The 144,179-nt window shown below is 35.0% G+C and overlaps 10 protein-coding genes, 1 long non-coding RNA gene, 3 other non-coding genes and 2 pseudogenes across 19 annotated transcripts in view; 6 read left to right on the top strand and 10 right to left on the bottom strand.

Moving 5' to 3' along the window:
• LOC125222093 (protein IQ-DOMAIN 13-like) overlaps positions 1-2,653 on the top strand; it is a 4,143-nt gene extending 1,490 nt beyond the window's left edge. Inside the window, exons 2-6 of the mRNA XM_048124534.2 lie at positions 1-30; positions 452-1,093; positions 1,178-1,417; positions 1,526-1,657; positions 1,782-2,653. The exon at positions 1-30 is cut by the window's left edge and continues 58 nt beyond it. Coding sequence (XP_047980491.1) covers positions 1-30; positions 452-1,093; positions 1,178-1,417; positions 1,526-1,657; positions 1,782-2,513 — 1,776 coding nt within the window. The 3' untranslated portion in view covers positions 2,514-2,653. The remainder of the gene's footprint in view (positions 31-451; positions 1,094-1,177; positions 1,418-1,525; positions 1,658-1,781) is intronic.
• A 14,198-nt stretch (positions 2,654-16,851) lies between these two features.
• On the bottom strand, positions 16,852-17,609 carry LOC148934093 (uncharacterized). Its single transcript, XM_089062183.1, has 2 exons — positions 17,544-17,609; positions 16,852-17,223 (listed from the first exon to the last, which is right to left on the bottom strand). The coding sequence occupies exons 1-2, from the start codon at positions 17,607-17,609 to the stop codon at positions 16,852-16,854; spliced, it is 438 nt and encodes a 145-aa protein (XP_088918309.1).
• A 7,298-nt stretch (positions 17,610-24,907) lies between these two features.
• LOC125191423 (small nucleolar RNA snoR86) lies at positions 24,908-25,032 on the bottom strand. The gene has a single exon (XR_007171107.1). It is a non-coding gene; the product is annotated as a small nucleolar RNA snoR86 (small nucleolar RNA).
• Positions 25,033-25,101: 69 nt separating this feature from the next.
• Positions 25,102-25,227, bottom strand: LOC125191421 (small nucleolar RNA snoR86). The gene has a single exon (XR_007171106.1). It is a non-coding gene; the product is annotated as a small nucleolar RNA snoR86 (small nucleolar RNA).
• Positions 25,228-27,473: 2,246 nt separating this feature from the next.
• LOC125223882 (uncharacterized) lies at positions 27,474-29,605 on the bottom strand. 3 transcript variants are annotated; one of them, XM_089058684.1, is made up of 2 exons: positions 29,496-29,605; positions 27,474-27,856 (listed from the first exon to the last, which is right to left on the bottom strand). In XM_089058684.1, the coding sequence occupies exon 2, from the start codon at positions 27,770-27,772 to the stop codon at positions 27,566-27,568; it is 207 nt and encodes a 68-aa protein (XP_088914810.1). In that variant the 5' UTR covers positions 27,773-27,856; positions 29,496-29,605; the 3' UTR covers positions 27,474-27,565. The 3 variants fall into 3 exon arrangements, 2 of the variants coding, with proteins under 2 accessions (XP_088914810.1, XP_088914807.1); XM_089058681.1 differs by having other exon boundaries at positions 27,474-27,798; positions 29,496-29,604; XR_016130567.1 differs by having other exon boundaries at positions 27,619-27,756; positions 29,496-29,600.
• A 2,478-nt stretch (positions 29,606-32,083) lies between these two features.
• Positions 32,084-34,837, bottom strand: LOC125220421 (cysteine synthase, chloroplastic/chromoplastic-like; annotated as a pseudogene).
• A 6,874-nt stretch (positions 34,838-41,711) lies between these two features.
• Positions 41,712-41,813, bottom strand: LOC125185738 (U6 spliceosomal RNA). Its single transcript, XR_007170240.2, has one exon. It is a non-coding gene; the product is annotated as a U6 spliceosomal RNA (small nuclear RNA).
• Positions 41,814-67,864: 26,051 nt separating this feature from the next.
• LOC125220366 (putative sugar phosphate/phosphate translocator At3g17430) lies at positions 67,865-73,280 on the top strand. Its single transcript, XM_048122535.2, has 10 exons — positions 67,865-68,190; positions 68,475-68,774; positions 69,545-69,652; positions 70,370-70,401; positions 70,474-70,524; positions 71,201-71,262; positions 71,356-71,617; positions 72,358-72,623; positions 72,700-72,788; positions 72,946-73,280. The coding sequence occupies exons 2-10, from the start codon at positions 68,691-68,693 to the stop codon at positions 73,108-73,110; spliced, it is 1,119 nt and encodes a 372-aa protein (XP_047978492.1). The 5' UTR covers positions 67,865-68,190; positions 68,475-68,690; the 3' UTR covers positions 73,111-73,280.
• A 268-nt stretch (positions 73,281-73,548) lies between these two features.
• Positions 73,549-75,689, bottom strand: LOC125220367 (uncharacterized). Its single transcript, XM_048122536.2, has 2 exons — positions 75,534-75,689; positions 73,549-74,856 (listed from the first exon to the last, which is right to left on the bottom strand). The coding sequence occupies exon 2, from the start codon at positions 74,788-74,790 to the stop codon at positions 73,765-73,767; it is 1,026 nt and encodes a 341-aa protein (XP_047978493.1). The 5' UTR covers positions 74,791-74,856; positions 75,534-75,689; the 3' UTR covers positions 73,549-73,764.
• Positions 75,690-88,051: 12,362 nt separating this feature from the next.
• LOC125219598 (ion channel CASTOR-like) lies at positions 88,052-95,394 on the top strand. 2 transcript variants are annotated; one of them, XM_048121617.2, is made up of 12 exons: positions 88,052-88,569; positions 88,684-88,755; positions 89,741-90,352; positions 90,631-90,813; positions 91,064-91,123; positions 91,226-91,429; positions 91,595-91,843; positions 92,839-92,937; positions 93,312-93,506; positions 93,673-93,765; positions 94,460-94,726; positions 94,839-95,394. In XM_048121617.2, exons 1-12 carry the CDS (start codon positions 88,129-88,131, stop codon positions 95,055-95,057), a joined length of 2,694 nt encoding a protein of 897 aa, XP_047977574.1. In that variant the 5' UTR covers positions 88,052-88,128; the 3' UTR covers positions 95,058-95,394. The 2 variants fall into 2 exon arrangements, with proteins under 2 accessions (XP_047977574.1, XP_047977573.1); XM_048121616.2 differs by lacking the exon at positions 92,839-92,937 and adding an exon at positions 92,995-93,093 and having other exon boundaries at positions 88,054-88,569.
• A 100-nt stretch (positions 95,395-95,494) lies between these two features.
• Positions 95,495-96,504, top strand: LOC148934092 (uncharacterized; annotated as a pseudogene).
• Positions 96,505-96,623: 119 nt separating this feature from the next.
• Positions 96,624-99,920, bottom strand: LOC125219599 (uncharacterized). Its single transcript, XM_048121619.2, has 5 exons — positions 99,772-99,920; positions 99,049-99,150; positions 97,790-97,931; positions 97,670-97,716; positions 96,624-96,934 (listed from the first exon to the last, which is right to left on the bottom strand). Exons 1-5 carry the CDS (start codon positions 99,856-99,858, stop codon positions 96,728-96,730), a joined length of 585 nt encoding a protein of 194 aa, XP_047977576.1. The 5' UTR covers positions 99,859-99,920; the 3' UTR covers positions 96,624-96,727.
• A 12,694-nt stretch (positions 99,921-112,614) lies between these two features.
• On the top strand, positions 112,615-113,137 carry LOC125222480 (uncharacterized). The gene has a single exon (XM_048125121.2). It carries the CDS (start codon positions 112,783-112,785, stop codon positions 112,963-112,965), a length of 183 nt encoding a protein of 60 aa, XP_047981078.1. The 5' UTR covers positions 112,615-112,782; the 3' UTR covers positions 112,966-113,137.
• A 51-nt stretch (positions 113,138-113,188) lies between these two features.
• On the bottom strand, positions 113,189-120,126 carry LOC125222479 (uncharacterized). Of its 2 annotated transcripts, XM_048125118.2 has the most exons (16): positions 120,009-120,126; positions 118,017-118,619; positions 117,620-117,932; positions 117,084-117,230; positions 116,904-116,992; positions 116,723-116,815; positions 115,990-116,116; positions 115,641-115,705; positions 115,365-115,539; positions 115,066-115,260; positions 114,935-114,982; positions 114,407-114,553; positions 114,138-114,220; positions 113,662-113,777; positions 113,426-113,521; positions 113,189-113,317 (listed from the first exon to the last, which is right to left on the bottom strand). In XM_048125118.2, the coding sequence occupies exons 2-15, from the start codon at positions 118,601-118,603 to the stop codon at positions 113,454-113,456; spliced, it is 2,253 nt and encodes a 750-aa protein (XP_047981075.2). In that variant the 5' UTR covers positions 118,604-118,619; positions 120,009-120,126; the 3' UTR covers positions 113,189-113,317; positions 113,426-113,453. The 2 variants fall into 2 exon arrangements, with proteins under 2 accessions (XP_047981075.2, XP_088920570.1); XM_089064444.1 differs by having other exon boundaries at positions 113,189-113,521.
• Positions 120,127-122,015: 1,889 nt separating this feature from the next.
• Positions 122,016-126,734, bottom strand: LOC125217850 (integrin-linked protein kinase 1-like). 2 transcript variants are annotated; one of them, XM_048119409.2, is made up of 12 exons: positions 125,818-126,732; positions 125,550-125,624; positions 125,367-125,471; positions 125,019-125,104; positions 124,186-124,306; positions 123,801-123,880; positions 123,488-123,550; positions 123,260-123,378; positions 122,989-123,074; positions 122,757-122,884; positions 122,529-122,660; positions 122,016-122,253 (listed from the first exon to the last, which is right to left on the bottom strand). In XM_048119409.2, exons 1-12 carry the CDS (start codon positions 126,247-126,249, stop codon positions 122,247-122,249), a joined length of 1,434 nt encoding a protein of 477 aa, XP_047975366.1. In that variant the 5' UTR covers positions 126,250-126,732; the 3' UTR covers positions 122,016-122,246. The 2 variants fall into 2 exon arrangements, with proteins under 2 accessions (XP_047975366.1, XP_047975365.1); XM_048119408.2 differs by having other exon boundaries at positions 122,016-122,660; positions 125,818-126,734.
• Positions 126,735-129,652: 2,918 nt separating this feature from the next.
• Positions 129,653-130,810, top strand: LOC125218712 (uncharacterized). The gene is made up of 3 exons (XR_007176006.2): positions 129,653-129,904; positions 129,993-130,093; positions 130,676-130,810. It is a non-coding gene; the product is annotated as an uncharacterized LOC125218712 (long non-coding RNA).
• Positions 130,811-144,179: the final 13,369 nt, after the last annotated feature.

Here is a 144,179-nt window from a genome sequence, read left to right as displayed (position 1 = left end):
ACTAACAACTCAAAGGAAAAGCGAGCCGATGTAAGTCATTCTGTTACTAACCATAATAAAGTGATGTTGCTTTTTAAATGATCAATGGCTGTTCTCCTTTTAATGATTGTTGACTTAGGCATGCCCAATTTCTTAATATCCTCCTACTTCCTTTCTGTAATAATTGATGTAATTTTATGTTTCTCGTAAGTTTCAAACTTGTGATTATGTTGGAAGCGCTTGTTAATGTAGTGCTCAAGTTTAGAATGTGGGGAGCTTTAAAAATCACATTGTGCTGCATTTGTGATTTATTTCTGTGGATCACTAAGCCATTTTGTCTTCCCACAAATATTTCAATGAATTTCTCCAGAGACTTACACCATTTTTAGAAGCTTAATGTGTTAAAACGTACTATAGTTACTGAAATTGTTAAAAGCTAGCTTTTAAATTTCTTCCAATTTTATACTTTCAGGGTCCTGACAAGAAGAGCAGCAGCAAGGAAAAGAAGAAGGGTAAGGGAATTTTAAGGCATGGAGATACCAAGTCATTTATTCCCCTGTTCAGAGAGCCAAGCAGCATCGAGAAAATATTAGGGGAAGCTGATCAGCTACTGATTAGGCCTCCTCCTACATCTTCTCAACGCCCAAAATCGCCTCCTGCTCTGCCTGTAAGGCCTGTCTCACCCCGGCCTGCTTCACCCGATCCTGCTTCTCATAGAGCTTCTTCCCCTAAATCTAATTCTCCAAAAGCTCCTTCCCCTAAATCTAGTTCTCCAAGAGCTCCTTCTCCGAGGGTTGCTTCCCCAAGGGCTGCTCCTCGAGAGACACTCTCCACTGGGGCCATTCCTCCCAAGGCTGCTCCTCGAGAGACACTCTCCACTGGTGCCGTTCCTCCCAAGGCTGCTCCTCGAGAAACACTCTCCACTGGGGCCGCCATTTCTCCCAAGGCTGCTCCTCCTACAGCCTTCAGTTCCGGTGCTGCTTCTTCTAAGGCTGCTGCTCCTAAATCAACTCAAAGCAGAAAGGAAATCAGGCATGTGCAGAAGCCAGAACCGACTTTAAGAGACCAGCAACTTTCAGCCACAAAAATCCAGGCAGCGTATAGAGGTTACCTGGTAATATTCTCACCCGCATGCTTTTCTGTCCCTCGCTAGCTTTTGTAGTGTGATTAACTCAAATAGTATGTCTGAATATGACAGGCAAGGCGGAGTTTCCGAGCCTTGAAGGGCTTAATGAGGCTTCAAGTAGTGGTGAAAGGTCAGAATGTAAGACGGCAGACGGTGAATGCCATGAAACAAATGCAGCTTTTGGTCAGAGTTCAAACACAAATCCAGTCACGGAGGATCCAAATGTTAGAGAACCAGGCACTCCAGGACCATGCGTATAAGAGTAATAAGGATGCTGAGAGTACCCTGAGCAAATGGACCCTGAACCACATGGTGAGTTCTTTTCTGGATGTCATTTCGAATGTTCACCATCTTGAACACGTAGGTTGATATCATCTCTGATTACTGAGTTTCTTCTCACTGTGTTTAATGTTGGTGCAGTGTGAGGCTAGTCAAAATGAAGATTGGGACGATAGCAGGCTAACAAAAGAGGAAGTAGAAGCAAGGACGCGGAAGCGAGTGGAGGCTGTCATTAAAAGAGAGAGAGCAATGGCCTATGCGTACTCGAACCAGGTAAACAAGTCACCCTTTATGTCATTAAAAGAGTCTCGAGCAAGGATTTACGACTAATATTCCAAAAGATTAGATTTCTTAGATGTTTGACTTGTTTTGCTTCTCTTATTATCTATTACAACAGCTCTGGAAAGCAAATATAAAATCAACTCCAAATTCTTCTGGTGTTCGATCCAACGGATTCCCTTGGTGGTGGAACTGGTTAGAACGTCAGCTACCTCAAGCTGGTAGTTCGCAGAGTCAAGCTGCATCAAGGAGCATCTCGTTAACCCCTTCGAGGGCCGTTTCAGAGTTCAAGCCAAGCCCTCAGCTTCACCCAAGTAGTAGTAGGCTCGGAAATCTCATGTTTGACAATCACGAATCTGTCACGCCACGATCATCCAGGTCAGCAATACCTGTACGAGCAAAATACTTTCAGACCACCCCGGGCAGGAGTCCTCTTGCAAGCAGCTCGAGCTATATCAAGTTCTCGAAACCAAAAGCAGGTGCAACTAATTCAGCTTACGATACTCCTATGAAAGATGACGATAGTCTGGTGAGTTGCCCCCCGTTCTCCGTTCCTAACTACATGACGCCTACTGTCTCGGCCAAAGCCAAAGCGAGAGCGTATAGTAACCCGAGGGAGAGGTTCCCAGGGACTCCTGGAAGCAGCGACTCCAAGAGAAGGTTCTCGTTTCCTTTGACTCCAAATGCTGGTTCGTTCAAGTGGAACAAAGGGTCTAATAGGGATTCAGCATCACAAGTGGGAACAGAGAAACGCGAGGATACCCGTTCCATCGGGGATTTCAGCGTGAATTCAACGGTTTCTATGCCTGCAGGTTTAGTTGGGAGAAAGCCGTTTAACAGATTTGTGTGATTTTTTTTGTGCATGTGTTTGTTGTAAGATTATTAAGGTGGTTGTTGTCAGTTTAATATACAGTGTTGATGTTTGAAGGGTTGAAATCTGTAGTGATGTAGTACAATAATGAATAGGAGTGGTTGGTTTTACTTTTACAATTCTTGGCTATTTACATTTGATTTTAAAATATCCATCCTCGTACAATTTGTCGTTTGGGCTGCGACAACAGATCTTGGCCTCTCTACAGTTTCCTTTTCTCCCTCATCTTTGGGACCAACCATTGCACCCCACCACTACGACTAGCTCGTCTCGGCTCGCCTCTCCCATCCCTCTCCTCCTAGGTGTACAGTCACGTGAACAACAGGTGCTATTTGGGTTATTATTTTGGTGTGTTTCCGGGGTCGATGTGTAAAATGACTACATATAATAAGATAGTACTCCCTCCGTCCCAAGATAAGTGACCTACTTTTTTTGGGCACGAGATTTTAGGAATGGTATTTAAATAAGTTAAAGTGGAGAGAGTAAAGTATGAGAGAGGGAAAAGTAGAGGAGAGAAGAGAGAATAAAGTAGGTGGAGAATAAAGGAAAATAGATGACTTTTTGCTAAAAATGGAAATAGGTCACTTATAGTGGGACACCCCAAAAAGGAATACAAGTCACTTATCTTGGGACGGATGGAGTAATAAACTTGTCGGATGTAATATAATTCAAAAAATAAAAAATAATCGAAGAGGAAGATTATATGGAAATAGAACTAAAACTAATTGAAATTAGTGAAATGAAACTATGAATCTTGTATTGAATAATGAGTCATCTTTCTACAAGATGAGATACGTTCCGTTGCTCTGGTAGTGCTCTCGGCAGCTGACAACAGAGCTCAGACAAATTGGATGATATCAATGACATAGCCTGTTGGAATCGTAGCCCGGTGAACACAATTTGCCGGGTCGTACAAGTGACGGATTATTTAATTTTGAAATAATTAAATAATTTATAATCGATCTACGCTCCTAGTAGATGATTGTGGTATATTCACTTTCTCTAAGCCGATTCCCGGTAAGTGAGAGATAATATATTAAAGTATGTCACAATATATGGAGATATATAATTAATTAATTAATTAATTAATTAATATTATTTTAGACACGTAGATAAAATAATGTGGCAAATAAGCATACAAAGAAAGCTTCGTAGAATGCATGCACACTGATCAGGTCGTCCAGATACATTTCTGGAATGAACAACTATGTAAGAGGTGTATAGGTACATCCGTCCAGGTTTATGCTTCATGACTGACGATTGTAACGTTTGTAACCGTCGACCGTTACAAATATATCATTATCTAAAGTGGCAGTTGTGGGGATATTCACCAAACTGCCACTATGAATCATTATAGGCGGGAAGACCATCTATTGGGGAAACAAAAAGGCAGAAATTATTGGATAAATATTGGTCCAATGAAATGCAGCAAAAATGACTTCTCCAAGAAGTTTAACACACACATAAATAGACAAACAACCTGCAACATATGCAATTCGACTATGCAGATCCAGAAGTGAGGAAAATGGTGTTTACTATCAACAAAAAAAAATTAGAAAAACAGGAAAAGAACAAAAAAAAGTGAAATAGAATTAGATTCAGCAATGCGGGGGCGGGAGTATTTAGTGGTCATCACGGTTGAAACTCCGAGACAGCCGTGTCCTCGGTTGTCTTCTCCGGGCGAGCAGACCGACGGAGTGGGTGTTGGGAGAATCAGCTGCCGTTCTACAATACACCCTAAGGCACAACTTCCTCCATTCCCTCATCGCCGGACGTCATTTTTTGCCTGAGCACGGACAAGGAGACCGACAGAGGAAGGGCGATGGAGGAGCGGCGAGGCAGAGCGGAAGGCGTGGTGGCGATGCACGAGTCAATTCCGCCGATTGAGAGATGGAGATGGAGAATGAGAGTGCAGCGCCGATTGGGGGAGAGGGAGAAGGAGGCGCCGATGTGGGAAAGAGGGTTTGCAGGGAATTTTAATTTATGGAGTACTATTATTTGGGTTTATTTGTGTTGGGATTTTAGTTTAAGGAGTGCATTATTTAGGCTTTATTTGTGTTGGGATTTTAGTTTACGAAATGTATTATTTGAGCTTTATTTTATTTGTGTTGAATTTATAATTGAAAATTTATAAAAATTTATAAGACTATTAATTTATAAGACTTTGTATAAAAATCTAGGAATATCATTATATTTATATTTTAAAAATTAGGTTTTAATTCGGACTATTAATTTATAAGACTTTGTATAAATATTTTCAATTTAAATTCTTTTTTATAATTAAATTTGTATATTACTATTATTTTGTCTTTTATTAGACTTTTAATTTAAAAATATAGGTATATTTAATGGAAATTGTTATATAGTAAAATAATCTTTAACTTGATGAATTCGATAATAAAATTGGAGGTTTTCTATCTAAAAATAAATTAAAATTGGAGGAAGTTGTGGTCGAGTGAGTAGCTTTACATAAAAGTGGTCCTTCTAAATTTTATTGAAAGATGCATATATAGTTGAAACTTAATTACTAAAAAATTATGTAACGTAAATTCAAAATAATTAATGTTTGGAACTAAAATTATTTTGTTATTAATACATACTCAATTGTTGGCAAATTGTGTTTATATTTTTCATTAATTAACTTATGAAAATTCTTTAAAGAGACCAAATCTCTTGAATTACTTACTAAAATTCAGAAAAAATACTACTACTATCCATATTCATGAAAATTCGTCACTTTTCGTCCCTAAAAATTTTCCACCTTTTACTTTATCATTTTTTGTAAGGAGACCTCACATTCCACTAACTCATTAACACTCACATTTTATTGATTATAAAACTACTTTCTCCGTTCCATAGTAGTGGAGTCATTTTACGATTTTGGTACATTACATAGTAGTGAAGTCATTTACCCTTTTAGTAAAAGTCAACACATTCTTTAGTTCATGCGTAGCCAGGGTGCTAATAAGGAAAATAGATCATTTTTAGTGGGATGTCCCTCAGAAAAATGTTAATCACTTATAGTGGACGGAGAGAGTACTATGTATCATGATCAAATTTATACAATATTTTTTTTTTACTTTTGTGTTTTCCAAATATATAGTGTAAGGATATAAATACATCTAATAAAGTGTTATATACCATATGCTTCCTTTATTCAAATATAACACATATTTTTTAGTGTCTTATTACATTTTCTGAAATGGAAACATATTTCCACTTTATCCTTTGTCTTATTATATTCATTCTCCACTCAACTTTTTATTTTTATATATTTAGTTGTTAATATATCTTTATTATTTGAAAATCATTTGCCCCGTGCATAGCACGGGTGATAACACTAGTTATCATTAAAGGCAAAGTTGACTTCATATCCTCCACATGGCCTACAAATAGCGATGCATGCTATTGCATTCTCTACACCAAGACATTTCATATACTTGAAATCTCTACACGCAACTCCCTCTGTCCGCGAATAGGAGTCTCGTTTTTTCACCAGTGCCACCTATGAAGGAGACTCTTAATGGTGGACGAAGGGAGTAGCATGCTCTCTCTCTCTCTCTCTCTCTCTCTCTCTCTCTCTCTCTAAGCATAGTTCTTCTGTCGAAGCTCTGCCCTTACCTTCATTCAGTTCGTCGGAGCTCTGCTGATAGCGGTGTTGCTTCATCAGAGACGAAGCCATTTTATCTTTAGTGACGACACGCCAATCCGAGACTACTACTGGGGCGTATGATGCACTATTTTTTAGCACTAAATAAACATGCAAGTATACAAAGTATATATAGTATAGCCAAAGGTCAGTACCGGGATATCGAACACGGGGAAGGAAAACACAAAGTGTCTATCCTCTACTAAGACTCAATTACTATCTGGAAGAACAGAAGGTTTTTGAAAACTTTGAAAACAGAAAACAATAGAAGGCAATTAACAACTAAATGCGAGTAAAACACATAGACAATCGATAGAGATAAGGGAATCCCAGGGATGTGCGTTCACAGTTATGGTTATACAAATTCCCAACTACAATACCATAGCACAGTTATTACTTTGATAGGACGAGTCACCTAGTTTATGCTCATGCGATGCAAACGTTGATTACAAGATTAGGGTTGTCAATCCTAACATGTAACTCCGAATAGCTCCTAAGACCCTTGAAAAGTCCTCACTCTCAATTAACAGTGCCGTTTTAAGGGAAGCTAACTGTAGCGTCTACTAAGTGAATCTAACTCGCTAGAACTCTCTCACAATTATGAAGCAAGCTATATTAATTCATACACAATTGAGTCACTCAATCATGCAGCATCAGAACTATTTAGGGAAGAAACAAAGTAAAAATAAAACGGATATTAAATAGAAAAAGGAATTGTATAACCAAAGTCGTTACAAACACATCCCTAGAATCCTATGAGTTTAGTTACACATGATGAAATAAGCTAAACACATAGATTGAAGGGAAGACAATTTGAACATAAAACTAAAGCTAATAAAACTCATAGGTTGAATCCTTGTCGTTCTTGATGTTCTTGAAATCCTTCTCTAACTCCTTGCACAAGTGAAGTACTCTAGCTCTTGATCTCTATAAATTATTTTGCAAGTAGAAGCTCTCTCTTTTTTGATGAAGCTTGAGGTCTCATTTATAGGGGAAAGCCAATCCTTGTTGTAGATGGAAAAGATCTTCAAAATATGGTAAATCTTGGAGCAAATCTAGGGCATCTCGGATTCGCCGCTTTTCTCCGGCGGGCCGCCGCACCTTGGCCGGCGGTCGCCGCGTTGGAGTCTAGAGAGTCTGTCTCTTCGGCGGCGGACCGCCGCACGACTTCCGGTGGTCTCCGAGCGAGACTTCTCTTCCAAGCGTATTTTTTCGAGGCGGACCGCTGCATTGATCTGCCCGCCAGACGCCGGCGGTCGCTGGTCGCCGTCTGACTCCAGATTTCCAAACTTTGCGTTTTGGCTCCCTTTTTCGGCTCAATTATGCACATTTCTCACAAAACACGTCAAAATACCAAAATAGACAAAATATGCAAATAATGGACGTGTAGAGCGACTTTGACATAAAAAACGGTCCAAATAACGGCCTTAAAATAGTGCAAAATCCGAGCGTATCAACTCCCCCAAACTTACATTTTTGTTTGTCCTCGAACAAACAATAAAGACACAAGAATAGGCGCACGGAATGCACAAGGACTAGACGTCATAATTGCCTCAAAAGATGGAAGAATAGATTAAGCATGTATTAACGAAATCAAATCAAGCAAGGCTTATTAGTGCACTTTCATTACTAACTCATGGAACACCTTGAATTCAAGCCCTCACATGTGGCAAACTTCCAAAGATGGGAAGTGTTCTCTCACTCTCAAAGTGTATGAAGGTAATGTGTATATAAACACTCAAATCATGCATCATGCAAAGTTTACCGTAGGCTTGCTCAAAGTCTAATCCCTCATCTACTAGATGTGATTAAGTATCAAAAGTCCGAAAGGTCTTTATTTTTGGTTGTAATATAGGCTCTTTGATAGGTGAGGAATATTTGGCTAAAAAGTGACTAAACCCAATAATAGCAAAAGTGATCAATTTCTACCACATCAAACTTAGCACCCAAGCAACAATTCAAATCTCAGTAAACTTAGACTTTGTCTATATTTCTTCTCACTTTCCAAATTCCTTTGATTTCTCTTTTTTTTTTTCCTTTTCACAACCTTTCACATTTTTTCTTTCTTTTTCTTTTTAACCTTTCTTTTTTCTTACACATCCTTTCTAGACTATGTACATACTTGGAATTTTTCTATTTCACAACTTGTACTTTCTTTACGTTTAAGCACACTGCTTTTTATAATTTTCCTCCTTATCTCTCCAATTCCTTTACAAAATAAGATAGCAAAACTAACTAACACAAGGAATTGTTCCCATTATTTTGGCTTCCAAAGAAAAGGCTTAAAGACTCAAAATTGGCTCCAAAGGGAAAATTTTTAAATTTTGAGAGGGTCGAAAATTTTGGATAAAAGTAGGCTAAGAAAAGATGGCCTATCATCCTCCTAAATCAACTTAAACACTATGTAAACTTAGACAAGACTAGGAGCAAGTTCTAGAAACAAATACATGAATGCAGATAAATCGTACAAGAATGAAAATTAGGCTCAAATCTCACAAGGTATAAAGCATGATTCAAGGTGAACAAGCAATTCACTAATTATGCACCTTTTCACCAAACCATCAAATCTAAATGTTAAGCCAAACTTAAACATAGATGGAATGTAATATTATCGGCAACTCGGTCTAAAGTGTGTCACTAAGCATGCGTGTTCCTAAGTTCTTCATGTTAAGTTCATGACATGGATTCAAGAAAACATTTATAGAACACAAAATTCTCCTACGGAGTTTTGAAAAACAAAAGCAAAAACTTTAAAACAAAAAGAAAACCTAAAACAAAAACCTAAACTCACGGTCCACCACTTCATCCCTCCAAACTTATTTATAACAAAGTGTAAAATAAGTTTGTAGAGTTGGTAGGGACGTGAGGAAATTACTGTAAAAACGTACCTTGAAAAATTTCGCGGCGAGGCTTGACGGGGCGAAAAGAAAAAATTTCAAAAAATCGTGGCGGCCCGCCGCGGCATGTCCGCGCGGTCGCCGCGCAACAACAGATTGTTCCAGCGAGCAGGTGGCTGACCGCCGCAGCACATGCGGCGGTCGCCACGAAGAGGTCAGAACCTATGAAAAATTTTCAACGCACAAAAATTAATCTAAAACCAAAAATACTTAAAATTAAAGGAAAAAATGTCAAAAACATAAAAAGAAATTGTCTTAAAACATCCAAAAATATGGTACAAATGCTCATTTAAAGTTATTGAGCTTGACTTCTTCAATCTTGAGGAGGAGGAGGGAAACGGGCGTTGAGGTCGTTGAATGCGCCAATAAGATAGACGATGTCGCCACTCATGGTTTGACACTCTTGTCGAGCCTCGGCGGCCATCCTTTGGAGCTCTTCAATCTCACGACGCCGATGCATGTCTTCTAGCCTTTGTTGCTCCGCCGTGTGCTAATCGCCTTGAGCCGTCCATCCTTGGCGGTTGTAGGCGTTCTCCCTTTGTTGCTCCGCCCAACGGGGTGTCCCAAGTGTTGGACACGTTTTGCATGTAGGAGTAGATATCTCCTAGTTGGGCGGAGGTGTTTGCTTGAAACTCCTCATCGGGGTTCGGCCTTCCGCGGCAGCGGTTTGCTCTAGTTCGGCGGCGATGGCCCTCTAATTCCTCTTCTTCTTCTTCTTCTTGGCGATGTTGGGGCGGCGGTGGCGGCGACACTTGACTCTCTTGGGCGTGCGAATGCTCCCCTTCTTCATTGTAGTGATCAATAGCATCGAAGGCGGAGTCATCATCGGCCCCAAAGATGGGGATGCGAGCCTGTATATTCCTCTTCCTAAACTCCCCATTGATGGGGTTAGCCTCAATGGTTCTTCGGTGCGCCGGGGTGTTGAGCTTCCAATTGACTTGGTTTGCCCAAACATCGACCTTAGTCAACTGCAGGATGGGAACGGGGAAGTGATCCCCCGCCACTTGTAGGAAAAATCTTTGACCCCAATAGTGTCTTCAATAGCCCCACCGAAAAGAGCACCTCATAGGTGATAAAGCGCTCCCCGCCATCCTTCGTCAATCCGGCGAAGGATATGTCCAAGTACTCGGCAATCGCCGTGATTAAGCCCCCACAACAAATAACGCCACCATCCTTCTTCGTGATCCGGTCCACATAGATAGTAAAAAGGGTTTCATAATCGAATCCCTTCCTGTTGAGGAGGCACCATATCACATTCAACTCCGTTTGGGAGACACTCCCCCCATTGACCCTAGCAAACATAAGTTGGGTCATAGCTCGGTGGAGGTACCTCAAAACCGGGTTGTGGATCGAAGAAGAGTTGGCATAGCCCGCGGCGTGCTCGTGCTCATTCGTCATCGCACCCCAAACCTCATCAAAGTCATAGTCATTGTCGGCCTCGGGGTTGGGGTCGAAGCAATGGAAGATTCCGCAAAGTTCCTCCATGGTGAGCGAGTGCCATCGGTTGCCTAGGTGGAAGTCGATGCTAAGCGGGATGTTTTGTCGGCGGTCCTTGGTGACCTTCAACGAGCTTGGGAACTCAAGAGTATACTTCCGGAAAGGCGGCCACTTCCTCTCGAACATGTAGCGGAGACCGTTCCCGTCGCCTACTTCACACAACGCCCAAAAGTCTTCCGCGATCCCCAAAGTTTGGAGAGGGAAATCATGGGGGTATCTCAAGGGCGCCGTCTCTCGCGCCGACAACTTCTTCCATATAGCCTTTTGCTCATCTGAGGCAAGGCTAATGCCATGGTTCTTCGTGTTTTCGGGCTTTCCCTTTGATCCCATGTTCCTTCAAAAGAAGAATAAAATTCTTTAAAAAGTATAACAACTAATGGGCAATCAAAGGTTCCCCCAAACTTGCACTCTTTTAACTAATAACAAATGATCAACAATTAGTTGCAAGTTTGCGGTGCATAACATCCTAGATGGTAGCATGTAACATGTAGAGCATAATCATCCAAACTATGACAAAAATCCATCCCCCAACGTGAATTCATCCCCCATGCAGAGACGTATCAACAATGAATCAATACATATCAGCAATCTCTTTGAAATTCTTAAGTATTGCAATTCATGGAAGTAATAATAGCCTCAAAATGATATGAACATGATTGCAACATATTAACAAGTATAAACAAGAAGGAATCACTATTCACCAAGCTTCAAATCATCACCAAAACACAATTTGACCATGGAAATCCAAAAATAAGCACACACAACCATCCTCCATCATATAATAAGAGTTTCTACCGAACAATTCGTCCAAAACATGCCCAAATCCATGAAGAATTGAAACAAAGCTCAGAAATTGAGTTAGGATTCATACCTTGTGTTGATAAGAATTGGAGGAGAACTCTAAACATGGAGAGAATTGAGAGAATGAGAGTGTGGGTGTGTGAATTTGGTTATTTATAAAGGTGGGGGTTGTGTGAAAGGAATGAATTTGAGAAGGAATGGAAAACTTACCTTTTAAACAAGCTTTCCCGTTCCTGGACTGCGCGCGGCGGTCGCCGTGTGATGCGTGGCGGGCCGCCGCACGGGCCTTTTAAAACTGCACATCCTAGTGGGCCGCCGCGGCCCGTCCAGCAGTTTCCTCGGCCCGCCCTAAGCCCGACCTATCCTGCACATGTGAACACACGTGTGGCGACCGCCGTGTTAAGTGCGGCGACCGCCACTCGTTAAATATTTTTTATTTATTTATTTATTTTATTTTATTTTTTTGTTTTATAAAAACTAAACCAAATAAAATGAAAATAAAGAAAAGAACAAAAATAAAGAAATTGGGTTGCCTCCCAACAAGCGCTTTTGTTTTTAGTCATTAGCTCGACTTGAAGTGGCCCACTAATTGGGCGGATCGGCGACCCGAGTGTTGAAAATTGGCATAGGGAGCAACTTGGTCCCTAGCTTCTTCCACCACTTGTATTTCCCCTTATTGGTCTTGATAACATAAATCTCGGGGTCCTCCTTGGGTGCTTTCTTCCTCTTTTGCTTCTTCCTCTGCGGGATAGAAGTAGAGGAGTTAGTATCATCCTTTTTGGGAGAACGTCTTATCTCTTTGAAAATATAGATAGTGGAGGTAAAAGGATCCTCCACTTCAAAGGGGTCTTGGGGTTTGGTCAAGTCGGTGACCATGATTGCCCTGCACTGCCGTTCCATCTTTACCCGCTTTGCCTCCTCAAACTTGAGCATCTCGCTCTCGATCTTATAGGTGGAGTGGCTATAGTTATCGCTAATTGTTATCTCGCCACGACCTACATCAATCAAAACTTTGCAAGTGGCAAGAAAATCTCTCCCTAAGATTAGAGGGACGTTCTTGTCTACTTTCATGTCAAGCACAATAAAGTCGTCGGGGAAAATAAAATCATCGACTTTAACTAAGACATCCTCAATCATACCTACAGTTTTTATGGACGAGTTATCAGCCAACCTTATTGTCACGTCTGAAGTTTTGAGCGGCCCAATGTTGAGCTTTTCATAACACTTCAGTGGCGCATGAGATTGATGGAAGATCTTAGATCGCATAGGGCCTTGTCAACCTTTCCCTCTCCAATCCGGCATCGGATAATGAATTGGCCAGAATCTCTCTGCTTCACTGCCCTTTCCTTTTGGATGATCTCACTGCAATGATGTGGTAGCTTAAGGTCGGCCTTTGTTGGCTTTCTCTTCCTCATCACCGCCTCCCTTAGTAGCTTTGCATACTTAGGTATCTCCTGCAACGATTCAACTAGAGGAATGTTAGTATGAACTTTACAAAACATGTTCAAAAAATGTTTGAACTGCTATTCGTGCTTAAACTTCCTCTTTGGTTGGAAAGGTAGCACAATCCCATTGTGCCGCACGAGTCTTTGCTGAGTGGGTGCTTCTGCCTTGTCTGTGGCGGCCCGCCGCGGGGTGTGCGGCGGTCCACCGGCGGCTGGGCAGACTCCATTCGGTGCTTCAGCGGCGGCCCGCTGCGGTGGTTGCAGTGGTCCGCCGGCGACTGGGCAGTCCCTAGTTTTCTGTTTTGCCACCCACTTCTTGTTGATGTCATCCACTCGTGCGGCTGCCTTTGCCCTGTCCTCATCTAACTTCTTTTGGATTTGCTCCATTTGAGTGTTGATGTTGGCTATGGCAGTTGAGATCGTGTTCATTCCTTGCTCGAGGTGGTTTATTCTAGCTTCAACCACTCCGATCTTGGTGTCATTAACCTTCATGTCTTGTGTGATTACTTCCAAGATCCTTGTGATCCCTTGGTCATACTTCTCCTCCTTTTTGCTTGTTTCAACTACTCCTCCTTTGCCAACGCTGAATCCTGCGGGGGGTTGCAAGAAATTATTGTTAGAATATGAGAGATTGGGACGAGGTCTGTTTCCATTATAATTATTGAAATTACTGCCCCTTGATTAGGGCGATAATTGTTGTTGTAGTTTCTGTTGGAACTGCCTCCTTGCATGTAGTTGATCTCCTCCACTATCGGGGCAGGAGTTTCGGGTTTAGAGACCGCTATGATGGAGGTCGGTGGAATTGGATCCTCCTTCCTCGATGTATCCATTTGGTCCACCCTAACTCTGAGCTCGGCCAATTCCTTCGCAAAAGAACTTTCCTCGGCCTCTTCAATTGCAACTATCCTCTTCATGCTATGCCTTTCTTTCGACCACCCCCTGCTGTTGGCGGCGAATTCCTCGATCACTGCCATGGCATCTTCACCCGACCTTCTCTAAAAGCCTCCGTTTGCCCCTGAATCCAACATAGCACAATTTTTTTCATTAAATTCATAATAGAGGATTCCTACCTGATGATCCACGGTGAAACCGTGGTTAGGGCACTTCCGTACGATAGCTTTGAAATGAGCGAACGCCTCATAGAGTGGCTCGTCGTGGCCTTGGATGAACTGAAAGATTTCGCTTTTCAGCTTCAAGATAGTGCCTGGCGGATAGTACTTGTCGAGGAAGGCAGCAACGATATCCTTCCATGTGGAAACCTTTTCTCTAGGCATACACTCAAACCATTCTTTAGCAGAATCAGTTAATGAAATAGGAAAGAGTCTTACCCTTATGGCATCGTCGTCGACACCATTCAACTTGAGCGTGTTCGCGATTTCCACAAATTTGGAGAGATGGCGGTTAGCGTCCTCGGTGGCCCTACCTGCAAAAGGAGTTTGCTCGACCCTTTGTATAAGGGTCATGCGTAACTCAAAGTTATTAGCATCAATAGAAGGGCCTTCGGGAAAAGTAACAGTATTCCCATGATTGAACATGTTCATCACGGGTAGTGTTTCTTTGTTCTTCTTTTCCAGCGCCTCTCGGGCTGCCCTTTCCGCATCTTTCTCGTCCATCAACATCTTGACCATCTCCTGCAATTTTTCGAGGTCCGTTTTGTCACCCATGGTTCCTGATCCTTTTTCACTCCTTATTTTCTAACGAGTTCTTTCAAGTTCTAAATCGAGCGGTTCTAGGTTGTCCTTCCCAGAGCGCGTTCGCATACAAAACCTGCGAGAATAAAAAACAAAAACAAATCAAAAACTAAAATTAAAATTGAAAGCAATTAAATTCCAAATTAGCAAAATTATTCGTTTAACGACATCACTCCAAAGTGAATTGTCTTCCCCGGCAACGGCGCCAAAAACTTAATGCACTATTTTTTAGCACTAAATAAACCTGCAAGTATACAGAGTATATATAGTATAGCCAAATGTCAGTACCGGGATATCGAACACGGGGAAGGCAAATACAAAGTGTCTATCCTCTACTAAGACTCAATTACTATCTGGAAGAACGGAAGGTTTTTGAAAACTTTGAAAACAGAAAACAATAGAAGGCAATTAACAACTAAATGCGAGTAAAACACATAGACAATCGATAGAGATAAGGGAATCCCAGGGATGTGCGTTCACAGTTATGGTTATACAAATTCCCAACTACAATACCCTAGCACAGTTATTACTTTGATAAGACGAGTCACCTAGTTTATGCTCATGCGATGCAAACGTTGATTACAAGATTAGGGTTGTCAATCCTAACATGTAACTCCGAATAGCTCCTACGACCCTTGAAAAGTCCTCACTCTCAATTAACAGTGCCGTTTTAAGGGAAGTTAACTGTAGCGTCTACTAAGTGAATCTAACTCGCTAGAACTCTCTCACAATTATGAAGCAAGCTATATTAATTCATACACAATTGAGTCACTTAATCATGCAGCATCAGAACTACTTAGGGAAGAAACAAAGTAAAAACAAAATGGATATTAATAGAAAAATGAATTGTATAACCAAAGTCGTTACTAACACATCCCTAGAATCCTATGAGTTTAGTTACACATGATGAAATAAGCTAAACACATAGATTGAATGGAAGACAATTTGAACATAAAACTAAAGTTAATAAAACTCGTAGGTTGAATCCTTGTCGTTCTTGATGTTCTTGAAATCCTTCTCCAACTCCTTGAACAAGTGAAGTACTCTTGCTCTTGATCTCTATGAATTATTTTGCATGTAGAAGCTCTCTCTTTTTGATGAAGCTTGAGGTCTTATTTATAGGGGAAAGCCAATCTTTGTTGTAGAAGGAAAAGATCTTTAAAATATGGTAAATCTTGGAGCAAATCTAGGGCATCTCGGATTCACCGCCTTTCTCCGGCAGGCCGTCGCACCTTGGCCGGACCGCCGCACAACTTCTGGCGGTCGTCGGGCGAGACTTCTCTTCCAAGTGTATTTTTCCAAGGTGGGACCGCTGCATTGATCTTCCCGCCGGACGCCGGCGGTCGCCGCACACATCCGCGGTGGTCGCCGATCAACGTCTGGCTCCAGATTTCCAGACTTTGCGTTTTGGCTCTCTTTTTCGGCTCAATTATGCACATTTCTCACAAAATACGTCAAAATACCAAAATAGACAAAATATGCAAATAATGGACGTGTAGAGTGACTTTGACATAAAAAACGGACCAAAGAACGGCCTTAAAATAGTGCAAAATCCGAGCGTATCAACTTATCTCGTCTTGCGGAAAGAGGACTCATCGACTCGGCTTACTGCTGCATTTACGATTTATTGTTTTGAATTCTTCATTGTTATTTAGTTTCATTTTACTTTTCTTTGTTCCTTCTTTTGGCCTGTTTTACGTCCGGCTAGTGTTTATCTTGTAATCCAGAAACCAACATAGCTTTAAAAAAAACAATTTTAAAAGTGAGAATTTATGTAATGAATAGAAATGTCTTGGTATAGATAATACAAATTGATTAATACAAAAACATGCTTCCCTGTTTATAGATCAAGCCTATTACATATAGAGTTTATGGAATGAATGCAAAGTCAACTGCCATTAATACTTGATTGTAAGGGTCAGACGTTATAGACGTCACAAACTTCTGTTATGAAGCATGACCTTAGACGAATATATCTATACACCTCTCACGTCGTAAGTCATTTCATAGATGTATATGAAACCAGGACAGTTATGTGTCAAGCCACGTAAGGTAATTTGCCACATATTTTGGCGTAACAGTTCAATTTGTGATTAGGGCATCCACAATGGGGCGGACTATACGACGCCCTAAGCCCCGCCCTATGCACCACTACATCAGCATTTTATCCTCCGCCCCTTCCACCTGTAATGGGGCGGACTATAGCCCGCCCAAAGCTCTGCCCTAAGCATTTTTATTTATTTTTTGAATATTTTTAAACACTACAAAAATTGGAAAAAACAACTTCATTTCATTGAAAGTTCAAATTACAGTACGAAATAAAAACACTACAAATTCTCAATGGTCGTGGCGCTTCCAAACTTCTTCAATCATGTCGTTCATCAGCGCCGCATGGTCTTGTTGGCTGCGCATTGAGGTCTGTCTAGCTAGAACCTCACTGAAGTCCATCAGTAATCCTCGAGCGACAGGCGTGGTTCCCGTGCTGGAGCTAGATCCACCTTCATCATCGGCCCAATCGGTGACATGTCCAACTTCTTGTTCGACTATCATGTTATGCAAGATGATGCACGCGTACATGACATCGGCGATGTCTTCCCTGAACCAAAAACGTGTCGGACCTTTCACTATTGCCCACCGCGATGGAGCACACCAAAATCCCGCTCCACATCCTTCCGCGCAGCCTCCTGCTTTGCCGCAAACAACACTCTCCTGTCACCCATTGGGAAGCTGACCGTCTTCACAAAAACAGGCCACCTTGGGTATATGCCATCGTCCAAGTAGTACCCCATAAGATATTGGCGTCCGTTGGCAGTGAACTCGATGGTCGTGCCGCGACCCCTGTATTGATCGGCGAAGAGGGTGGACGAGTTGAGGACGTTGATGTCGTTGTTCGACCCGACTACACCGAAGTATGCATGTCAGATCCAGAGCCGGTGGTCAGCGACGGCTTTGAGGATCATCGACGGGTGGCTGCTATTGTATCCACTGGTAAATTGGTCTCTCCACGCCGTCGGGAAATTCTTCCACACCCAGTGCATACAATCGATGCTCCCTAGCATTCCAGGGAAGTCGTGCACCATCTCGTGCATCCTCATCAGGTTCTGGCAATCATCAGCAGTCGGCCTTCGCAAATATGTGTCACCAAAAGCCTCCACAACTCCCCTACAAAAATTCTTCAAGCAATCGCGGACAGTTGTCTCCCCGACGTGAAGGTACTCGTCGAACATATCCTCCGTGGTGTCGTAGCCCAACTGTCGGATCGCAACCGTGCACTTCTGCAACGGCGTAAGTCCGAGTCTGCCGATGTTGTCTTCCCGATACTGGAAGTATACATTACGTCCCTCCAACGTTCGGACAATGCGGAGAAAAAGATCTCACCGCATTCTAACACGGCGGTGAAAAACCATCGGGCCCCACCGTGGTTGCTCGGCAAAATAGTCTGCGACCAGACGTTGGTGAGCTAGGTCGTGCTCGCGAGAGACTGATAAGGCTAATTTCATGCATCGGTTATATGGTGAAAAACACTATATTTTACTGGGTCTTACACAGTTTTTAAGCCAGGTGTGTGACAGAATCGCTAGATCCAGGAGATGTTGGAGGAAACGGACTAGAGAAGGAATGAAGGAAAAGTGAGCAGAATTGAAGGAAAAGGAGGCTAGAAGAAGGGAGTCAATAGCTGAGGGCAACAAAGTCTCTCTATACCTCGCTGGGCCCCACTTCAACGCCTATAAATAGAGGAGCATGCAACACACAACATATACAATCTTTTCGCTCTTAGCTCACACACAACACACACACTTGGGAAATGGGAGTTCTGGGGTAATTTAGGGTTTTAAAGGGTCTCATCTTCAGAGGAAGTCCGTCGTAACACCGTCCGCGTGAGGGCGAAGATACAATCTATTTACTTTCGGTTCTTTTGCACATTATTTCGTTCGAACTTCACTTTTGGAAGTCGATTTGGTTGTTGATGTTACTGATTATCTACGCATTCCTTTAGTTTCTGTTATATTTGTGTCATCTCGTGTTGATCTACGTTGATCCTGTTGTTTGGAGTTTTATTTCGGCAAGTTGCATGTTAATCTCTGTTTTGTCACTTTGGTGCTTGATCTAGGGAATTTGGCAGTATATCTGTGGTGTTGTTGTTGATCGGAGGTATTTGGTGATTTTGCAGTTATGGAATGTTTTTTGGCCGGAGTTTGTGTCGGATGCTTGGATCCGGAGTGGATTTAGCATCCGAGGTTGGATCTGAACAAGGAAAGTCGAGTTGTGCATGGATTCTTGAGTTTTCTGTTTACTTCTGTTTTACTTCGTCTAGTAGCCATAGATCTGTTTAGTTCTTAATTGTTCTTCGTTAAATTGCTTAATTCTAGTTTGCTCTGTTTTTTCCAATTACGCTCATACATGTTTCTTCTGAGTTTTTGTGCAATTGGTTGGAGAAGATGATGTCGTTGTTAGTTAGTACTTTAGTTAGTTGTTTTTCCAGCTTTTCGTCCGTACTCTGCTTTTTCAGTCATGGTCCCCACCGTCAGTTTATTTCCCAGATCTAGGTAATTTAGAATAGATTCTTAGATCTAGTGATTTTCTCGATTTCAATTTACGTGCATGATTTCTGTTTTGCCTAGATTTAGCTGTTAGCGTAGCAGATCTCAATCTCAAGTTAGTCTAATTTCCTCAACCCAAGAAAAAATGCGTGGCAACAGCCAACCCAAAAATAATTTCCAAATCCTTGAGCATGTTCATTACGCATCCATCTCTGTGGGATCGATCCCTACTTCCCTGTGCTAAGTTTTAGTATAAGTGGTTTAGGGTTTTGAAGAAGTGCTCTGTGTGTCCGAAGACCGAGATTTTCCAACGACTAGTGAGTTCCTAGACCTTGTGATCTAGTGGATTTGCTGGACCTAGGAAACTTGTTATTCTTTTCTGTGCACACTCTGACAATCGGTATCTTCAAATGGCGCCGTTGAATGGGAAGGCTAGCAGTTTTTTGTTATTGCGTTTGAGGTTTTGGTGTTTATAATTTAATTTCTATTATTTTGTTCTCCTTGACAGTTTATGAACACGGGCTTACATTCTGGAAGTTGGGCTAGTTCATCTGGGTCAAGGAGCGGCCGATACAAGTGGGAAGTCAAAGAGTCTACGTCCACTATCACCACCAGATCAGGTTTAAGGACGGTGGACCCATTTCCGTTCGAATCAGAAAGTGAGTAGGAGTGGAATTCGTCGGGAGAAGAAGACCCGAAGCCGTCAACAGAAACAGAGCATTCCGAGACTGAGGAGGATGAAGACCCAAATATGGCTCATTTAGTCGATCCCGATCCGGAGATAGGGTCACTCACCGCACATCTCGACGGTGAACCCGCCCATGCCATAGTCTCGAACCCGCGTCGGAGGTCTATTGATATCAAGACAAATGTGCTCAGAGTTTTGCCCACGTTTTCTGGACGAAGGAACGAATGTCCTTATGAATTCTTAAACGAGTTTAGTAAGCTGTGTAGCATTCAAAAGCGCCCCAACGAGGCGACTGGGGAGGACTACTGTTTACGTGCAGTTCCGTTCGCCCTCAAAGGAGAGGCTAATACTTGGCTACTGAGGCTTCCACCAGACTCGATTAACACATGGAAAGATATCAAACTGGAGTTCTTGGATTATTTTTTCCCGTCCAACAAGACAAATGCCTTGAAGAAGGAGATCCAGGAGTGCAAGCAAGAATATGATGAGTCTCTGAGCTCTTATTGGTCCCGGTTCAAGGGATTGCTGGATGCTTGTCCGAACCATAGGATGATTGAAGCGGAGGACTATCTGTTTTACGAAGAAGCAAACCCTGAGTCAAAAGATTTGATGAATTCCTCGAGCGGGGAAAATTTTACCAAGACTAAAGCAAGTGAAGCCAGAGAGACTTTGGGAAGGCTGATTGAGGCGAAGAAGGCCTATGATAACCCGCGAAACATATTGAGGAGGGGGTCAGCCAATGCAGTGACGGAACAAGATGACAAGAAGGTGGAAGACAGGATGGATAAATTGGAGAAAGCACTGCTGAACGCAATTGAGAAATACAACCCTCATGCTCCAGCAGAAAATGAGAAACCCCTTGGTCAAGAAGAAAGGCAACTTCAGCCTTATTACAGTCAACCCTGTGAAGGGGAATGCCAAGCTCAAGCAAATTCGATGGGGAGTTGGAATCCGGGTGGAAGTTGGAACCAAGGAAGACAAAAGGATACCCCATGGAGGACTCACCCCAATTTTAGATGGACTGACAACGATCAAAGTCAGCCACCTCCATTGCAGATCACGAATTATGCACACCCTCCGGAGAGGCAGTCCAACTGGTCAGGGAAGGGTCAAGAGGGGCAATTGCAACTGGGGTACAGGAACCAACACCATACTAATTGGGGCAATAGGAATCAGAACAACCCAGAGAGCTCTTATGTGCCACCTCACCAGAGAAATAACCAGGGGAACTATCAGAATTCCCAACCGAATCATCAAGGGAACCAAGGGTCTAACAATCAGTACAACAACCATCAAGGAAATCAAGGGAATTATCGGCAGAATCAGGGGCAGAACCAAGGTTAAGGATCGAATTTTAATCAATTCAACTCCAGGCCACAAAGGAGTTTGGATGACATGGTCCACGACCTAGTGAAGTCACAGTAGTTCATGCAGAATAACTTGCATTCCAACAACGACGTGGTGCACAAATTGCAAGACGCTCAGTCGGAACATAAAGTCGCCATGGATATGATGGCGAAGCAACTGTCCCTGATCGCAGTTTCTTTGAATGAGATGCGGAGAAATGAAGGGAAACTTCTTGCCACAGTCAAACCACCGGACCGAGCAAACATTAGTCAAATCACCTTGAGATCCGGGCGGGGCTACAAAGGACCGACCTTGGAGATTGACGAGGAGGTACCCATACAGGTTAGTAAAGGGAAAGAAGGTCAAGTGCTTCAAGGGGATAGCCCTAGAACCAGAGAAATCCTTGTTCAGGATGACCTCCAGAAGGGAGATTTAGGGGGATCCTTACCTCGACCAAGTGCCCCATTCTTCCTAGATCCAGAACCTGAGGTAGTGAGCAAGGAAGGAAGCAGGGAAGTTGGTGATACCCAAGCTGGGAGTTCCACAAATGCAGTGAAGCGAGCAAAACCATTTCCATACCGGGGGGAAGCAAAGAAGAAGAAGGATGATACAGAGGACCTCATGGAGATTTTTAGCAAGCTGGAAATCAACATGCCATTCTTGCAAGCCCTGAAAATGCCTGCCTTTAGCAAGTTCATCAAGGAATTCATTGCAGGGAAGACCAAACCAGACGGGAAGATTGTGATCGGGGAGAATGTGTCTGCTGTGATACAAAAGAGAAGGATGCCCTCGAAATGCACGGACCCAGGTATGTTCACATTACCCATCTCTCTAGGGGACATCAAGGTCGAGCATGCTATGTGTGATCTAGGGGCATCTATCAATGTTTTACCGCTTTCGATCTATAAGAAATTGACAGGAGTAAGGATGGTTGCTACCAAGGTAGTAATCCAGTTAGCAGATAGAACTTGCATTTGTCCTGAAGGTGTGCTGGAAAATGTCATAGTCAACGTGCATGATTTCTGTTTTGCCTAGATCTAGCTGTTAGCGTAGCAGATCTCAATCTCAAGTTAGTCTAATTTCCTCAACCCAAGAAAAAATGCTTGGCAGCAGCCAATCCAAAAATAATTTCCAAATCATTGAGCATGTTCATTACGCATCCATCTCTGTGGGATCGATCCCTACTTCCCTGTGCTAAGTTTTAGTATAAGTGGTTGAGGGTTTTGAAGAAGTGCTCTGTGTGTCCGACGACCGAGATTTTCCAACGACCAGTGAGTTCCTAGACCTTGTGATCTAGTGGGTTTGCTGGACCTAGGAAACTTGTTATTCTTTTCTGTGCACACTCTGACAATCGGTATCTTCAGGGACATACGCCCGTCGTCGAATCGGCCGAGGGATCTACGCCGCCGCCGCCGCCTGCTGCTCCGCCACTGCATGCTCGCGCTCCATTTCTGCCAAGCATTCCGCCGCGGCATCATTAACGCAATCGAACAAGGCCCGAGTCAAGGACCGAGTAATGCCTTCCGATGTACTCCAATCATCGACATCAGGATTCATTTTTGTATTGAGAAAATTGGGAAAGTGAGGATAAGAGAAATGAGAGAGAAAAATTAGGAGATGGAAAATTGGAAGATGTAAAATGGTATGGGAATTGAGGTGTTTAAATAGAAAAAAAATTTGAACGCGTTCTATCGTCCGTCGCATTGTCCGCGTCGCCCACAGTGGCGAACGATGCGACGGAGGAAGGGGCGGAGGACGCGCAGCGTCCGCGGACGATGGAGAAGTCATCGTCCGCAATGCCACATTGGCGGACGATGCTCTTAATTAATTAATCTCAGAACTTCATATTATTGTTACATACTATAATCGATTATAAATAATGATTTAAAAACCAGTGTCTAAAAAAATTAATATATTTAGATTCCACTAGTTGAAACTAGGGGTGGTTATTCGGTTACTTAATTAACCGACTCGGTTAGAACAGGTCGGTTAACAGTTATAACCGAACTAACCGAATTGAAATGAAAATTGTTTATGGGTTTTAACTTTTCATCTAATTATTATTATTATTATTATTATTATTATTATTAACAAGTAATACATAAATTGTTTAGACACTTTAAAAGACTTAACTTTAAATGATCTAAAATATAAAAAAAAAATCCAATAATAAGTAAAGGGTTATCCTATTTTTAAAATAGTAGTAATGATTAACCGCATTATTGAATTTGAGAGATCTTATTTATAAAATACTACTACCTCCGTCCACCAAAATTTGTCCCACTTTGACCCGGCACGGGTTTTAAGAAATGTAATGAAAAGTGAGTTGAAAAAGTTAGTGGATTGTGGGTCATACTTTTATATATTAGTTTTATAATAAAATGTGAGTATGAATGAGTTAGTGGAATATGGGGTCCACTACCAAAAATGGTAAAAGTGAAATGTACAAATTTTTGGGAACGAACGGAAATAGGAAAATGAGACAAATTTTGGTGGGCGGAGGTAGTAATATTTAGAAACTTTATAAGCTTTGAGATATTATAAACATAACTGATAGTAATACAAATTAAAATAGACTTTTTTGACATTACAATGAGACTTTGACAAAATTTGGAAGTAAATTACAATTTCTTCTATTATTAATTAAAATATAAACGAAATTAAAATTGTTTATGGTTTTAACTTTTAACTTTTCATCTAATTATTATTATTATTATTATTATTATTATTATTATTATTATTATTATTATTATTATTATTATTATTATTATTATTATTATTATACTCCTATTTACAAGTTATACATAAATTGTTTAGACACTTTAAAAGACTTAAAAACTTTTTTCCAATAATAAGTGAAGGGTTATTCATTTTTTAAAAATTGTAATGCTTAAGCACTTTATTGACTTTAAGATATAAATTTATAAATATAATACGATAATTGATAGTGACATCAATTACAATGGACTTTTTTGACATTGCAATACGAGACTTTGACAAAGTTTAGATATATATTACAATTTCTTCAATTGTGACAAAGTTTAAAAGTAAATTATAATTTCTTCTAGTGTTAAATAAACATACTCCCCCCGTCCTAATAAATATGCAACATTTGGTTTCCGGCACAAGATTTTATGCAGTGGTGTTTTGTGAGTTAATGAAAAGAGAGTAAAGTAAGAGAGAAGAAAAAGTAGAGAAAGTGTTGTTTCTATTTTAGGAAACATTTTATTTTTATTGGAACAAACCTAAAAAGGAAAACGTTTCATTTCCAATGGGACAGAGAAAGTATACTTGAAATTAAAATTGAATTTAATTTGGTTATCGGTTATAACTGACGGTTATCGGTCCGATTAATTATAACCGATAACCGATTTGGAGCAAAACTTAAAATCGATACTGAACCGGTAACCATAAATTTTGATTATCGGTTAAATCAATAACCGACCGATTCCGATTCGGTTAATCGAATAACCAAAAACCACTTGCACACCTAGTTGAAACTTTGCTTGATTTTTTTTTTTTTGAATAGAGTAGTACAAATTATTGTGGATTAAACCAATTATGTTACCCTTTCCTACATTAACCTTTGTAGAAAAACTAAAAATAGCTTTTTTTGTTTAAAATTATTTTACACAGTAACTCTAAGAAAAACAATCTTATTTTAATTGTTATTTTTAATAGTTCATCCATAAAAAAATGTCTCTATTTTATTAATTTTCATAAAAATCGCATTTATTTAATTTTACCGTTTGTTATCAATAGACCCCAAATTCATTTGTGCTGGAGGAAGTATTTATAAAAAACTGAGATATGAAAAATTGTAGCGATTTGTTCGAGGCCGCAATCAAAACCGAAATAGATGAAAGGCACGGAGAATCGCTTCGATCTTGCCAACCTTCAATGCAAGTTTTCGTCATTGATATAAAATCGACGTCCTTGCTCTGCAAATTGGCTCCTAATTTACAAAAATTTAAATACCAAATCATATTTATTCCGAACGAAATTTTGAGAAATGTAGCGATTTGTTCGAGGCCGCAATCAAAACCCAGATTAGATGAAAGGCACGGAGAATCGCGTCGATATTGCCAACCTTCAATGCAAGTTTTCGCCATTGATATAAAATCGACGCCCTTGCTCTGCAAATTGGCAACTTTAAGCAAAAATCATTAAACCAAAACAGCAACACAAGAGAAATCTAATCGAGAAAATGATAATTTTAGAAAAGAAAGAAGAAATGCAAAACGGCGGACAGAGATGTAAAATGCATATGAAATCATTGGGTAAATGTTAGAATGAATTTATAGGCCGCAGGCGATAGGGCGAACCAAAACCCTAGTTTCAAATTGGCTAAATTGCCCCCCACAGTTCTTTATTAATCTTATTTTTAGAGCCGTCAAAATGGATATCTGGTTTTGGATACCTGGTATCCGAACCCGAAATATCGGATAATTGAATACCCGATATCTGATTATTCGGGTTCGGGATCGGGTTCGGGTATAGGATTTTTGGATTATCGGGTTCGGGTATACCTAAATTACCCGATTTTTTTAATTTTTTCTTTAAATTAAATAAATTATGCATTTATTCTATTATTTTAAATAATTAAATGTACTCTCAAATCCTCCGTTCTTAAGCCACATTTTGGGTTAATGAATGAATTGTGGTGTTTATTATGGATGAATAATGGATGTTATGATTAATGAATTTTTTTATTTCTAAAAATTTATAGAAGTTTTTTTTCTCTTAAATTCGAACTACTTCAAGTTTGTATATAATTCGAATTACAAGTTTGTATTTCTAAAAGTTCGTAGTTAATTTTCTTAAAAAAATAATAAAATAAAATTACAAAATCGGGACTGGATACCCGATTTTTCGGGACTGGATACCCGAATCGAATATCCGGGTACCCGAAATTATTTTCGGGTCGGATATCGGATATTAGATTTTGGGAAATTCGAGATCGGGTATCCACGGATACCCAATTTGACAGGCCTACTATTTTTAGTTACTCACGTTTAGCATTATGTTCCAATTTTTTCTCCAATTACATTTTTCATTTTTTGTTCAAATAGAAAATAACCAATGTAATTTTGTTAGCTTTTAATGAGTTAGTTTAGCATTTTCCCACTCCATATATAAAGCATTTTATTGTAAATTGTAGCCATCACTTCCAAAATTTAGTCAATAAAGAAATTTCCCTCTATTCTCCTCTCGATGATATCGCTCATTTTTATTCACGTTTCTTCTTCCTCCTTTAATAGAGTTTTTCTCTGTCAATTGGATTCGCCATTTTAACATCACTTGAAGTTAACTAAAGTAGTTAAGTTACTTAGTAAACTATTTTTTCCTTGGATGTGCAAAAGATTGGGGTTTGATCCCTAAAGTCGGTGGTTAGCAAAGAAAGCTTAGAATCTTTAAAAAATGGGGGGAAGGAAAATTCATACCATAAAATATAAATAGTCTGAATCCAAAATTGAAATTAAATGTACTGGTCCCAATATGAAGTAACAACTATAAAATAAAATCCCTTTCAATTGGTCACAATATGAGTGACAAACTGACAATTATATTATACTCCGTATGTATATATAAAGTTAAATCCTCTACAAAATAATAAGCACCAGTGGTCTAGTGGTAGAATAGTACCCTGCCACGGTACAAACCCTTAGTTTTTTTATTTGATTTATTTTCTAACTGTGCAGTCAACTTCTTTATTTCTTTTTATCAACAACACCCTATCACCCATTTCTCCACATTTTCTGATTTTTTATGTGCTTAAGCCTCTCTCATTGTTTTCTTTACCTGAATGCATGCTACCTCAAATCTATGAATACCTTTTTTTCAGCCAATTTTCTTCTCACAACAAGTTATTTCTCCATCTGTATGTATTACCTTCAAAGTTGTGATTTTGTATGATACTATGTGTAACATGAACCATAACATCAAGTTGATTTAGCTAAAATATAAGTGTGATGGTTCCTATTTTTTGAATCTATTGTTTTTTGTTTCTAACCACCAATAAATTTGGATGTTCATATGAATAGTTATGCTATGGCTGCTATTCTCAAGTAAGTATCTCCAACGACGTGGTGTGATCTCATTGTTGTTGGTACATGCAGGATTATGAACTTTCAATGAAACTACAACTATCAGAGGAGCAAAAAAATTTCTTTTAATCAACTTTTATTTTATCAAAGTGTTGACAAACATTTAGCTTCTGCACAGCTACGACAAATAATTTTTTGGTAGTTAGGCTGTTAGGGAAGGAGAATATGAGATATAAGGATCGTCGTATAGACCAAACTATCCAAAGCAAAGTTCATGTTCATGTTAAGGCAGTCATAACAATTAATTGACTAGAATGAGAAAACTAGAGAGTAGAATGTTAGTCAAGTGAAACAGACCAATTATAAATTTAGAGTTTATTCAAAATTCAAACATCAAGAAACCATAACAAGTCTGGGGATATAAATAACTATGCCTTGGGTGTCAAGGTAGCTTCTTGCTCATCTCTATGTTTCAGATGTTCAAACTTGTCAATAGCTACTTGAAGTTCATCTGTACCACCAACTGCTCTCATTGTGTAGAAATACACCCCAAAGATAAATGACGTCAACCCTCCAGCAACAACAGCATTCTTGCTCTTTGTTGTAAGAGAACGAAATCCTGGAACGCGTGACATCTCAGAATGAACAACTCTAGTTTAAGCTAAACAAACAAAGGCTTGGTTGTTAGAGCATACACAGTCTCAAGGCTTCAACTGTCACTGTCAACAGCCAAATAAAAATTCATCTCCAGTACAATAATTAACATATTTAGCAAAGTAACTCAAAATTAATATTGCACAACTCAAGTAGAACTTCCACTACAGCATGGACACAGCCAGTTGCCTATCCAAATTCCAAGCATAGAAATAAATAGAACTCTTAGGAGGTGCAAAATGGATCTTAGTAAGGAAAAAAGTAAAATCTATAAGTTGCAGAGCACCATATTGTCTAGCCCAGTCACATCTAGAGCCGGGAAAAATATCGAAAAAATGATATATCGCTCGTATCGTATTGAAAAATATCGAAAAATTATCGAATTTTCGATATATCGTAATTTTCGATACGATACGATATCGTATCGTAAGTTTTCGATACGATAACGATATGAATTTCCTTATATCGCGATATATCGTTTTATATCAAAAATACGATATATATCGAAAATTTTCGATATATCGATATTTGCGATATATATCGATATTTATTTTCGATATATATCAAAATTTTCGATATATATCGATATTTAACGATATATCGAATTTCGGTACGATATATTGAAATATCGATACGATAACGATATGAAATTCTTTCATATCGATATTTTCTATACGATACACGATACAACATTTTCGATACGATATATCGTATCGACCCACCCCTAGTCACATCAACAAACCCGGTATTTCCTTTCTCTTCGTTCAAGGGGTTCCTACATCAGGAAATTATCGAAGTTCTGTATCTTAAATATCTTCAAAGGAGGCACATTTACTTTCAAAACAAATGACCGACCTACGAAGCACCATGTTTTGATTCTAACACTGTTCCACCATTTGTGGAATGATAATCGACCGAAAGGGAAAACCAGAACATACACTATCAAACATTCACAATAAAACATAATAGTACAATGTCCTACCTTCTTTGTAACACAATCAACACTTCTATACATTAGGCCCAAAATGGGAAAACCAAAACATACACTATCATTATTCATTAAAAACACTTATAGCAGATACGAGCAACGAACAAGTTAAAGAGACACAGCACTTAATCTTCACACTACGATGTTGCTCCATTTCTCACATAGCAACATCTTAGTGCAAAGAAGCCCCATTAAATCCATAACCATCACCAAAAACCATCCCCTAATCAACATATCCAATATCAAATACATGAATCACAGGATCAGAAAGCTGACACAATAAAGGCACACCTCGACATACCACATTAATTGGTTTGACCAAAATTTTTTAATACAAAATTTCAATCCAGCAGATAACGGCTGAAGTATACTATTTCAATCTTGCCCTTCTGTGTTCATACTACCTACAAATGATACCTAATGTAATGCATCTGAAAACCTAAATTTAGTACTTTCCATTAGAAATTAGGTCGTCCTAATAGCATCATTTTTCCTTTACTCGGTGATTGTATACAAGCTGTGGAACATTTTCCTGGATTCAATTGATTGCAAAAACATTTAAAAAAAAAGTCTTAGATAAAAATCAAACAACTCGTCATGGAATCGCATTCAATACTACAGCAATATGATTCTCGGATAATCATCCAATTTAATCTGGTAAACCAAATCGGACACAGAATTCAAAAGTAAAATGAATAATCTCAAACCCTACTAACCTGAGCTTCTTTTCGTCAGTGTCAACGGAATATGGAATTGTGAAATAGTGAAGCCGGCTTATGTTTAGCTAAAATTTTGGATCCAATGGAATGCCGCTGTTTTATATACATGTGAAACTTTATAGTTGGAGTATTAATTTTAAGAATTTAGATTATATATCATTTTTCAAAATTTAAAATTAATTGATTTTAGATATTTACATTATGTATTCTTTTTTAATTTTAGATAATTTTTTAAATTTAAAAATATCACATTCACAAAAATATACGAAACTTGAAATTGTTAAAAATTATGATTTGAAAATTTTGAAATTGTTAATGAAATTTTGTGGCTAAGTTATTGGTGTTGTAGTTTTTGAAATGCTAATGTGCTGGTGGTAGGTAAAATTGCTGAAAATTTGTATGGATGTCCATGTCCTTGTAAAGTCACGTTTTACAAAGATGTATTTGATCGAATCCTTCGTAGTGCGGCCTTCAAATTTAAATTTATTTATCAATAAAAAAACAACAAATATATTTGGTGAATTCACAAGTTTAAAATTAATAATAGTAGATCACTCAATTTTTTCAAATACAATACGCGCTCGTACTCATGCATGCTGAACGACCCAAACTAAGGAAAATATTTGATCAACTTGAATGTGTAGAACTTATCTTTTATCCAAAAAAAAAAACTGAATAAATTTTATATATGTAAATTGTAATGAGTACGTAGTAAAAACTAAACTACATGAAAGAAACAGTAAGTTTCTTCATAACTGAGTGTAGTAATATCATTTTATGTAATATTGATATACTACGTACTTGTTAGGTTTGGTATACTGAAAAGCATGTTTCGAGCAGTTTCACGCGAATAGAATCTTGCTTGTATACGTAAAACTCTACAATTCACTTTTAACCCGATTCAGTATTATTCGAGCAGTCTCGCACGAATAGAATCACTATTATTATTACATTGTGTTTGCTTGTGCATTTATAAGATGTTTTACAAACATTTAAATGCATAAGAAGTAAACAAAGTCTAAGTCTTTTGCTTAATAGACCGGTTGTGGGCGTCGTCCACTTTAAGGTAATTTACAGTCAGATCTATGCAATGCTTTGCAAAAGAAAAAGAAGAATTTCACAACCTAGATAGGCTTAGACTACCTATCGTGAAAGGTTGCAATGTCAGTCCGCATATTTCTAAGCCTTACTGAAATAAGATGACATTGGTGTGGTATAGCACTGAACGGATCTAACAGCAAGACGTGTCTTTATGCTATCTACTGAAAGACTAGGTCTTGATAAAATATTTTTTCTTAATCTACATATGTTAGTATTGAGCATACGGTATTGATTATGCACTACTTTGACTTATCAAATGGTGCGGGTTTTTCGCAACCCAATAATCCTGATATATTGGGTAGTGGTGATTAATATCTAGCGGTGCTAGGATTGCTATTATGTTGAATCGTGCACGAGAAGAGTCTCGTTTGATAATGTCCTCAAGAGGAGCTCGAACAAGGTTTTATTATTCGGAAAACTGGCCAGTTGGAGTTTTATTACTCTATGAATAATAAATAAATGTTTCTTGCTAAGTCCACTCTTGGAATTAATAAGATATTAATTAATTAAGTCCATAGCAGACATTAATTAATTAATGGACATTTATATCTTAAGCGCGGGAAATAAATAATAAAAGTGGAAACCCGGATTACTTGTAATTTCGGATTTGGATGGGGAGAGTTCAATATTACTTCTGTAGTGGCTGCTCGTAATATTCCAATATAAGCTTGTATTAAATTGTGGGTTCAATTTAATTAGTAAAAAGCTAATTGGGCGAGCCCATATCCAAAACCTTCCATAGATCCCTGTCTGGGCCCAAAAGGAACTTAATATAAATAGGAGAATAAAGGAGACAGAAGGATCACAATTTCATTGTTTGTATTTTTCGAAAATTTCAAAAATCTCTAAGCTGTAGAGAATTTCGAATTCTACTCCTTTTTCCAAAAGGATTTCTTCTGTCTTCTTTATTCGAGTCCTAGTATTTTGATAAGATCAGCCCACCCTGATATCGAGATACAGTTCGGGAACCAGAGAGAAGATCCGTGGTCTAGTATTGAAGATCATCATGTGGAGAAGGCGCGAGCAATCGACGATTCTTTGGAGAATCAAAATCGGTAACTCTAAACCGTAGAATTCATGTTTTAGGATTTACTTTTTTTAAGCATGAATTATTTGCGTTCTAGCATGCAATTATCTGTTTAACATGTGAATTGATTAATCGCATAATCGGTCAAATAGATCCGTGTCTGATTTATTTGTTTTGTACAAGTCTTCCGCTGTGCAAGGGGCACCAAACCCCAACAATATTTAGGAAAATGACTTATTAAGCTCTCCCTTTTTTTTTTTTGGAAAGTGAAGGGGTACAAAATCACGAAGTCCAAACTAAAATACTTCATACTAGTAGTAAATATAGAATGGTAGGAATTATGAAACCCATTGATTTTACAAACAAGCTGATAATAATAGATGCGCTCAAGTAGAGCAATAGAGGAAGAAGGCTGAATCGTTACAACCTTTCTCCAGGATAAAAGAAAAACCGACTGCAAAAGCTATCAATCAACACTCTCAAGCTTCAGGATGCATCTTCTCACATTCTTCTCTTATGGACTGGAAAAGAAGCATCGATAAGTATCTCTCGCCGACTGGCAATAACATTTCTATTTATCAATATTTATTACTGCAGTCAAATTATTAGCAAAATTGACTGGATTGTGCATACTCACAAGAACGGGGATATATGTTGTACAAAAATGACACCTTGTGCATCTAACTTTAGTCGAAGTCATTGCGAATATAGCACAGCAGTTTGACAAGCATAAGACCGCTATGAGCTTTCCTGCATTCTCAGGTCTCTTTCCAATCCTAATAGCAGCAGCTGCAGCTCCAGAAGAAATACCTACCTGGCCAGAGAGTTCCAGAAGAAACATGGACTTGAAATTCTCATAAACAATTATTTGAACATATGCTTATGAGTACAAAAGTTGGCACTTTCAGTAAATATTCATTTAATGATGACAACCTCGTGGAATCGACTACAATATAATCAGTAAAATGGATGTGAGTGCTTGCTGGATGGGAAGCTGATGATTTGGGTCAGCATATGTAATCCGGTAATCGTAACAGCTTACATAACATGCAAAAGCTGAAGATGTTATAGATAGCAGATCCTTAAGTAGTTCAGCATGATACCACATAAAATTTTTGGTCTAACAAGATGAACTAACCAGCAGGCCCTCTTGGAGAGCAAGTTGCTTTGCAGTTTCCACAACTTCATCACTTGATATCTGACAAGGATTTTGTCATTCAAAGCTTACTACCAAACCGTATACAAATTTAACCAGCAAAAGTAACTTAGCAAAGGCATAGTAGGCTGCACTCATACCAGGCTTTCCACCAGACAGTATGTTGCTTTCAGTAGGCCACCAACCAATAACCTAAACCCAAAAAGAAATTTACATGATATAAACAAGGATTATAGAGTATATCAAAGAAAATGCATTGCCTTGACGTTAGGGTTGTATTTTTTGAGATAACGGCCGACTCCTGTAATGGTTCCAGCAACAAGTATATCCACCTTGCCTTTTGTATCTTCCCAGATCTCAGGGCCAGTAGTTTCATAGTGAACCTGCAGGGTCAATGCAATGAGAAATTTAGAATCCTCATCTATGACTCCAGTTTTCATCCATATTCACCAAAAGCTACTCCTAAATTCAAATTGAAAATCACATTGTGCAAGCATAAAGAATGAATAAATTAAATGCAAAACATGCTATTATCGTGTACAACTGTTCCACTATTTTATTAAACCTGTTTAGACATTAGTAGGCACCTTGGGATTTGCAGGATTATCGAACTGTTGAAGCATGTATGCTTTTGGGGTGCTATTTACCATCTCTTCAGCCTTTTGAACAGCTCCTTTCATGCCTTTGGCTGCATTAGTTAAAACTAGCTCAGCTCCAAATGCTTTCAAGAGAACTCTTCTCTCAAGACTCATGGATACCGGCATCCTCAAGATGAGCTTGTAGCCTATTGATGCAGCAATAAATGCAAGGCCTATTCCTGTATTTTCACTGGTAGGCTCAACCAACACACTCTACAAAACAGCCAACAATTAAACAGAGTGCATCCAACACAAGAAAAGATCACCATGTGGGGAAGTACTACTGTGTAACAAGTGTGTCACACATTATTAAAAATAACTGCACAAGAATGTCCCACAGGTATGAAAAACCATATAGTCAATAACCTTACAGACGACTACAAATCCTTCCATTAATCTCCATGATTAAATTCCGGAAGTTCAAAATGGCGCACGATGAATATCCAGACCATTAAAAGGAACAGGCAGTTCAAAATAATATAAGCACCACATCAATGCTGAGCTCCTCTATATTTCCAGGATATTTGTAATGAATAATCAGGACAAGGATTGAATAATCTCCACAGACAAAAAGCAATAACACTCTTTAACTGGTTTAACAGAAAATATGAGTTTGGTATTCCATTCCTAGCATAGAAAATGAGCTTGGAAAGCCACTCTCCTCTAGATAAAAGCACTCGCTAAGTACATTCTCTAATAAAAATCACACGGTTTTCATTTTCATAAGAATCTAAAAGCTTCAAGTTCCGACTAATTTCAAATGCATGTGATGTAGCATAATCATCAAATCCAAATCCAAATCCAAATTCAAATCCAAACCCAAATCCAAATCCAAATCCAAATCCATAACAAGAGTAAAGGTCAATTTTGGTTCTAAACATATGCTCAAAATATCAATGGTCTAAAACATTCACTTTTTGATAAACGGGTCCATAAAACGATGTCGGTTTGGTCCTAAACATACGAAAACGTTGTCGATTTGGTCCTTTTTTGACGATTCGATTTTCGCGTGAATTAGCAAAATTTTTTACCAGATTAATAATTAATTAAAATTTAATTAAAAAATTTTCTAAAATAAAATCTCTCTCACAGCGACACACAATACATCACTCTCCCTCATCAATTCTAAAATCTGAGATTTGTAGTTGTAGGCCTAAACCATTGATTCCATCAAATTGCTTCGAACCCCCAACTCTAGTTGTTGATTCTTCAATGGCGTTTCAACGATGTCCACATCCTTCCCCATGATGCAAGGATTCGATAATCCATTCCACGAATTCAGCAGCTCACCCAAACACCTCGCCACCTCCTTCATCGACAACCTCCTCTCTCTGCACGACCTCACGCATTTCGCCGACACCATATTCCTCACCCTCGCATCCCTGGGTGCTGGAGCCCTAGGATCGTACTCGCTCATGAATTTCCGCCTTCTTATCAGCGGAATCGCCTAATCCATCACCAACAGCGACGAATTCACCATGTCCAGCTTTGGCGGTCCGGAGAGCTAATCAGAGGCGGCGGGGCCAGGTTGGGGGGCGAGGATTGGTGTGGAGGAAATCGTACAAATTGTCGTTGCTCATGAATTCGACAAGGAGGCGGCGGCAGTGGGAGTTGGTGGAGAAGCCGAGAAAGTTGACGAGGGAGGGGCTGTAAAGGGAGGAGAGGATGTCGATCTCGTTGGCGGAGGGCTTCTTGAAGTCGGGGAAGCCGGCGGTGGCTAATTGGAGGTCTTTGTAGGTGAATTCTTGGATTTTGATGGGGTGGGAATGAGAATCGCATGTGGAGATGGAGGAGTCGATTTTGCAGGAGGTAACCCTTTAGAATTGATGAGGGAGAGTGATGAATTGAGTGTCGCCGGTGAGAGAGGAAGGAGAGGAAGAGAGATGTGAGAATTTCTATTTTATTTTATATTTAATATTTTTATTTTATTTTATTAAATTATTATGTATCATTATACTAAATAAGTCAAAAAATCGTTAATTGGGTGTTGACCGTCAGAAATTAACGGCTCCGTCAAATTAGGACCACTTCGATAACGATTTCAAATGTTTAGGTCCCGTTTTTCAAAAAGTGAATGTTTTGGACCAAATTGGTATTTTGAGCATATGTTTAGGACCAAAATTGACCTTTACTCAATAAAAAGAAATTCAAGAATGTTATTGAATTGTGCGTTAAAATGCTAACTTATTTTAACTTGCTAACTCACGTAGTGTATTAAAAATATCAATACGGTCATATTAAAATATCAACACATATTTGATTGATATTTTAATAAACTGTGTTGACATTTAAATATTGATGTCAACATAATGTAATAAAATATCAACTTAAGTTTATGTTGACATTTCAGTATAATCGTGTTGACATTTTTAATAGTGCATTGTATTGATGAGTTAGCAAGTTAGCAACTTAAGAAAAGTTAGCAACGAATCATATCCTGGGTTTATATTATAAATAATTTATAATATATAAGATTATTACTCGTTGAAAACTATATATATTTAGATTTTGTGTAATTTTAGGAGACAATCCAAAATATTAAAAATAGTCTACTTTTTTAGGACCGATGCATATTAAACTTCAACTAGCCATGATATACTATATAATATTCCATCAGTTCCCAAAGAATATGCATTTTGGGTTCGGCACAAGTTTTAATATAAAATTAATAAAGTAAGAGAGATAGGAAGAAAAAATAATTAAAGTATTATTAGTGGAGAATGAGTCTCACCTAAATCTCATTAGAGAGAAAAGACTTTCCAAATTGGAAAGTGCATATTGTGGGACTAACTAAAAAGGAAACAATACATATTCTTATTGGACGGATGGAGTAATAGCTTCCAAATCGATAAATAGAACAATACCACTAAGATAGTACCAACATAAAATAAATAAACATTAAATTAATTATATACTATTAGATAATAATTAATATTCCTTCCTTTTCACATTACTTGGGGCGTTTCTTTTCAGCACGTGATTTAAGGAAGGGTTTAGTAGAGATAAGAGATTAATATTGAGAAGACTCTTATCTAAATTATTCTCTCTCTTACTTTAGGGCATCCGCAATGGTGCGGACGATGTGACGGACGATGCATCGTCCGCCACTGCAGCATCGCAGACGATGGGTTAACCATCGTCCGCGCTCGATACTGTTGGGGTTTGGAGGCCCTTGCACAGCGGAAGACTTGTACAAAACAAATAAATCAAATACGGATCTATTTGACCGATTATGCGATTAATCAATTCACATGTTAAACAGATAATTGCATGCTAGAACGCAAATAATTCATGCTTAGAAAATACAAATCTTAAACATGATTTCTACGATTTAGAGTTACCGATTTGATTCTCCAAAGAATCGCCGATTGCTCGCACCTTCTCCACGTGATGATCTTCAATACTAGACCACGGATCTTCTCTCTGGTTCCCGAACTGTATCTCGATATCAGGGTGGGCTGATCTTATCAAAATACTAGGACTAGATTTAAGAAGACAGAAGAAATCCTTCTCCAATTAGGAGAGAAATTTGAACTCCTCTAGGTAGAGGGGGACGAAAATTATGAGTAATAATAATGAATGATTTTTGTCTCCTTTATTCTCCTATTTATATTAAGTTCCTTTTTGGGCCCAGACATGGATCTATGGAAGGTTTTGGATATGGACTCATCCAATTTACTTTTTACTAATTAAATTGAACCCATAATTTAATATAAGCTTAATTGGAATATCACGAGCAGCCACTACAGAAGTAATATTGAACTCTCCCCATCCAAATCCGAAATTACAAGTAATCCGGGTTTCCACTTTGTTTATTATTTATTTCCCGCGCTTAAGATATAAATGTTCATTAATTAATTAATGTCTAATATGGACTTAATTAATTAACATCTTATTAATTCCAAGAGTGGACTTAGCAAGAAACACTTATTTATTATTCATAGAGCGATAAAACTTCAACTGGCTAGTTTTCTGAATAATAAAACCTTGTTCGAGCTCCTCTTGATGACATTATCAAACGAGACTCACCTCGCGCACGTTTCAACATAATAGCAATCCTAGCACCGCTAGATATTAATCACCACTACCCAATATATCAGGATTATTGGGTTGCGAAAAACCGCACCATTTGATAAGTCAAAATAGTGCATAATCAATACAGTATGCTCAATGCTAACATATGTAGATTAAGAAATAGTATTTTATCAAGACCTAGTCTTTCAGTAGATAGCATAAAGACACGTCTTGCTGTTAGATCCGTTCAGTGCTATACCACACCAATGTCATCTTATTTCAGTAAGGCTTAGAAATATGCGGACTGACATTGCAACCTTTCACGATAGGTAGCCAAAGCCTATCTAGGTTGTGAAATTCTTCTTTTTCTTTTGCAAAGCATTGCATAGATCTGACCGTGTTACCTTAAAGTGGACGACGCCCACAACCGGTCTACTGAGCAAAAGACTTAGACTTTGTTTGTTTCTTATACATTTAAATGTTTATAAAACATCTTATAAATGCACAAGCAAACACAATGTAATAATAATAGTGATTCTATTCGTGCAAGACTGCTCGAATAATACTGAATTGGGTTAAAAATGGATTGTAGAGTTTTACGTATACAAGCAAGATTCTATTCGCGCAAAACTTGCTCGAAACATGCTTTTCAGTATACCAAACCTAACAGATACATCGTCCGCGGATGATGCACGGAGGATACCCCATCGTCTGTCTCATCGTCCGCCACTGTGGACGACGCGGACGATGCGACGCGTTTCTGTTTTTTTTTTTTAATTTTATTAAATTTTCAAAACCTATATATACCTCTCATTTTCACTTCATTTTTCACTCTCTTCACTCTCAAATTCACACTACATTTTCTACATTTCAAGCAAAATGGATTCCAGAGATTACCCAAATCCGAATAGTCTGATGTTCGGTGGTGCACGATGGTCGGGTACAAAACCCGACGAATACCGACCATTCGACACCAACACCGAGTACGATCCTGACTTCAGCACCGACTCGTACGGGCTGTCCGACATGGAGCCTTCTCCCCACAGCCCCTCCGTCGCCGCCGCACCTCGCGGCCGGCCCGCCACCGCCGCTCCCTCCGTCGCCTCCGCCGCAGCGTCTGGGTCCGCCAACGGAGGTGTGTGAAGAGTTCGCCCCGGGAAGGACGAACTACTCCGACACCGAATCCATTGTCTTGACGAGATGTTGGATTGATGTTTCGGAGGATCTGGTGTACGCCAACAACCAGAAGGTGACTGCGTATTGGGAGCGCATCTGTTGGAATCTATGCCCGGTCAATGAACTTTGACCAATTATAATTTCAACGAGATATTTAATTTTGTGAAATTAAATAATATAGTGTCGATCTACGTTCGGAGTAGATGACCGTGATATATTTATTTTCTAAAATCCGATTCCCGGTGAGTGAGAAATAATGGATTAAAGTTGTGCAAAATTGCAAACTTAATGAGCTATGAGAGAAGCTTAGGGAATAATTAAGAGAGTTAATTATCCCACATTGGAAGTTACAATCTTATTAAACTAGTATTTAATAAGAAGGATTATTACATGGAATAATTATAGTGGACTAAGATGGGCTGTAAGAGCCCACACGCGCGCACACGCGCGCGCCGCCCGCCCCGCAGCGAGCCGCGTGCCGCGAGCCGCGAGCCTCGAGCCTCGAGCCCGAGCCCGCGCCCGCGCCCGTGCTCGTGCCCGTGCCCGTGCCCGTGTCCTTGTCCTTGGACTTGGACTTGGACTTGGATCTTGGCAATTGGTCTTTGGGCCTGGTCGTGGGCTTGGTGCTTGGGCCTAGTTGCGGGCTTGGCCCAAGTCTAGTGGGTCTAGTTCTTTTTAGACCATCACCGTTTCCACGTCAGCGAGCCAAGCGGGATGCCACCTCGTCAGTATGACGCGGTAAGCCAACGTGGCTGACACGTGATAGTCCACGTCGTGAATGAATCTAGAAGCTTCTAGACTCAGCCTCTCTAGCTCTGAGCGCGTAACGCCCGAACGTTACAGCTCGTAACCGACGACCGTTACGGTCTACCATTAATGACGGCCATTATGGCCGTTGACCCCCTGCAGTGGACTGAGCCTATAAATAGGCTAGCCATTCTAGCATTCTCTACATCAGAAACTAGAATCCACACTCTGCATCATACACTCTCTCCTCCCTCTGCATTGTTCTTCTGTCGAAGCTCTGCCCTCTCCTCCATCCAGTTCGCCGGAGCTCTGCTGATAGCGGTGCTGCTTCACCAGAGACGTAGCCGTTTTATCTTTGGGGACGAAACGTCAATCCGAAGAGCACTACCAGGGCGTATCTCGTCTTGCGGAAAGAGGACTCCTCGACTCGGCTTTTCCAGTTTATTTGTTTCGAATCTTCTTTGTAATTTCGTTTCAGTTACTTAGCTCGTGTATTCCTTCTTGTAATCCCTAAATCTCCAACAGCATCGCCGAGAAATACAACGCGGCCAAGCCGGCGTACGCCTACAAGCGCCACAGGGAGCAGCTCCGCAAGCACTAGGATCAAATAAAGAAGCAGATGAATTTGTTCGCGGGGGAGTACGAGAAGTGCGAGAGGGAGCAGGGCAGTGGCGAGAGTCTCGCGGATGTGCGGGACAAAGCGATGCAGTCATACATTTCATTGTACGACGATTTCAAGCACTACCAGTGCTGGGCGCTCTTGAGGGACAAGCAGAAGTTCGTTGGTGGTGTGATTCCCCCATCGATGGCGGCGAGAAGGAGGGCGTCGAAGCGCACCTTCGCTGATTATACACGTAGCGATAGCGGCGCGTCTCCAATGGACCTCAACAATCCGGTGTTCGAGGATGAGAGTTCCGGCACACCGATTTCCTCCCGGCGTCCCCCTGACGTCAAGGCTGCCAAGGGCAAGAGCAAGGCCACATCCTCCTCCGCCGCGCCGCCTGACCAGGCCTAGTTGCCGACCCCGAGTTCGACGCTGTCCGCGACTTCGACTGCGGCCCATGCCTACTCGGATTTGGCGGCCTCCTCCGACTACAAGACGTTGTTGGATGCGCACACCGCCCTCATGCAGGCGACCAACCCGGCTCAAATCGAAGGCATCGAGCGGATGATCGATGGACTCAGCCGCAAGTTGGGACTACTTTAGACTAGCCTCCTTTTTTTTGTATTTAGTGTTTTTTTTTATTTCTTAATTTGTAACTTTTTTTTAATTAAGTAAATTTAGAATTTCCCTTTATTAATTGTGTTGTTTTTATATGTTTATTTTTATTTACATTTGCAAACATAAAAATATAAATACAAAATAGAAGTAAAATGCTTAGGGTGTCGCTTAGGGCGGGCTATAGTCCGCCCCACTGCAGGTGGAAGGGGAGGAGGATAAAATGCTGACGTGGCGGTGCATAGGGCGTCGCTTAGGGCGTCCCACTGTGGATGCCCTTACTCTTTCTTCACTTTAACTATTTATTATCATTTTTTCAAAATAAGTACTCAAAATGAAACGCCTCTACTACATAGGAATGGTGAGAATACTACTTTTTATAATATAACAATCCCATCATGCAAATAAATAAATATTAGACTTCAAATTAAATTATTTACTACATCTGTCTATAAAAAAAATAGACAAATTTTATCATTTTGAGTCGTCCACCAAAATTAGCCTAATTCTAAAAATGGAAAGTTTTAAACCAATATCAACCCTACATATAATTCTAAACGTGGACCCCATAATCCATTAACATTACTTCCACCATATTTTTCCTCCATCTCTCTTATTCTATCGATTGCGCATTAAAACCTGTGCATGTCATTTACAACTTTATCTAATTTTTTTTACAGAGATAGTATGTTTTATTTTATATTCGTATTACTCAATAATACTCCTTACGACCCACTCAAGATATTCACCTTTCATTTTTAGTTTGTCTCACTCATGATTTCCATTTTCTATCTTTAGTAATAAATCACTCTTTATTCTCTCCTCATTAAAATATTCAACTATTTTTTCTTCTCTACTTACTCTACCTAATAATTCCTGCCAAAATCTCGTCTCATTCAAGAATGTGGACATCTTAAGTAGAGTTGTCAACTGACCGGCCCAGGCCATCAGTGAAACAGAGCGGGCCTGAGCTGGGCTAATTGGTTGAAGTAGGCTCTATTTGGCCAATTTGTAAACCCATGCCCGGCCGGGCCCATGACCATCCGAGGCTAGGCCCAAGACCGGCCCAGGACCGGCCCATCAAATGCTCACCTTATATAACTAATGATTGTGTATGCAATTAAGTAATTAATCATTAATAATAGTATATTTAACTATTTATGCATGTTATCTTATGCATGAGCTATGCTAATATTCTCTATATTGTCCCAATTTTATTAGATGTCACTGAATGGATTTAATATATATATATATATATATATATATATATATATATAGGGGTGTGTTAGGGTCCTTACAGCATCTTAGTGTAAAACACAGCACAAATCACAGTCCTTGGATCCTTAGATTGGATGGTTGTGATAAGCTACATTATTATACTAAAAATCTACATTATTAGACAAGGTACATTATTAGACTAAAATGCTACATTATTATCCGAACTACATTATTAGGCTAAAAATCTACATTATTAGATGACACGTGGCATTCATCTGACCGTTAGATCACAAGATCCAATGGACTGCGAGTGTTTTGAGTTTTACTGACACTTAGAGTTTTGATATGAATACATCCCTATATATATACATATATATATATATATATATAGAGTAGTGATATGGGGCAAATGCACCTTAAGTATATAACTAGAGAACAAATCTCAGCCACAAGATCAAGAAATCAAGGGCTAAAATTACTTTTAGAATTCTAACATTATATTCAGGTTTTGAATTAATATATGAATAATTTAGTTCACTCGAGGGTATATTGGTCATTTTACTGAATTAAAATGAGAAGGGTCTTCTTTTTCCCTCATTTGATGAACATTTCATTTCCCTTTGTCTCTTCTCTATTCTCCCTCTGTCAAATATGTCGGGTTCCACCACTGTGACCTCCATTTTTCGTCATGTTTCCTCCATTCCTCGTCGTCATCAACGTTAGCAAAGAAGAGAAGTGATTCCACCCAACTCATCTCCATGCAATCATCTTCGGTCAATCCCAGCTCAGGAACTGCTTTTCCATTATAGGGAGGAGGTCGTGGACCCCACCAAGGTACAACGACGTGAATGAGGTAGCGCCTGTTAGGTTTCCGGTCGCCGGAGGGTTGGTAGGGTTTAGGAATAGTCTGAGGAGGAATTCTTGTCGACCTTGTCGGTGATGTGTTGCCATTTATTGACAAGCTCCGTTGTGTTTTCCTCCAGCGTTCATGTCACGTTGAAGACGGTGATTGAAAGCTATTTTCAATCATTTTTATATTTGTGGTCGTTTCTATATGGTTAAGCATTTCGGTTTTGCTTAATCCAAATCGATTTGAAAATTCAAATTTTGAGATATGTATCTGGATCAACCCAAAATATTTAAAAAATGAACGTGGAAATTCAGAACTTTTATAACCATGGTTAGAGTGAAGTGTTTGTGATCCATGCTTATTGTACACTGTTTTTTCATTTCAGTGAAGTAAAATGTGCTTAGAGTGAAGTATTACATGCTTAGAGTGAAGTGTTTGTGATCCATGCTTATAGTGCATTGGTTTTTCATTTCAGTGAAGTAAAATGTGCTTAAAGTGAAATATTTCATGCTTAGAGTTAAGTGTTTTTGATTCATGCTTATAGTGCACTATTTTTTCGTTTCAGTGAAGTAAAACACGCTTAGAGTGAAGTATTCCATGGATAGAGTGAAGTGTTTGTGATACATGCTTATAGTGCTCACTTTTTTCATCTCAGCGAAGTAAAATTTGCATAAAGTGAAGTATTCCATGGTTAGAGTGAAGTGTTTGTGATGCACGCTTATAGTGATCTGGTTTTTCATCTCAGTGAAGTAAAACGTGCTTAGAGTGAAGTATTACATGGTTAGAGTGAAGTGTTTGTGATCCGTGCTTAGAGTGAAGTGTTTGTGATCCGTGCTTAGAGTGAAGTGTTTGTGATTCGTGCTTATAGTGATCTATTTTTTTCATCTCAATGAAGTAAAATTTGCTTAAAGTGAAGTATTCCATGGTTAGAGTGAAGTGTTTGTGATGCATGTTATCAGTGATATGTTTTTTCATCTCATTGAAGTAAAGTGTTCTTAAAGTGAAGTATTCCATGTTAGAGTGAAGTGTTTGTGATCCATGCTTATAGTGCACTGTTTTTTCATTTCAGTGAAGTAAAACGCGCTTAGAGTGAAGTATTCCATGGATAGAGTGAAGTGTTTGTGATGCATGCTTATAGTGCTCTATTTTTTCATCTCAGTGAAGTAAAATTTGCATAAAGTGAAGTATTACATGGTTAGAGTGAAGTGTTTGTGATGCACGCTTATAGTGATCTGGTTTTTCATCTCATTGAAGTAAAATGTGCTTAGAGTGAAGTATTACATGGTTAGAGTGAAGTGTTTGTGATCCGTGCTTATAGTGATCTTTTTTTTCATCTCAGTGAAGTAAAATGTGATAAAAGTGAAGTATTTCATTCTAAGAGTGAAGTGTTTGTGATCCATTCTTAAAGTGCACTGTTTTTCATTTCAGTGAAGTAAAACGTGCGTAGAATGAAGTATTTCATGGTTAGAGTGAAGTGTTTGTGATGCATGTTATCAGTGATATGTTTTTTCATCTCAGTGAAGTAAAATGTGCTTAAAGTGAAGTATTCCATAGTTAGAGTGAAGTGTTTGTGATCCATGCTTATAGTGCATTGTTTTTTCATTTCAGTAAAGTAAAACGCGTTTAGAGTGAAGTATATAGAGATTACCTCATGTCCCATAATATCATCAGTCAGCCTGCAAATATTTTACCTTTTTTTAATTTCGTGAAGTATATAGAGATTAAAGTGAACTAATAAATGCTAATAATGAAGTATTTAACCTTTGTAGGGAATCAATTTATGTAGAGTGGAGTATATGATGCATGTTGATATACTTGAATTTTACATGGTTTTAGAGGGTGGTTATGTATGAATTTGATCATATTTTGTCTATTATTGGACATGTTTATATATACTTCTCTATTATATTGGTATGTTGACCATTTTGTTAAGAATGTGTAGAAAAAGGTACAAAATATGTGGATGTGCAGCAGCCTTGCTTTGAGACAATATTTACTGGAGATTTTGAAGTCTAATCAGCCCATAATGCATATCAATCTCTTCGTCTTCGAAAGAGCTTCGCGTGGGTATCTTGCACGCCTCAATCGGAGTTCGGTAGAAGAAGTTATGGCCGTTACAAGAACACTGCGCTATCCAGAAACTTACACCCGGCCGGGTGAATTATTACAATGTAAATTCACCCGGCCGGGTACTGTAATTCTGCGGGAAATGGCCAGAAAGGGGTCGAAAATGACCACCCGGCCGGGTACGCTATTTTGGCGTATTCTTTTGGCAAAAACGCGATTTTTGATGGAAGATTAAAGGAAAAACGCCTAGGGTTCTTCAACACCTACCGCCTCCAACACTCACACACACCCCCAAGAACACCTTTGAGAGAGAGAATTGAAGATTGAAGACTTCCAATCGGAAGATTGAAGTTGCAATTCCATAGATTCATTCTCACAGGAGTATCTTAATCTTTTCTCCATGTATTTCATTGAATCTTGTGTTTTAAACATGGTTTTTGTGAAGAACATGAGTAGCTAAACACCTTTTTGTAGAATTCTTGGTGAAGATGTACTAATTTCATAGTTTTTATCCAATTAATTTTGTTCTTGTCTTGCTCTTGTAGTTATTTGATTATTCTTGGGTTTATTCCTTTCAATTGTTTGATCCCCACTTGATTGTGTAGGATTAATTAGATTAATCGGGAGATGAAATAATTAATCTGGAAATAAGAATAATTCACACCTTAATGCAATAAAACTCGGGAGAGTTGAGGTTTTGAGTGAGGTCTTTGACCTAATCGAGCTTTTGGGAGTCAAGGGTTTTAGGATTAGAAGGGGACTTCAATCCTAGCACATAATCTACAGGTTTCTCACCTCGAGAGGGGGTTTAATCTATAATTGTGGTCGACTTAGTAATTCTAGAGACACCAAAAGGTAAGGCAAATTTGATTGGATAAGAGCTTGGAGTTGTGCATCGGATCCTTGAGTTCTACAATTTTCTCCATATATCTTTTCACTCCGTATTTACTTGCGTTTATTTATTTACTTGTTCATTATATGCTTTTCGTAGTGTTAGAAAAAAACCAAACATTTCCTGATTCTCTAGATAGTAGTCAACATTTGTTCGTGGTAGTTAAGTTGATATAAATTAGTCTCTGCGGGATACGATACTCTTGCTTGCTAATTGCTACACTAGCCTCGTACACTTGCGGGTATCACTTGTGTTAAAATAAGTCGAGTCACATGTCTAATAGTGTTATGTGTTTTGTGTTTTCTGATTTCAGTGAAGTGTATAGAGCTTAGAGTGAAGTATATGATGAATGTTACTATGGTGAGCGGGAACAAGATTGAAAATGTGAATTGCCTAAAGAAGCATCAAGGGAATACTACAAAGGCTAAGAGCAGAGTATTGCAGTGCATTAATGTTGTCGAAAACAAACCACAAGACATTAAATAACTTGGCGACAACATCAAAGCATTATAAAAAATGTAGCAACAACATGGAGATAGATGTGAAAAAATATGATTGTAAACTTCAAGCGTTCATGACCATTTGTATAAAATTTATATAGTTCATAATATGTGTTATTTAGTTCAATATAAAGCTCATCCGTTTCAATTAAATTCAATATTCTGGTAACTATTTACTTCACTTTATTAATAAGCAAAGATCTCACTTTATTACTCAGAAATGAATAAAATACAAAGAATATATCAATAATACTCAGCCAACCACAACAAATCGCTACTACTACTACTATGAATCATAAAAATCCATACATAAAATGGGGAAAATACAGCAATTCTAGTTTCAGTGATTCAAATCACTCAATTCAATGTCTGAGCAGCGCGATGGCGGACAGGAGAACTGACGCGGCGACGGCAGTTCTGGAGATCGACAACGACAATGAATCTCAGAAGATGGATTCTGGAGCCGGTGCCAGAACCTGAGCTGAAGCGGTGGCGGCGAATGCCGAGACCGCGACGGCGGCGTACGCTAGCATTGCGGCGACCTTATTGAAGCTAATTTGCACCATCGGTTAGCAGTGTATGTTAGCATAATGATTGTATTTCAGAATTGAATTCATATAGCAATTCAGACTATTCACGACGAAGGACGATCGATCAGGAATCGAATATGGAAATCACGCTTGACGAATGATTAGAACTCAGGAAATCACCAACGAGATGAACAAATCTGGAATCATGATAAATCTGGAATCGGATCGTGATGAACAAATCTAGAGGATTAACGATCAAGAATCGTGAATTTTGGAAGAAATAATAAGTTTGAAAGAAATCATGAATCATGAATGAGTTGAGCTAAATTTGGTGAAAATACACAAATATGGTAATAGTGAAGAAATCGTAAATTTGAATTAATAATATTGAATTCCTGAATTCCAAAAATGCCCTTGGGCTATATCTAAGCAATAGGATTATTTAAGCCATAGGATTAATTTGAAATATTAAGATATGTGGCTGAGATTTATTCTCTAGTTATATCCTTAAAATTAGTTAAACATTGATCACTCCTCTAAACATTGATCACTCCTCTATATATATATATATATATATATATATATATATAGGGGTGTGTTAGGGTCCTTACAGCATCTTAGTGTAAAACACAGCACTAATTACAGCCCTTGGATCATTAGATTGGATGGTTGTGATTAGTTACATTATCATACTAAAAATCTACATTATTAGCCGAGGTACATTATTAGACTAGAAATGTACATTGTAAGACTAAAACTGTACATTATTAAACTAAAATGCTACATTATTATCCGAGCAACATTATTAGTCTAAAATTCTACATCATTAGATGACACGTGGCATTAATCTAACCGTTAGATCATAAGATCCAATGGACTGCAAGTGTTTTGAGTTTTACTTATACTTAGCGTTCTGACCTGAATACATCCCTATATATATATATATATATCCAAGTTCTCAACTAAAGCCACATGCATGCAATATTTCATCTTTACTGTATTCAATTTTTTATTTTTTTTTTGGTCCAAGATGTAAGGACGGTTGTGAAGTTTATTTTTAAAAACATTACTCATATCTTGGTATTCAAACCTCAATCTCAAATGAATAATTATGAAGTAAGATTTTTTAAATTTATTAGTTACTAGTTCATAACTTATATGTCATCATCTATTTACAATAGTGGTTCTTTTAGTTATGCACTTTTAAATAGAGTAAAGAACGTAAAAAATGATATTAGCACGAAGTTAGCAAATGAACTTAACCATTATTTCAGTTTAGATTTCGTGTAAGTGAGACATAAATACAGGTAACAAATTATAGGGCTGGCAAATCATGCGGATTGAGTCGTTATCAGGTCAACCTGATAACTACCCAACCCAATAAGGCCAAACCCGAACTATTAAGAAAACTGTAAATCCGAACACGAACCCGACCTGCACCCGACACGAACCCGTTATCGACACGATATAATATGGGTTGACACGATACGATAACGACCCAAACCTAATATTACACGATTAAACCTTATTTTTTAACCTAATTTACACGATTAAAATTCATTTTATACTAATTAAACCTAATTTACAAGAAATTAAAAGTATATTTTTTTAAAATAATAATAAAAATAATACTATTATTTCTTAATGAGTTATCCGTATCCGACCCGCATCCAACCCGAAATTATCGGGTTCTTAATGAGTCATCCCGATAGGACACACACCCAGTAAGACTTGACCCCGACCCAATAATTTCGTGCGGATTCGTGTCGGATTATCCTATCGTATCGAAATTTGCCAGTCCCAACAAATTATATGTTTTATTTTTGCATATAATAGTTTTAGATGCCAGTCCTAACAAATTATATGTTTTATTTTTGCATATAATAGTTTTAGAATCTCTATGATCTATATTCTGGCTCACTTGCCAAGTAGGCCTGAGCTGGGCTCAGACATGGATCTAGTCCAGATTGGGCCAAATTATAAGCGGACCTTGATGGGTCTGGGTTGGGCTGGCCTGGCCCTGTCCACTTGACAACTCTAAGTGGCACGGAGGGAGAGGGAGTAGCAAATTCTAAAAATTGAATGCAATAAATAATCAAAACATTAATTACTCTATTCATATAATATTAAAGTAATAAAATAAAATAAAAATAACAAATTAAATTATGCTCCACTGTATTCAATTCAACTACAATAACGTTAATTTCACATGACTCAAATAGAAAAAAATTATTAAAAAACAGCCCAACTATAGTTTTAACATAAATTTTACAACACGGATCAATTATAATGACTGCTATTGGAAAAAAATTATTATTAAAATACGAAAGAAAGAAAGTAATTTTTTTTATGAAAATAAAAAATATGCGTTACAGAGGGCCGGGCAATATAGTAATGGTGTTTGATTTAAATGATAAAAATAATGGTAATAGTATAAATTAATTGAGGCTACAACATAACCAACACAATACATAGATCAATATTTCCCAATGAACGTCAAGACTGTCCACTTTCCATTTTTCCAATAATATTCAATGAAGAAGGGAGTAACATTATGTACATTATGTTCCCACAAATTTAGTTAATTATATCATGTGTACTATTTAAATGAAGTCCGACTCTCATGTTTTTCATTTATTTATTTTTTTGCCTTTTTGCACCAAAATTCGATGTGGATATGAAATTACATATTTTATTTATTTCTTTTTAATATAAATTCTTTTTAAAAAAATCAATTTTATAAAGTTGGACAATCGAATTTGCAATTCGATTAGAACTTTTGGAATTAAACTCTACAAAATAATAAGGATCATACTATTGATTGCACAACATCGAGATTTGAATCTGTACTGTTTATGGCAAGAATTTTTTACGATTGTTAATAAAAAATTCTACCCAAGCACTATCAACCTATCATCATCAATGATTATTTACTACAGATGTTAGCCAAACTCAAAGTTGAATGCGCATGCAAATCCACACAAGCTTTGGAGCCATTTGCTATTGATTGCCATTTGAAGCTGCCTACAATGCTTTCCATGGACTCTGGTTTGGAGCTCATTGATTGGGTTGGCATGCTTTACACTGGATCTGATGTCGTTTCCGATTAAGATGTTGCTCTTGTTTGTTCCCATAACGTCGTTCTTGATTATGATGTTACTTTTCTGTTGTCTTGGTGCAACATGTATCAAATCCACTCTCTCCTGGAACACCCACAAAAAAGACAATGAGTCGATTCATATGCTTGTAGTCGTTACGGAAGAGATCTTGTACCAGAAGGCGGTGGTAGACGAATGATAGCAATTTCTCCATGGTGTTTTGATTTCTACCTCGAGGACAATGTGCATTTCTATCACGAGGCTTCATCTAATTTTATCCATGAATCTAGAATATGTATTATTTAATCTATTTTTATTTATCTAGAATATAGTTCTCCATAAATATAGAATATATTTTTTAGTCTATTTCTATTATCTAGACTCTAGAGTCAGATGGATATGATTTGATTTGATAGTATATTATTTTACATCCACACATATAAATATGTGTAGAGTATTTCATTAAAATAAAGAATGAAGAATTATTATAGAATAGATATTCTGAAAAAATGAGTTACTGTTGTTACTTGGATATACTAAAAGAAAACATCTGATTATTGTTTATATACGAATGTCAGGGTCTGTTTTGATTATGATAATTTTGGTTCCTCCATTCACTGAATTTAATATTTTTCACAAATATCTTAGCATTAGAAATAAAAAAACTACAAACAACAATATTTTAGTTGTGAATAACAATCTAAAACTACAAATAAAAAACTAATACTTACCACGTGGTATTGCATCTCTAACAGCAAGTCCGTAGTAGAGATACATCGGTGCACCTATTGCAGGCAAGTTCGTAGTATAGATACATTGGTCCACTTATTTCAGGCTAAAAACCATGTTTTTTCTACTCATGAAAAAAAAAAAAAAAAAAAAACATATGTTGCTGCCTCCAAACACTTTGGCTTTTTCAAAAACTTGGCCAATGACTTAATATTTCATCGTTGTAGTCTTGTACAAAATGAAAAATAAAAAGTTAAACACAAACCTATCGTTTTGGCCATGATATATTGAGGACGAACTTCCAGCACCTGCAGGATATTACGCACGCGAACGTTCTATGACGATACAAGTTGTCATTTGTTGGCCCCACTCGTGGACAAAATTGAACCTTTATATGCATGGCATCTTCTCGAAAGATAAAGTTGTTTGGCTCACCAAACGTAAATATAAGAATACCAAAATTAGTGAGGAAGTTAATGAGAAAGTTGGCAAATTGATACATTCATTATTTATTGTGGATTTAGGGGTAATATTATGCTCCGAGAACTAATGTCAATTGCATAGTAATGTTTCGCTAGTTATCTTGCCTTTTGGTTTGGCTATGAACACTATCAGTCACCCGAGAAATTACGATTAGCTAAGGAAGCACCTCAAGTTAGAGGTGGCAACAGCGGTGTAGGAGAGAGGAAGTGACCGTGAAGGGGGAAAAGCGATGGCAACTGTGAAGGAGGGAGAAGGAACATATGCAAATGCAACAGAGGAGAGGGGAAGAAGTAAGGGGAGGAAGGCGCGGTACATGTTTCTGTCTTACCTAAGTGGGAAGATTATTATCTATTGATGTATTAAGTTCTTCAAATATTAAGTCCTCGAAGTAGTAGGATGATATGCAGATCAACTAAATCAAATTGTATTTGGATACTCTCGCTCTTCAGTAAAGAGAGAAAGAGCGGGAAATCTTTGGTGAAGTGCGAGAAAAAGAGTACACTAAAGTTATGGAGGGAGTGCTAATTTCCAATTTTTGGATTGTGGATTTAAGAATATAACTAAGAGTAAGAGGTAAATGAAGAGATAAAGAGAAATAACCATCTTTTCTTTATAAAATTTATTCTCCAATGAAAAGGATATCTAGTATTATACATTTTTCAATTTTAAAAATATATTTTTACCTTTCCTTCATACAAAGAGTAAAAAGTTAATTATTTTTGTTTAGTATTTAAATACACCTTTTTTCTCTTTTTTCTTTGGAGTTCGTTAGTTTTTAAGAAGTGATAATTACTTTTTTTTAGAAGGCACATATGATTTTTATTTTTATTTTCATTTTACCTCCTTTTCTTAGAGTGGATAAATACATTTTCAAATGTAACACAATTGATGAAAATAAAGGAATCCGAACAAAAGTCCAAAATAGAAAAAGATGAAAATAATAAGGGCCCAAAAAGGCCTATTAATTAGTAGGCCTAATTTTCATAAACGAAATATTGAGGTCCATTAAAAAAAAAAAAAGTATAGTTGGCAACGAATGAGCAGATCTTGCTGCAGTAAAAGTCCCAAGGTCCCTCTCCACTACCTGCGCGTGAAATTCATCACCTTCATCAATTGAGTATACAAAATAAATTCGTTGGAGGATTTTAATCATAAAAAGTAAGTGTAATTTCATTATTATTTAGGGTCATGATTTTAATAATATAATAAGATTTAATTAGTGATTCATTATAAACAATTGAAAACCACCCTTTCTATTTTATTATCTATCCATTTTAATCTGTTTCATAAAAATATGCATTATTTCTTTTTAATCTAGCCGATCGGCTAGCCGAACCATTGCAATCGGCCAGAGCGAAATTGGCTAGCGCTTCGGCGTGGGCTGGCCGATCGCTCGTTGCTGGCCGATCGGCTAACCGCCATTGTGGCGGCCCGATCGGCCAGCGATCGGCCAGCGCCGATTTTTGATTTTTTTTTTTTTTAAAAACCTATATAAACGCTTTCGTTTCATTTTCATTTGCACCACTTGTTTTAACGAGTTTTCTCTCTCTCTAACTTTCTGTACAAGAGCATCATCGAGCGATGAGTAACGCGGGTGGTAGCGGTGGTGGTAGTGGTGGTAGTGGTGGGGATGCTGAGGAGTACGAACGGAGGATGAACGAGGCTATGGATGCCTACATGAACCGCGGGATGGAGCGGTACATGCGTATGGTGGAACAGCAGGCGATACCTCGCCCTCCACGAGTTGTCCACCACCGAGCAGTGATTGATCGGGATCACGTAGCTGCACATCAGCGGCTGTACGACGACTACTTTTCAGAGAACCCGCGGTTTCCCGCCAGCATGTTCTGGCGGCGTTTTAGAATGCGCAGGGAGTTGTTTATGCGCATCGTTGGGGCATTAGAGCGTCAATATCTGTGTTTCCGCTTCAGGCACGATGCGGCTGGCAGACCCGGCCACACCCCTATTCAAAAGTGCACGGCGGCAATCAGGCAGTTGGCCTACGGAGGCGCGGCAGACATGTGGGATGAGTACCTCCACATCGGTGAGTCGTCAGCCCTGAAATGTCTGAAGGAGTTCTGTGGGGGCGTGATCAGCATTTTCGGTGAGCAGTACCTTCGAAGCCCTAGTCCCGAAGATTGTCAGAATTTGATGCAGATGCACGGGGAGAAGCATGGGTTCCCCGGGATGTTAGGCAGCATAGATTGTATGCATTGGGAGTGGAAGAACTGTCCGACTGCCTGGAAGGGGGCCTACACGACCGGCTACAAGTCAAAGAACCCCACGATAATCCTCGAGGCCGTAGCTGATTACCGGCTGTGGATCTGGCATGCATATTTTAGGGTAGCCGGGTCGAACAACGGCCTCAACGTCCTGAACTCGTCTCCCCTCTTCAACGAGAAGTGCCAGGGCGTCGGTTCAGCCGTCTCATTTGTGGCCAACGACAACCGGCATGATATGGGCTACTACTTGGCGGATGGAATATACCCTCGGTGGCCGGTCTTTGTGAAGACGATCCGACAAACAAGTGATGAAAAGAAGGCCTACTTTGCGCAACGACAAGAGTCGGCGCGCAAGGACGTGGAGCGCGCATTTGGTGTGCTCCAGTCTCGATGGGCGGCAATTAAGGGTCCAACGCGTTTGTGGGATGTCGGATGCGTTTCCCAGATAATGTACGTCTGCATTATCCTGCACAACATGATCGTCGAAGATGAAGGCGTACAACTGACTAGTTGGGTCAGTGACGATGAAGCCGGTCCAAGCCACGGAACGGCCACCCCTAATGTACGACGTGGGGTACCTCTCGATGAAGCCGGCCGCCTTGAGGAATTTGCCAACATGCGCCAAGTGGATGCTCATATTCAACTCCAAAAGGATATAATTAAAGAGTTGTGGGCACGGAGGATTGCACGGCGATAGTTTTTTTTCTTTATTATGCATGTAATTTTTTTTTTATCTATGTAACTTTTTTAAATGCAATTAATGAATTTTCCCGTATATGTGTCGTAAATTTAATTCCGTAATTTAATCGTAATTTTAATTCCGTAAATGTAGTATATTTTGAATTATTTTTATTGCGGCTGGCCTAAATCTGATGTGGCAGGTGGATTTTTTAGTGTTGCTGACGTGGCAGGGGAGAGAATGGCTGGCCTATGGCTGGCCTAAGCACCATTGTGGATGCTCATAGTATAGTTAGACGAATGAGCAGATCTTGCTGCAGTAAAAGTCCCAAGGTCCCTCTCCACTACCTGCGCGTGAAATTCATCACCTTCATCAATTGAGTATACAAAATAAATTCATTGGAGGATTTTAATCATAAAAAGTAAGTGTAATTTCATTATTATTTAGGGTCATGATTTTAATAATATAATAAGATTTAATTAGTGATTCATTATAAACAATTGAAAACCACCCTTTCTATTTTATTATCTATCCATTTTAATCTGTTTCATAAAAATATGCATTATTTCCTTTTAATCTATCTCACAAGAATATGCATTTTTTAACTTTGAAAATTCTCTTCTCTCTAATATAGTGGGACCCATGTTCCATTAACGATACTCTAAGTTTTTCTCTCAACCTCTTTCTTACTTTACCAATTATTATGCATTAAAATTCGTGCGCAACTCAAAGTGCATATTTTTATGACGGAGGGAGTACTATATACAATCATACTCCATCCGTCTTATATTACTCGCACTTTTCGTTTTAGTTCCTACATTTGAGATCGATTTTTTAGTGTGATTATAAATTAATATTTTAAATGTAATGAGATACCACTTAATAAGGAAACACTTAATTAACTCTAATATATTAATTAAAAACCTTCATTCTTAATTAAAATATAAATATTATAAATAGTTTAGGACGATACAAAACAGAAAAATACAAATAACATGAGATAGATGGAATACTTTGTTATCTATTCATTTAATACACTAAACATAAAATAACAATGTATAAAACTACACTCTAAAAAAATGTTTACTTTGTTTAAGATGGAGGAAAAAAATTTCCTACTAAAGTAATACCAAGATGACAGCCCTATGGTATGCCAGTCCTCTATCAATAAATTTTTAGCATGTGAAAATATATATACCACACTTTCAATTAGATATATAACCAATGGAAACACTTTAAATATAACAACATAGGTCATACTCTAATACTTATAGCACCCTAATCCAAAATCAAGACCAAATCTTCACCCTTAGATTTTAAAATGAGTGGATGAGATTAAATCTTACGAATCTCAATAAATAGTAGACAAAATATCAACAAAAGGGTAATTCGTCATTATGTTAGCATATGATAATTTTCGTGAATCTTTTTTTATATCAACATAGTGTATTACAAATATCAACAATATGACATAAGAATATCAACACTAGTACAAGAAAATATCAACACATATTAATTGAGATTTTTACATGGTTTTGTTCATATTTTTACATGGTTTTATTGACATTTTTTAATGTATTTGTTGATAAAAATCTGGTTATCAACATTTACGAAAACTAAAATAAAAATATCAAATTTCATCATCCAAACGTCATCGGAACATATGCAATTGACATCTCGTTGGAATCCTTATAAAATTATCTTTATATTTTTTGCGAAAAAATAATTTAAATCGAGAGAATTACGTAAATTTAAAGTTTTAAGATGATTTTAATGAGAGGAATTGACATTAATACCCTCTATATTTATTAATTTTATTAATTAAAAATATAATTTATATGACATTATTTCAACCACTACATCTTCTAATCTAATGCCTAAGATTTAGTCTTAGTTTGAGATTGCTAATTAGTTAGCAATTGATCACTCCCCTAACAACATACTTTTAAATTATATATTCCTGTCTGTTTCACTATAAGTGAGGGGCTTTTGTGCACGAAATTTAAGAAATTGTATTTATTAAGTTAAGTGGAGAAAATAAAGTACGAGAGAAAAAAATAAAAGAATAAAAAGAAAATAAAATAAAAAAGAGAAAATAAAGTAAAAGAGTGAACAAAATAAGAGGAATAAAAAGGTGAAATCAATCACTTATAATGGTTGGTCACTGACGGATGGAGTAAGAAAATTTCTCCACATTCCATATATATAAATTACTCACTACAAGCACATAGTAATATAGGGGAGTGATCAATTGCTAACTCATCCCTTAGTTGCTAACTACAACTAATTTAAGACCATAAGATTTTAGAAATCTTGTGGTCTACAATTTGCCATGTGTAATTTCGTTTTTTATTTTTTAATATTAAAAAGATAATAGCAAGTATCAAATTTAGGGTTTAGAAATATAATGTCAATACAGTGTATGAAATACATCAACACGAAGACATAATAATGTCAACACAATTTCATATTGACATTTTACAAGCATAATATTGACATATTATGTGAGGTGTATTGACATAAATCTGTTGGTAAAAAATACGAAAATTAAAAAAAAAATTAAATTTTTTTCAAATTTTGACGTCGGAACATATGCATGTAGTATATCGTTGGAATCCTTATAAAATTATCTTTAATTTGATATATGTTATATGAATTTAAAATTTTGGGATTTCTTTTAAAAGTTAGTTATAACTAACTTGACATTAATAACCCTATTGATATTTATTAGAATTAATCCTATAGCCTTATTGACGTTTTTTGTTGATCGTATTAACATTTCGTGGTTGATGATCTAGGCCTTTAATTTGAATATCTAATGGCTATTATTGAGTTGTAGTTAGCAATTAAGCATTGAGTTAGCAATATAACACTTCCCTAGTAATATCTATACACCGATACACAAGGGTGTTTCATTTTACTATTTATTTATATATTTAAAGCATCTTACACATAGATGGAGAATAATATCACATAATATCTATATATAAAAAAACAAATCTAGACAAATATAAAGTGTAACTTCTACTATTAACTTTAACTTGTACCAGTATCACGCCGGTACTATGCACAGATTAATATATTTTTAAAATAATAATTTTAAATTTTAAATTAATTAAACAAAATTAGCATCAATATTAACAATAAATAATATAAGTAACAACTTTAGTTATATGAAAATCAAAATCCTATACAAATCAACAATACAGCATAATAAAATATATTCTTTAAACATTAAATCATGGAGTAGATGATAAAAATCCTATCACAATAAAGAATTAAACACAATAAAGAATTAAACTCATCATTTTTAAAATTTCTTTATACACTGCATTAAATTTAAAATTAAAATCAACCTCATCATTATAAACTAAAACCTTCAATTTTCACACTCTTCAACAGAACTCATAGGTAAAATAACTCATTTGTCATCTTTAGAGTTTGTCATCTTTAAGTTGTCCGTCTCACCTAAAACTACAATAAAATAAGGAACAAAATCAGTTTGCAATGCACAAAATCAATAATCAATATGTATAGCTACTTTCGTCTAACAATTTGTATAATTTTCAATAAAAGTAAAGACAACTTAAATTATACATTAAATTTATCATCAGATAATCCTTTCCTATGACTCAACCTACTTATAGATATGTATATAAAATATTAGCTAATTATAATTTCAATATAAATTTTTTAACATGGATCAACTATAAAGTAATATAAATGGACTAAAAATCTAATCAAAAGAAAGAAAAAGAACGAAAAATATTACTCCCTCCGTCCCAGTTTTATAGTCACATTTTGCCATAAAAGTCCGTCCCATATTTATAGTCACATTTAGAATTTTCCATATTTGGACATAAAATTTTACCTCATTATTCACTAAAATTACACTCAAATGTCATTATCAACACAAAAATAAACCAAAACAAAAATAAAAAACCAAAAAGTCAACAAGGGACTCACCTTCAACCAACTCACTTAATTTATTACATACTCTTTCATCTCACTTCATTTATTACACACTCCACCATCTCACTTCATTTATTACACACTCCATCATCGCATTTCATTAATTACACACTCCACCAATTCCTTAAAACTCGTGCCCTAACTAAATGTGACTATAAATGTGGGACGGAGGAAGTACTTAAAAGGAAAAAAAAATACCAATAAGTCATATAATATATAAAACAAATACGATGTTATATCAAACTTTATATATAAAAATGAATGAAAATAAAAAATATATATAATTAAGAAAATGTTAAGAAAAAGAAAAATATAATTAATAAAATGAAAAGGAACGAAAGCATAATTAAAAAGAACAAAATTAGCCAATCAAAGAAATTGAGGAAGCCTCGAGCTTACTGAGCATGGTGTGGAATGGTTCCATGACGTTAAGCTTTCCTCCTATGGTAAGAGCCAAAATGGTATGTTTGAGTATGTGTGGATATCTGTCATTTAAAGGCTAAAATATTATGCATGTAATCGATTCCTCAACCTATTATGCAAATATCAAGTCATTCCAAGAGGAATTTGAAGTACTACAATTGCATATTTATTTGACAGAAATTACTCCAATGGATCCACAAATCAAAGTAAGAAAACATTTACAACCAACAGATTTCAGACTCCAATGGATCCACAAATCAAAGTAAATTTTTTTTACAATCGGCAGATTTCATACCTCAATTCCTTATCCGTTGGTAATTGGGACACCAACGTCAACGATGATGACGACCCCATCTGTCTTACTGAAGTCGTGAGTTCGCATAAAATATATCTATAGCAACAAAATTCATATATTATCAATATTTCTTAATTGATTTATTGGGCCGAGTTTGGAGGGAAAGCAATTGTTATTTACTCCGTGGAGTTGGATTGAAGTAATGGTATTGGGGCCTCAGTAGCAGAGCCAGCAGCTGCAGGGAACGCCCTCGGCTTGGGTTTATCCACCACAATGGCTTGAGTGGTTAGCACCATTCCGGCCACAGAGGCTGCATTCTGCATTGCACACCTCGTCACCTTAGCTGGGTCGATCACTCCCGCTTTCGGCCAGTTCTCGAAGGTATCAGACATCATATTGTACCCAAACTCCCACTCCTTAGCCCTCACCTTCTCCACAATCACCTCTCCCTCCACCCCCAGCATTCTGTGCGATCAGAGACGCCGGTGCTATCAGCGCCTGCACCCACAAAACAACCAAAACCATGATTCATTGTAAAACTTCCCACTCACTCTATGTAGACTTTTATAATTCAACATTTTTAATTTAATATAATTATTTAAATTAAATAGCAAATAAATTCTCTTAAACTCCCCCAAAACTCCCCTTTTATATATTGTATAGATTCACATTGGCGTAAATTAAATTAACTATATGAATAATACTACTATATAATTAATTTAATTTATATGCTACTATATAATAGAGTTATTCATATAGTTAATGGGAGATGATCAATTGTTAACTAATTATCAATTCAAAATCAAGACTAATTCTTAACTATTAGATTAGGAGATCTAGTAATAGATATAGTGCCAAGTAGATTATATTTTAAATTTAAATAAATATTAATTAAAACTAAAGGGTATGAATGTCAATTTTCTATTTTAAAATTCCTAAAACTTTAAATTTACGTAACTCTCTCGATTTAAATTATTTTTCCGCAAAAAATATATCAAATTAAAGGCAATTTTATAAGGATTCTAACGAGATTTCAATTGCATATATTCCGACGACTTTCGGATGATGAAATTTGATATTTTTTTAATTTCAGTTTTCGTAAATGTGGATAACAGATTTTTATCAACAATTACATAAAAAAATTTCAATATAATGCATATAAAATCTCAATAAAACCATGTAAAAATCTCAATAAATATGTTTTGATATTTGTTATACACTTGTTGATATGATAACAGAATGACGATCTTACCCTTTTATTGATAACAGGTTAACTATTTATTGAGATTCGTAAGATTTAATCTCATTCATTCATTTTAAAATCTAAGGGTGTAGATTTGGTTTCAATTTTGGATTAAGGTGCTATAAGCATTAGAAGATGAACCAATACAATAATTTATATAATCATTCATATTGTAATTGAATTTGATTATATTCAATGTTAAGAAAAATAAAATTATTATTACCATTTTTTATGTATTTAGATTTTATATATAAAGAGAAGAAAAAGGTGATCTCCTAATATCTTAAAGTGGGTGATGAGATTATTTTTCTACATTTACGTCGTAAGATAATTTTGATAATAATTATTGAAGAAGATAAAATATCTAAATACATAGAATGATGAATCACTCTTGCGTATAGATATATTATATGCATGTATATATAGAACAAAGATGAATTAAGAAAGGAAAAGGGTAGAGGCTTTATTTTGTATGATATATCCCATGTTTATTATCGAAATTATGGAGTCATTATGGAACAATGGAGATTTCCTTCCAAAATTCGATTAAAATCCAATAACCTCTATATAAACCTGACGTGTTTGATAAGATAGTATTAGAGGTCACCAAACCGAACCGGCCCGACTGAATCGGCCTGGAACCGTTACCGGCGGTTCGGAACCGTGAACCGGAACCGCGGTGACGGTTCGGAACGGGATAAGGTTCGGCGGTTCCGACGGGCCGGTTCAGGTTCTCAAGAAATGAAGCATCGTAACCGGCGGTTCGTCGGAAACCGACGGTTTGCCAGTTCTGGTAGGCTTTTTGCCGGTTGCCGGTTCCGGCAGGCTTTCACTTCAAGTTTTTTTATTTAAATTGTTATACGAGCTAACAAACATGTATTATGTTATGTATTAAATCTTTTGACTCTTTTGTAATTTCAATTTTCAACATTTGTATTTGTAATATCGACATATCGTTCAAATTTGTATAATTGTATCAATAAAATTCAAATTGTCCAACTCCAATGTCGACTTCTACTCTATTTGTCAATTGTCATTCTCATTTTATTTATTTATTCGATAGTAAAAGACTACAACTACAAGGTGTAATTTGTAATTAATACTCCCTCCGTCCCACAAAAGATGTCACAGTTGTGGGACGGCACGGGATTTTAGGAGGTTTTATTTTGTGTGTTAAATGGAGAGAGAAAGTATAATTTTTATATTCATGTGAGAGAAAACTTTTTCCAAAAAAGAAAATGTGATATCTTTTGTGGGACAAACTAAAAAGGAAAGTGTGACATCTTTTGTGGGACGGAGGGAGTACTATAAATGAATAAATTTAAAAAAAAAAAAAAAAAAAAAACTGAACTTGAACCAGCGGTCCAAACCGGAACCGGCCCGGAACCATCTGGAAACCGCCGGTCTTGAACCAGCATTGAATTGTGTCTGAACTGGTTCAAGAACCGGAACCGCCGGAACCTAGGCGGGCCGGTTCAGGTTCAGCATTTTTTCGAACCTGAACCGCCGGTTCCGAACCGGGAACCGGTGGTTCTTGAACCGTGGTGACCTCTAGATAGTAGTATCAAGATAGAGAATTATATTTAGACATTTTTAATTGTTAAATATCATATTCAAGTTTAATTCATAGCCCAACATAAGACAATGGTCTGTCCCAATCTTGCAAAAATTATACAAACTTAGATAATTTCTTTTCTATCAAACAATGACGGAAGTTTTTTTTTTTTTTTTTTATCGCTGTATATCTTGACATAAAGTCAATATTTCTTATCATGTTTTACATATATCTTCTCAGGGGAGTGTTATATTGCTAACTCAATACTTAATTGCTAACTACAACTAAATAATAGTCATTAGATATTCAAATTAAGAGGCTAGATCATCAATCCTGAAATGTCAATACGATAAAAAAATATCAATAAGAGTATTAAGGTCAATTTACAACAAATTAGTTGTAACTAACTTTTGAAAAATATCTCATAACTTTAAAACGCATATAACTGTCTCGATTTAAATTATTTTTTCGCACAACATATATCAAATTAAAGATAATTTCATAAGGATTCTAACGAAATCTCACTTGCATATGTTTCGACGTCAAAATTTGAAAAAAAATTCAAAAATTTTAACTTTTTTTTATACAACACAAATGTCAACATAATATATAAAATATGTTAATATAATAAATGTAAAATGTCAATATAAGCAATGTGTTGACATTCTCAAAGCATTGTGTTGATATTTTCGAAACACTATATTGACATTTTTATCTAGAACCCTAATTTGGTAGTTTTTTTTTTATCTTTTTTTATTTAACTAATAAAATGAAAATTACACGTGGCAAATTATAGACCACGAGTTTTCTAAATTCCTATTATCTTAAATTAGTTGTAGTTAGCAATTAAATGATGAGTTGACAATTGATCACTCTCATATTTTCTCATATCCCACATTTCTTATCAAACGGGTAATGTTTAAATAGGCAGATCGATTTTATCATCATAATTCACACCCAACATTCGATTAAACTCACATTTTCGTATTAACATAATTCGCGATCCCCTATACAAAAACCTCTAATATAAATACATGCAAGAACTAATAATCTAAGATGCACAGACTCAAAATCCGAGGCTCCGCCTCCTCAACCACCTCCACCAGCCCAAACTTTATGAAAGGATTTTATTTACTACTCCTATTTAATGTGGTTTTTAATTTTCTAGTTCAGAGACATTCAAGTTTTTATACTAATCAAATTTTGAGATTATTATTCGTATGGGGAATTTAGTCTCTCTCCTTTTTTTTTCTTTTTTTTTTTAAAAAATCAGGGATTGTACCATAAATTATATTAATAAATTATTTATTAGTATTATGTTATTTATACTCATCGGTGTATATTTTACAAAATTAGAAAAACGATATAGTGTAAACAAATGAAGCACAAAATCAAAACTAAATTATAAAATCATCAGTAAATCGTATTCTAAAATATACGATTCAATACTGTATTATAAAACTATTCTGGAGGTAAATTCATAGTTACAGTTAACAATACGTTAAATAATGTCTAATAGAGACCACCGAATCCTATATCTGGTGCATAATTTCAAAATTTAAAAATTTATTATGTAATAAAATTTGCTTCAAATCAGAGGGATTTTAATACTAGTGGTCCAAATTAATGTTGATAATTTTTACATATTTTTAGTATCTATGACGCCAAAAACAGCCGCGACATGAATAGTACAGAGTTGAAAGATAAGTAATTTAAAAATGAACAATATATATTAAAGTATATACGATTACAGTGTCAACATTGAAATAATTGAAGAATATAAAATTTTTAAATATAAAGTATAAACATTAAAATTAAATTTACTAATATTATACATAATATAATACTTTACATGCATATTTATGGAATGAAAGAATTATTTTTATTCTTAGATTATAAAGATTACTACTTTATGATCTTATGATTAATAATAATGTTTACACAATAAGAAAATAAATTGAAATTATAAAAAATTACTAGTGTGAAAAGATATAAATAAATTAGTTACTAGCTAATAATTTATCTATAAGAATCGGACATCAAGGATCAAACCTGAGACTTAGCAAGTTAATATCGCAACTATCAGACCAACTGCGCTACAAAATTGCTCCCTCTGTTCCATAGTAATAGAGTCATTTTGCAATTTTGGTACGTTCCATAATAATAGAGTCATTTCCATTTTTAATAAAAGTCAACACATTTTTTCATACCACTTTACCCTCTTTTACTTTTTTCTCTCTTCATCTCTCTACCTTTTTCATTTTCCACTTTATTCTCCCTTTATTTAACTCACTTAACACAATTTTTCTTAATATTCGTGCCGAAAAGAAACGCCTCCATTATTATGGAACGGAGGGAATACTTTTTAAATGATGCGTGAATAATATATATATACTAATATAAAAAATGGGTGGGGGTCCATGGGACCCCATGCCCCAACGTGAGTCTGCCTCTGCTTCAAATGTATTTCTAGAGAAATTGATATTATATGAATAGATTACTATCCCTCCATCCGTGAAATAATGTCCAATTTTACTATTTCGGGATATCCACAATTTAAACTTTAAAGTCTCATTTAACTTTTTCCATTATAAGTAAATGGATCCCACAATTCTCCTAACTCACGAAACACAATTTATTATAAAATCAATATATAAAAGTTGAGCCTAATTGAGAATTGAGATGCATTATCAGTCACTCATTTTTATTAAATGAGTGGTCCAGAATTTGACATATGGAAAAAATGTTTAGATTAATTAATTATGAAGGGTAGAATGATAATTTGTCACCCACCGCCGCCGCTGCCATGGGTTCAAAACCGAGGATCCCCGCCACAACCGCCGCTGGAAGGCTGAAGAGGAGGCTGTCAAACTCCAGCAGGAGGCTCAGAAAGCGCCCACGCAATTCCACCAACAGCAATTCGCCAGTCTCTGGCAAGCTAGCGGCGCTGAGGAGCCTCATCCCCTCCGAAATCGGAGATGCCAAGCCTGAGCAGTTGTTCCGCAAAACCGTCGACTACATCGTGCTCCTCAAAATTCAGGTGCTTGTTTTGCATAAATTGGTCAATTTTTACAGATCGCAGTCGCAGGAGAATCGCTTGTAATAGTGGTAAAGATGGAATTTTGCTTTTGTTACAGTGTTTGAGCTCTGTGCAAAGCTTAATTGTTCATTCGAGTATGGATTTGGAGATATTAGGCTTTGCATTATCATTGTGTTGGATGTGAACTGATTTGAGAGATTGATTTTCCAAATTTTGCTTTTATTATAGGATTTGAACTTTGTGCAAGCTTAATTATTGATTCGATTATCAATTTTGTTGTATGTGAGCTGGATTGACGATTGAGGAATCAAGTTTAATCATAATGCACTCTAGGTGTTTGGTGATATTCCATAGTTGAGAATTAGTTGTTAAGAGTTAGATTCAAGATTTAGCCATCTCCGTTTTTTAATGTCAACTACATATATAATCTATGTCAACTACATATACAATTCATGTCAACTATGTGTACAATTCATGTCAACTACACACATATAATGTCAACTATATATACAATTTAGGTCAACTATACACATATAATGTCAACTATATATACAATCCATGTCAATTACATATATAATTCATGTCAACTACATACATATAATGACAGCTACATATATTATATGTAAAACATTATTGTTGACATAGATAATAGAGATCATTGACATGAAAATATTTGTTGTTGACAACAATTATTTGTAAAATGTTGCTATTGACATAAATAACATTTGTTGTTGACATCGTAGTTGACATAATGTCTCTGTAGTTGACATCGCTCGAAAATGACAATTATGCACCCTAGTTGACATAATGTCTTTATAGTTGACATCACGCGAAAATTGTGAATGAGTAGCAAAAAATGCATCTTAGTTCTCAATCAAGCCCAAAAATCTCAACCTAACAAGACCCCGGAGGGATTATATCATTATAATTAAAAGATTTGTTTTCAAAACGATTTCAAAAAAGAAACGATTCAACTGCTTTAGGACGGAAGGAGTATAAAACATCATCTTATCAATGTGTATTCAAAATCTTTGCCTTGAAGCTTGGCGAAGCCGGCCTCTACATTGCCGTCGCTCTCCATAATTGGAATTTTGTTTTTGGAATTTTGATTAGAAAAATTCTGTATTTTGTTATGAACGATTTTATTTATCAAAAATTGTCACAATTTAAAGAATCCCTTGACTTCTTGTCAGTTATTAGGTGATTTTCCCATTATCAAATTAAATCATAATTTTATTATAATTCATAATTGTCCAAACTATTGTTTTTTTTTTTAAATGTATAGGGGACTGGAAATTAGATTTTCTGAAGTGAATAAATTGTAGGCTCCTTAACGTTATAGTCCAGTTAGACTTGAAACGCCAATGTTGTCGGCGTTTTAATCAATTTCGGGGTTCACCTGATAAATTAAAATAGTGCATAACTAATAGTATCATGTTTTCAATTTTATGTCAACATCGATTAAGAAATAACAATCACCGAGACTTCGTCTTTCAATAAATAGCAAGAAAGACTTATCTTACTATTGATCAATTTAGTGCTATACCATACTAGTGTCGTTTATTTCCTAAATGCGACGGAAACATGCAACTGACTCTGCAATCTTTCGCGATAGGTAGCTAAATTATATATATGTTGTGAAATTCTATTTCTCTTATGCAATGCATAACATAGAACATACTGTGTTATCTTATTGTGAATGACTCTCACAACTAGTCTACTATAGAATTTGTTTGCTTCTTACATTTAAATGCTTGAGAAACATTTTTATATAAATGTGAATTGAAGAATTTATTGTATACCAGCAAAATTCTATTCGTACGAATGGCTCGAAACATGTTTTTAAGTATACTAGCCCTAACAGTGATTAATTTGTTATTTAAAAAAAAACAATATTTTTACAATCTCTTATTTTATTTTCTCTCGTACTTTTGTATCTCTTTACTTTATTATCTTTATTACTTTATTTTCTTTTTACTTAATTTAATAAATATATTTTTCTTAAATTTTATGCCGACAAAAATTAATCACTTAAAATAAAATAAACAAATATTTTGTATAAATAGTGTAATTATCCCAAACCTTGTCATTACTTGTTTTGAGCGGGCATCTATGTGGAAGGCATCTTTCGGGCAATATTTGGCACTTTCTAATGTCTAGTACCAGAAAAACAAAAAAGATATTATATTAAAGATATACCTAGGAGTACAGGGTAACCACAAGCTTTAGATTTTTTGTCAGTTCATATCTCACTAAAAAGTTAATAGCTGAGGTAATAATGATTTTTTTACTCAGGTATGAATTTTAATGGGGAGCACTTTGAGTGACGGTGGAGTTTAATTATTGAAGCTTCCTGCTTTTCCATAGAGAATTGGACTCCTATTATCCATGTTTTAATAATAGTTTCACTTTTTTATTTTGATTCGTCTAATAAAATTACTCCATTTTTATTTTTGACAAATTTCTTTATATTTTTATTATATTTGATCAATTTCGTAGTTCGTACTAAGAATTAAATTTCATTCCATCTCTAATGTTCTTTTTTTTTTTTAGAGAAATGAGGAAGTATTATTAAATTATGATACCTATTGCATGCAATGCTTATTGGGCTGGGAATGGGAACATATTTTCAACGTTGTATCTGTTTATGAATAGTACGTTTTCTGAGCACTCCGCACCTTATTGGTGGGGGGATAATAAATCTAGTGTCGGTTGACGCTTATAAATGACATAATGTGTGACTCATTTAAATTGGGGTATTTGCCTGCCTTCTTTCTTCTATGTTCACAATTGTGAAATAGCAGCACCACTCTTGCTAAAATATTCAACACTACACTAAACAACCACATCAACTTCTTTATGCTATCGCAATATATTTGACAACACACCAAACTATAAATCAAATAATTAAATGAAAAGGACTATACTATAATTATTAATTATTGACCTTTTACGGCTAATCTAGCGTGACACTCGTGCCTTCAACTTTCTATTTTATATCATGTGTTAGGAAGTAACGAGAAAATTTGCCAGATAGTTATTGACGAAGTGGAAATTATTTTGATTTTCATTTTTACATCAAAAATTAAATGAAAGACTATTTAATTACACAACAGAAATAAATATTTGCGCGTGTTGCAAGCTCATACAACAATGTGTTTTTTTGCCATTTTGCAGTAATAAATGCTAACGCCAGTAATAAACAATAGTCGTAGTAGGAATGGTGGGATTTTGTAACACTGAGATTTGAAAGAAACCTTAAATCATTAGTACATTTAATATAAATTCATGAGTCAGCTTAACTTAATTACGTATAATATAAATTGACATTCAAATATGGCATCCTAATAAAATTACTATATATCTAATTTATATTCATATAGTAATTAGTATTTGTAAATTTCTTATCAATTTAATCAGATACGACAAAAATAAAGCTTCAAGAGCCATTTCTAGTAAAGTTGTAAAATAGCTGAAAATAAATAAAACACACACATCAGCAATTACTGATTAGCGAATCACCGAGATCTGAAGAGTTTTTTCTTCTCTGATTCATCACCACCAAGATTCATTCACTGTTATCACATCTTCCTCACTAAATTCTCCAACATATTGCACAAAAACTGCAGATCCTAAATCCATTGTTAGCTGCGAGAGTTGTAACTTCCTTGACCGACTAGCGACATTTTTCTACTTTTTTTTCCCGAAGACCCAATAGGAATTTGTATCGTCATCACCGAATTTCCCTTAGACCCAACTCAAATCGACTGGCTTTACGGAGGCCCAGTTGAAGTTGCAGCTCTAATTTCACTATCCAGGTTCGATCTTTTCACAAATTCTACTGATTTACTAATATGCCCATTTCGACTCTGCCCGCTACGTGTTTGTCGTAATGTTTCTTCGCAATGCCATCCTGTAGCTGCCAATCTTGGTATATTTTCCGAAAATTGTAGATTAATTATCTAATTATTGATTAAGTATGATTATAGTGGACTGTAATTCATTTGAGAATGTGTCTCGGGGTTAATTTTCCTTTCGATGTTGAACCTTGCGATGGATTAATGGATTCTGATCATGCGTTTGATTTTGGTACCTTTTCTAGATTCGAGGGGCTGTTGGAGTTGCAGCATTAGCTACTTTCCCGGGAAAAGCGTTTTTTGTCACATATCCAGGGAATGAATGAGAGCACCTCTGCCAAATATAGCATCAGTTGATTTGCTGTAAAATAACTAGTTTAGTTAGTTTTAGTAGTGACAGAAACAAGGACGTTATATCTGGGGCATGAGTGCATAGATTTAAAGGGACAAAATTTGGCACAATGATCAGCAAACACCTTCTGCTGACCTACCTGTATCTCTTAGTATATATAACTCTATCCTCAGGAGTTATTCTGTATAACAAGGTATGTACTTCTTGCTTAATGGCCAATATGATTACATGATCGATATGGTTAACTGGTGTTCGTGTTCTTTTGTATGTGTTTATGCGGTTTTCCTTGATGTAGGTATTTTTGGGAAATGTTGGTGTTCGTGTTCTTTTGTATGTGTTTATGCGGTTTTCCTTGATGTAGGTATTTTTGGGAAATGTCCTAGCGGTAGCTTTACATGTTTGTGTTGTGTGTAGCTGATGGTACCTTAACTTACTATATGGAGTATAAGACTCGCAGTTAGAATTTTAGTGCTATGCAGCCAGACAGACCTCTTGTTCGTATGGGATTATGTTTGGATAACAGTCATGATACAGAATAAAAAGTAAAATGAAATAAGATTCTCTTGTGTTATCTTCTGAATGTTATGCGGTGTGCATTAGTATATGGTGCCTGAACTTTGTGTGTTTCCTTGATATATGCAATGTTTGTTTCTAAATAGCTAACGAGCAAAGTGACCTCCTAACTAAGACAGACAAGAAAAAAATATCCAGTTTTTTGCAGATGCAGCGGCATGTACAAAAATTGAAAGAAAAAAAGTCTGTTTACATGATAGAGGACTGACTCTCAAATGTTGCGAGAGTCTTTTATCAAATTGACAAATATTCAAATATTTAAAATACATGGCACAAGTGGTAGTTATTTTGTTATATATGCACGATGTATAAATTTATGATCTGTTGGGTCTGATTTTATGATATTCATGACCTCACATTTATCCCCTCTTACTTTTTTCGTGTTTGTAGTGGGTTCTCTCACCAAAGTATTTCAATTTCCCATTGCCGATAACACTTACGATGATTCACATGGGCTTTTCGGCTTTTGTGGCATTCGTTCTGATCCGTGTTCTTAAGGTACATATTGTTATGGAACTTCTTTCATATTACTATTATTGCTGTTTTCATTTCACAACATTTTTATTGAGCTATCTGTGTCAACAGCAAAAGCCATATTGAACAGACAAATAAATTATGAACTCCATGAGTTTATCTAATTGGACTTGTTAGTGTCATTCCTTTAGCTAGAGAATTTTAAATTTACAATTCGTTCATCAGGAAGTACTATGCCTATTATTATCGAGACCAAGCAATGTTCTAGTATAGCTGTCCAGCCGTGCATTTTTCAAATCCTGAACTTGAACATATGTTGCGCTTCCTTGCTGGTCTTTTTCCTTTCATACTAGCTAGCATACTGCCCATGGGCCACTCCCATCCAATATGTACATATTGGAGTTTTTGGCTCTTAAAACCTTGTAATTTGATATATTAGGTTGGCTGTATTCTAGCCAAACAGCCAATTCATACTTTAGATTCAATTTGGGAAGCTTTGGTTTACATCAAATTGAATTGTGGCATTACAGTTCCGTGGATTGCTCTTATTAAAGAAAAATATGTTTGATTTCTTTATTTATTTATTTTTTTAATTTTTTGCAACCATTTTTTGTACATCAAATTGAATTGTGGCAGTGCTATTTTTTCTTCAGTGATTTCCTTCATTTATCATTTTGAAATATATCATATTATTGATTTATTTTCTTGATTCAATGTCTTTTACTCCCCCCTCTTTTTCAGGTTGTATCACCTGTGAAGATGACATTTGAAATGTAAGACATGTTCCCCTCATTCTTAGTTACTGCATATAGCATATAGTCTGATCATGGCTTTGGTATTTGCAGATATGCGACATGTGTAATTCCTATTAGTGCCTTCTTTGCTGCAAGTCTATGGTGCGTGATGATTTTCAAAGAATGGAAGATCTTTGCTTGCTTTCACGGTTTTGTATGCTTACATAGGAGACATGCTACCTATTGTGCAGTAATTGTGAACCACCTATTGATAGGAGACTTCAAAATTGACTACTTAGGGTTATCATGACTTGACTTTTTTTTTTCTTTAATAAACTGGGGCCTACCTTGTTAAATATTACCATCACTTTTAACAGCCCTTGCAAGGATGGATCAGGATGTTAACATCGACATATTGTTTGCTTTTGAATAGTGTAGTTCAGCTTTTCACTCAATTCAGTTTATTTATTTTAATACATGAAAATAAATTTTGAAGAGATTGAAATACCTTTGTTTTTTATAGTTCATGATAAGAATTAATGTTAAAGATATTGTAACACCTTTGTTTCTTACCCTCAACTCGTAGTTTTTCCAGGCAGCACACTTATATCAGAAAAATCTACCAAAGAGATAAATGATAGTGTGGATGAGTGGTAAACTGTATCATCTGCACTAGATCTAATGTGTTCACCTCATTATCGTATATTAGATGTTATAAAACTGTCATTTATGAAAGCTGTTCTCATCTTGGGTGGCACTTCACCGACTTGTATGTCAAACTATATTTTATGAGCCATGTTCTTTTCTATTTTTAATTTGATGATATACTCTTGTACAGGTTTGGAAATACAGCCTACTTATTCATATCTGTTGCCTTCATTCAGATGCTCAAAGCCTTGAGTATGTTTACATATTTTCATTTGGCCTCTTATGTCAATTGTTAGCCACAGAAAGTTGACTGATTAATTTTTTTATCCTTATACGTGATGGCAGTGCCAGTTGCCACTTTCCTCATGGCTGTTCTTTGTGGAACTGACAAATTAAGATGCGATTTATTTCTGAACATGCTATTGGTCAGTTTTGGAGTTGTGATATCATCATATGGGGAAATTCATTTCAATGTAGTGGGCACAGTTTATCAAGTTACAGGAATATTTGCTGAAGCTCTTAGATTGGTTCTTACCCAAGTTCTGCTCCAAAAGAAGGGCCTAACACTCAATCCAATCACAAGCTTATATTACATTGCTCCATGCAGGTACAACCTCGCATTCATGAAAATTTCCACATCATTTCATATTCCTGAACTCTTGAGTAATCAATGGAGGAAAGTGTATGCACTGCTTCTTGCATAATAAAATCCTGCACTGATCCATTATGAGAGTGAAATTGTACAAACTTTGTTAAGGAAAGTAGTTGTGAAATGAATTCACTTCTCAACTAAACATCTTTATGCACTGTCCAAACTTCATGTAATTTATGACCTTTGATGAGCTGGATTTTGGTATCTCTAATGTCATATCTAGACGTGTGATGGGAATTAATTTCATTTTTATGGACATCGTGATCTTAAGTTCAACTATGCTATATGCTTGGGGGGCTTTTCAATATTCCATATTAGGGTGTAGTTTCTGAAAAAATGAGAATCATGATTTAGGAAAACAAATCTTGGAGTATGATGCTTGGCTCTCATGTTTCCTTAAAAGCTTTGTGATGGGATTATTCTCCATCTGCCTACCAAATATCTGCATTTTAACTCTTCTCATGCAAATTGATATATTCTCAGTAGTAACTTTCGAAAGTATGTTTGTTTTACCATTTGCCCATAAAGTTCATATATATTTCTCAGCTTATAGGCTTTAAATCTTCCATTTTATAAGAGAAGGCTATACTAGTGTTATTTCTTAGTCCGCAACCATTGGTACATGAAATTTAGCTTTGATTTTGTGTATTGACATGGATAATACTTGAGAGATTTCCTTCCCATTTTCTTTGCAGTTTTGTGTTCCTGTTTGTACCATGGTACCTGTTGGAGATGCCCGGGATTGAAGTATCACAGATCCGGTTCAATTTCTGGATATTCTTCTCAAATGCACTTTGTGCGTTGGCTTTGAATTTCTCAATCTTCCTGGTAATTGGTAGAACTGGTGCTGTTACTATTCGAGTTGCTGGCGTTCTAAAAGACTGGATTCTTATTGCCCTTTCAACTGTCATTTTCCCGGAGTCGGCAATCACAAAACTAAATATCATCGGTTATGCTGTTGGTACAAATCTGATTCCACATTAAGTTTGTATTTCTCTGAAAGTAGTCAACTCAAAGACTTATCATTGTTTCTACAGCTCTATGTGGTGTTGTCATGTACAATTACTTGAAGGCCAATGATGTTAGGTCATCCCAAACTTCCGGAGATAGTGAACGAGCAGCAAAGGTAGAAGTTCTTCTTAGTTAAAACAATCCCTTTTAAAATCTCCCATGGTCTTTCACATCACTCTTGAACAAATGACTTTTACTTCTAATTTCGTTTGAAGGAGAAAAAAATCAACCTCTTGATCAACAAACAAATTTTGTGCTCCATGTTTTTACAGGATCTGAGGTCTTCCAATCTGTATGGTCTGGACGATAACTCCTCAAACAGCGGTATGGGAGGAAAGAACGGAAGGAGTGGGTCTCATTTAGAGGTTGTGATAGACGAGGAAGTTCCTCTAATTCCTGCTTCGAAGGGTCTGTTGTCGAGGTCAAAACCCAGTTAGAGATAGATGCTGGAAATGAGTTACAGTTGTTCCTTCTATTGTTGGTCTACTCCTGGAGCAGCTCTTTTTGCAGCCTATTGTCATTCTTTACCTAGGAGAATTACTATGGATACTTGACATTTCTTAGAACGGTTGGAGTATACAATGCAATAGTTGGTTGTTTGCATGAACCTTTACTTTTATTTCTCTTTTATTCTTATCATAATATGCATATGGAGAGTAATATATATGTTCAAAGATTATTTACAATCCAATGATGTGTTGAAAGCTGCTTGGTGATTCACAAGATAGCAACTAATTAACATCTCACAAGCGGTACTATTCTTCAAGCCAGCAAGCAAAATTACACGCAACTATTATACTTCTAAGTTTAAACAATTTGAAATAAATGCAGATCAGATCACCTTACATCAGGATGACAAATCAGAACCAAACAAAGATAGCAAAGTACTTGTGAATTTTGGCAAATTAGGAGTATATGTTAAAAGAGACTGGCATTTTGGCATGGCGTAACATCTTCTTCAAAACACTAACCTACAGAAACCAAGACATATCATAATCCTAGAATGAATCCACAGTCCTTACATAATAGGTCCTAGCGATGACTGTCACTTTCTCAATTATAGGATGACATTGGATAAAGTACTAATTGGGCTAAATTTCACCAAGATATATCTGCTTGTCGCTGCTGCAAGACCCGATTATAGGTTCATTGGGATGAAAGACACATTCATTCACTGACCCAGTATGGCCTGGAAGCTTGTATAATATGCGTCTTGAAGTAGTGTCCCATACGTAAACCATGCAGTCGCTACTACCAGCAGTGACTTTGCTTCCATCAGGCGACCAGCTACACCTCAGCAGGTTCTTCTCAAAATTGTGTTGATGCCCTTCAAGAATCTTCACACAGCGATTTTGGGGGGCATATGGTCGCATATCCCATATTCGAAGAGAGCAGTCCATGCTGTTTGTGAGAAGGTAAGAGCCGTCTGGACTGAGCTGCATACCAGTAATCATATCTTGATGTCCTTGAAGCTTCATAACAGGATCAGTTCTTCGTAAATCCCAAACCTTAACATCATTGTCAATGCCACCAGTGTAAATCTTATCTGATGCATCAGAGAAACTGACCGCTGTAATCTGGTATTTGTCTGGAAAACTCTGAATGGAACCCCTTTGACGCATGTCCCAAAGTTTTGCAGTTCCATCATCTGACCCACTCACAATAAGAGGTGGCCCCCTCCGAGCAGGACAGCAAGAGTTCACAACAAACAAGTGCCCTACCATCTTCTTAATCTGTTTTCCTGTCTCCACGTCCCATGCCCTTAAAGTTTTATCAGGACTTGTTGATATTATCTGCGAACCATCAGTATTCCACTGAACATCCAACACAGCATTCTTGTGCCCTCTCAAGACCATAAAGTTTTTGCAATCACCATGCACATTCCACAGAAAGATATCCCTGTCATGCGAACCAGATGCAATGACAGTCCCAGCAGGGTTAAACTTCATTGAGTAGACTGCACTCTGATGCCCAGCCAGCAACATAATAGGTGCTTCTAAGCTTGACGTCCGCTGTTTCCCATTGGGTCCTGCCCCAGGTGGCCCGAAGCTGTGTGTGAAAGTAGACAACTCTGTTGGCTTTGGACCAACCACGGATAGAGCACTTTCGACTTGCATATTCTTTTACGTTCACTCTTACTAAGATATTGAATAATAAGACAACAATAGTCGGCAACTTCAGCACTGCATGGATGTAGAATTAAGAATGTCATCAAGTCAGACTAGGTATATAATCAAATAATAACAAGGAAATGTGAAATTTGCTGGACTGGTAGAGCAAGTGTCTATTTTGCAAAGCGGCTAACGCCTAACAGCCAGGATCGAAGAGCACGATACAAATATATGAACAAATCTACTAGTGCAAGTAATCAGAAAGCATTGAGTTCTCACACACAAAGCATCCAATTGATTTTATATGTATTCCTTAATCAAAATCAAAACCACACCTTCAAAGATATTCTCATGAAGTTCAACATAGGAAGACATTCTCACAAGCCACACTTTTCAGTGGAAAAAAAGAATCTACTGAAAGCAATCCAACACTACCAAATCAAATAACTAGTCACATCTACAACACATAAAATCAAACCTCCAATGGAAATTATAAATTTAAATTCCACATTTACACTCAGCAGTCAGCACAACGCAAATCGGCATTAGAAAAGAATTCATGACCAACTAAGACAAAAATATAAAACGATCATCGAAATTTCTCCATCTTAACTAGCATCAAGTAAAAGACCCGAAAAGAGGAAGGACGCAGAGCAACATTATGGACAATGCTAACCGGGCGAAGTAGGTAATTATGAAGTAGATAGAAGCTGATGAACACTAAGATGATGCAATCGCACAATAATTACCTCGATTCAGAGGTAGTTCTAAACCCGTAAGCTAGGGTTCTTCAAGAGAGTACTGGAACAATCAGCATAAAATGATGGGATCGGAAATGTTGTTTCAGCGATGTCGTGCATAGTTTATTGGGTTGGGCCTTTTGCTTCGTTTCTCGGACCTTCATCGAAATTCCAAAACATGTTCTTAAAACTTCTGAAATAGTTCGTATTAACTAAACTGAGTCGGCCTTTTTTTTTTTTTTTAGTACAGTTAAGTCGTTTCTCTTTTTTTTTTTAAGTAAAAAATCAAATATATTTTATTCTTCTGTTATATTTTTCAACTTAATTTTTTAATTTTTGTAGCCAAAAGTTTTATGTCAACTCAATTGAGACGGGGAATATCAGTAATATTGTAGTAGTAACTTTTTGGTATTGTAGTAGGAAGAGCATTATGGTCCTATTGACCCCTTAGTGTCTATTTCCTTCTTAATATTATCTATTAGATTAACGGTTAAGATCAAAATCAAGTAATTGATCCCGTGTTACATTATTGGTCCTATTTTGTGCATTATGAGGGTATAAAAGCTAAAATATAATGGCTGCAAATCATAATTAAGCGTGATTTTTGGAACAATTATTGGTATTCTAGTTCCTCTCTCTCTCATCACAAACGCCTCCCCCAATTCTTCTCTCCACCAAAACCCTAGCCGCCCCAAATCTGCATAGAAAAACCGATTGCTCTGTCGTTATCGCCCTAAAGAAGGAGTGAAATCTACACTAATCCGTCCTCTCTGTATATCACATCGGTTTGCGGTGTTTTTTGCGAGACCGAGCAAACAATTGATCGAAGTTTTCTACAAAAGGCTGTAAGAATATTTATATTCTTATATGACCTATGTATCTATTGGTTTAAATTAAAGTTCAAGTTCATAATATTAAAAGTTAAAAGGGATTCTAATATTAAAGATGACACCGTGATGGATCGGTTTCGATAAAAGAATTAGAATCGGGTGTATTGATAACCCTCCTCTCCTATCTCTAAATTATGATATTAATATATATATATATATATATATATATTATATGAAAGAATAGTGTGTATATATACATGCAATTAATTATGCACATAGATATGTGTTACATGTACGTATTGGACGTGTGAAATTGGTATACACACATTTGAATATTAAAGTGAATGTGTGTCACGGTGGAATGGTGTGGAAATGTTAATTAGTTTATTAGTAAACTAATTCTCATTTACCAACCGACATATTTGTTGGTGAGAAGCAGTTAATATACATGTATTTGTATAATACAGAAAGTTTAACCGCATGGTAGTTATTATGGATGAATCAACGTATCCATAGCGGTTAGTGCATGGCATGATAGAAATGAAGTGGCACCACTTTTCGTGAAGAGGCATGCAGCACCTATAAATACATGTGTGCTCGCATTCATTAAAACATAATCCAGAACGAGTTATATACTCAGAAAAGTCACAGTACATACGCACATATATATATATACACTTATATACAAGTTTTTGATTCTTTATCCATTAAAAGAATCATAGAAGGCTTGAGGTCAAGGAGAGGAGAATCATCAAAGTGGATTCAACATCTTCTTCAGCACAAGAAAAGCATGGATGGAGGTTGGTAATCTATCTCCACTTTATAGTCTATATGTTGTGGTTGAATTAATTCAAATCTAGAATTAGATTTCATTATCGAAATCATTAAAGTTGAGATTTGGCTAACAAAGGCAAACAATCGACCGGCGTTTTACACATTCTGGTAATTTTTTTGACCGACAATATTTTAAAAAGGTCCGTTTTTTGAAAATTTATGGTCGTTCTATTCATTCTTGAGGTTGCTCTGTTCATTATTGCTATGCATTGTTCATTACGTGCTTAAGCTTGTTACACTATTGATGATGTGTTATTAATATGCATTGTTATGAGAAATTGGTTGTACGAACATTGATTTTTGTTTTGCTGCTGAGAAATTGGTTTATGTTCTTTAGTGTTCGGTATTTCTCATATACGGTTCTTCTCAAAACACATTAATTAGGTACAATATATTTCGGTATACACTAGCAGTTCAAAATGTTCTGACATTTTTCAATCTGAATTATTGTATTGAAAGGGTTTAATTTGTGCTAAGGCGGTTCAAATAAGAAAATAACAGGTTCCCTAGATCCAGCAAGTCCACTAGATCACTCGGTCTAGGAACTCGTGGGTCGCGAGGAATCCCGGTCATCGGACACACAAAGCACTTTTCCTTTCAAAAACCCTCAACCACTTTACTAAATCTATTATAGGAAGTAGGGATCGATCCCACAGAGAAGGATGCGTAAGACTCATAATCAAGGATTTGGGTGTGTTTTTGGTGTTGGCTGCTGCCACGCATTTTCTTGGGTTGAGGAAAATTAGAATTAACTTGACTTGGGAACCTAAAAAAAACTTAACCTAACAGCTAGACCTAGGAAATAAATCTACGGTGGGGACCATGTCTAAAAAAAGCAAGGTACGACTGAAAAGTTGGCAGAATAACTAACTCTCGTACTAACTGACAGTGACATCGTCTTCTACAACCGAATTTGCATAAAACTTCTTAAGAAAACCAGCATGAGCAAAACAAAAACAGAGCTACTGACTTGAAATCAAATTTATGCATAATAAACGAAGAACTTAGCAGATCTGCATACCCTAGACGAAGTGAAATAGAAACCAAGAAGAAATAAAACAAATCTATCGAACTACTGTCTTTCCACACACCAAATCCAACCTCAGACGCTAAATTCACTCCGATCCAAGCGTCCGACATGAACTCCAAACAGAAGAAACTCTCCATCACGTCAGATTTCACAAATAAGAACTCCGAATACTCAAACAACCACAGATCTGTCACCAAATTCCACATCAAACACCTTAACAACGAGATAAACAGAGATCGACATAGCAATTGAAGAATTACGCTAACAACAGAGAGATCTATGCAAAATAACTTAAAATTAAACAGCTCAACGCAGATCCATGAACGGTAAAGCAGTAAAACATTATCAACATCAAAGTCGACTCCCAAAAGTGAAGTTCGACGGTGGAAACTAGCAAAAACAATTGAAATTAAAAGTAATTGTATCTTCGCCCTCATTAGGACGGTGTTGCCAAGCACGAAATCTTTCAGAAAGTACCCTCCCGATCACAATTACCCCAGAACCATCCCCAAGTGTGTGAAAAATGTATGAGCTAAGAAGAGTGGAAGACTATCTCCATTGCGCTGCATGCTCTTCTCTATTTATAGGCGTTTTAGTGGGCCCAGCGAGGTATAGATAATGACTTTGTTGCCCTCAGCTGTAGACTTCCTTTATCACGCCAATTTCCTCGTAATTCCTGCTCATTTCGTTCCATTCTCCTGCTAGACCATCTCCTTCATAACTTCCTTGATCTAGCAATTTTCTTCACACACCTGGCTTAGGAAACGTGTTAGACCCAACAAATTATAACATTTTTTTCGCACATTACCGATGCATGAAATTAGCCTTATCATGTATGCTTGAGATTTTGTTGAAATTTTGTCATGTTAAATACATTATATGTTTGCTATTGATACATCATGTAATAGAAATTGCTCTGTTGAAAGAATTTGTTACATTACTGCACTATGTTGTTTTTAATTACTGCTTGTTATACTATGGTCTCAGTAATGAATTATTGATGTATAATATTACATTATGCACGTATATTTCGTAGTACATTATTGATGTATAATATTACATTATGCACGTATATTTCGTAGTACATTATTGATGTATAGTATTACATTATGCACGGATATCTTCTTATAATGTAATCTATCTTCCTTAGTACTGAAATGTTGTGTACATTATGTTCTATGATAGTATTACATTACTGATCAGCACTAATACATTATGATCTTTAAAAGTACGCAACTTTTAGAAATCCACTGTGCAGTAACATTATAGTCAGACACAGTATTACATTATTATATGGTAAATCTTACATTATCATCTAAACTCTTAGTTTACACCATGTAATATGTGTTTTACATTTTTTATGGAATGGACACTATTTGACACATTGTATGATTACAAAAAATGTGATACATTATACTCATAAATATGTACATTATGTTAAAAATAATGTACGACACTAATTATTTGTTATATTATATGGTACATTATACTCATAAATATGTACATTATATGTATTCATTTTTACTGACAGTTGCATATTGAGGTACACATTATATACATTAACTAGGCAAAATTTTACATTATCTACTAGATATGCTCTACATTATTTTTTACTGATGCACTACTGTATTAGATACATTGTTTAAACAACTAGTTTTTATTAGTTCAGACTAGATTACAAGGCATTTATGTACTTTATTCACTGTTAAATTATGCATGCATTTATCACATTATTCGTCACTGCTTTGTTACATTATTCTGTTTTGTTGTAATTTAACATTCAAGATGGCTCGTTTTTTTATGGAATATGCGTCATGGCTGTACATTTATTTAGCATTTGCAAGATTAGAATACGATGACGACTTTGATGAGGTCATTCCCCTTGCATATGCGCATCAGTTTCGACAAATGTTGGCTGCACATAAGAAGGCTAATAAAGTGCTAGCCGAAGATGTTGCAGCACCTAGTCGAAACAAGAAAGACAACAACATGTACTTCATGAGGTGTCCAACTGATCTGAAATAAATTTGTAGGATTTTGTCTAGATTTATAATGATGTAAAGCACTTTGGATGGTTTGAATTCAATTTCCTTTCAGCATTATTCTCTTCAATCTGTACATTATTCAATTTCCTTTCAATATTATTCTCTTCAATCTATACATTATTCACTGATCCAAATGTACATTATTAGATACTATTGGTATTTACTGAACCAAATCTTAAACACATTAAAAAAATGAAATATAATTCATGTGATGGTGCTATAACCTAACCCCATGGGTTACTAAACCCAAGGGGAATGATTTAAACTCTCTGCCCTTTGTGATGGTTCCATTTGTGAGTTGGTACTACAACCTAGCCCATGGATTGCTAAACCTAAAGGGCATTAATTCAATTTCCTTTCAACATTATTCTCTTCAATCTGTACATTATTCACTGATCCGTGTACATTATTTATTATACCAAATCTTAAACGCATTAAAAAATTAAATTTAATTCATGTGGTGGTGCTATAACCTAGCCCCATAGGTTGCTAAACCCAAGGGGAATGATTCAAACTCCTGTGATGGTTCCGTTTGTGAGTGGGTACTACAACCTAGCCATATGGATTGCTAAACCCAAAACGCATGAATTCAATTTTCTTTCAACATTATTCTCTTCAATCTGTACATTATTCACTGATCCGTGCACATTATTAGATACTATTGGTACATTATTTACTATACCAAATCTTAAACGCATTACAAAATAAAATTTAATTCATGTGGTGGTGCTATAACCTAGCCCCATGGGTTGCTAATATTATAATAATAATAATTATTATTATAATAATTATTATTAATCAAAATAATAATTTTAATAATAATAATAATAATAATAATAATAATAATAAAATCTTTCTTAAATTGTTCACCAGCAAACTTAATTATAAAAATTCAAAAACGAATTTTGATGATGGACGGCTAAATTAAACAAAGTATGTAGTATATTTCAAAAATTAATATTTGCTACGATTTCAATTCAGCGATTTACGTGCTATTTAATTATAATATGCTATAAAAATTTAATTGTAGAAAGATGTAGTTTAGATTAAGATAATTAATTAAGGAAATCAAATCATGGGAGCCTTGAATTTAGGAACAATATATAACGTCAATAATGGAAGAAACTGACTTAATTTCTCATACCAAATCTGCCCTTTTATGAATTAAAATAATAATTTTATTAATAATAGAAGCATGAATCTAGGCCATTAGATCACAAAATCATGGGGTTAAGATCGAAAAGAACAATAAAACAAAAGATAGAAAAAGGATATCAATACATCTCATTGTAGTAGTCCTTTGAATTTGTACGTGAATTGAGGAGTTAGATTATTACCTCCATTTCTTAAAATCAAAACGATTTCTATTTTTATATATTTTTTGGATCTGTTCCTTTTGAAAATTTTACTTTAGAAAGTGGATCAAAGTCCATTGATATTATTTTCACTCTTTTTTTTTTTTCTCTTCCTTTATCTATTTTTTTAACTCACTTTTTTTCCTCTCTTTAACTTTATCAATTTTTCTCTATTATTTTTACCAATTGTTTGTATTGTTTCAAAAATTTATCTTTCAAAGACAGAGTAGTAGAAATTGATCATAAACTACTACAAAATTTGATAGGTAAAAAGGACGTGCGCTTTTAACTAGTAGTACTACTTTCTTTGAACAAACTACTGTCCCATAAGAGTACGCATTTTTTGGTTGGACGCGACTTTTAATGCATAATTGATAAAATAATTAAAATATTATTAGTGGAGAATGAATACTCAATAGAGATAAATGAATTTCTAAAATTAGAAAAGTACATAAACTTGTAAGATGGGTTAAAAAAGAAAGAGTGCATATTCTAGTGGGATAAATAAAGTATTCCCTATGTCCACCATTAATTGTCCACTTTTGTCATTTACATCTGTCCCTCATTAATTGTTCACTTTCACTTTTTTGCCATAAACAGTAAGTTGACCCCACATTCAACTAACTCATTTCACTCACATTTTATTATAAAGAGTAAATGCCAAAATTGGTCCTGAACATATTCTCATTTTACGATTTTGGTCATAGATTTTATCTTTTGAATTTTTGCATCTCGAACATTTCAACTCAGACCACAATCGGTCCTACACTAACTGTTTTGTCAATTGCTAACAGTCAACGAAATTTAATCCCGATTTTGACCAACTTAAACATGTTAATTATGATTTTTAACTCACTAATTAAGTGAGTTAAGTAAGAGAGATAATATTGAGTTCACTCAGCCACAGTCCACGTACCAACACCCAAAAATGGCGGTTATCTCCACCTCTCTTGCCGACACCGTCACCAGCCAGCTCACTCAATTATCCGGCCTCCGAAAATCCTTCCTCAAACTCGACGCCTCCAGCGCCAACTCCATTCAATCGTTTTTCCAGAATGTCGACTCGCACATCCGCCTCGCCTCCTCCGACAAAGCTTGTGGCGGCGTCGTCACGATGGCAGGATCCGGAAAGGTGAATTGCATTTTCGTTTTTTTCTCGATGCGGTTATTGCATATTTGGATAATATTCAATCAATTGCATTTTGTTATAGGTTTTTGGAGGAGAGTTACATTTTGCCGAGTTTTGAGTCTCTGTTACTAGCTATTTGTATGTGTTTCTGTATTTGTGAGTGTCTATGCGATTATCGTGGATTGAATTAACATGTTTAAGTTGGTCAAAATAGGGATTAATTCCGTTGACTGTTAGCAATTGACGGAACATTTAGTGTAGGACCGATTGTGATATGAGTTGAAATGTTCGGGATCCAAAAATTCAAAAGATAAAGTCTATGACCAAAATCGTAAAATGGGCATATGTTCAGGACTAATTTTGGCCTTTACTCTATTATAAAACTAATACTCCCCCCGTCCCAATAAATATGAAACGTTTGCTTTTCGGCACAGGATTTTATGTAGTGTTGTTTTGTGAGTTAAAGAAGAGAGAGTAAAGTAAGAGAGAGGGAAAAGTAGAGATAAAGTTATTTTTATTTTAAGAAACGTTTCATTTTTAATGGGACAATGCAAAAAGGAAAACGTTTCATTTCTAGTGGGACAGAGGGAGTACATTAAAGTGGGACCCTTATTCCACTAACTTTTTCAATCCACTTTCCTTTACGTTTCTTAAAACCCGTGACGGAACTAAAGTGGACAATTATTGAGGGACAGAGGGAGTATTATATTAGTGAACTAGATTTCTTAAAGTTTCTACTATAAATGCACTGTTTGACCTTTAGACTAAGTTTATCGGTGCTTTTTTACTCCTTACGAAGACTGAACGGTCTTCCAATTCATTTCACCATTCAACCAATGAGATTGTAACGACCCGCCCTTCTAGGTTATAATAAATGCGACGATCGTTAACTAGGCGGACTTAAATGCATCAAAGATCGTAGGCTAGGGTTTCATTTAAAGGAATTTATCCAAAGTATTTAATGAACAAAATGATAAGAGTAACGGCTTAGCAATGAAGTTCAATAAGAAAGGGCTATCACAATTAATATTCAAAACGACAAGGTCGTTAAGATAATTCAAAAACATCATGTCTCAACAATCCAACAAAAATGAAGTAGTTTCAATCTCAAACGAACGATAGTATGTTTCATGTTTCAGCGGAAGCAACCAAGAGAAGGGTGGAGCTATGTATGAAGACACAACTACACTCGGAGTTTCAAAGTGATCAAATTATTCAATTATTCTGCTCAACACCACCAACCGCTCGTCACCGCTCAACCTGCACATAGGAAAAACACATGCAGGGCTGAGTACTATAAACATACTCAGTGGACTCATGCCGAAAACATTTTTATCAAACATAGTAATTATCATGCCATTTTTAAGTGTCCATCGGGGTTTTATCTTTAGAAATGCCCGAGGCACCAAAATATATCCTTTACCATAATCACGGTCGTGCGACCATTTTTCACATCGACGTTTACCATATCCTCATTCTACAGGACAAGGAATGCGGCCGCAATCCAGGTCACTAGACCGGCCAACCCGTACGCTGGCACTCGGTCTAACATTGGTGTACACTAACCCAAGTAGAGTTTGCGGCTCTACAAGGATCCGAATTCGATTAAATCAATAGTGGCATAGACACAAGGGATAGGCACGACAAAACAAATCAAGGCATGATAATACAGATCTCATTATCATCAATAAAGATTTAGGACGATGTCCTTATTTTAAAAGAAAAGCCCACCTCGACGGCTTAGCTCGCAAGTATTCTCTTCTCCTTGCTATCACGCTGAGAGCGCGAATTATCACCTTTAGATTATGTGTATCACAAATCAGTCTCCATCATTGATTCAAAAATCATGCATGTTCCCAACGTTTCCCTTTTCCCATTAATTCGTTTTAATATCACTATTCAAAATCAAGGTATGATTATCGTATCACTTTTTATTCGCACAACAACTTCAGATCTATCATCAAAACGTGTCACGCATGAGTGTTTCACCACACACATCACACGCGCACACACAACACACATGCACGCACACCGAGACACGCACACACACATATGCATCCCATTCATCAATTGTTTTCCCCTTTTCACTCGATCTATATGCATGAGGGTTCAAGAACACCGATTAATCGGTTAGATGAGAAAAGATTGATATAAAAGTACCTTTTCTTGATAGAACGAACGGTAGAACAAAGTAATAGCCTTGATTCTTCAACAATTCTTGAATTTCAACTTCAATTCTTGGTAAAGAATGAAGAGGTCTTGAATAAAGTAGAAAACAAGTTGAAGAAGAAGTGGAGAAGTGGGGAGGCGTTTTTCTTCAAGAGAGAGGGGGCGTGTGATTTTATTTCTAGGGTTAGGTTTCTCTCTTATTTATAGAGTGCAAGATATAATATCTTTAATTAAATAAATTAAAGATTTGAGAAGATTTGGAGAGATTTGATAGTAGAAGTTGGCGTGTAATTTGAGAGAAATAAGGGGATTTTCGAATTCTAGGCTATTTAATTAGCCTATGTCTATGATTTTATTTGGATATTTTACGGAGTAGAATAAAATATCACGGAGCAGAATAAAATAATAAATCCTCCCAAATAATTATGGAGTAGGCGATTTTTGCCTAGGATTTAAATTCAAATCCTAATTTAAATAGGATATGACAAGATCCTCTTAGATATGGTAAGATATGCTAGAATAATTTATATTTATTCATGAAAGAGAATAAATAAGGGATCAAATAATATAATAAATAATTCCTTCTTCCCTAAATAAGGGGATTTTCGAAGATCTCCATATAACAAGGTGGGGTTCGAAAATTCCATAGAGGAATTAGAGAGTATTTGAACTTTGGATTTAATTTGGATGATTATCCCAAGCAAATAATTAAATCCAAGAAAAATAAGATTTCTTCTCCAATAATAATAAGGGTCGAAAATTCCAAATAAAAGTGTAGGATATTTATGAAAATCCTATTTAATCTCACTCATCCCTTGGGAAAATAATTCGTCACAATAAATTTCACCCCGCATCAATTATTCATATGATCATTTCACAATAAATTTCACCCCTCATATTCTCAACACATTGACCTTTCAACGGCCACGTCATATATTCCACATCTTTGACTATTCAACAGTCACGTCATATATTCAACATATTTGACTATTCAATCAATCTCAACTCCAAATCGCAATTAGGTCACAAAGAAATCATGCAATTAAATCACTCATCAATTAATCCGCATACTCCATAGCATCAAAAGCATTTAATGCGAAAATTTTATAACCCGAAAATTACGGTTCGAAAAAGCGAGGCATTACAGAGATTGTGCCAACCATTTGGCACAATCTCATTGGTTGATATATAGTATGTTTTTTAAAAATTATATATCTTTAATATATATTAAAAAATTATAAAATTATACCAAAATTCATAATTTTTCACCCCCTATAGATAGAGACCACATTTGCTATAGTTTTGCATAAAAAATTAGTATCATATTTTCTCCTCCTATAATCCTTCTTATTTGATATAATTTCATATTTTTTAGTTTCCTTTGTTGCTAACTATGGAGGATGATGAGTTTAATATATTCTCCGGTTCTCCATATTTCAATCATTCCCAAAACTTCAATCCTTCCCACAATTTCAATCCTTCCCAAGAATATTTCCCTAGCTTTGATGATATTCTGAATTCTGATCAATTTCAAAGTTCATTTTAAAACCAACATTCAAGTCAAGACAAATCACTAACCAACACGAGTGCTTCAAACAATCCTTATGGTTGGAGTGAGCAAGAAGACATGGCATTAATGTTTGCTTAGTGTTTACTGAGCACAAATGCAATTATTGGCACCAACCAAACTAGTGCCAATTTATGACACAATGTTCTTGATATGTATGAGCAAACAAGAAAAGAAAATCCAAGAATGAGCTAACAAAGAAGTTCGGAGTCATTGAGACAATGCTACAAACGATTCAACACAAATGTCTCAAAGTGGATTGGTGCATACAAACATGCGCATGATCGAGCTACGAGTGACCAGTCTAATGAGGACATTGAGAAAACCGCTCAACAACTATGTGGTAAGAGCAAGTGTACTCACCATAAGGTGTTTGAGGAGGAGATGAGACACAATCCCAAGTGGAAATTAAAATTGAATAGCACCGGTTCAACGCGTTTCCAGCTAGATGAAGATAGTCTTAAAGAAATTCGTGGGAGCTGGAAGAGGTAGAGGACTAGTGAGGAAGGAGGACCTCAAATCGACTCCATTTCTGAGAGTCGTTCTTCAACATTGCAACTACCTATTGGAAGAGATCAAGCTAAGGCTAAGGCTAAAAGAAAAGGCAAAGAAGGTGCAACACCATCATATACAATTCCTAAAGATTTCACTGCAGCACCGCGTGAAATGAGAGTCACACGGGAAAGAGAATGTGTTATTTTGGAACAGAACATCAAGGCAACTATCCTTACTCCGCTGATGGCTAGGAGGGACTTAAATCCAGAAGAAGAAGATCTGAAACGCGATCTAATAGCAGAACTGTTTGGGAAGCGGTCGTAGTTTATCTGTTTTTAATGTATGTTTCTTAGTATGTAACTTTCAACTTCTGTTGCTTAGTATGTCAGCTTCAATTTCCGTTGCTTAGTATGTCAGCTTTAATTTATGTTGCTTAGTGTGTAACCTTTAATTTTCGTTGTTTAGTATGTAACCTTTAATTGCGTTGCTTATGTAACTTCTAGTTTATGTGATAAGCCCTTTAATCAAAACATGAATAGATGAAATGTGCTCACAAGTGGTGAAAGAATCCAATGACATCCCATGTGATCAAGAAAATTAAAGAATGACTAAATGACACGTTATTTTCTATCAGAAGTGGTGGTGGAATCCAATGACATTCCTGTGATCACGAAAATCAAAATATGACTACATGACAAATCATTTTCCATCATAAGTGGTGGTGGAATCCAATGGCAACTCATGTGATCACGAAAATAAAAGTATGAATACATGACAAGTTATTTTCTATTCCAAGTGGTGATGGAATTCTATGACATCCTGATCACGAAAATCAAAGTGTGATTCCATGACAAGTCATTTTTTTTATCACAAAAATGGTGGTGGAATCCTATATTTTTTAGTAAAATAAGATAGACAGAGAAACAAATGATTAAAAATATTTTTAGTAAATCCTATAGTATTATGGAGTAATAAGCTTTTAAAAAGAAAAAGAGAAGTCATAATTTTAAGATCAAAATGAGCGTATCAAAAAATTTAAACTACCTGATTGTGAATGATGTAAGAGGTAGGTTGGTGGATTATTGGTCAATCAATACTAAACATTTTATAGTTATCAAATTACTCTTCGCAGTCTCGTGGAATTCCAAACATGTCCACAAACACCGACGGATCGCCGCCATCGACCTCATCGGCGGCGGCAACCACGACAAGAGACTGGATTTTCCCTTCATACTCATTCGTCCACTCCACGCATAACATCCGGAGAACCCCTAGAAGAAGGAGATTCTCTTCCTACCATCCACCGCCGTCGCAGCAATTCAACTCCACCGCCGCGGCGTCTTCCACCGAAGACGCCTCTAATTCCTTCACCACTATCTCTCCGAGCTATAGACCACAGAGTTCGGAGTTTCGCAATTACCAGAAGTCAACGAGGTTGGTGGCTGGTCGTCCAGACGACCCCGCGCCAGCGCCTGTCAGGTCGAACGACGCCGTTTCTCCGGAGACTCGATCAGCATATTTGGAGAAGACATTTTCGAATTTTTTTAGAGGCGGCTTGAGAATTCGACCGCGGCTTGCCTTTTCTGTTTCAGTGAGTTAGTCCTCTTCTCTACTCCGTGTGTACTTAGCAACGTACAACTCTGATACGCTGAGGTACTACTTTTTATGTCCTCTTATCTTCTGATGTTGATGTTTTGCAATGCAGATAGTGACAACGGTGTTGTCTTCATTGTTGAGCAAAAATTTTACATTGCACAAAGAGGTTACTCAGTTGCAGGTAGTTATGGCAGCTACAAGTTCGTTTAGGTCACGTTTCTCATTTGCATCAATTTGATTTTGTGCTGTGTTATATCATTTCATGGGGATCTTTCACATGAATTTAACAAAATTGAACAACGCAATGTATTAACATACCGAAACAATAGTCGTTTCTATAATTGGCTGTTTGCTATACTATGATGCTACTCAGCTACTGGTGCTTTTTGTAACTTATGCATGATTTATAATGATCCTGTAAATTTGTCTCTATTGATCTCATTTCTTAAACAAAGAATGCTGCTGTAGGTAATATGGAATTATTATTTTCTAATGTAGAGTTCCAATTAATGCATTTGATAGAAAACTTAAAGGCAGAAAAAAACAGTTCTGAATTATGATTTGTTCCATTACTTAGCTGTTAGTACAAGAAGAAGCTACCATTTAAACCAGTTTTATTTGACTATAAGAGTTTGAACTCTGGATGGAAAAAAGTCTATATGCTCCCATCGGTAAGAAACAATATGTTACAGTCCACCATTCTGGTGGAGTTAAACATGTGTTTTTGTGATTAGTTACTTAGATACACAAAATAAGATACACAAACAACAAACTGTACTTGCATTTTCCAACTGTCGTTTTTCATCCTTAATGGATACAGGCTAGTAGGTCCTTTCTGTTTTGAAATTACACGTTACTACTGCCCTTAGATCGTACCCCGACAAATTGGTTGGAGGGGAAGAGTCTTACTAACTGACTTGAGTTTTGTCAACAATATATATGCTAGTAGTTATCAATAGTGCTTCTTTATAAAAAGTACTACTCCATTTGAATCGAATTATAAAGAAACTAAGTTCTACAATGAAGTGATTGCATTGCCGGTATATATTCTCTGTCAATTGCAAATCCTTGAGTATAGATGTTCGCATTTTCTGTTACCTTTATGTAATCTCACATATGCTCTCTACTGTACTATCTAATTTTTATTTCTTCACCATCATCTGTAGGGTCAAATTTCCAAGCTTAATGTTAGACTCAAACTATGCAATCTTTTGGACTCCACAGACATATACAACTCGACCCTGCACGATGTTTCTCTTGATCCAAGCAAGAGCCTGAAAATTGCAGCATTACTTGTTTCAATCATGTTACTAGTCCTCCCACTCTTCTTCTTGAAGTATGTTGATTATATTTCAAGCTCAAGAAGACAGATTGATAATAACTCAGAGGAAGTTTCCTTGAACAAGCAGCTAGCATACAGGGTTGATGTCTTTTTATCAGTTACCCCTTATGCTAAGCCTCTAGCATTGTTAGTTGCTACTTTGCTGTTAATATGTCTTGGTGGATTAGCACTGTTTGGTGTGACTGATGACAGTTTAGCTGATTCCCTTTGGTTATCATGGACATACATAGCAGACTCAGGAAATCATGCTAATTCTGAAGGCTTTGGTTCTAGACTAGTGTCTGTATCCATTAGTTTTGGTGGGATGCTTATATTTGCTATGATGCTTGGACTAGTTTCTGATGCGATTTCTGAGAAGTTCGACTCTCTGAGAAAGGGTAGAAGCGAAGTTGTTGAGCGGGATCATACTCTTATACTTGGGTGGAGTGATAAGTTGGTAAGCTCTCGTATTGTGTGCCCTAAACTGAAGAGGAAACCACTCACGTTCATGCTCCTGGTCATTCTTCTGTAGAATGTCTTCAATCATTTTAAAGCACAGTCGTTTCATTCAAACATGGTTCTAAATTTGTATTAAAACTACTAAATTGATTTTTTTTTTTTTTATCGAATTTCATTTCCAGTGATCACTTTCAAATCAACTTACCATGGTTAATGAGAGTTTGTGTGAAGAATTTTGGTTTTATTGATTGTAATGGACACATATTTTGTTTTCAGGGATCACTTTTAAATCAACTTGCCATAGCTAATGAGAGTTTGGGTGGAGGAACCGTGGTTGTGATGGCAGAGCACGACAAAGAAGAAATGGAGCTTGACATTGGTAAAATGGAGTTTGACTTTAGAGGAACATCTGTCATATGCAGAAGTGGAAGCCCTTTAATATTAGCTGACCTAAAAAAGGTATGCTCTTACAATATCTATATTTTAATGCGTATTGTTCCATGACAGTTCTCTATTTCAAACTTAATCTCAGATGCTAGAAATTTACTTATTTAATTTAAGTTGCTTTTGATTTATGACTACACATCTGACTATTTAATGTATATGATCCATGTATTTACTTGTAAATGTTGTGTTTGTTAGTGTGTATCTTATGGCTGGTCTAACATTATAATTTTAATGAGCAAACTAACTGGAAGATGTTCCACAGGTTTCTGTTTCTAAGGCTCGAGCAATAGTTGTCCTTGCTGAAGATGGAAATGCTGACCAGGTTAGTCAAATGGAGAATGAGTGCACCCCAACAATAAAACAATGTAATTTTATTTATTTAGTTTGTAATTTTGCTAACATTTGAGCTTTATGATCCATGTAGAGTGATGCTCGTGCGTTAAGGACAGTTCTAAGCCTTACAGGAGTTAAGGAAGGATTGCAGGCTCACATAGTGGTTGAATTAAGTGATCTGGATAATGAAGTTCTTGTTAAACTCGTTGGAGGGGACCTTGTTGAAACTGTTGTGGCACATGATGTAATTGGAAGGCTGATGATTCAATGTGCTCGGCAGCCAGGGCTCGCACAGGTCACCTTCTACATTACTTCTTGTTTGTATCATTAAACAGAAAAATTGCTGCTTTCAACATCATGTATTGATTGTTAAATGCGACTCCCTGGCACTTCTACATAGTTAATATTTAGCTCTACTTTTCCAATTTTATCTTATTACCTTCTGTAAACCGCAGTGCAGATATGGGAAGACATTCTCGGGTTTGAAAATTGTGAGTTCTATATTAAAAGATGGCCACAGCTGGATGGAATGCAATTTGAGGATGTTTTGATAAGCTTTAAGGAGGCCATTCCTTGTGGGGTGAAGGTAGCATCTAGTGGTGGAAAGATTATTCTGAATCCTGACGATTCTTATGTTCTGCAAGAAGGGGATGAGATTCTTGTTATTGCAGAGGATGATGACACATATTCTCCATCAGATCTGCCAATGGTATTTCTCTTTTCTTTTCTTTGCTAATATTTTAAGTGTATTTTTCTCGGTGGCTTCCTATGAACTATTCTGTCGTAAGAGAATCTAGCTGATAGTCAAATTTGTTGTTCTTTTACCTAACGATAATGTCATCATTTTTCAGAATTAAAGAGAAAGCCATCATTATTTAAGCTAATTATACACTCTAAACTCATAAATAATTAAGTGGCTCTTCGAAAACTTTATAATCGGATGTGAATTCTAACCTGGAATCCATGAGATTCTCTTAGCACTACTCTATTTGTATTTTCTGCATCTACTGAAAAGGTCCATTGATTAATGTAGCATTTCTCTTTCCTTCGATGTGGGCACTATGCTGCTTTCCTTTTCCTTCCTTCAGCATGGGTACCATCTGGTAGCATTTGCATTATAGTCTTCACATGCTCCATATTGTTACTGGTTCATGGGAGAATGAAAGTATGTCACGATAGCTAAAACTTGAATAATGACTGGACTCGTACAAGCATCTTATCTGATAAGCCACACCTCAGCTACATGCTTCAGGCCTATGGATATGCTTTTCTCAACTGTGTTACCAGTTCCATATTGCGCTATGGATATTAAAACCCACAATCATTGTATCAAATGATTATCGAAACCTTTCTGGAAGCAAAGAACTGCTAGGACTTCTGCTATCTAGTTAACTTCAGTAGTTCCAGTTAAATTCCTGCTTTGCCCAATAGATATAACAACAATATACTCTTTTCGAATCAGATTACTTCCAGGAATTCCTATATTCCTCAATTTCTTGTAATGAGAATGACAATCTGGGGAGCTTTTATTTCATAGTGGTATATCACATTAAAGCTGACCTAATAATGAAGAACGTAAAGTGGAATGGTAGGCTGGCAACTGTTGAAAGGCATGGTTTAGGACCAGTTCCTACCATGGAATTCAAGTCAGTGGGGCATACCATGGATCAAACTTACAGACACACAATTAATTTTATTATTCAGGTCAAAGATGCCAAATTCCTACTCGTTACCCCACTAGCAAGGAAGCCTCAGAAGATTCTACTTTGTGGATGGAGGAGAGACATTGATGATATGATTGTGGTAAGCCCTGTTTATAGAAGCTCCTAATTTCTTTTCTTCTTCAACTGAATGCTGCAGGTTCCGGGAGGAAATTTACCGGAGCATGAACTAATTCAAAAGTCTTTTGAGCGGATTCTTCTTTGCGGTTGGCGGAGAGATATGGAAGATATGATAACGGTAGAGAATGCCTTCAGAACTTCTCCAGAAAAGTTGAAATTTCTAGGGAGGCAACTGGCTATTTGCTGTTCTAATAAACTTCCCATCATGTGACTACAGTCCTTCAGTGAAAATATAATCAAATTTTAATCTCATCTATTGTTGTTAATACATCCATTTAAATTTACTAGATTAACACTTTCCGCTATCACAAAAAAACTCGTGTGGGTTTGTTTAAGGTACTGGATGCTTCTCTAGCACATGGGTCTGAGTTATGGATGTTCAATGAGGTTCCTGAGAATGAAAGGGAGAGAAAGCTTACAGATGGTGGCCTTGAGATTGACCGTTTGATGAACATCATACTTGTCCATCGCGAAGGAAATGCTGTCATACGGCGCCACCTAGAAAGTCTTCCATTGGAATCATTTGATTCAGTAAGCTGCATTTACCTTCGCGTACATCTTCAGAAATTATGTACTGACAATTGACATGTTATAATTACAATACCATTGCTTTCTTCAGCAACTGATCATTGTTCACTGCTGCAAACTATGTTTCTTCCTAAAGTTTGTAGTTATCATTGTTGTTTCTACCCTGCAGATATTGATTTTGGCTGATGAATCAGTAGAAGATTCTGCAATTCAGGCTGATTCCAGATCTCTTGCCACACTACTGCTAATACGTGACATTCAGGTAGCATATTGGATAGGGGATCTTCAATGTAGTTGTCATGTGACCTATGAAAATTACACCGACTCTTCATTTATTTTCCATGTTCCCTTGTTGATATTGTGTGAATTTTGATTGCGATTTCTTCATGATATATTTTTCAAATCACAGATTTGGCGCTTAGCAAACTGTCTTTTGCTACTATTTGTTGGATTACTTCTGAAGTCTGGTCACACTCGTAATGAACACGATTTCCAATGCACAATCCTCAAAAATATTTCTGTTGGTCTTAATACCCTCTTGAACTATGCTCAATATTTTGCCTTTGATAAGCAGCTAGGATTTAAGCTATGCAGCTGGTATTACAATATCTACTACAAAGGCCACTTTACCTTTGTCCTTAAACTCATTTACTCATATCTACTACTCCTATGACCTGCTTTTGGCTTTCTTTTGCTTTTTTTTAATGAAAAAAACTTGGTACCTCGTGGACCTTTTCTTTGGAAAAGGATAAAAAGAGACGCATGGATAACTAAAATTGATAAATCGAGCTACCACTGTAAGCGGTTGTGTTGTGCATATGAGCTCAATTTGTGTAGAGAAGATATATAGGATAATGATGAGATCAAAACATATATTTGTTTTCTTTTGGACCTACTTGAAAGCAAAAATGGCTTTTGAGATGAAACTAAACTAAATTTCTGATCTGGGTTTGCAGGCAAAGCGCCTTCCATACAGAGAAGCTATGGCATACCAGACCCATAGAGGTAGCTTCTCGCAAGGCTCATGGATTGGGGAAATGCAGCAGGCTTCGGATAAGTCGGTTATTATCAGTGAGATACTTGATCCGAGGACCAAGAACCTACTATCAATGTCAAAAATCAGTGATTATGTTCTGTCAAACGAGCTTGTCAGCATGGCACTGGCCATGGTTGCAGAAGATCGCCAGATAAATGATGTATTGGAAGAACTTTTTGCTGAAGAGGTAGGTTTCTGCTTGTGAAATCAATGTGGCGCATCCCATCCCGTTTCTCAGTGGAACTTATGTTTTATGTTCCTTTGCAAATAAAATAACAAGAAGCTTTCATTTCTTACAGGGCAATGAGTTGCACATAAGAGCAGCAAACTTATACATTGAGGAAGGTGAAGAATTGAGTTTCTATGAGATTTTATTACGCGCTCGTCAAAGAAGAGAGATTCTGATTGGATACCGCCTGGCTGACACCGAGAAAGCTGTGATCAATCCTCCTGCCAAAGACGAGAGAAAAGTATGGTCACTGAAGGATGTCTTTGTAGTGATAGCTGAGAAGGAATGAGCTACGCTGCTCTATGCGTCGGTATGTGCTCTCCTTTGTACAAGTAACGTGCCTCGAAGGCTTGAGCTCTGGTTGTTGCATCCGAGATATTGAAGTCCGTTGGTTCATAGAGTTGAGTTTGGCTTGAGCAAAAGTGGGCGATCGATCACCTTTTAGAGTGAAAATTCATTTTTGCGTACATCATCACGTATATAACATGCAACACTTGTACAGCATTCATGAGAGGATATAAGATTTGGTTGTAAGTTTTGTGAATTCATTGTCTCCTGCGTCCTGACAACAAAAATACAGTTTTTCGATTCCATCATATATCCACATTTTTACAATTTCATTTTCAGCCTATTGGATTGTCAAACAAGAGCACGAGATTGCATAATGACAACATTTGCACTGACATCAAAATATCAAATCTAACACAAAAACAAATCTTTGATTGGACAAGTATGCGCTCACATAGTAACATCTTTTTTAAATGAGACACTTATTAAGAGGTGGGTGGCAGAATATCGTCGCTGAATAAGCTCACTAACAAAGACGCCAAAGAGTGGGAAGTGAGCATTGCTTGCTTTCTGAGGTTTGCTATCATTGAATTGGGTAACAGGGGCCCCACAAGATTAGACCTTATCACAGAGCAACGGCAACTAATGAAGTCTCAACACCAAATTGAAGCAAAGCCAACAATATTCACAAACCAAATTTCTTGGTGAACGTAAAAATCTCTACTCTTCTAAATCCCCCAAACATAAAACTAGGTACTAAATAACCATGGCCCATATAGTCCCTGTTACTCCCTCAATCTCTACATTCTCTAGAAAAACATCAAATTTCACATATCCATTTCACAAATTCTATGCTTGCACCACTGCAGTTCCACAACAGAAAACAGCTGTGCAAAGAAGGTTTGCATCTACATTTGCTTCTATAATTTTGCACATGCAAACTTTATCAGTACATAAATCATCTAGTGCAAACTCTTAAGATGTTTGGTTCCAATTCAACCTTACTACTATGATTTTGTTGATGGTTGTAAATTTTTAAAACATTTTGCTTTCTAAGTTGAAATATGGAGTGCAGGGATGTTGCACTAGGCTTAGACGGATTGGTGTTGGGACTCAGTATTGTTGGTGGAAAACTGGAAATGCATGGGGTACCGCTAGTCGGCCGCCATGGCCACCACCAGTAGAGAAAAAGGTCCAAATGTGACTGGTTTGGCAGCAAAGGTTCTTGCAAGCAAGAAGAGGAAAGAAGCCATGAGAGACACTATTGCTTAGCTTACAGATAAAGGAAAGGTCATTCAGGATACACCTCAATAGGGCATGTTTACCAGAATTAGCTTGCCTACCTGATTCTGTTCATTGCCAGAAGCTCGCCTGATTGTAGATGAACATGGTAGCATAAGCAAATGAAATGCAAGGGGGAAGAATAACAGCACATAATGGCGCAACCTTCTCGTTGCCAATCTCTTTTACCTACATTAACAATTGCTGGTATTGATATATCACAAAGTTCTGACCTGCAACTTACTGTTCTTAAAATAAGTAAATGGGAGAGTCATATGCAGAGACATTTTGCAACATCATTCAAGACATGTACTTCACATAGGGAAATGGGATGAAGGAATCTTGTGTTAAGAGTGATAAAACAAATATAGTATATCTTGACCAAATATATCAGCCTTTCAGGCTTCCAAAAAATCTAGAAAGGGGCAAGGGGCCATCAGCCTCTTTATCTGCTTTGCTCGAGTGCTTTGATCTTGATCTTGAGCTTTTCCTTTTCTCCTTCTTCCTTCTCCTCGATCTTTTTGCTTCTCTCTCGTCATCGTCAGTGCTTGATGTTTCCGATGAACTTGAACTAGAATCTGACGATCTCCGTGAATGCTACAACCAAGCCAAGTGTTGAGTATTCAGTTTGTAAATAATGCACGTATATACCAAATGATGCAGTGATTTAATGATGCAGTTTGTAACTCGAATATTAATAATGCATGTATACCTAATGATGCAGTGATTTAAAACTCGAATATTCAAATTGTTCAGTATCTCATCAGGTGTAAATGAATATATGGGAGAGGAGAATCACCTATTACTGTAAACTTTCCAAAATACCCAGCAAATCTCACATACTCCATATGATATAACAGGGGCAGGGGTGAAGTTGGCGGGACAAAAGGAAATGTACAAAAAAAATTTGGGGGCTAAATAAATAAGAATACATTTATAACTCCCCTACAATGCCTAAGAAAGATCCATCCTTGCAAATAACCAAAGTTGTTTATGTTGATAGAAGGCTCCCGACATCAGCTATAGCCTATGGTGGCGTTCGGTTGCCATGACTAATAATCATGAGACTATCCATCTAGGATTACGTTGTGGGATTATTTTAGCTGGAGGGGGGAGGGTATGACTAATTATCATGAGACTATCCATCTAAGATTGAGTTGTAGGGTTCAATCTTATGAACCAAACATGATACATATTTAATCATGAGATTTAATCTTGGCAACCGAACACCCCCTATATGTACTACGAAAACACTAATTTCCAATAATTTTTCATGTTATAAACTATGAGATGGCATTTTGGAAAAACTTAGCAGCTAAAAGGTTTATGTACCTTCCGCTTCTTGCTGCTATGCTTTCTCGAATCTCTCTCCTTTTTATCTGCAAGAAGTCAACAACACTCAATAATCAATAATTTCATAAAGCTAGAGGACAAAATTATCCAATTTATTACCCTTTTTGTGGCTTCCTTTGCTGCTTGAGTAGTTACTCCCGCGAGCAAGTTTACGTGCCCGTTCAGCATCCAGCTGAGCTCTATACTCAATCATCATCCTGTCTTTATCTGCTTCCAATTCTCCTTTTTTCAACGCTTCTTCCTAATAATTGCAGCATTAGATCTAGGCACATACAAACGACAAATAAATAAAACTTGGTAGAAATGAAAGTTTAGTCTCAGCAAGAAATCAAGGAGAAGTGGTAGAGTTTTAAATTAAACAATACTATGTGGTAGAATGAATACTGCAACTAGCAGTAGAGTAGTCCCATCATGAAAGGCACATGATGGTAGGTACTTTGCTCTAAATCTTACCATCTTATAGATTGTTTATAGTCTGTCATATAAATGCTGTTATAAACATCTCATTTGCTATAAAGATAGTTACACATCATGGATTTTCAATAAAACATGGAGTAGTAATTAATTTGCTTTAACCTAAATTTTCAAGTTAGTCATAATTATTCATAACTTAGATCTTCGATTTCTCCCAATTCAATTAAATCAGCCACAATTAGTCCTGACTCCTGAGATAAGTTTATCCCTCCCATCAGCAATTATCCTATAATAATAGATCTCCCGCAGCCCCGCTCAATATAGCATCCAAAATAATTACCAAAACCACCTCTAATTTACTCTGGGGATTACAGCTAAAAGAAGTCATTTTGTCAAGATTACTACAAGTTTACAACTACTGCAATGACAACCAGCTGCAAAAACAGTTATCAATTTATTTTGATTGCTCTCAATCCTACTACTACTAAGGTTAGCATAAATCACATGTAATTCTTTTTATCACACCTCATGTTTGAAAGGCACATCACCTTGCACCTAAAAATTTCGAGCCTTTGCACCTTGGTGCAGTTAGCACCTTAAATTACTATGGTGACAAATCATACTATCCAATGATGATATATGCAACAGTCTATCACGGTCCCTTTCAATTAGACTATCCCATCCAATAAGTCCAAGGTCACCCCAAATAGCACATGTTTGCTATCACTCACCCAAAATTTTCCAGTAGTTACATTGTTTCTATTACTCATCCCACAATATTAATGCTTCAAGATGTTATTAGGGTTTAGCAATATGCCAAAGAGAATAGGAGGAACATCGGGTCAACAAACTAATATGAGAAGAACAGAGTATAACAAAAATATGTCAGGAGAATGCATAAAGATTGTAGAATAGACATGAAAAGAAAGCTTATAAGTGATCACCTTCTGTTTCTTTTTATACTCCTCCCATGTAACTGTATGCGAAGTTTTGAGACTTGCCAATCGAGCAGCATGCCACTCTGGTGAATGAAATGAACTATCAACCTGAAACTTTTCTCATCAGATATATTTCCAAGCTTCTCCATGATGCAATTCTAAGTAGTATGCATATCTGTTCTAAAAAACAGTAAGAATTAAGTGAAGCAGTTTTCTTTTACACAATTATATTAAACGGAAAGCATGTCCTTTATTGAATGAAAAAACTGAAGAACTATATCTCCACAGTAAATCACACTGGTAAACAAGGTTTGTAGACACCCAATTGAAGCCTACACGCTTTGAAGATTGTATCTAAGCAACCAATTTAAGCCTGCACGCTTTGAAGATTGTAACTGAACAACAAACAACTTGACCAGAAGCAATGAGGAAAACTCAAAATGAAGTAAAAATCTCAAATACAATCGAGCTCCAAATACCTAATTCGAGCTCCAAATACCTAATTCGAGAAAAACTAGTACCACTAATTTCTTAATTATAATACTGTTCATCAGTTCCAATCATTTCAACCTAATCAAAAGTTTCTGCTGAAACCGACAAATTCATAAGGGTTCCAATTCAGATTCCTTATATATACAAATCACCGACATATTTCAATTCGTTCATCAACAAAACAGAGGTAATAGATAGTGAAGCAGTAAGGAAGGGAAGGAGGTAACGAAAACGAACCAAGCCATCCTCAGCCTCTTCAGGCCCGGCTGAGGTCGAGCCAAGCCGGCCTCTCTGCATAGCTTTGTAGGCTTGATTTTTCCCCATTTTCTTTGAGCATCAATTTTTGTGTATTTTGCGATATTTATTCACTCTCTACAAAAGATTGACGGGAGAGGGAAACTAATTCAGATTTTGAATATTTATAGGAATTAAATTAAAGCTAGGAGTACAATTTATTGAAAAACATATTATTAATACATTTTATTTTAGACTAAAGTCCAAATTAGTCCTATGCATTTACAAGAATAAAATTTTAGTCCTATACATTAAATCGTTTAAAATTTTACCTTTTGGTCACAAATAATATATTTTGATTCGGTAAAAAACTTGATGGTCAAACATAATTTGACCAAATTTGTGACTTAATATTGAATTTAAATAGCTTGATTAATCTAATTAATATTAATTCGATTGACCTAAACACAACTAATTAGGCTAATCAGGCTAATTAGATTCAAAATTACGTCATTAATTTGGTCAAATCATCATTAAATTTTTAATAGAATTGTCAATTTTGGACCAAAATACATTAGTTGGGATCAAAAGATAAAAAGATTTAATGTATAGGATTAAAAAAAAATTAGGACATAGTAGGGGACCAATTTTGGCATTTAGTATATTATTGGGCTATTCTACAATTTTTTTACCCCAGTGACCCCGTCCCACAAGAATATACACTCTTGTTTTTAGTCCGATCCACAAGAATATGCACCTTCTAAATTTGGAAACTCTATTATCTGTAATGAAGTTAATGAATTTTCTTTTTACTTCTCTTATTTTACTAATTGTGCATTAAAACCCATGTCTAACTGAAAGGACATCTTTTTGTGGTGCGGAGAGAGTATTTCATTAGATATTCGTACTAATATATTTTATTTTATTAAATCCTTTTAAATTTTTTGTTTCAACTGTTGGGGTTTGTATACTAAAAGATGCTTCGAGCGTACATGCCTTTGTACAGTCAACTTGTGCATGTATACGAGAAACGCCACGTCCACGTGTTTACCTAATTATGAGAATAAATAATATAATATAATGGTTTATTATTGAAATATGATAAATAAGTCTAAGGCTTTTTACTAAGAAGGTCAAGAAGGTAAATTCGATGAATCTCCTCATGAATTTTCCAGTAGGGGACTTGGTCAGATCTAGTAAGAAGAAAAACGTATTCACAATTTAGATAAGCTTTGGCTACCTATTGGTACGGTTGCGGTGTTTGTGATAATTCTCTCTTACCCAAGACGAGATTAGTAACACCGGTGTGCTAAAGCACTGAAAGAATCTATTACGAAATGTATTCTTTATTGCTATATATTGTAAGAACATATTTCAGAAATTTTAGTATTTTCTAGTTTATGAAATTAATATCAATATTGTTTATTCAGTCATACGCCACTTTGACTTATCAATATGTGAGAGTTTGTATGTAACTTAAGTTCATGATATCATGGGTGGTAGTAATTGAATAACATGAAGGTATTAGAATATTATTTCATAGAATTCGTGTGCCCAGTGTGGTATGATTAAATCCCTAAAAGGATGATCCCCAATGAGGTGTTTGAAAAAGGAATTTATTATTCAGAAATCTGCGCAATTGGAATTTATTCCACGAATAATAAATAAAGTTTCAAACTAGAAAACTTTTTGGAGAATTAATTTAATTGTAGTCACATAGCAGACAAAAGAATTAAATTGACGGATCAAGATAATATTAAACTCGAAAAATATTGTAAAATAAAATGGACCCAAGTTATTTGTAATTTGGTGATTTAGGTGGGAGTGCAATATTATTCTTTAGTGGAACAAAATAATATTACATTGATAATATATTAAATCACGTGTCATTTGATTTAATTAGTTAATTATCTAATGGGTGAGCCCAACACCTAAATCATTCCATGGATCCCCTTACTAGCCCATTTAGTCTATTATAAATAGTGATGAGATGTGGAAACCCTAGAATACACAACACATTACATAACACACACAAAACCCTAGACCTAATAGCGGAAAATCGGCGCCTCTCTCTCTCACTTTCGTGTCTAGCACGTGGGAGAATTAGCCAATTAGGGTGTGATCTTTGTTCTTGATCTATCCTAATTCATAGGATTAGATCGAGGCAATCTCGTGTTTTGTGATTGGTTTTCCCTAGATCTCTTCAAGACTATTATTGATTATTCAAGATCTGCCCACACGGATGAGTGATCAAGGACAAGGGAATAGTACGTGGTCGATAAACCAAGGATCTCCGGGTGGTGCAGCTAGAAACGTCGATCCTTTGATAGATCAAGAGGTAACGATCGAATCTACATCAAATTGCATGATTATGTATTTTTGATGTGTTATATCTATAGATCTATGTTTATTGCATGAAATGAGAATCGAATGCATAATCACCTAAATAGATCGGTTAAGGACTTGTTTATTTTCCGTGTCTTCCACTACGGTAGCCCCAACATCAACATATACTTTTAGTAATACATTTTTATTTAAAAAGGTCTTTGATTGAATATTTATTTAACAAATTTTATAATTTAATTAATTTTTTGTGTTAATTAAATAAATCAATGGCATCAACCGTGTGTTTGTATATGGGATAATGCAACCGTGAGTATATATTAAATTTGTTCAGAAATTAGAGAAATAGCCTAACATAAATCAACCCAAAAGAATAACCATATACTCTCTCCGTCCACGTAAAATAGGGCATTTTGTGAATGACACAAATTTTAATGTAGAATTGGTAAAATAAGAGAGAAGGGAAAAAAAGTAAAAGAGAAGGAAAAAAAAAGTAAAAGATCAATGTTTTAAAAATCGGATCGGCCGGTGAACCGGGGAGGCTACTGGTTCACGGTTCAACCGGTCCGACCGGTTCAATCACTGGTCGAACCGTTTTACCTTGCAAATATAAAATTAAATATGCTCTTACAAAATATACTCCCTCCGTCCGTGATTAGGAGTCCTGGTCACTTTTGCACACCCATTTTATAAAAATGATAAAAAAATAGTTAAAGTGAAGAAATGGTAAAGTAAAAGAGAGAATAATGTTGAGAAGACTCTTCTCAACATTATTCTCTCTCTTACTTTACCATTTCTCCACTTTAACTATTTTTTATTATTTTTATAAAACGGGTGCGCAAAAGTGACCGGGACTCCTAATCGCGGACGGAAGGAGTATTAAATTTAGTGAGTAATATATTACAATTAATATTAACATATAACAAAAACATATATTAAACATTTTAAGTAAATTAAATATTAAGAGTATTTAAAGTAAGTTAATGGTAAAATTTAAATATTTATTAAATATATAAATTTTTAATTAATGTAGCCAAAAAAAGTACATATTTTACATATAATAAACAGATAATATTCATATTATCTCAAAACATTTATGTGGTGAAATAATATTATAGACAATATATAAAACTAAACATCAATTTTTAGTTAATTTGGATAAATATATACTATAATAGTATTATTAGTTCTTACATAAATTAAACTTGAATTATTAGTAAATATGGAGTAATAAACTATATTTATAATATATACTCCATATTACATCAATAAAAATAAAATTTAGTGGCTTATAATTAAAATTAAACATATCATAACTAAAAATTATTTTAAAGTATAAAACTAAACACATATTATTAATTTGTGTGGACATAAAATTATAGAATTAATATATAACAATAATTAATGTTCACAATATTTCATTCAAGACAATGTGGTGGAGTGGTAGATGTGTTGGTTTCTTACCTAGAGGTCTAGGGTTCAATCCCCTCTAGTCTCATATTTTAAATAAGCTTTTAAACATAAAAATCGGTTTCCGGTTCAACCGGTCCGATCGGCCGGTTCTGATGGTTCAAGGCGGCTTATACTTTAAAGACCCAACTAACACTACAAAACAAGCTTTTAAACATAAAAACCGGTTTCCGGTTCAACCGGTCCGATCGGCCGGTTCTCATGGTTCAAGGCGGCTTAACATACTAACGGTTTTAGGAGCCGAACCGGACCGGACCAGCTGCCGATTCGCGGTCCGACTAAACTATGCTTTAAAGACCCAACTAACACTACAAAAAGGGTGGCTTTGGTCTTGAATATACGATTTTAGTCCTGCACATTATCTTTTGAATTTTCACATCCCAAACATTTTAATTCGGATCACAATCGGTATTAAACTAACAGTTCCGTCAATTTTTAAACGGTCAACGTTTTTAATCCGATTTTGACCAATTAATACTGTTAAATATGATTGCTAACTCCCTAATTATATCATTAATTATTTTGAAATTGAAAAAGTACTAGGATCTAATTTTAAGGAAGGAGGATTTCTGGATGCCATCGACGCAAGCGCAGGAGACATGGATTTTGAGGAAGAGCTGGGAGGGGAGGATGTGGTTCCCGATGTCGGGGAGGGAGATGTCGATGGAGTTGGCGAGGAAGAGGGAGATGGGCTCGGTGGAGAAGAGGGAGGCCACTTCGGAGACTTTGAGGTCGGTGTAGGGGGTACAAGCCGACGAGGGCGGGGCAGGAGGCGGAGTTGGAGCAGGGCTCGATGGTGGATTTGGCGGCGGCGGGTGTGATTGAGGTTAGGAGGAGGAGGGTGGCCGCGGCGAGCTGCATTTTGGTTTGGGAAAATGAAAAATATTCTTTTTTATTTAGCTAAAAAATATGTTATTCTTTTTTAGCTAAAAAATTATCATAGTTAACAGCATTAATGGATCAAAATCGGGTTAAAAACGTTGACGGAACTGTTAGTTTAGAACCGATTGTGATTCGAGTTAAAATGTTTGGGATGCGAAAATTCAATAAATAATGTCTAGGACCAAAATCGTAAAATAGACTGTTCAGGACTAATTTTGGCCTTTAATCTAATAAAATTACCGATATGTTATGCAATAACACTCTCTCTAATGTAAAAATAAGAATTACCAACAAGATTTTTCGTCCATAAAGTTATTTTGAAATACTTCTGAAGATAATACATGTTTTTAATACTTCCTCCATGCCATAAAAATATGACATTGGATATATAATGTGAATTAAGAAAAATTGGTTAAGTAAGAGAGAAGACGAGAATGGTTTGGTAAAGTAAGAGAGAGGAGGAGAATGATAGTTAAAGTAGTGTTAGTGGATAGTGAGACCTACGTTATTAAATTGAGTATAACTTTCCAAATATAGAATGCACATATTTTTGGGATAAAAATGGAAAGTGCATATATTTCTATGGGACGAAGGGAGTATAAAAATACTCCATTTAAAGTATTTTCATTTGTTAAATACTCCTTTCGTCCATGAATGAATGTCCCATATTTGACCGGCTTGGATTTTAAGAAATTGTTTGACTTTGTAAAGAAAATTGGATAGAAAAAGTCAGTGGAATGTGAGTTATACTTTTATATATTAGTTTTATAATAAAATGTGAGTGAAATGAGTTAGTGGAATGGGAGGTCCATCTATCAAATATAGTAAAAGTAAAATGAGAAATTTATTGGCGGAATGGACGAAAAAGTAAAAATACAACATTTAATAACGAACGGATGGACTAATAATTAGTATGACACACCCCATTATTTTACCATCATATCTAGATTATTATAATTTTTACTCCAATTAATGGAGATTGGAGGTCATATTTAACAGCCAAATAGACTATATTAGATTTAATTATACTATACTCTCACATGTATATATTTGTCCTATAAATTATCATCTCATAAAAATAGTCATTTTTTTACTATTTTGATTGATTCAATTAAATTAGTCTATTTTTAGTTTTGGTTATTTTTTTTTATCTGACGAGGAATATGTTTTTTCTCTTTCTACTAATTATTTACACCATTTGTCCGATATGTATCTCATTTTTTTCTCTTTTTGCTGTCCGATAATAAATATCTTATGTCATTTTTATCATTTTTGACACATGATCCTTATATGCCATTATTTATTATACTGATCTTTTATTATAAAATTTATATAAGAAAAATATTCCCCCCTTCCTCAAAATATGCACTTTAGGTTTGAGTGGTTTTAATGTAAAATAGGTAAAATAGGAGAGAGGTGAAGAGAAAAAGTAGTTAAAGTCCTGTTAGTGGAGAATATGTCATACCTCATTAGAGAAAAAAAACTTTTCAAAAATGAAACGAACTAAAAAAGAAAAAAGTGCATATTATTGTGGAACAGAGAGATATATTATATTGTGGGACACAAAGAGTATAATTTACCTTTCACTTACTTTTTCTGTCATTTTTTTTATGATCTTAAAAAAATGAAGATACATTTCTACACATTTTTACAAAACAAAAACTAAAAAATTCTAAAATTCGAACCACGTATATATATATAGGGGAGTGTTATATTGCTAACTTAATGCTTAATTGCTAACTACAACTCAATAATAGTCATTAGATATTCAAATTAAAGGCCTAGATAATCAACCACGAAATGTCAATACAATCAACAAAAAACGTCAATAAGGCCATAGGATTAATTCCAAAAAATATCAATAGGGGTATTAATGTCAAGTTAGTTATAACTAACTTTTAAAAGAAATCCCAAAACTTTAAATTCATATAACATATATCAAATTAAAGATAATTTTATAAGGATTCCAACGATATACTACATGCATATGTTCCGACGTCAAAATTTGAAAAAAAAAATCTAGAATTTTCGTATTTTTCGTACACAGTTAATGTCAATGCAGCTAAGATAACATGTCAATATAAAGCATATACAATGTCAATCCTAAATTTGTGTTGACATTATCAAAGCATTGTGTTGATATTTTCGAAACACTACATTGACATTTTCATCCAAAACCCTAATTTGCCGTTTTTTTTATCTTTTTCGATTTAATTAATAAAAACGAAAATTACACGTGGCAAATTATAGACCACACATTTTTTAAAATTATGTGGCCTTAAATTAATTGTAGTTAGCAATTAAATGATGAGTTAGCAATTAATCACTCCCATATATATATATATATATATATAGGGGCGCACTATGGTCAATAAGTGAAATTCTGTTAAAAATCAAAACAAATCTCGGCCCTTGAATCCTTAGATTGGATGGTTGTGATAAGCTACATTATTAGCCCAAGATGCTACATTATCAGTCGAGCTACATTATTAGACTAAAATGTTACATTATTGTACTAAAATAGTACATTATTAGCTAAGTTACATTATTTGACTAGCAATCTACATTACTAGATGACACGTGGCATTAATCTAACGGTTACATTACAAGATCCAATGACTGAGATTTGTTTTAATTTTTGACAGAATTACACTTATTGATCTGAACACGTCCCTATATATATATATATATATATATATATATATATATAGGATTGTGATCAATTGAGATTATTTAGACTAATTGAGAAATGAGATGCAATATCAGCCACTCATTTTTATTAAATGAGTGGTTCAGATTTTGCCACACAATAAATATTTTCAGATTAATTTAATATGAAAGGGTAAAACTGTCTTTTCGCGTTTTAATCTAGGTTTCTTCAGCATATTACCGTGAGATTGGCGATTCTTGTTAGATTTTGCAATTTCCGTCAGATCACTGATTGAATCTATTTTAACGATTTATGATTCAATTGATTCGAAAATTAGACTCAGACGATTTCAACGATTTCAACGATATCTGATTTGCGATTCAATTTTTGAAAAATAGATTTCTGTGTTGATTTTGAAGTTTTTCGGTCGATTTTACCGATTTTGAAGTTCTTCAGCTTTCAATTGCGATTTCGGTGAGAATCGCGATTTCGTGAGATCTCTGATTCAATTGATTGAAACGATTTCTGATTCAATTGACTCAAAAATTAGAACGCAGACGATTTCAACGATTCGAACGATATCTGATTCGACGATTCCCCAGGATATCAATTTTCGAACAGAAGACAAATCGACGGATTTCGGTGTTGAATTTGAAGTTTTTAGGTCGATTTTATCTACTTTGATTCTGTTTTTATGTTTTATTTGTTGATGCCCAGTCAAATTTCTTCCTGATCAATTTTTATTTTTTTGCTTTTTCATCTTTAGCTTTGATTTCACTTCGTAATCAACACCTAAGTGTTATCTGATGGATTCTTCATCTTATTCCGAGTCGACGTCGACGAATGGTGGAGGTAATTTGGTTTGATTTTCATTAACATGATTTTTTTGTGTTGTATTGGTGAATTATACTCTGTTGACATGACATGATGTATGTTACCTGTCAAATTTTGTGTTATGTTGGTGAGTTATACTCTATAGCTATACTCTTTGTTGATATTCTGTTTCATTAACATGATTTTTCTGTGTTATGTTGGTGAATTATACTCTGTTGACATAAACGCACTGTTGATATTTAAATTGATGTTCTGTTGACATAAATGCAAATCTGTTGGCATGATGTATGTTATCTGTTAAATATTCTATGTAGCTATACTCTTTGATGACATTTTGTTGATATACAAAATAGTTTTATGCAAAATGAACCCTCCCATGTCTGAACAGCCCCTGCTGTGGTGTTTGTTGGTGGAGGAAGGGATTATGGATAGTGTTGAGAGTCCATGATAGGATGTCTGATGTATGTTACCTGTTAAATATTCTATGTAGCTATACTCTTTGTTGACATTTTGTTGATATACAAAATAGTTGTATGCAAAATGCAACCTCCCCTGTCTGAACAACCTCTGCTGTGGTGTTTGTTGGTGGAGGAAGGTGTTATGGATAGGGTTGAGAGTCCATGATATAATGTCTGAGATGTTGGTGCTGGTGTGGGTCAATTAAGATATGCTAGTTGACATTATCTGTTTCAGTTTATTTACATATTTTCCCATTATGTTGTAGGATTTGTTATTCCAATTTATGATTGCTTGTTTATGCAATTTGCATAATCTGGGAGATGAATCTGATTGGATTGCAGTTATCATGATAATTCATTTGCAACTTCTAAGGCTCTGCATATAGCTAATAAGATCAACTCTTCATCAACATTCCATGTATTGGAAGCCTTTTTCCACCATCAGGTACATTGTGAATCTCCTACATTGGTTCTTGATCTTATAATTCATGAAATCTTGTGTGTGGTTCTTTTTAGCGCGGTTGTGTAGTATAAAGCTCGAATTACTTAGTTGAAGATTGCAATGCTGCATAACATGATAATTGCACTTGAGATTGATTGATTGATTGAAAATTAAAACAGGAACTGTTTTATGGGAAGGTGACATTTAACAAGTCTAAAGCAACTGTGAGGGAGCGTATAGCGGACTTCGCAACAAAGGCCCTTGGATCGTTGCCGTATTGTTCTGCAGTCAAATCCGGCTTCAACGACATGAATTATATGTAAAACATTGTTGTTGATGCTTGATGTTCTCTAATGTTCAATTGCGCTTCTTCAATTGCTAATCAACAAAAAAAATCATCAGAAATTGAATTCATAAGAAAACTGATTATTCTAGTATTAATCACATCAAAATCATACTACTAATGAAATCGAATAAGGAAAATCCCCCCAAAATCAAGGAAAATCAGAGAAATCATCCACAATTCCACATCAATGTCGCAACCAGATCGGCCCCAAATTCTGGGAGGTAAATTGCGACGAATTTATTTTTGTCAAATTTAGCAGGAATGTCAAATTCTCAATCATCCATAACTTCCGATTCTACCATCGCTAATCAACAAAAAAAATTAACATGAATCGAATTCATAAAAAACGAAATCCAGATGTGTTTTAATACACCAAAATCGAAGCAATATACTTAAAATTTGAATCAATTTCTTAACCTGAAGAAGTCGCTTCAACCGTCGCCGATTTGGAATGCCTCTTCTCTTCGATCGCTGCTTCAGCCAATTCTGCTTCAATCGATGTTTCAACCGATTCTTTTCGATTTTGCTCTTCTATCGTCATTGTAGAAAACTCTGTTTGAATGTTTACGGTTTGAATTTTGAAGATCAGCGAGATTTTGCAGATTTTGAAGGGGTTCGAATTGTATGAAGATTTTTCAGCAGAGAGGTTTTAAGATGCAATATGGGCCACTAATCCACAAGATTAACAAAATGTCAACAAATACCACATTATGTCAACAAGGGGGTATAATTGTCTTTACATTAAATTGTGTTTGAAATCATTTTCTAACATCCTCTCTAAAACTCTAGCTTCAACATTCAAATCTTCAAATCTTCAACATTCATATCTTCAAATCTTCAAATCTTCAACATTCAAATGTTCAAATCTTCGAATCTTCAAATCTCTTCAACATTCAAATCTTCAAATCTTCAACATTCAATAAAATAACACTTATAATTCACATATCAATACCGAGAATATCGAATGTCAACAACTCGTATTAAAATGTCAACAACTAACAAATAACAGTTACAGTTCACATATCAATACCGAGAATATCGAATGTCAACAACACGTACTAAAATGTCAACAACTAACAAATAACACTTACTATTCACATATCAATACCGAGAATATCAAATGTCAACAACTCGCATTAATATGTCAACAACTAACAAATAACACTTACTATTCACATATTAATACCGAGAATATCGAATGTCAACAACTCGTATTAAAATGTCAACAACTAAAAAATAACACTTACAATTCACATATCAACAACTCATATTAAAATTTCAACAACTAACAAATAACACTTACTATTCACATATCAATATCGAGAATATCGAATGTCAACAACTCGCATTAATATGTCAACAACTAACAAATAACACTTACTATTCACATATTAATACCGAGAATATCGATTGTCAACAACTCGTACTAAAATGTCAACAACTAAAAAATAACACTTACAATTCACATATCAACAACTCATATTAAAATTTCAACAACTAAAAAATAACACTTATAATTCACATATCAATAGCGAGATTAGCGAATGTCAACAACTCGTACTAAAATGTCAACAACTAACAAAATAACACTTATAATTCACATATCAATAGCGAGAATATCGAATGTCAACAACTCGTATTAAAATGTCAACAACTAACAAAATAACACTTATAATTCACATATCAATACCGAGAATATCGAATGTCAACAACTCGTATTAAAATGTCAACAACTAAAAAATAACACATATAATTCACATATCAACTACGATGTCAACAACAAACATTATTCATGTCAACTACGATGTCAACAACAAACGTTATTTATGTCAACTATTATGTCAACAACAACATTTTACAAATAATTAATGTCAATAACAAATATTTTCATGTCAATGACCTATATTATTTATGTCAACAACAACGTTTTATATATAATTCATATCAACAATAATGTTTTACATATAATTTATGTCAACAACATTTTTCATAAAATTTATGCCAACGACCTATATAATTCATGTCAACAACAAACGTTATTATGTCAACGAGCTATATAACTCATGTAAAAAATAAACATCTTCATGTCAACAACTTATATAATTTATGTCAACAATAATATTTTAGGCAATATCACAAACACCTTATCTACACAACTCAAAAATTTCAGCAACACAATCGAATTAAAAGCTGCATTCATATATTCAGATCAAAGATTGAAACATTACTTCTCAACTAGCAGTATACTTAATTGTTCAGATAAAAGGAAGTTAGATCTAAACAACAGCTATTGTGATTCTGTGATGCAAGCAGTAGTAAAGAAAAATCACTCAATTGACTAAAGAGAACTTGAAACCCCTAACCTAACTGAGTGATGTTCTTCATTTCCCCAATTTCACCCTCCCACCCCAATATTCGTATAACTCTGCTCTAGCATACACAATTAATCAAACCATAATCTCGCAAACAAAAAAAAAATCGACACACAGAGATCCGTTTGATTGAAGAAAACCTACCCTGGAAAGAATGTTCTCAAAAATTCAATCTCAAAAATTGCTGACAGCGGATTCCCTGATGCGGTCGATTGCGTCGTAGACTTCGTCGACGAGATCTCCCCAGCAGGAGTCGCCAGAGATGGTAGGGAGGAGGAATTGGAGCGCCTCGTACATATCGAGGTATTTGAAGAGCTTCTCGGCGGATCTCTTTGCCATGGCCGTCGTGTCGGCGAAATCGAGGAGTTGGATCACGACGCCGCGGATGATGTTGCTGAGGGAGCTCCAACAAATCGACGGGTAGTGAGCGAAGACGGACTCGCCGAGGCGTTTTTCGCCGGGGAAGATTAGATATGAGCAGGATCTGACGACGTTGATCCACCGCGAGATCTCCGCCTCCAGCGTCTCCAGCGAGAAAGAAGGGGATTAAGAGAGAGAATGTAGAGAGGTGAGAAATCACGGCAGACTACTTCAATTGGGTTTGTTTTCGTTTATTTTTTACTGAATTTACCATTCTACCCTTTCATAATAAATTAATCTAAAAATATATTTTGTGTGACAAAATCTGGACCACTCATTTTATAAAAATGAGTGGCTGATATTGCATCTCATTTCTCATTTAGCCTAAAAAATCTCATTTGATCACAATCCTATATATATATATATATATATATATATAAATCAGAAAGTGGATAAGGCAAAACGAAACCACTAAATATTTCAAGACAACAATATCAATCCATCGTTTTGTAGATAAGAGACCAAATTAATAAAATAGTTGGAGTATATTTCTATTGAGTTGTGTGGACACGTGGGAGACGCTGGCATACCAGGTACCAGCCCAAGGTGGTGTCGACTCAAACAAAACGACAATCATTTACTAAAAGTAATAAAATTAAATAATTATAGTTGCAGTATCTTCAGTTCGCCGTTGGATAATTGAATACTTACACTTCAAAACGACACTGCCCTCTGTTTTAATTGTTCCTCCTGTTTTAGAACAACACCAATCCATATTCAATTGGAGCAATCAAGTCAACATATATATGTATATATATAGTAGTGTTGAAAGTGATCTGTAGTGATAGCAAGCAAGCATGATACTGGTGGCAATAGTAGCGGAGCTGCTGGAAGAGTACACGGTGGTGGTGGCGCGTGTGCTGGAGCACGTGCTGCAAGACGCGCCGCTGCCGTTTCCACGCCGGGTTCGTTTCCTCATTCTTCGTAATCTGCCTTTCGCTTCTCCGCCGTCTCTCCCATTCCGCCTTCCACACACATAGCTACTACACTTTTGTATGTATATAAGTGTAGTGTTTTGTGTACACTTCTCTTCTTCTTTTTTTTCCTTTTGGAAATAAACATAGCTAGTTTGAGAGTTGAAGTGAGGCTCTTCTTTACTAATGTAATTTGTTTCCAAAGCTTCGATTGTATTATTGGATGTATGACATCGCACATTTATGCTTGAGGAAGAGACATTCCTCCACACAAAAACACGTAAAAAAATGAAAATAAAAGGATTTTATAAGATGGGATTCTCTGTATAAAATTTTCTACCAGAATGACTGTATACATGATTTCTCCAGTAAACATTTTTTCCACACTAGTAAGCAGACCTCTCGTAGATCACTTTTCCTGCTCAAACACAGAAAGGATCATTCAACAAGGTTATACAATGTCTTCAAAAATTGTACACGAAAAGTGACAGAGCAATAAAAATGGGTATTGGCATGCGACTAGAACCTTCTGCCACCAATATCAGCAAGCTACATCAGTCTGAGTTGCCACCTTCTACACGACTGCCCAATCTCACTATATCCTCAACAAGTATCTTTCCATCTGAATAAAAAGAACATAACAAGTAAATAAGAAACAAATCCAACCAGAGCTCTCAAAGTGGTATTGTGGAAGGTAGCAAGATCAGCAGATTGAATGTGTGCGAAATTTATGTTTTAGGGACATATCCATAGCCAACCAACCTGCATCTTTAGAAAGACTGCTGATCAATTCTTGCACCCCCTCTCTTCCTAATGTGTTCTTTAAATATGTAGCAGCTGCTGCAACTTCCTCTGGAGTCACTTTTCCGTCATAATCTCTGCAAGGATCACCATGGCCATGGGGAACTTTATCAACACAACTTATATACCATAAAAAAAATTACTCCTTTGGAGTATGTTATACAGTTAGATCCATACAAGACTAGACATCTCAACACTCAATTGTGGCTGTGGGTACCCAAATTTGGAGCCCTGTATTGATATCATAGATAATGTGACACTATATGTCAACACTCGAAAACAAGATGAAAACATTCAATTGTGACGAAAGGACTTATTATCTCATGAGGCTGAACAGGAAAAAGTAGCAACCATTTGTCGAAAAGACATAGTTGATACTGAAACCATGATCTGATTGAAGGAAAGAATAATAACTAACAAAATAGCTCATGGATTACCTGTCAAGTATTCTCCATTGATCACCAATTTTTGCATCAACGTCGTCAATTTCTTTCTCAAGCTTTTGAAGCATATCCTCAACCTAAAAAAAATTGGCAAGTTAACAAACATGCATTAGTTTAGCTGCACGGATATTTAAACATTATTTATTCACCCCAGTCCTGGCATATTCCTTATATAGTGCTGCCAGTTTTTTCATTTTCTTACTTCCTCAGCCTAGGCGTGAGGCTATCCATTACTTCTTATGGACTGCTAGGGAGAGACATACCTTATCTACAAGAGCAGAGGAAACATTGTTCTGTTCAGGAACTTCAGCATCATCCTTGCTTTCATCCCGAGCAGCTTTATATGCCTTCATTGCCTGCTCTTCGCCATCTGTTCCATCTCTATCCACCATGCTATTGTATAGCTCAATCTGAGAAGATGAAAAACCATCGATGTTTTACATACAAGTTGAGTTGAAGTTAAAAACATTAAAAAAAATGTTACGTTCCAAGTGGCAATATGGATTTTAAAATTTGAGAATTGAATACTATGAATGATTCAGAAGAATATTTGAAGTTCTGCGTAATGAACGCAGAGTTTTAAAGCCAATTCCGGAAGTAAATTGCACACAATAAAGCAATTACTTGAAAAAGGCCGATTTATCGCCTTTCCAGGCAACAAGGCACAAATTATAAAAGGTGTTATAATGGTTAAGAGTTGGTAAAAGAATGAGGTCAGCTAAATATTTTGTTCATCACCAAAAGTCAACCAATTAATATTCAACTGTAGCTGAATGGGAAGTCAAAAATACCTCACTATTCACGAGCCTCAGGAACTCTTCACGCTCCCTGCTCACTGACTGCAATAATAAAGCAAAGAAGAAATGTGGAAGGAGAACACATTTTATCCTCAAGAAACTCAAACAAGAAATTTCTTTATTACCGATGCAGAAGCCAAAACAGCTAATGCACGACTAAGTTGACAAAGCTGTTCTTGTTTATCCAGAGCTCTAGCTCTAGCTTGTTCTTGTGCTTCTCTTGCCGTCGGATTGCTCATTTCTTTCAAAGCAACATCAACTTCAGCATCAGCAGATTCTTTTTTCCTGACTAATTCTTCTTCCTGTTTCTCTTCCTCCTCCTATAGCCCCATAAACGGATGGAAAAAAGGAGGAACATAAGATCAAGTGTTCTACAGTTTCAGGAGAAAATGTTCATAGGAACAAAAGTAAACAAATGATCAACCTTGATAAGTTCCTCCTGCATTTCAAGGTAGTCCAGCTTCCTCCTCCTTTCTGCAAGAGAATCTTCAGACGGCAATGACGTAACACCCACAGTATCCACAACCTCATCTGGAAGCGAGGACAAAGTAGCTTGAACTGCTTCCTCTGGCCTCATCCTTCCGGTCACAGTGAAAGCTCTGCGAACAGCATTAGCAGATGTATCAGAATTACACTGTGCAAGGATGTATAATGATAATTTTCGAATCAGACAGTGAACAATCTAGATGAGAAATTTAACCTGGAAAGAATTAAAAGTGAGGATGGAACAGAGTGATTCAGAGACAAATCTAGCCAATCTCGCAACTAAAAAGAGAGAGGTTAGTGGATGTAGGTCACACCAATATATGTCCTATCACTGGCAAATCTTTCATCAGCATACAAATTTCTAATACAGTATTCACCATTTATAGAAGTTCATTCTTGAGTTGTAGTCTGTGTTAAACATTTCCATCCAAGACATTGTCAGAGTTCATGCTCAAGCAATATAACCAGTCATCTCATGCAATTCATGATATGTAAGGTTGCCACCCAGAAACCCTATAAACCCTGATAACAATTAAGTGATGTACTTGTGTTGTGATACAGACCTGTTGACGCATTTCCTCCACTGAAAATTCCCCAAGCATACCCCTCTCTCTACAATCTTCACGAAGCTCTGCCTCTGATAGAGATTCTACGCCCTCTGCTTGGATCATTATGTCATCTTTTTTTATGCTAAAAAGAGAACCCAAACAGACTTTAATAAGTACATATTCACATATAATACAGTTTGATTTAAAATTTTTTGAAGTCGGCTAACTAAGTAAAACAACAGATAATATTTCAAAGACCAAACTATAGCATAAAAGTTGATATCACCCACTAACAGAAGAAAGAATACAAAAGGTTGGGAGTATCAGGATTTATTTCAAGAGAATGTGTGGAAATGTCAGTACTATCATAGAAAATATCCTGTCAAAGGTAGAGCAGTTGCATAGTCAACGCAAGTTACGCTCATACAACACTCAACAGTTAACTTAAGTGATACTCCCTCCGTCCCCAAAGAATATGCATTTTGGGTTCGTCATGAGTTTTAATGCAAAATTGGTAAAGTAAGAGAGAGGTAGAGAGAAAAAGTAATTAAAGTATTATTAGTGGGGAATGGGAGTTTACAAAATTGGGAAGTGCATATTCTTGTGGGATGGACTAAAAAGGAAAGAGTGCATCTTCTTGTGGGACGGAGGGAGTAATACAGTGGCCTAAGCTGCAAAAATTGTGCAATATCTAATAGCAAAACGTCTATGTATCAAACAATTAACACAGGAAGGGGAAATAGCACACCTCTGCAATCTCTTCCGAAGCATATACCGCAAATAAGCATCGGTCCCGATAGGGCTCACTCCCATATACTTGCACATATTAACTAAACGAGGCCTGTCGAAAAGAAAATTGTACCAAATAGATTAATAATGGATTCAACAGAATGGCAATGAGACACAATCATAATCTTGAGAACGCAAACCTGCTGATATTATCTAGAGTGAGTTCATCATTGAACAACTTAGCAAATCCTAGAATTTCATCATTTGAGACACGAGCACCAGTTCTAATCTGTATAGAAAACATTAAATTTCATTGAAACTGGTGCCTCAGGAGGACTCTCTTTTTACTAATGATAATGATAATGATAATGTTCACTGACCCTGTTCAGAAACCCATCAAGATCTTCAGCCGTTCTCTTCACTTCTCCACTCCTTGAAGTTTGGACTTCTTTTGCCATCTCTTTGACAGTCTCTTGGAGAAACTTTGCATATTCTATTTTGGCTTTCAACCTCCTTTTTAGTGCTTCCTGCAAGTATAACATTCCAGATGAAGATTGCTTCTAGAAATATAACCAAATAAAGAAAGAACACTCAGCAAATATCTGCAAGACAGTGCGTGGAAACATACTAGTGATGATGATAATGATGATGATGTCACAAAATCTTACTTTCATCAGAGACGGAGTTAAAAGTTCTCATGACATATAAATCATCATTAAACACTGAAAGTATCTGGATTGAAACAAACAATTAATGACATTGTTAACCAAAAGATTTCATTTGATTCGACCACGAAGTGCCTCTCAGTTGGTAAGGTTAAGATGTTTCATGACATATAAATCATCTTAATGACAGGGATGAAAATACACGTAATTGAACAGCATCCCAAAGACGCCAATTGCCTTCTGATCCATACCTTTTCTTTCATCTTATCCTGGAAGGTTGAAGGTAGCATGTTAGGGAAGAGCTTGAGGAAAACAGGCAACAAAAATTCCATGAAAGGAACGATGATGAAAACAGCTACTGGGACTAGCCTAAAAACATCAGCAGTAGTTCTTGTAAGTTGTTGCCTCTCCCTTCTGGAGAGACTTCTTCCGCCAGCCAATTTCATTAATAATCTCGAACTGATCCTCACATCAGCCCCTAGAAGCTTAAATCCTAGCCAGTAATGTTTTAGCGTTGATACAAACTCACTTCTCCAGTGTATGAGTTTTTTGGCCCAGTCTTCCCTGTTTACATGATCATAGATGACACCTTTCTTCATTAGTTTAACATAAAAGTGGAGCATATAGATAGATTAAAAAGAATCTGACCTGCTCATGGAAGCCACAGCCCTTAGAGCTGGACCAATACCTAAAAATGTGGCCCATAGTTTCTTTAAGATCGGCTTAACAGTAATCTGAGATTCATGCAGTTTTTTAGCTTTGGCTTTGGCTTTTGCAGTACTTAGGCCCACAACAGCCTGATCACATTCTTCGGGAGAAGCTTCCTTTTTCCTTTTTGCAGTCATTTCTTCAATATCCTCATCATCATTTCCTGGGTCAGGCTGCCTTGCATTCGCAGTTGAAGCATAGCATCTAGATTGTGATATCATCCTAGCACCCATCAGGCAGTTGAAATCCAACCTTCCATTCCCATATCTTAGAGCTGTGATTTCATAAGCTTTAGGACTACAGACCCCTAAGGCTACAGGATTCAATGGTTTCTTGCAAAAAGTTGAATTCTTCTGTTTTTCTCTCAATAGATCTATGTTATGAGGATTGTGGTCTGTGATGGAGGCGTAGCTAGGAGAACAAGATTGACCACAACCAGATGTATGGAAAGTTTGAATAGAGCGAAGGGAGAGACTCAAGTAATCTGAAAGAGTCTTTCTCCTTCTCAAAATCACTCCAGAGGCCATTATCTCCTCTCTTCACCTGAATAAAATCAAAGACAGACTTCACCAACCCAAAAGGCCAAGCTACGAAACAAGAAAGATAAATGAATAGGAAAACTATATCAGAACGTGTATCATCATATTACTTATCTGAATACGATATAATATAAATATAATATTATAGCCCATTCGGTTATAATTATATACTCCATCCGTCCACCATTATGTGTCCCAGTTTTCCATTTTGGTTCGTCCCATATTAATTTTCCTACTTCACTTTATACCACTTTTGGTAGTGGACCATACAGTCCACTAAATCATTCTCACTCACATTTTATTATAAAACTAGTAGGTAATTAACTACTGAACACGACAAAACATAATCAGGTAACAAGCACCTATCTAAAGAAGTGAATTTTGTTTACAAAGGTCATGATAGAAGATAGATTAGACTGTAGAAGTTGCTCAATCTTTTATTTAGAACAGAAGTTGTTATGCTTTAACAATAGCTTACCATCGATTCGCGGTACTCATGTCAGTCAAACAAAAGGTACGGGGTTATATTTCATTCCCATCAGTAATAATTAAGATTTCACATGCAAGGTTTCAAAAGTAATTACTTGTACCCTGGGGAGCATACCAGAGTTGAATAAAAATATATATTTTCAGTCTCAAGTGGCCTTAAAAAAGACAATTGATGAACCATTCAACAAAAATGACGTCAATTGCCTTGCACAATACTCCATCTCTCTCAAGGCAGTTAAGCAGCAATCAGATTCATCTGCTTATAGATATTGCAGGGGCGTGACTTGTTAGATACTCTACTGGATTCATACACCCCATAGGGCATCTATTAGGTGTGGAACGAATTCCAACCGTTGTTCATTAGTTAAATAAAGCACTAACTCTGTCATATAGAAATTACCAAAACAACAAAGAGAAACTAGCGAGTACATCCAGAGAGATTCAGAAAGAAATTACAGAACATACGAACACCTCCGCTATATGTGCACATATATGCCTAGAAATTCAACAAAACAATGAAACAACCCCTTGGTACATCGACAAACCTAGAGTCAATAAACTATAGAAAAAACATAACAGGAGCGTATATACAACGAAATTCGACTGATACAGAGCTGCAATCTTGGAGTTGAAAGATGAAACATTTTGCAGTAACAATCAGTAAGCCAAATCAAATATAAACAAAAAAAAAACAAAAAAAATGAACATAATTGAAACTATTGACCATCTAACCTCGAGAGCAAAAAAAACCACAATCGCAAGCAATCGACAAACAACTTCTTAAAATGAAAAAATATATTAAAAAAAGAAAGAAAGAAATTCAGTTTTCCAGCACATTAGGTGCTTATGCGAACGTGTTATGTGTGTGTGAGAAAATGTAGGGAGGGAGAGAGAGGTTACTCACAGATTGTTAGGAAAGCAGCAAGAAAATGATGAACGAATGTGGAGAAGAAAATCGACAGGATTTGGAACTATTTTGAATGAAATAGAAAGAGATGAAGTAATTGATCAGGGGTTTGGGGAGGTTTTGGAATGGGGAATGTATACTTGTTTTTGCTTATATGCCAAATTTGTTCAATGTTACATTTGAGTCATCCCATTTATCACACATATCATTTCCCTCCTTTCATGTATGATATATTAGAAATTCAGCCCCAAAAGGTTGTGACTTGTGACTATCCCATCCAAAAGCATGTCACTAAAATTTGTTCTTTTTCACCACACTTATTATCTAGTAGTAATTCTTTACATCAAAACAATATCCATAACCCATCTCTTCATTAACTCTTCATAGATCCCACATCAATTTTCTATTCATTTTTTATTTGAATTTGTTTATTATAAAATTTAATAGGAGTATACAATTAATTATAACTATATGATTAAAATACTTAATCATCCTCTAATGAGATTCGAATTGTTGTGAGCAAATTGTGCTCATTTGGGTACTTATATCTTTATGCAAAAGACTAAACAAGACACTTCTATCCATCCCGCTCCTCCGAAGGTATCGGGGGTGCACTGCTCGAACCGCCGGTTTTCCCTTGCCTCATACCCATGGATGTAGCCTCGCTGCTTGTTGAATAATGACTCGTCTTAGTGTGCTTTGAGCATTTCAGCCCCAGCCGTGAGCTCGAAGGCGATTCTATGTCACCCGCCCACTTGTCAATGCGAGAAACTTTTTTCCAAGTTAAGATACATTTGAAAGTCTTGTTGTTGTCAGTTTTATAGATTTTGAAAGCAGATTTCAAACTATTTGCATCAATAGATCCACAAGCCAATTGTTTTTCCTCGTTGTTGTAAATGATGCAGAAGTTTTGAATTTCATAACTCGCTCGACCAAAATGAGTCTGAATCTTCTTGTAAGAGTGTATAGGAGTCCTATCGGGTCGAATTGTATGCCCCAATAATTCTCTCTAAAAAATCTTCTCCTTATGGTTGTCTCCTACGATTGGATCTTCTGCGACGTAAACTTCAAAGATCATCCTAGTTTTATCTAAGGACGTACGAAACACAAGCGGAAGAGATCTCGATGACGGAAGAAAGCTTGTCATATAGATGTTGACCATTTCCTTTAAGGTTTTTCATCCAAATTTTTAAATCTAAGTACATAATTTTTTTTTGTCACAATTGTTTTCTCCAAATGGAGCTGGCGTGTTCATAACAAGTGTCAATATGAAAAATTCGTTGTATCATCATAACGACTTGTTTTAATAGAAGAAGATAATTTGTCTATAAATACACAAACTTTCATTATTTCTTTGTGTTCACCAAAAAAGTTTTAAATATAAATACTAAGAACTTTGGATTTTTATTATTTTTTCCTATAAATTATTTTTTTTTTTCAAATTAAAGTTGATGTGTTCATCGCAAGTGACAAATGACAAAATTTTGATAATTAGTTTTGATAAAATAAGGTAATTTAGATTGAGAATTAGGGATTAGGGTTGAGATTTCACTGTGAAAACTTGTGTACCCCAAACCATTTTTTTAATATAATAAGGTACTTGAGAATTTGAGATTGAGATATTAGGATTGATAACTGCTTCGATGGGAAACTTGGTTTTCAAATAATATCTCAAAATCATTTTCTGATTGTTCTATATATAAATTTCAAACCTAAAAAAATTGCTAAATTTTTTCTAAAGGTGGCCTCTTTAATTTTAAGCCTCAAAATATACATTTCTTAATTTCCATATACTTATCCTTTTAAGACGTTATTAATTTAAAGAATAGTAAGAACTCAAATCTTAATTATATATAGTTAGAAATTTGCCGAGGTCGTATCAATATGCAGAAAGGCAAATATTTGGATCCCTCATTATCAATATAGAGTAGGAATTGAATTTATATTAAATACAACACTGTTTATGTGGTTGGAGTAATAAATAAAATTTGTAAGGCAAAGAAATGAAAGGGTATTAACATTAACTCACATACAAGTACGGCAACAAAAAATATGCACATATAAACTCAACTCCGATTATATTACAGTGTGTAAATACAAACGCTCTTGGGCTTATGTGTGTGCCCCTTCACTGGCTCATAATCCTGCATTACTTTCTTTGAACGTGGCGTACTGTACAGGCTTCTTACGTTCAAAGAAAGTAATGGATTATCGTCGGATACACCCCCCCCCCCCTTATTTCCTGCACAACGATACATCTTATTAATCATCACACGCCTCATTTAGTCCATTTTTGTTGCTCAGTTTCAGCAAAATCCCTTATTAGGCGTGCTTCTCACTTTAAATACTCGCCTTATCTCATGTATTTGTATTCGAAAAATTTAATAAAAAATCTTTAGCTTGACAATGCACCCAAACATAGTCACATAGTGACAAACTGGATAGCCAGTTTTATCATGTTTTCGTTTTTTGCTTTGTGCTATAATTCGTATAAAAAGAAAGAACGTGTGAGCATACCAGGGGAGTTTGAAAGTGTCCTTCCACCATCCTTGCTTGGAGCATGTCATGACAATCTTATCCAATCGTATTATGATCTGTGAGAATGTCGGCCTCACACTGGGACTTGAATGCCAGCATTCCTCGATCAACCTGGGATACACCACCAGCATTAGACGTGAAAAACAGCAGCCGTTTTTGTGAAACTCAATTCTATGCCTTTCTTCTTTGATCAAGTGAATAACTCACTCTTTCAATTCTGGAGGAAAAGATTTATTAGATCTTGACTTAAATGATGGTCTCTTCCCTTCTAAGCAAATCACCTTAGCAGCGTCCTCAGGAGATTTTGAAGAAAATGGCGGAGAGCCCTCCATCATCTGGTATAAGAAGTGTGGCAGACGATTTTAAACTTTAATCATATCATATATCTCAAATACATTGTTCAAATATGTGTACTCTTCAGCATTTAGTTGAAGTATACCTCAAATAGCATAACACCAAAAGAGTACACGTCCACACTTCTGTCAAATGCTTCGTTGTTGTACACCTCCGGTGCTAAGTACACATCTACATATAGCATATATATAGAAAACAAAAAGATCGTAAACTACTTTATATATGATCATGTTTAATCAAGCATAGCCTGGAGAAACTAGCCAAACTGGTAGAAATTTCCATTTACTGAAAAGTAACTTGAACTAGAGAAACTAGTAATACTAGTTATGTGAGAACTGTGAAGACTGAAGACTCACTTGAACGATCTGTGGCTTCAGGCTGCAAAAGTTTTACTCTATCAGGTGCCTGTGCTGACAACCTAGTAACACCGAACCCTGCAACCTTCAGCTGCCCTCCAAAATCCAGCAAAATATTTCTGGCACCTTACAAAAATTGCAAATATTAAAAAAACGTGTATTGTAAAGGAAATACTCCGTCTAAGTGGAAAACATTCAGATACTCTAACCAACTTAAGCATTCCTTACTTTGGCTTTAAATCGCAATGTATGATTGGTTCGGGCTTGCACTCGTGAAGACAATTCATGCCCCTGCAAAAAATGAACATCATATAGAAAAACAGAATGCAACAAATATAGAAGTAACTTAGAAGTTCAACCAGAGAGCTGGAGAAGAAAAAATGTTTCTCAACTGAGCAAAAAGCACTATGAAAAAAATAATGAAGCAACTAGCAAAGAGCAGCAAAAGAGCAATATAGATAGAAAAAACAGCACAAGCATGCACTTATTGAGCAGATTAACAGCACAGGTGGAGTATCTCTATGTGAATCAGCACAAGTACCTGGCAATTTCAAGAGCAAATCTTAATGCCTTAGACGTGGATAGACGCCCTTTCTTTTGAAGGTAACTAGCAAGGTCACCCTGAAAAAATTGAAGCATAAATAAGCGAAGTGGTTACTAGGGGGAAACTATACACAACATATTATCTGTCGATCCCACGAGAGACTCTAAAAACTAAACAAGCCAAACAATACTGTATAATCAAATTCATCATTACATACGAATGCGCAAAGCAGAAGTCAAAATGCCATAAGATGGTTAAGATAGCTAATACTAAAGGAAGCAAACAACAAATACAGAGCTACACCGGTTTATAGAGGTGCAATGTATATATGCCTTGGAAGTGGGTTAGAGAGAGAGAGAGAGAGAGAGAGAGAGATGATTACTTTTGAATTATACTCCATAACAATCATCATAGGTATATTTTGGGTGACAGCACCAATAAACTGAACCACGTTAGGGTGCCGAACCTTTTCTAACAAGGTTAATTCATGCCTGAACACATTTCTGCAGAGTAGGGCATAATAATTAGTTCAGTTCATGAAGTCATACACAGACAGGAAAATAAAATACTAGGTACTAGTATAACAAAAAGAAAGAAAACATGATGATTTAATAATACTCTATCAGATTTCATGGCAGTATTAATGCACATTTTTTACAGCTTGCATTCAGACTACAAATTATGATAACACATCAGAGTATGCTAATTGGTAAGGAAGCCGATGTCAAATATAAAAGAATATGGAATTATTGTTCAGCTTTTTGCCTCTAAAAATTGTAAAAAGCCTATTTTATTATCCAAATAGCCCCTTTCCATGCCAATAGATAAAAGAAAACCAAGACTGGGAACTATTGTGAATGACATATGAGTACTAAACAGTTTCTAGAATTTACTGAAAGATTTCGTTCTTAGCAGGTAACTGTGACATGACAATCTCGCAAAATAAGGATGCCGATAATGCATTTCAATGAAACATCACTGCTTTGTGAAACACTATCTACACATTCAATTCGTTAAGTTCATCTAACTCCCATGCACATTAAGAGCTCGCTCATTTCTCTTTTAACATAGTACTATAAATTGGCCAATACTGCTTTAGGTGGCCAATTTAGTATTTGTATAAAGATGCATAGATATACAAAATGAGATTTGTTTACTAAAAATGAAACTAAATAGATAAGCTAGAACTAAAGCTGGAAAGAAAGCAGCACATACATCGAGTCATGATCTGCATGGCTATCCTTGTCGAGTATCTTCACTGAAACTTTAGTGCCATTCCATTTAGCAACTTGATAAGATCCCTGTTCACAGATACCATACGTAAAATCAGCCTATCGAATTAACTAAGCATGATACCATGCAATCATTTCCTTTCATGAGAACAATTTGAGACATTTTGATAATCAACAACATAGAGAAGCCACAATAGCTCTTTATGCCTGATAATCCATTAAGTCAAAGCAATATGTCATACATATTACATACAAATATATTGACAAGCCATTAAATTTCTATTTGGAGTACAAATGTACAATGTTCTGGTAGTTGCACGGAAGACCATACCTTAGATATGCCATCACCTCTTCGTATTTGAATATCTAATGGATTGAGCTCATACTCTGGAACTTCACGAGGATTTGCAACCGTCATGGGTGTCTTTTTGGTTTTCTGAGAATACGAAACAAATTTATATTAGTGACTGTAAAAAGGAAATAAGCTTCTCCACAAAATGATTTTCATACTTACTGGAACGTTAGCTCCACGAGATTTCAACATATTAAAAACTTCCACATTTCCATAATATTTGGCATCAGCGGCAGCCTGCCATGATCAATATGTAAATCTATCAAAATTAATATGTTGGAAACCTCATCAAGTTTCATAAGAAGGCGAATGATACTCAAGTGCATCAATCAAGTTTCATCAAGTCCAGTGGCACAATAAAACTATCCATCAATCAAGCACCATTAAATCTTAGTTTGGCAAATGCAGAGCACAACAAATTAATCAGTACCGTGCTGCCCCATCGATCCCGAGCATCGATATTGGCCTTCCTGCTCAATAAAAGCCTGGCGACCTCGACGTGACCCTCGCAGGCAGCGATGTGCAGCGCTGTCCGGCCATCCAAATCAATGCTGTTGACATCAATCCCTTCATCCAGCAAATCCCGCAACCCATCCACGTCGCCCTTGCACGCCATGAACAGCAGCTGCATTGTGCTGTCGAGGTTGCTCGGCACAGTCATCTCCTCCTCGGCGCAGTCTTCCGTCACCGGAGTCCGCCGTATGGGGTCCATCGACGACTGCCGCCCGAAGCTGAACCGGAAATTGTTCCGCCGCGGATCCATCGAGTTCTGCCGCTGGAAACTGAATCTCCGGCTCATCTTCAACGACCCCGTCGAGAACTGGCGCGAGATCCCGCGCTTCAACTGCGACGCAATATCCATCACTCACAATTGATCGCCAACTGTTTCGAATCACAACAACACCATAACCCCCACCCGATTAATATTAGGGCCAGGGAAAATCCCCTTCTATTACGTTAAAATGAGATTGAATTTGCGGCGTTTCGCCTCAAAATAAATTCCGAAAACAGAGTGATTTCTCTTCAAAGCAACACTGTGCCTTGAATTTCTGTGTCAAATGAAATGTTGTGGGAAATGAGGTAATCGATATACTTCCGTTGAAGAATTTTCAAGGAGAAGGGAATTAGCAGTATTTTTTTATTTCAAGTTGTTTAGGTTGGAATTTGGGAGAGTGGATCGATCGTTAGAGAGCTGGAGAAAAAAGCAGCCCTCAAACGAAAAGGGGGAAATGAATGAAGGAAGGAAAAAGGAATGGATCTGATTGAGTGAGTGAGTAAGAGGAAGAGGGGCCAGAAATTAGGGGAAGAGAATAGAAAGAAGAAAGGTGAAAATGAAGAGACCATATTTTGCATGTAATTTATTCCACTCGATCGCCGATAATCCGGAAAGATCTTCTTTGCTACGTACCTACTTCACATTGCAACTTGATCACCGTTTACTCACTCTACTTCATACTCTTTTTCTTTTTGTTTTTTTCCCCACATTTTTTTCTTAAATGCAAATAATAATCTTTATTTTCAACTCACAAAGTAATAATGAAATAAAATTAGGATGAAAAGGAATTGATTCGCTTTATGAGGGGTAAAATCAAACAATTCTACTACAAAATTATCCTATTTGATATGTGAGTGAGGTCTGTAAAAATAGAGTGGTTATTGTCATCCAATATCGTGGTTCTTTGTAAATTTTAATTTTATTTAGCAAAAAATATCACCAACTTTGACTACGATTTTAATTTTCACCCGTTAGATGTGGCAAAATTTTGCACAGGCGGCTTGTTGAGACTAGTGAGAAAGTTGATGCGGATTATGAAGAACTATGTTGAAGAGAGAAAAAGAGAATGGTGAGAATGAGGTGGAGGTGGAGATGTAGATGAAAGAGAATGAAATAGTAAAATCCTAATGATTAATTATATGTCATTTGTTCTTTTTAATTAGTTTATGTTCTATGTCATCAATTAAATGCCAATTCGCTTTCCATGTTGTTTTTAATAAATTGGAATCTGTCGTTAGTGGGAATTGATACTCCGATAAAAAATCATGATATTCTTTGTTAAGTTTAATGTTGGTAGGCTTTTTTAAAAAAAACTACGTGATATTATATGTTAATAACCAAAAAAAAAAACAATGGAAAAAAGAACTTAGATTAGCAATAATGAAAAGAGCATCAAAAGCGAAATGATATTATTGAGTAGTATGATTTGTAGGATCGCATTAGCAAAATTGATGAAAGCATAAAAGAGACGTTTGAAATGAAGACACATGGGACTGAAGTCCGTGTAGGGTATAGTTTGAAGTGGACAAAAGTAGTAAGTTAACCAGCTAGAAACATGATTTGTTGCCAACTTGGCTAAGATTAAAACATGGTGGGAGTTTGACTTGGTCATTATGATATCTATTCATTATTGCAAGAATAATTTAAACTATTACTCTAAAGTCTACTCCGATATGGAGTATTCAAGTCAAGTAAGTAGCTCAACTAATTTTCCATTATTATCATAGATAATGAATAATAAGCTATCCGCTCAAGATAGTTTGGACATTTGTTTTGGATATAAGAGTTAAAAATTGATGTATTAAAGATTAAAGTGGAGAGAATAATGTAAGAAATGAAATAAAGTTTTTGTAAAAAAAGAAAATAATTTAACTATCTTGTAACCACTAAAAAAAGAATAAGACTCAACTACTTTGAGACGGGGGAGCATAAATATATAAAACTAGCCAAAACAAAAAATACATATGAACTCACATTGGACTTAGGAATAACCACCCTCTGATTTCTACCACGTCAAGGTGATATTCCATTTGCTCTTCTAGTTTCTACCATCAAAGTAATATCACCCTGATTGCAGAATATATCGGACTAGTAGAATATAACCGATTATTCGAAAGTCATTGTTCTTAATAACCTTCATATAGCTATCCAAAACAAATTTTTAATAAATACTCCATCCATTTACAAGTAGGAGTCCATCACTTTTTCATCATAAATTTTTAAAAAGTACGTGTTGATGAAAATTCCTGGAAGCTTTATAATAAAAAATGAGTGATATGAATAAGTGGAATATGTATAAAGGTGAGAAATATACCCAAAATCCGAATATTTAATCCGGACCACATTGATTTTCAAAATTTGGATTGAATTCTTTTTTTCGAAATTCGGATTGATTTGGATTTTATTTTAAGCTAATTATGGATTTTCAAATCGGTTCGGATCTAGTACTCCAATCGCTTTTTCTTTTTATATCTCTTACTCCCTCCGTCCCATCTCAAGTGATTGACTGCTTTTTGGCACATGATTGGGGAAAATGCTAATAAATAGTTAAAGTGAAGGGAAAGTAAAATAATTAATAGAATAATATATATACAACTCTCTTCTTTATTATTCTATCTTTTACTTTACTTTCTCTCCACTTTAACTATTTATTATCATTTTCGCAAAACAATAAAACACCGACAAAAAAGAAATCAATCACTTGAGCTGGAATGGAGGGAGTATTATATTTTATTAATTTTGTATCAAAACTCGTACTATTTCTAAATTTTTTTATTTTTATGAGAATTTTGCTCGTACTCAAATGTCCATCTTAACAAGATGGACTTTCTTAAGAACAATAGCTAAAAGAAATTAATAATGGCATACCGATTGATAATATAATTAAGATAGAGACTCACACGTGAATTCCACCACATGTATGTCTTGTGATTCAGCAAACAATTCATAATTACATATGCATATTGGGGATGTTTGGTTCCCATGATGGGATATTATTACGTTAGATACTTTATATAGTGTTTGATTGCTGAGACTGTAAAGCATGAATAATTAATCATATGCATTTGCTATTTGTGTTGTAGCATGCAATTGTTGATTCAAGCCAATTTTGCCCCTTCACATTTTATTAGTAATACGTATAGATTTAAAAACACTTCAGACCGGGCCTGGGCCTATGGCCCTAACAATTTTAAATAATTTATACTGGCCCAATTGGTTAAGGTATGACCTCCTGTGCATTTTTATTTTCAGTTATGTTTCCACTTATTAATTTTCTCCTTATAATTATTATTATTGACAAATTTTCTATTTTTTATGCCCCCAGACAATCCACTAATAAACTTATTTCGGATGCTATTCATTATTTAAGTTAATTGACTTTGCAATTTTTAATTATTAAGAAAATTAAAATATTTGCATAATCGAATAAAGAGCCCCCATTATATGCAAACCCATCCAAACCAAAATTACTCTTTCACATTCCTGCTGCTGCTTCTTCTCCAAATCTCCAAATCGAGAGCCGATTCATCTCCATCTGCATTTCATCTCAATCTCTACTGTATTTCATCAACAAGCCGATTCAACTACAATCGAGGACATCAGTTTACTTCTCATTCCCTCTCTGCCTCCATCGACGACACCGTCGTCCACCCCGGACTTCATCACCAACTGATTCAACTACAGTCATCCCCAATCCAATGATTCGAAATGGTTGACACACACAAATCATCGACCGAAGAAGGTAATACACCTTTAAAGCTTTGCAGAGTTCTTAATCTTAACTTACTTCATATAATTTCTAAATTGGTTTCTGATTTTTGTCAAAATAGTCCACAATATACTCGTAAGCTGGCGGCTAAATCAACGCCGGTCAAACAATCAACTCGCAAGCCCGATGCATATACTAGAAGCAAAGTTCCTGAGCCAGAAGGTGAAATAAAGTTAAAGCCTATTTGTTTTGAAGTAGTAATTTGATAGATTGAAGTTAAAGCCCGGTGCATTTTTATGGATGAACTATATATAATTATGGATGATATGTTGTATTTTTATGCTGTGTATACAAGAAAGGAATTATGTAATTCGACTGAAATACCTCATAAAGAAGGTATAAAAATGAAGTTAAAGTATATATGCATAGGTATAAGATCTAGAGGATGTGATGTGTGAACTCCCTGTGTTGTAACAAACCTCATGGAATGAGATGTTATACTTATTATATGAAGTAAATGCACATATTACTGAATTATTGATATATTTTGATGGAGTAATATAATTATTATAAGTTAAAATGTCCTGTTTTATAAATATGAACTTAACTAGTTAAAACCTATTTGTTCTGAAGTATTGAATTGGTATGATGAAGTTAATTGTGTATTAAATGAAGTAATATAAACTAAATATCCTATTTGATAGAAGTATCAAGACTCTATCAATGAACAATCTATAATTGTTGATCATGTACAGTTGAAGCTTTCATGGTTGTTTTTTTGCTAACATCAATGCAACAATGCAGGTTTGGAAGCTAAAGGGATCCTCATTAGGTCATGATGCACAACAATAGATATTAAATCAATTATAATAAATTAATTAAACTATCTGCTAGCTTAAATGTCAACATTTTACAAATCAGATACACCATGGAGGTCATGTAAACCATTTTGATGCTAATTTTTGGGGATCTGGTTTATAGTCTGTTGTGCATAACACAGTTTATTATGTTCTATTTTGTGAGATGATTTTCTATATTGATTTTTTTGAAAAAGAGAAAAATAATTTAAATTGAACTATGTAAGACTTTTAGATGGGATGAAATAACTATTTGAGTTGTGAAATGCAAATTAAATGGGATGAAAGTTATGAAAAAATCGAGTTGTTAATATAATACTAGAAGCTAGCTAGTAGAAAAGATGAATTAATAAAATATGATAAAAATATATAATTTAAATTATTTTTAGTCATGTAACTTTAAAATGGATGGATTATCTACTTTATTAAATTGCTTAATTGCAAGGGTTAAATCGTTATTAGGTGAAATAAAAGAGTTATAAACGTATAGACCGGGCGTTGATTGAAAAAATAATCCTACCAAATCAAACCACTACCACTTACTCACTTGATCCTCGACTCACCTTATATAGGTCGAGTTAACAAAATGTCAATGATGCAAATATAAGAAAAATTAACTGTTGGAAGAAGTGGTCTAATTCTATTTTTTCTCCCCATTCTAATTTATAAGCACAACGGATAGACAAACCTTCTCAATATGCAAAAATATATTTAGAGCAAAATATACTAGTAATACCTAATATAGACAAATGAATGAGATGACAATGAAAAACAATAATAGAAAATAGAAATACCAAGATTTTGCATGGAGAAAACCCGCCACTCTACCAAATCTGCTATCACTAAAGTGAAATTACAACCAAGAATTTTATAATGATACCTACTCTTTAACAACACAAAAAATTTACCCAAGATAATCAACACAACTCCAAAATAGATGAAATAAAAATCTTAAAAAATATAAGCCACATTAAAAAATTAATAACTGAAGATCTAAGTCTAACTATTAAAGTTCATTTTTTTCGGTTAGAATGAAGCTTGACGTCCTATTAAAATTTCAAGATGATCGGACAATGTTTAAACATCCGATTTTGACGAAAACCTAGGTATGCTGTGGAAAAACTTGGAAAGCACAATCTTCTTTATTTTTATATGTTTTTCTCAATCTATTTCTCAATATGGACGGTTCCTACACTAAATATTTTTTTGTAACTTTTCATTTGACCTAGTTAAGTGATTGGATGCGCCAATTTCATTAAATGAGTTTTTTTTCCTCACAAGTTAGCATCCCTAACTCCATATAACCTAATTTAAGAGATTACATTTTTTTAGAGGGCTACGATATTATCCAACGAAATTCATGCAAAAAGTAAGAGTTCGATCGTTTACCCGAAAAGTCACGAAAAGTTATCTGTTCTTATAATATATTAGGAGAGAAATACTGCTTGGAAAACTTAGATACATTGAATTGTTGGAAAAGAAGGATAAAGTATATTGTTTGGCAAAGGCCAAAGGGTGTAACTCCCACGTCTTGATTAAAAGTAATAGACAGAATTGAAAGTCAAAAGGTTCATGATCACTTTGATTAAAAGTAATAGACAGAATTGAACCCTAAACCCTTTTTCACTTTTTAAATTTACCAAACCTAATCTCTTCATTTAATGTCATGTTTCAAAATCACCCAAGTCTAACAATTAATACGGCACAATTGTGTAAAATCATCTGTATACTAGATTGGGTACATTGGAAAAATTGTTGGTTTAGTATATAACTAAAATACTTTTTCTTTTTGTTTACACGATGCTTGTACATATAACCAAATGAGTGTATACGAAAAACTCTAAATAAGATTAAATAACATCACATAATAGTTTCATTTATAATATAATATGTGGAAATATATACTCCTTCTGTATTAGAAATGAAATATTTACTTTTCAACAAGAAATTTTATGTACTGTTATTTTTAAGTTAATGAGGAGAAGGAAGAAAAAATAGAAATACAGTTATTTCCATTTTACAAAACGTTTCATTTTCAATGGGAAAAGACAAAAAGGAAAACATTTTATTTTTAATTATTCTCTCCCTTACTTTGACATTTCTCTACTTTAACTATTTATTATCATTTTTACAGAACGAGTGCAAAAAAGTCAACGAGACACCTAATGGCGGACGGAGGGAGTATACGACATATGTCATTTAATCATAGACTACATTGACTTATTAATATGTGCGAGTTTTTTGCAATGACTAAATATGATATCTTGGGTAGTACTAATATATGTCAGTTGTGTTATTGCAATGAATCGTGTGCTTGCGAGGTTTGATAATATTGCCAAGAGGTGTTTGGAAAAAGAATTTATTATTCAACAAAACTGGTCAGTTGAAATTTATTCGATGAATGATAAATAAAGTTTCAAACTAGAAAACGGTTTGTAGAATATTTTAATTTAATTCACAGTCCATCGCAGACTAAGAATTAATTTATGGATATATTGACATCTTAGACACATGAAATATTATACATAAAAATGGTACCCAGATTACTCGTAATTTTGGGATTGAACTAGAAATCAATATTATTTTCTATAGTGATACAAAATAATATTCTATTAGATTAATATTAATTTATGGGTTACTTAAATTAATAAGCACATATCAAACGAATGTCCAACTCTAACCTCCTCCATGATCCATAAGTTAGTCCACATACATAACTCTATAAATAGGAACATAATAATAGAAGACAAAACTCTAACCTTAGAGTGAGAAAGAAGAGCCGACACTCACTTTGTGTGTGAGGTTGATTTCGACTCTCTCCTAGTACATACATTCATTGTTCTGCTCATCGGTTGTAACTAGTAGTGGTAAATGTTACTCCTTCCGTATCCGAAAAGTATGAACTATTTTCTTTTTAATCCGTTCTTAAAAAGTATAAACATTCTAATTTTGGAAATCCTTTCTCTCTAATGAGGTGAGATCCATTCTCCACTACAAATACTTTAATTTTTTTTTTCTATCTCTCTCTTACTTTTTCAGTTATGCATTAAAACTTGTACCAAATCAAATGTTCATACGCTTTGGGGACGGAGAGAGTAGTATAAAAGAAGACGATGTTGTAAGTGATTTTTTAGTATTGTCAATAGATGTGGAACATTTTGTAAAAGAAGGGACAAACTACGACATTGTGAGCATATCAAAAGTCTAGAAAGTGGAGAAATTAAAAGTAGAAGAGGCTTAAATCTACATATGAGTTTAACGCGACCGGGTGACACTCGATAGGGGTCACACTTCACTACTTTGTTTGTTTAAAAACTTGGTGGTCGTCGATAATTGAAGTACTTGAAAATATGCATGAAGATGGTTCTAATCCGTTTAATAAATTTATATAAAAAAACAGGTGTCATTACATCATACATGTTTTAAGTTTAGATAGATCATACAAAAAGTTTCATTAATGTTTCAAGTTAAGGCTTGTTTGGTAGACTTATCATCCCTTCAAAAGACACTATTTGAGCCCATTATATTGTGTTTGATGGGCTTGAAACATGAACACTATTGCAAATTTCATATCATTCTAACACGTGACGTTTTCAGCGTCGCCGACATTTAATGCTGAAAATGCATCAAATTTACTTAACACTTCTTAAAATCCGTGCCGAGTCAAAGTGGGATACGAATTGAGGAACGAAGAGAGTGCATTTGATTTCTCAGTCAAAATTACACTTAATTATCCATTTAATACAAAATTCACATTTTTTTCATCGTTGTTAGATTCTTGATTTACTTACTCAAGAGATCGAATAATCACTTTCCAGAAACAAATACATAATTGCTTACTTGCATGAATTTCATTAATCCAAAAAACCCATTTGCTAGCTTCAATATGGACAAGTTGGTTCGCCTTGGACAACTTTATATGGATGACTTTTCGTCTACTGAATGTATGACTCTTTCCTAACAACTTAAAACTTATACTATTAATTATACAGTTGATAAAGTTGAGTTCTCTAGCATTAAAGATCTGAGAAGTCTAACAAAGATTTTGGTTTAAACATTAAGAGATAAAGCTTTTCCCTTGGTGTACCATTTAATTGAGTTGTCACTTATCCTTCTGGTTGCAACAACTTTTATCGAGATAATATTTTCTTTAATAAAACTTATTAAGAAAGATTTGTGAGAATGGATTAATGATTTTAAGAAATATCAATTCGTTGAAAACAATTATCACACACAGTGTGTCATAAAAATTGTACAGAAATATATATAATATTAAATATTTTAATAATATTACTATTATATTTTTGAATTTGATTTATTTAAATTTCAAATTTCGTCACGTGATGGGTTCAGAGCAGAAATGCCTAAACGATGCATGTAATGTGGCCAAAACAAATTAATGGACATATGAATTCGTTGTTCAATTAGTTCCACGATAGTATATAAAAAGAGTAGTGATTTAGAGATGTAATGTCTCCAAGTCATAATACTTTTATGGCATTTTGACATAGGTATATTTTTTATTAGAGGGAACATCTTTTTTGGTCCGCGAACTTTGCCAAAGTATCATTTTAGGTCCGTGAACTTTGAAAATATCATTTCAGGTCCATCAACTATGGGTTAATATCATTTCAAGTACTTTTTTACTATTTCTAAGTTTTTTTGGACAAAAATACCCTTAATACCTTAAAGGGTATATATTTTTAATAAATTTATCCTATACTCATAATTTTTTATAAATATCTTTACTATATATTTTTGATGAATTTTCTAAATATAATTTGACCTTCAATATTATCACTTAATTTTGTGACATGCAAGAATAGATCCTTATTTAATATTTTATTATTAAAGAAAAGTTCTTTATTCAATTTTAAAATTCTTTAATATAAAAAATTGAAGAAAAACAATTTTACTTGCATGTCACATAATTAAGTGATAATATTGAAGGTCAAATTATATTTAGAAAATTTGTCAAAAATATATTATAAAGATATTTATAAAAAAATGAGTATATGATAAGTTTATTAAAAATATATACCCTTTAAGTTATCGAGGGTATTTTCGTCCTATAAAACTTGGAAGTAGTAAAAAAGTACTTCAAATGATATTAACCCATAATTGATGGACCTGAAATGATATTTTCAAAGTTCACGGACCTAAAATGATACTTTGGCAAAGTTCGTAGACTAAAAAAGATGTTCCCTCTTTTTATTATGACTACTTTACCTAATATCATATTAAATGGATACAAATCTAATTAAGGAATATTAAATCAAATTAAATATCTTTATCGGAATGCATATTTATTGATTTGATTAGAGATAAGTTACAATCATGCTCGAAACTTTTTATATGTTTACATATCATTTTTTTCATGTTAATTTTATACTATATTATTTATTTAAAAATCATGAATTTAGACTATAAATTAGTTACTATAACAAAATACATACTAAATTGTTATTTAATAGTAATTAAAAATGTGATAACTTCATATATTATTATTTTTTCAAATAAATTTTTATCTAATCAATTGATAATTTAATTATGAGTTATTTTCTTTTTTATGTTGTACTTTTTTTATTATTACTTTTTTGTTTAATTTCTGTATGATCATTTGAATATAGTATATCATATTTAATTTGTTTCATGGTATAGTGAATAACGCTAAGGATTCTAATATTTTATAAAGTAAATATTAAATATATAGCTTTAAATTGAATAGATAAGTTAGGAACACGATTGATTTTTATTTATTTTTTTTTATTTATTTATTTTTTGGTTTGATTGTATCTATCCACAAATTACGAATTGAACGAATAAAATTTTGTAAATGAAGAATTTTTTTAAAAAGATAAATTTCTTTAAATTAAAATCATAAAATCAATTAGTATTAATATAGCATATACTATCAAATTTTGATTTTTTGCATGACATAGTAAAGTGAGCTAGAACTCTAATATTTTAGAAAGAAACGGAAAAAATATTAACTTTATACCCTTATAAGATTTTAAACAAATGAGTTAAATATTGCGATTATTTTTTAGTAGACGGACCAAAATAAATGTTACAAAAATGGAAGTATTAAATTTTTATATTTTTATAAAATTTTTTAATATTTTAGAATTGTCTGTCTGTTTTACTATTACAGTTTCCAATTTTAACAAAAATGGTAAAATTCATATATATACATTTTCTTATCCTTTTCAATATTCTTTAGTTTCAGCAAGTTATAAATTTTTTTAAGGAATATGAGAAAAAGAAATAGTAGAACTTAAACGCATGCTCAATGACAAAAGTTGTGGATCCCAATTACTTTTATAATCAAATTATCCTTATCAAGATCTTAATTAATACTACTTTCACATATAAATACAGGGTCAACAAAGTACATATACAAAACTTAAATTTAATTTAATATTAAATGTAAAATAAAATTACTATTCTAACCCCATTGTCTTGGAGACGTTATGTCTCCAAAAACAAATTAATGGACATATGAATTCGTTGTTCAATTAGTTCCACAAAAATATATAAAAAAATAATATGGATCGGTGTTTTAATTTAGAGCAGTGATAAACGTAGAGAATTTCTACATACATAATTGGATATTTTAGGTATTTTCACTTCAAAATCAGTTTATTATTTTTAATTGTTTTAAAGTAGATTACTATATTACATATCTGTCCTTTAATATAATACATCCGAAAAATTTAAATTTTCAAATTAAAGATTATAGATTTGGAAAAAGATTTGCTTTTCTAATGTATATCTATTTAATTATATCTAAATCAAATGCAAATCATTATGAATCTTACAAATAGATTCCTTCAAAGCATTTCCGTCAATTAAATGTTAGTCATATAGTTGTACAGAGAAAAAGAAAAAAATATTGTTGATATAGCTTTAAAATATTAAAATCAGTCCAAAAAATTAAAAATTATACGGAGTACTATAATTCTTATAATCAAAATCGAAAACTCAATCAATATTCATACACTATCAAATTTTCATTTATTCCCTCCATCTCTAGTAAGTGATACACCCTCCGTCCCATGCTACTCACACATTTCATTTTCAGACTGTCCCCAAACTACTTGCACTATTTATATTTTAGTTAAAAAAAATTATGGTATTTAATTAAGATATTCGAGTTAGTTCGTGTTTTCTTTATCAAATGTTGTCTTATTGCACTTAAAATTTTAATTAAATTACACTAATTACTCGTGTTCAAATTTACGCTGTTAAAGTGAAAAGTGTGAGTAGTATGGAACAGAAGGAGTACAATTCTTTTCCTCACGTGTATTTTGAGAAAATGATAATAAATAACTAAAGTACATTATTCTCCCACTTACTTTGTTTTTTCATCATTTAACTACTTATATTAATTTTTCAAAACACTTGCAAAAAAAATGTGTCACTTACCTTAGGATGAGTGGAGGCAAATTATAAAATACTCTATATAGCTTTAAAATATTAAATACATAAGTCCGGAACATGTTATTATTATTTTATCAAAATTTCACTGTAACGTTCTTAAAATTAAGAATTTAATGGAGCTAAAAATTTGGAAAGTGAAAAGTTAAAACAAAATTATGAAATTCTTAAATCAAAATTGTAAACTCAATTGTTGGTATCTTTAAATCATAATTTTCCAATTTTAATTTCTTCTATGATAAACTAAAATGACTTAAGAAGTCTAATATTTTTACAAAGAAACAGAGAAATAGTAAAAATATAAATTTAAAATATTAAAGCTATGCCAAAAATTAAGAGTTTAGTTAGAAAACTGAAATTTGGAATGTCAAGTAAATTGAGCTAAGGTATTTAAATAAAAATATATTTAATATTTATTTTTAAAATAATAATTGGACAAGTTAGGAACATGTAATTATTTTCTAACAGAATTTGCCTGTAAAATTCTAAAAAATAAGAATTGAATAATATTAAAATTGAAAAATAAAGTATTAAAATTAAATAAAGTCAGAAATAGCCAGGGTATGGTTTATTTAGTATGGGATAGTAATTATAGGATAAATAATTAAATACTTAGCTTCAAATATAAAATAAAAGAGTTAAAATATATGATTTTTTTTTATCAGGGTTCAACTATAGCATCCCAAATATTAATAATTTAATGAAATTAAAATTTTAAAAGATAAAGGTATAACATGAAAGTGTATGAAAATATTTAAAATAGAATGGTATATTCAATTAGGATTTCAATAACATATCTCAAATTTTAATGTGTTACTTCATATAGTAGTTCGAGCTTGAACTCTAATATTTTATGAAGAAAAAGTTAAAATACTAACTATATAACTTTAAAATACTATATTAAATAGATGAGTTATGAACATATGGGTTTTTTTTTATCGATGTTCGACTGTAACGTTTCAAAAATTGATAATTTGTAGAAATTAATCTTTTGGAAAGTAACGTATTCAAATCAGAATCACAAAATTTTAAAAAAATTAAAATTGTAAACTCAGTTAGTAGTATTAAATTTTAATTTTTTTTGCATATTATAGTAAATTGAACTAAGAAACCTAATACTAACCTAATACTTTATAAAAAAAAAGAGAAAATATTAAATAGAAGAGTTAAGAACATATTTTCGACTGAGGTTCAACGTTTTGTAAAAATTAAGAAGTTGAAAAATGAAAAATTTGAAAGTAAAGAGTTAAAATTAAAATTCTTAAAATCAAATAGTAAGTATTAAATATTAATATATCTCAAATTTCAGTTTGCTGCATGATAGAGTAGTGAATTGAGCTAGGACCTATAATATTTTATAAAGTAAAAGATAAAATATTAACATATAGCTTTAAATTAATATAGAAGAGACGAATTAAGAATATGTGATTTTTTTTTGGGTACAATTGCAACATTTGAAAATTTAGAATTCAAAGAAATTAAAATTTGAAAAATAAAAAATGACTATCAAAAGTATGAAATTCTTAAATATAATAATCATAACCTCAATTAGTATTAATATATTTTATATTAAATTTTAACTTGTTACATGCTATATTGAATTGGGTTAAGAATAACAAAAACTGAAATATTAACTATATATCTTAAGATAATTTGATAGATGAATTAAGAATGTTGATAATTTTTTTTAGTTGAGGTTAACGTAATGTCCTAAAAATTATGAATTTACATAAAAGAAAAATGTAAAGAATTAAATCAAAATTATAAAATTCTTAAAATCAAAATTGTAAAATTCATTAATAAATAATATATAATATGTATCAAATTTAAAATTATTTGAATTCTTTTTTTTTGGAACTTTACTTTGAACCCCGATAAAAAATAATCAAATACTTTTTTAATTCATTTAATTAACATTATATATATATAACTAATATTTTACTATCTTATTAAAAATAAATTGAAATTTAAAAAGTAAAGGTATATACCTTATTGAAATACTAATCCATGTATTTTGGAAATTAAGATATATTTACAATTTTTATTTTTGAAAGTAAACGTATATAGTTAACGTTCCAAAATTAGTACTCTTATAAACAAATAAATTGTTTTATGAATGTAGGAGTAATTAATAAGGTATATGAACAACTTAGAAATTTAATTAAGAATAAAATACGGATATAATATAAAATTACAAAACATCATTTCCCATTCCATTGCTTCAAGATTTTAATTTGTACGTTCATAAGATTGAATAATTGATTTGTTATAGGTAGATTTATAATAGGGATAATTTAGTAAATAAACAATATAATTAATAACAAAAATAATTGAAATAAAACTGATTTTGTCCTATTTAAAAGGTAAGGGTATTATGTATGTAGAAATTTTGTACGTTTATCTTTTCCCGAGCAGTGATAAACGTAGAGAATTTCTACATACATAATTGGATATTTTAGGTGTTTTCACTTCAAAATCAGTTTATTATTTTTAATTGTTTTAAAGTAGATTACTATATTACATATCTGTCCTTTAATATAATACATCCGAAAAATTTAAATTTTCAAATTAAAGATTATAGATTTGGAAAAAGATTTGCTTTTCTAATGTATATCTATTTAATTATATCTAAATCAAATGCAAATCATTATGAATCTTACAAATAGATTCCTTCAAAGCATTTCCGTCAATTAAATGTTAGTCATATAGTTGTACAGAGAAAAAGAAAAAAATATTGTTGATATAGCTTTAAAATATTAAAATCAGTCCAAAAAATTAAAAATTATACGGAGTACTATAATTCTTATAATCAAAATCGAAAACTCAATCAATATTCATACACTATCAAATTTTCATTTATTCCCTCCATCTCTAGTAATTGATACACCCTCCGTCCCATGCTACTTGCACATTTCATTTTCAGACTGTCCCCAAACTACTTGCACTATTTATATTTTAGTTAAAAAAAATTATGGTATTTAATTAAGATATTCGAGTTAGTTCGTGTTTTCTTTATCAAATGTTGTCTTATTGCACTTAAAATTTTAATTAAATTACACTAATTACTCGTGTTCAAATTTACGCTGTTAAAGTGAAAAGTGTGAGTAGTATGGAACAGAAGGAGTACAATTCTTTTCCTCACGTGTATTTTGAGAAAATGATAATAAATAACTAAAGTACATTATTCTCCCACTTACTTTGTTTTTTCATCATTTAACTACTTATATTAATTTTTCAAAACACTTGCAAAAAAAATGTGTCACTTACCTTAGGATGAGTGGAGGCAAATTATAAAATACTCTATATAGCTTTAAAATATTAAATACATAAGTCCGGAACATGTTATTATTATTTTATCAAAATTTCACTGTAACGTTCTTAAAATTAAGAATTTAATGGAGCTAAAAATTTGGAAAGTGAAAAGTTAAAACAAAATTATGAAATTCTTAAATCAAAATTGTAAACTCAATTGTTGGTATCTTTAAATCATAATTTTCCAATTTTAATTTCTTCTATGATAAACTAAAATGACTTAAGAAGTCTAATATTTTTACAAAGAAACAGAGAAATAGTAAAAATATAAATTTAAAATATTAAAGCTATGCCAAAAATTAAGAGTTTAGTTAGAAAACTGAAATTTGGAATGTCAAGTAAATTGAGCTAAGGTATTTAAATAAAAAGATATTTAATATTTATTTTTAAAATAATAATTGGACAAGTTAGGAACATGTAATTATTTTCTAACAGAATTTGCCTGTAAAATTCTAAAAAATAAGAATTGAATAATATTAAAATTGAAAAATAAAGTATTAAAATTAAATAAAGTCAGAAATAGCCAGGGTATGGTTTATTTAGTATGGGATAGTAATTATAGGATAAATAATTAAATACTTAGCTTCAAATATAAAATAAAAGAGTTAAAATATATGATTTTTTTTTATCAGGGTTCAACTATAGCATCCCAAATATTAATAATTTAATGAAATTAAAATTTTAAAAGATAAAGGTATAACATGAAAGTGTATGAAAATATTTAAAATAGAATGGTATATTCAATTAGGATTTCAATAACATATCTCAAATTTTAATGTGTTACTTCATATAGTAGTTTGAGCTTGAACTCTAATATTTTAGGAAGAAAAAGTTAAAATACTAACTATATAACTTTAAAATACTATATTAAATAGATGAGTTATGAACATATGATTTTTTTTTTATCGATGTTCGACTGTAACGTTTCAAAAATTGATAATTTGTAGAAATTAATCTTTTGGAAAGTAACGTATTCAAATCAGAATCACAAAATTTTAAAAAAAATTAAAATTGTAAGTTAAATTTTAATTTTTTTTGCATATTATAGTAAATTGAACTAAGAAACCTAATACTAACCTAATACTTTATAAAAAAAAAGAGAAAATATTAAATAGAAGAGTTAAGAACATATTTTCGACTGAGGTTCAACGTTTTGTAAAAATTAAGAAGTTGAAAAATGAAAAATTTGAAAGTAAAGAGTTAAAATTAAAATTCTTAAAATCAAATAGTAAGTATTAAATATTAATATATCTCAAATTTCAGTTTGCTGCATGATAGAGTAGTGAATTGAGCTAGGACCTATAATATTTTATAAAGTAAAAGATAAAATATTAACATATAGCTTTAAATTAATATAGAAGAGACGAATTAAGAATATGTGGTTTTTTTTTGGGTACAATTGCAACATTTGAAAATTTAGAATTCAAAGAAATTAAAATTTGAAAAATAAAAAATTACTATCAAAAGTATGAAATTCTTAAATATAATAATTACAACCTCAATTAGTATTAATATATTTTATATTAAATTTTAACTTGTTACATGTTATATTGAATTGGGTTAAGAATAACAAAATTTAAATATTAACTATATATCTTAAGATAATTTGATAGATGAATTAAGAATGTTGATAATTTTTTTTAGTTGAGGTTAACGTAATGTCCTAAAAATTATGAATTTACATAAAAGAAAAATGTAAAGAATTAAATCAAAATTATAAAATTCTTAAAATCAAAATTGTAAAATTCATTAATAAATAATATATAATATGTATCAAATTTAAAATTATTTGAATTCTTTTTTTTGGAACTTTACTTTGAACCCCGATAAAAAAAATCAAATACTTTTTTAATTCATTTAATTAACATTTTATATATATAACTAATATTTTACTATCTTATTAAAAATAAATTGAAATTTGAAAAGTAAAGGTATATACCTTATTGAAATACTAATCCATGTATTTTGGAAATTAAGATATATTTACAATTTTTATTTTTGAAAGTAAACGTATATAGTTAACGTTCCAAAATTAGTACTCTTATAAACAAATAAATTGTTTTATGAATGTAGGAGTAATTAATAAGGTATATGAACAACTTAGAAATTTAATTAAAAATAAAATACGGATATAATATAAAATTACAAAACATCATTTCCCATTCCATTGCTTCAAGATTTTAATTTGTACGTCCATAAGATTGAATAATTGATTTGTTATAGGTAGATTTATAATAGGGATAATTTAGTAAATAAACAATATAATTAATAACAAAAATAATTGAAATAAAACTGATTTTGTCCTATTTAAAAGGTAAGGGTATTATGTATGTAGAAATTTTGTACGTTTATCTTTTCCCGAGCAGTGATAAACGTAGAGAATTTCTACATACATAATTGGATATTTTAGGTGTTTTCACTTCAAAATCAGTTTATTATTTTTAATTGTTTTAAAGTAGATTACTATATTACATATCTGTCCTTTAATATAATACATCCGAAAAATTTAAATTTTCAAATTAAAGATTATAGATTTGGAAAAAGATTTGCTTTTCTAATGTATATCTATTTAATTATATCTAAATCAAATGCAAATCATTATGAATCTTACAAATAGATTCCTTCAAAGCATTTCCGTCAATTAAATGTTAGTCATATAGTTGTACAGAGAAAAAGAAAAAAATATTGTTGATATAGCT

The sequence above is a fragment of the Salvia hispanica genome, chromosome 1 (genome assembly GCF_029641045.1).
Source record: "Salvia hispanica isolate PSC_SH4W2 chromosome 1, Shi_PSC_v1, whole genome shotgun sequence".
Taxonomy (NCBI): Eukaryota; Viridiplantae; Streptophyta; class Magnoliopsida; order Lamiales; family Lamiaceae; genus Salvia; species Salvia hispanica.
The sequence above is the reverse complement of the archived record's forward strand: the minus strand, read 5'-3'. Positions and strand labels throughout refer to the sequence as shown.

Excerpts from the sequence above, each read along its gene's own strand:
- LOC148934093 (XM_089062183.1), bottom strand. The coding sequence starts at position 17,609 with ATGAGGATGCACGAGATGGTGCACGACTTCCCTGGAATGCTAGGGAGC. Across the intron at positions 17,224-17,543 it reads GCATCGATTGTATGCACTGG|GAGAGTGTTGTTTGCGGCAA; the intron begins GTGTGGAAGAAT and ends AATGGGTGACAG.
- LOC125223882 (XM_089058684.1), bottom strand. The coding sequence starts at position 27,772 with ATGTCACGCGTTCCAGGATTTCGTTCTCTTACAACAAAGAGCAAGAAT.
- LOC125220366 (XM_048122535.2), top strand. The coding sequence starts at position 68,691 with ATGATCAGCAAACACCTTCTGCTGACCTACCTGTATCTCTTAGTATAT. Across the intron at positions 68,775-69,544 it reads GAGTTATTCTGTATAACAAG|TGGGTTCTCTCACCAAAGTA; the intron begins GTATGTACTTCT and ends TCGTGTTTGTAG. Across the intron at positions 69,653-70,369 it reads TTCTGATCCGTGTTCTTAAG|GTTGTATCACCTGTGAAGAT; the intron begins GTACATATTGTT and ends CCTCTTTTTCAG.
- LOC125220367 (XM_048122536.2), bottom strand. The coding sequence starts at position 74,790 with ATGCAAGTCGAAAGTGCTCTATCCGTGGTTGGTCCAAAGCCAACAGAG.
- LOC125219598 (XM_048121617.2), top strand. The coding sequence starts at position 88,129 with ATGTCCACAAACACCGACGGATCGCCGCCATCGACCTCATCGGCGGCG. Across the intron at positions 93,507-93,672 it reads CATTGGAATCATTTGATTCA|ATATTGATTTTGGCTGATGA; the intron begins GTAAGCTGCATT and ends TCTACCCTGCAG. Across the intron at positions 93,766-94,459 it reads TGCTAATACGTGACATTCAG|GCAAAGCGCCTTCCATACAG; the intron begins GTAGCATATTGG and ends CTGGGTTTGCAG.
- LOC125219599 (XM_048121619.2), bottom strand. The coding sequence starts at position 99,858 with ATGGGGAAAAATCAAGCCTACAAAGCTATGCAGAGAGGCCGGCTTGGC. Across the intron at positions 99,151-99,771 it reads AAGAGGCTGAGGATGGCTTG|GTTGATAGTTCATTTCATTC; the intron begins GTTCGTTTTCGT and ends GAAAAGTTTCAG. Across the intron at positions 97,932-99,048 it reads AGTATAAAAAGAAACAGAAG|GAAGAAGCGTTGAAAAAAGG; the intron begins GTGATCACTTAT and ends TGCAATTATTAG.
- LOC125222480 (XM_048125121.2), top strand. The coding sequence starts at position 112,783 with ATGATACTGGTGGCAATAGTAGCGGAGCTGCTGGAAGAGTACACGGTG.
- LOC125222479 (XM_089064444.1), bottom strand. The coding sequence starts at position 118,603 with ATGGCCTCTGGAGTGATTTTGAGAAGGAGAAAGACTCTTTCAGATTAC. Across the intron at positions 115,261-115,364 it reads TGCAGGAGGAACTTATCAAG|GAGGAGGAAGAGAAACAGGA; the intron begins GTTGATCATTTG and ends ATGGGGCTATAG. Across the intron at positions 113,522-113,661 it reads CAGTCTTTCTAAAGATGCAG|ATGGAAAGATACTTGTTGAG; the intron begins GTTGGTTGGCTA and ends CTTTTTATTCAG.
- LOC125217850 (XM_048119408.2), bottom strand. The coding sequence starts at position 126,249 with ATGGATATTGCGTCGCAGTTGAAGCGCGGGATCTCGCGCCAGTTCTCG. Across the intron at positions 124,307-125,018 it reads CATGCAGATCATGACTCGAT|AAATGTGTTCAGGCATGAAT; the intron begins GTATGTGCTGCT and ends CCTACTCTGCAG. Across the intron at positions 123,075-123,259 it reads TGAAGCCACAGATCGTTCAA|ATGTGTACTTAGCACCGGAG; the intron begins GTGAGTCTTCAG and ends TGCTATATGTAG.